The 144,179-nt window shown below is 40.1% G+C and overlaps 3 protein-coding genes and 1 pseudogene across 12 annotated transcripts in view; 3 read left to right on the top strand and 1 right to left on the bottom strand.

The window, feature by feature from the left end:
- Nucleotides 1-58: 58 nt before the first annotated feature.
- On the top strand, nt 59-394 carry LOC114901289 (annotated as a pseudogene).
- Nucleotides 395-30,132: 29,738 nt separating this feature from the next.
- PLEKHA8 (pleckstrin homology domain containing A8) lies at nt 30,133-105,678 on the bottom strand. Of its 8 annotated transcripts, none has more exons than XM_029233768.1 (15): nt 105,243-105,636; nt 68,085-68,201; nt 66,903-67,058; nt 65,054-65,178; nt 61,783-61,953; nt 60,726-60,766; nt 58,760-58,917; nt 56,246-56,405; nt 55,751-55,836; nt 51,412-51,470; nt 51,156-51,218; nt 50,897-51,027; nt 50,174-50,244; nt 41,361-41,422; nt 30,133-35,918 (listed from the first exon to the last, which is right to left on the bottom strand). In XM_029233768.1, the coding sequence occupies exons 1-15, from the start codon at nt 105,280-105,282 to the stop codon at nt 35,721-35,723; spliced, it is 1,638 nt and encodes a 545-aa protein (XP_029089601.1). In that variant the 5' UTR covers nt 105,283-105,636; the 3' UTR covers nt 30,133-35,720. The 8 variants fall into 8 exon arrangements, 6 of the variants coding, with proteins under 6 accessions (XP_029089601.1, XP_029089603.1, XP_029089606.1 ...); XM_029233770.1 differs by having other exon boundaries at nt 61,795-61,953; XM_029233773.1 differs by lacking the exon at nt 105,243-105,636 and adding an exon at nt 69,746-69,768.
- Nucleotides 105,679-107,405: 1,727 nt separating this feature from the next.
- Nucleotides 107,406-116,880, top strand: FKBP14 (FKBP prolyl isomerase 14). Its single transcript, XM_029232903.1, has 4 exons — nt 107,406-107,771; nt 110,553-110,704; nt 113,508-113,635; nt 116,427-116,880. The coding sequence occupies exons 1-4, from the start codon at nt 107,575-107,577 to the stop codon at nt 116,583-116,585; spliced, it is 636 nt and encodes a 211-aa protein (XP_029088736.1). The 5' UTR covers nt 107,406-107,574; the 3' UTR covers nt 116,586-116,880.
- A 13,143-nt stretch (nt 116,881-130,023) lies between these two features.
- The window catches only part of SCRN1 (secernin 1), a 54,274-nt gene continuing 40,118 nt past the window's right edge, over nt 130,024-144,179 (top strand). For 2 of the 3 annotated variants that reach the window (XM_029233693.1, XM_029233692.1), the window contains exon 1: nt 130,024-130,160. The gene's annotated coding sequence lies outside the window, so the exon portion shown is untranslated. The remainder of the gene's footprint in view (nt 130,161-144,179) is intronic. The other variant, XM_029233694.1, reaches the window with a different exon arrangement.

Raw genomic sequence — 144,179 nt, 5'->3', positions numbered from 1 at the left:
CAAGCATGATGCACACTGTTTTCATGAAAAGGCAGTCTTGAAACTTCAGCAGGGCGCCATGGAGGCCTACGAGCAGATCCAAAAGGAGCCCCTGAAGCTGAAAGGCGTGGCAGAGCTCAGAGTGACTAAGCGGAAGAAGAAAAAGAACAAAGACAAGGCGAAACTCCTGTAAGCGATGGGAACAAGCAAAAAGAACGAGGAGGAGAAGCGGCGCAGCCTGGACAAGCGGACACTGGCCCAGGTGGCCTCTGAGAAGAAGCGGGAGAAATGGCAAATGGAAAGGATCCTGAAGAAAGCATCCAAAACCCACAAGCAGACAGTAGAAGACTTCAACAGACACCTGGACACACTCATGGAGCACTATGACATTCCAAAAGTTAGCTGAACAAAGTAGCCTCCCCATCCGGGGTACGGAGTAGCATCGAGGCAAAGTTGGGATTATGTTTGGTGCCTTTGGCATTTTCTAGAAATATTCTCTTACACACATCCTTACGTCTTCTGCTTGAGACAGTGCTTTTCAAATCTGTTATGTCCTCATTCTGGAACTTGATTAAAGTAAGACTGTCCTTTTACTCTATTTTGATTTCTCGGTAGGACGTAGAAGAGAAAGCTTTTTAGCTTGGAAAGTTTACCCAGAGATTAAGGTTATTTCTGTGTAAGTGCTGTGGAAAAGTGTTTTTACCCCTGAGTTGCATCTGACCCTTTGACAGCCAGCCAGCTGGCTTTGCCTAGATGAAATCAACTCCAGAGACAAGGAGCTAATGCCAGCATGGCCTGCAGCACGTAGACCGCTGTAGGGCCCTGCAGGGGCTGCCTTTCCAAGCTCCCTCTAGCTTGGGGCTCATGCTCTCCCGTCCAGGGTCCAGGGAAGCCACTTGTAGCTTCGTGGCCTTCAGACTATCTCCTCAGCCACCTGGCCACTGAGAAGATGTGGCCTGGGAAACAGAACAACCACCTGAGGCAAGGATGGAACGTACATCTTGTCCCTTTCTGAAGCTGTGGCCAGTGTGTAGCCTCTTTCCCCAATGTCCCCATTCCAGACATGTCTAGTGGGTGTTGCCATGGCAGACATTGCCAGTTGAGCACAGAATTCTTTGTAATGGAATCCAGACCCAACCTGCCTTCCTACCCTCCACCCTGGGCTCCAAGCAGCTCCCTGGATTTATTTAGAGTTGGCACATAATATGTTTGGCATTCCTGGCCTCAGGACACCTCAAGGGTGATGGGACCAATGCAGAGCTCCAGAACAGACAGACGTGGGTGCAGTTGAAAGGAAGGACTGAGGTTCCTATGCTGGAGAGCCAGGATCTTTGAGGGCCTATGTGTACCCACAAGATGAAGATCAAATTGCATATGCTATTGGGAGAAAGTGTGTTGACACAGATGCTGAAAGAATAAGAAAGTCAGAAAAGAAAAACCAAGGGTTGGGTTTGGGACTGTCATATGTGAAAGGCAGAATAAAACAAAAAAGTTATTAAAAAAAAAAGAAAAGGCAGCCTTGTTTAGCAGAAAGAACACTAGATTGGTATTCAAAATACCTTGGTTTTACTTCTGCTCTGCCACCTCCTAACTGTGTGACCTTGGGCAGGCAAGTTCACTTCCTCAGACACCAGTATTTTGTGGTATAGAATGAATGCGTTGGATTAGATGATTCCAGACTTAAATGTCTATAAATGTGTTTCATTAATTCAGAAAGAATCAAGATTTATTTGTCTGTTTGGGGGCTCAAAACAAGATGTAGAAGTAAGTTCTAGTAGTCCTAGTCAATAACAGAAACTTATTCAAGCTAGGTTAAGCAAAAGAAAAAAAAGTCAGGAGAACTTTGTACAAAAATCCGGAGTATCTCACAGAACCCAAGGACAGAAGTGGACGTCACGAAAGCCAAGCAGCAGGAACTAGAAAACTACCAGGAACTATTATTTTCTCTCAGTCTCTTCTCTCCCTCTCCCTTCCTACCTCCCTCTTGCTCTCTCTCTCTCTCTAACCAGATCATTTTTTTACCCTTTTCCCTTTATTTTGCACATCAGTTCCATTCTCCGCTTTAAATGTCTACTTTCTCTGCTTCTCCCGGCATGTGGATGAGAATGGTTTTCCATGATGGCAGGTTCTGCTCTTCAGTTTCCATAACCCTCATTCCAGCTAAAAGGCACAACACAATCATCCCTGAAGCTCACCTCCGAGTCTAATTGCCTCACCTCAGGTCAGGTGTCCATTCGTGGCCAGCAAAGCAGGGTCATCAATCATAAATATGGCTGCCTCATGGAGATGGAGATGTTCTCAATGAAATGGGGGTACTGAACTGGGAAGACACCCCCAAAGGTATCTATTTCAACAGTTAGGCTATTTTTTTTTTACTGACAAGTGCAAGGTACTATTGTAAGAAAGAAGAGCACAACAAGAAATAACAAATGTCGGAGAGGATGTGGAGAAAAAGGAACTTTTGTACACTGTTGGTGGGAATGTAAATTGGTGCAGCCACTATGGAAAACAGCATGTAAGTTCCTTAAAAAATTAAAAATAGAACTACCATATGATCCAGCAACTCCATTTTTCGGTATTTATCTGAAGAAAATGAAAACACTAACTTGAAAAGATATATGAACCCTCATGTTCATTGCAGCATTATTTATAATAGCTAAGACATGGAAGCAGTCTAAGTGTCCATCAATGGATGAATGGATAAAAAAGATGTCATACACACACAGACAAATATACACACACAATGGAATTTTATTCAGCCATTAAAAAGAAGGACCTCTTGCCACTTTTGACCACATTGGATGGATCTTGAGGACATTATGCTAAGTGAAATAAGACAGACAGAGAAAGACAAATTCCATATGATCTCACTAATATGCTGAATCAAAAAAACAAGTAAAACGGCTCATAGATACTGAGAATAGATTGGTGGTTGCCAGAGGTGGGGAGGGGGAGTGGGTGAAATGGGTCAAAGTGTGGTCAAAAGTACAAACTTCCAGTTATAAAATAAATAAGTCCTGGGGATGTACAGCATGGTGGCTTCAGTTAATAATACTGTATTGTATATTTGAAAGCTGCTAAGAGAGTAGAGCTTAAAAGTTCTCATTACACACACACAAAAATTGTAGCTACATGTGGTGAATGATATTCACCAGACTTATTGTGGTGATCATTTCACAACACTTGTATATACAGAAATCAAATAATTACGTTGTACACCGAAAACTAACATAATGTTATATGTCAATTATATCTCAATTTTTTAAAAAGGAAAAAGAAAGAACTTTACAACTATAAGGCTTTTAGATAGATAAACATGAGTTAAAAAAAAGAAAAACTTCTGGGGCTTCCTTGGTGGCGCAGTGGTAGAGAGTCCGCCTGCCGATGCAGGCGACACGGGTTCGTGCCCCGGTCGGGGAAGATCCCACATGCCGCGGAGCGGCTGGGCCCGTGAGCCATGGCCGCTGAGCCTGCGCGTCCGGAGCCTGTGCTCCGCAACGGGAGAGGCCACAACAGTGAGAGGCCCGCGTATCGCAAAAAAAAAAAAAAAAAAACAACAAACTTCTTGGAAGGGGATGGATTCATAGAGTATAGGAAACTGAGCATGAGTCATAATAACACCATTTTAAAAACGCAGTAGGAAAAAAAAACACAGTGGGAAGTGTAACCAAAAGTATAACACAAATAGTTTTAGTGTCTTGTATGATTTATATATATTTGGCAATGAGGATTCTGATATATCAATATGTGGATCTGGTGGTATTTCTTTTCTGAACTCAATTAGAAAACCAGATGGATCAATTTCCAACAGCAGCTCCCAAGCTAATATGTTCTGATCCCACCTCTTAGAAGAAAGGCCATCTGACGGAATGCCCAGGTGGAATCACAAGGCATTTCATACTGATATCCTCATTTCTGGTCATACCTCTTATAGTTATTTATAAATAAATATTTATATTATATATATAGAGAAATAAATCTGGAGATTTCATAGAAATGGAATCATATAATATGTGTGGTCTTTCGTGTCTGGCTTCTTCCATTTAGTACAGATATGCCACATATTTTTATCCATTCATCAGTTGATGGACATTTGGGTTGTTTCCACCTTTTGGCTTTTGTGAATAGTGCTGCTGTGAATATTTGTGTACGAGCTCTTGTTTGAACACCTGTTTTCAATTCTTCTGGGTATACACCCAGGAATGGAATTGCTGGGTCATATGATAAGTCTATGTTTAACTTATTAAGAAACTACCAAAATGTTTTCCAGAGCGGCCGCACCATTTCACATTCTCACCAGGGTTACATGATGAGGGTTATAATTTCTCCACACCCTGGCCAACACTTCTTTTCCGTTTTTTGACTACAGCTAACCTAGTGAGTATGAAGAGGGAATCTCAAGGTGGTTTTGAGTTGCCTTTCTCTAATAACTAAGTTCTTAGGTCTTTGATTGCACAGAAAAGATTGTTTACTCTCAGAGGCATGGATTGTACCTTAGAGGTTTAATATTCTCCGGGCTGAGAACACAGTAGGTGATTTAATCATTACCTGCTGACAAATCTTTCATTGGGCAAACATTTACAAGCAGAGTCTGGGCTTCGTGTGAGCTCAGCACCAATCAACAAGAGTTCTATTTAGCTTCAGGAGGTCAAAAGATCAGAGCACATGGATACATTCTAAAGACTCTGACAACAGGCCCCTAAGAAGGCAAATTCACACCTCAACATGACACAGCAATGGAAGCTTTAGAAGCAATCTGATCCATTGCACCAAATGGTGGCTGAAGGTCAATTACAGTTAAAATCGGTATTGGCTTCTGTTTTCATCTCCCTTTTCACTTTTAATAAAATGTGTCTTGGCAGAAATCTCTTAAGGCAGATGGGTGCCCACTTTGTAGAGGTGTTTGGTGGGTTAATGTGAGCCAAACACTTCATGTAAGACGTCCGCTGCAACTGAAGAGTCAGGTGCTCTTATTAATGAGACTTTTAATTCTGAGCATTTACTCCATGCAAGATCCTGTCCCAGGCAATTTATTAATAGCTGAGGACGTAATGCGCAGCTTTCAGACATTATCTCAATCTTAATAAATAGCTTTCTTCCACTGCAGCACTGGTTCTGTCTGGGCTCAGATCTGAGCTCTGCCCCTCACTAGCTATGAGATTTAACCTCTGTGAACATCAATTTCCTTACCTGTAAAGATGGAAATTAAAATGCTCATCTCTTAGGTTGTTTTTAGGATGAGCTAGGATAACCTGGTTAACTTATTACAATGTCTGGTACCTGGAGAGGAGTTAATAATGTTAGCTCCTTTGCCTCCATTTAGAAGTAGCGATATTATAGATATTATTCCTCCTACTTTGTAGATGGGAGGAGTGAGGCACAAGCCTCACAGTGAATGAGTCATCATCCTGTCTTCCCAGCTCACAGCCATTTCCAGCTCCCTGAGGACTGCACGCTGAACCAGGGTGATGGACCACAGCAGTCATGTTTGTACCACAGGCACGGCCTTCAGGTCATTGCTCATTGAATTGAGGGAGACAGACATGGGATTAAAGTGGGCCAATCAGATTCTTGTGTAAGAATTTGGAATTGAGACCAAGAGACAGAAAGTTAGAATCTGTATGTGGTTAGAACCGTGTCACATAATTTAGAATCTTGATGCCACTATATTCTGGCATATGGATGGGGGAGTGCAGAAAGCTGGTCCTCAGAGAGAGAAGAGGGAAGTAGATGTGCAGAAAGAAGCAGCAATGAGAGCCTAGAAGAGACCCCAGTGGTTTTCCAGTACTTGGTTCTAGTATTTTCTGAGCCCAGGTCACACACTTTCCCTTGGATTCCACGAGACACCCACCTACAGACATAATAAATTCCCTCAGGTCGCTTCTCGGAGTTTGGTGGGCAAGATTTTCACAGGCCACCAAACTCCAGTGAGCAAGTGACTGAACTTTATTTCCTGTAACATAATTACATTTGAGTTCTCATTCCACCTGATGGCAGAAAAGCAATCAAGTTCAGCTTCAGGTAAACTCAGTCATTTTAGCGTTTTTTGGGCATTTTAGGTTTCACTCAATTCAGGGTATCTTCACACATTTCCTTCTCACCATAGTGTCATCTCCAGACTTCTTGGGCATCCTTCTTGCCAACAAGAGGAGGCACTTAGCCCATGCTCACCTCCCTGGAGAGAGGTGTACCCGCGGTACGATGCATTCCATCTGCTCTGGGGTCATCATGTCCTTGCAGCCACTCTCCAGTCACCTGATTCTGCACCACAGCCCTCTACAGCTCTTTGCTCACTGTCAGACACTTTTGTGCCCCTTTTAGGAACTCACTAGCATCCAAATCTTTTTATATCTTTTTATTTTTAATAAAAATGGTTTTGACAAAATCTGAACAATCTTTAATCTGCAGGAAGTAGAGCCTTGTAGTTATTCTTCTGATTTCTTTCTAATATCTTGCTTACAACATAAACTTTGTGCATTGATCTTTTGGGGGGAGAGTCTTTGGAAACTTGAAATTCCTTTTTATTTCAAAAATCCTGGCCGTTGTAAATCAAAAGTGTTAGATTTTAAGACTATTGTTTCTACTATAAATTTCAAGAGCCTAAGTTGGAACTAATCTGAGTTTTAAGAACCTAATTTGGAACTCAAATCCATTTGGCTAAGATACTGCATAGTGGTAACTTAACTGGGGAGGGCCAAGGAATAACTTATAGAAATGCACATTTTGTCGTGCTGCATGGGTTTGCGTTGATTTCTTGATTACTGTGAGCTGCATAAACACTGGCTTCCCAAGAATGCTTTCCATCCTTCGACCCTGTCTGCCTTTTAGAATTTCCAGGATTATCTCCTCTGTAACATTCCATCTGCTTTCCACAATCTTTGTGTCACTTGGTGCACAGATACTGGTGGGCACATGGAAAGGGTGAGCCAAAGTTAGACCTGCATTTGCAAGACCACGTGAAACCCAACGCTCATTCTCCTGAAGCCAGGCTGCTTTTAGAAAGACAGAAGAGGAATGCCATTCCATCACGCATGCTTATCATTCCCCAACTTTGGTTTCAAACCATCTTTATACCCTGGCCCATGGAGAAACTTGCCATTAAATTCTGTTCTCTCACAGCCCTTATATAGCAACTGTGTTGGGGACCACTTCAGACATTCCAAGCTTCACTAAGACAGCAATTTTCTAACAAGAAAGCTAGAATGGGGGAGCATCTAAGATTTAGTTGCAGCAAATTGGAGACCAGACAATATAATCAACTTATTCAGAATAGTCAGTGAAAATAGCTCTACGAGAGAGACACAACATTGTCATGCTTTAAATGCAATGCATCTATCAGTTAGGATTATAGGGGTCTTAGAGTAAGTATTCCCTTTGTTACTTCCAGGTCACGGGGTACAGAAAAGTAAATTTAATGAATTTTAATGACGTAATAAAATATAATATCACATGAAAAAAGTAGTAAACAGATATACACATATGAATCCAGTTATTCATATATATATATATATATATATACACACACACATACACATATATGTGTATCTAGACACATATAAGAATAAAAGATGGAAGCAGTAAACAGTGATCACTTCTAGGTAGTGGTATCATGGGTAGTTTACATTTTCCTCCTAACATTTTAACATGTGGCCCAAATTTTTCATTACTCTTATCAAGGAAAATAATTAACATCATCCTTTTTTAAAGAGTGAAATGGGACTTCCAATCTCAAGATAAGATGAGGGGAAATGATAATCTGAAAGCTCTCCTGCCACATTGTCTAGAAATGCTTGATAAAATATAGCAAAAGTGGGCTTCCCTGGTGGCGCAGTGGTTGGGAGTCCGCCTGCCAATGCAGGGTACGTGGGTTCGTGCCCTGGTCCGGGAGGATCCCACATGCCGTGGAGTGGCTGGGCCCGTGAGCCGTCGCTGCTGGGCCTGCGCGTCCGGAGCCTGTGCTCTGCGACGGGAGAGGCCACAGCAGTGAGAGGCCCGCGTATCGCAAAAAAAAAAACCAATATATATATATAGCAAAAGTTATTTTAAATCCCTTAGTGCACTAGTAAGAGAGAAGGGAAGGCCCAGGTGTGTCAGTTAGAAATAGGAAAGCCAGTGGCGAGGATGTGAGGTGCTGCTGCAACTGGGATTGGGGTCTGGATCCCTGAATAAAGCAGTTTTTAAAGGGTTGTACTCTCATTGAAAGAGTAGATCAGGAAAAATATCAATCCACTGGCATAGAGACAAAAAGGTATTTGTATGCTTTTCTCTGGGTGGGAAAAATGTCCATCTGAGAAACAAAATCTCCAGGTTTGTTTCTACTCCAACTTTGGAGGTTTAAGTTTGCAGATGATCCAGGAACCATGATTCTAAATGACCTCCAAGGTGATAAAATGACCAAAAACTTGGTCCAGATATGGTGATCTCTCCGTAGCAAACGCAAAGCAGCTCTTGAGAGATACACCCCAAACCCAGGCCACAGGGGAGTCTCACAGTAAAACAGCCTTCTCTAAAGAGGAGCTCACAAACAAAAATGATGAAATACAGAAGGACAAAATCCTCCATGAGAGTCAGCAGACACAATAAATAGCACCAAAAGATTCCCTAAAACTCTGCATAATAGAATGACAATTTGTTTTTGTTGTTTGTTTGAGTACAGGAGTGGCATGATCTGATGTAATATTCCACTGTATATATGTGACACATCTAGAATGACAATTTGAAAGAGAATGTAAAATAATCACCTTTATAAGTCTTAAAAGGCCTGAACGATGTAATTAAAACACGAAGGAACTTCCCTGGTGGCACAGTGGTTAAGAATCCATCTGCCAACGCAGGGGACATGGGTTTGAGCCCTGGTCCGGGAATATCCCACATGCCGCGGAGCAACTAAGCCCGTGCGCCACAACTACTGAGCCTGAGCCTGTGAGTCACAACTACTGAAGCCCGTGCGCCTAGAGCCCGTGCTCTGCAACGAGAGAAGCCACCACAGTGAGAAGCCCACGCACCGCAACGAAGAGTAGCCCCCGCTCGCCGCAACTAGAGAAAGCCTGCATGGAGCAACGAAGACCCAATGCAGCCAAAAATAAATAAATAAATAAATTTTTTTTAAAAAAGGGTTTGTTTAAAAAAAAAAACAACACCAAAAAAAGAACAAATCCTATGAAAGGCACTTTGCATGACAGTTACAAGTACAAAATCTGGAGCTAAACTGCTAGGTTCAAATCCCAGCCCTATCACCCATTAACTGGATGGTACCACCTATTAGCTTGATTTCTTGATTACTGTGAGCTGAAAACCCTGGTATCCCAAGAATGCCTTCCATCCTTTGACCTTGCCTGCCTCTTAGAATTTCCAGGATTATCTCCTCTGTAATGTTCAGTCTGCTTTCCACAATCATGTCAATTGGGGTGAGTCACTTATTATTTCTGTGCCTCAGGTCCCTCCTCTATAAAGTGGGAATATTAATGGTACTTACATCAATGGGGTGTTGTGAGGATTAAATGTGTTAATATATGTAAAGTGTTTAGAAGACTGCCTATCAAACTATATCACGATCTATATACAGAGAGATGGAAGTAGATAGACATAGACATAGTTATATATTGTATCAGTATATATATAATATATATTCTAAATGTTTATATACTAAATCCATGAATTTAAAAATAGACTCAGATATCAGACACAAAAACCCAGCCATAGGCTGTTCATAACAAGGATACTTAAAATCTAATAACTCAGGTAGACTAAAAAAAAATGAAATAGCAAAAACATTATACCAGGTAAATACACATTTTTTAAAAATTGAGGGCTTCCCTGGTGGTGCAGTGGTTGAGAGTCCACATGCTGATGCAGGGGACACGGGTTCATGCCCCGGTCTGGGAAGATCCCACATGCCGCGGAGCGGTGACAGTGAGAGGCCCGCGTACAGCAAAAAAAAAAAAAAAAAATTGAGAGCACATACTCAGTAGCAACAACAGAGGCCAGAAGACAGTAATTATGTTGATACTAGACAAGAAAGACTTTGAAATTTAAAAAATTTTTTAGATAAAGAAGGTCACTGCAAAATGAAAACATGAACAATTCACCAGGAATATTCAACAGTTCTGATGTTCTAAGCACCAAATAATACAGCATAATTGACAGAATGACATGGTAAAAATGGACAAATTCACATTTAGAATGTGGCAGGCAAAAACAGAATATGGAAGATTTGAACAACACAATTGACATGACTCAGTGTATACCAAACAAGTCAAGGTTTTCTGAATACAATGTACTACAATTTGAAATTAGTTAACGAGATAACTCAAAAAAAACATTAAAAACACACTTCTAAATAGTTTCTTTGTCAAGAAAGAGACTTTAAGGGAAATAAATACATATTTATCACTAAAGGACAATGACAATAACACATGATAATACATGTGGGATGCAGCTAAAGCAGACCTTGAGTCACTTATGACCTTAATTGCATACATTAGAAAGGAAGAAAGCCTGAAAAGTAAAAAGAGAAACGTCCATCTTCCAGTTGTAAAACAAATATGACAAACCCCAAAAAGTAGAAGCTAGGAAATAGTAAAAATCAAAACAGAAATGAATTAAAAAAAAAAGTTGTTTTTAAAAAAGTTAAAATAAGATGACACTGAATAGCCAAAACATTCTTGAAAAATAATGAAGTTGGGGGGGCTTCCCTGGTGGCGCAGTGGTTGAGAGTCCGCCTGCCGATGCAGGGGACATGGGTTCGTGCCCCGGTTCGGGAGGATCCCACATGCCACGGAGCGGCTGGGCCCGTGAGCCATGGCCACTGAGCCTGCGCGGCCGGAGCCTGTGCTCCACAACGGGAGAGGCCACAACGGTGAGAAGCCCACGTACCACAAAAAAAAAAAAAAAAAAAAAAAAAGATCCCGCATGCCTCAAGGAAGATCCCGTGTGCTGCGACTAAGTCCCAATGCAGCCAAAAATAAATAAATAAATAAAAAATAAATCTTAAAAAAAAAAGAATGAAGTTGGGGGACTTACTCTTTCCAATTTCAAAATTTACTACAAAGCTCTGGAAATCAAGATAGTGTGGCATTAATAAACTTATATTAATGGTCAATCAATTTTTAACAAACATGCCAAGAAAATTCAATGGAGAAAGAATAGTTTTTTCCACAGATGGTGCTGGGACAACTAGATATCCACATGAAAAAGGATGAAAGTGGACCCCTATCTTACATTATATACAAAAAATTAACTCAAAGTGGATCAGAGATCTAAAAATCTAAAATTCTTAGATGAGCATAAGAGTAAATCTTCATGATTTTAGACTATGACTTCTTATATACTTCTTATATAAAATAAGAAGTATATAGACTATGACTTCTTATATAAAATAAAAATTTTGATAAATTAGACTTTATCAAAATTAAAGAATTCTGAGTTTCAAGTGATAACACCAAAAAAGTGAAAAGACAACCCATAGACTGCAAGAAAACATTTGAAAGTCATATATCTGGAAAGGGACTTGTACCCAGAATATATAAAGAACTCTTACAATTCAATAATATAAAAATAAATAACTCAATTAAAATTGGGCAAATGATTTGAATAGACATTTCTCTAGTGAAGATATACAAATGGTCAGTAAGCGTATGAAAAGATGCTCAACATCATTAGTCATTAGGGAAATCAAATTATTTGCAAATCAAAATGATGAGATACCACTGTGCACCCACTAAGATGGCTATAGTAATAAAAGAATAATAATAACAAGTGTTGGTGAAGATGTGGAGAAATTGTAACCCTCATTAATGGCTGGTAAATCAGAAAATGATGCAAGCACTTTAGAAAACAGCTTAATGTCAAATATGGAGTTACCAGTTACCATAGGACCAAGCAATTCTGCTTCTAGATATATATCCAAGAGAAATGAAAACGTTTGTCCACACGAATATTGGTACACAAATATTCATAGAGGCATTATTCATAACAGACAAAAGATGGAAACAATCCAAATGTCCATCAACTGGTGAATGGATAAACAAAATGTGGCACATCCATACAATAGAATACTTTTCAGCAATAAATAAAGCAGAATAAAGTACTGATGTATGCTACAATATGGATGAATCTCAAAAACATGCTAAGTGAAAGAAGCCAGTCATAAAAGACCAAATATTGTATAATTCTATTTATATGAAAGATTAAGAATAGGAAAATCCATGGAGACAAAAAGCAGATTACTTGTTCCCTAGGGCTGGAGGACGGAGGAATGGGGAATGATTGCTTAATGGGCACAGGGTTATTTATTTATTTTTTTTGCGGTACGCGGGCCTCTCACTGTCGTGGCCTCTCCCGCTGCGGAGCACAGGCTCCGGACACGCAGGCTCAGCGGCCATGGCTCACGGGTCTAGCCGCTCCGCGGCATGTGGGATCTTCTCGGACCGGGGCACGAACCCGTGTCCCCTGCATCGGCAGGCGGACTCCCAACCACTGCGCCACCAGGGAAGCCCAGCACAGGGTTATTTTTGAGGGTGATAAAAATTTTTTAAGATTAGATTATGGTGAGGACTATGTAACTCTGTAAATATGATAAAAACCATTTAATTGTGCACTTTAAATGAGTGAACTTTATGGTATGTAAATATGATTGCCTTTTGAAAAATTAAATAAGATGAGATAAATGCAATGTGCTATCCTGGATTGGATCCTGAAACAGAATCCTGGAACAGAAAAGGAACACAATGAAAAAATTGGTAAAGTCTGAGTAATCTTTGTACTAACATTAGGGATGATGGGTGATAATAATACAGGAATTCCGTATTAACTTTGCAACTTTCCTATAAATCTGAAATTATTCCAAAATGAAAGTAAAACAGAACCATGGCAAACCTTTAGTGCGCTTGATCTAGAGATACGGGGCATGGAGCCGGTAGAAGAGGCACAAATAAATAGTTAGGAGTGACACATAGGATATAAACTATAAACAGTGGAGGTGTAAACCTAATACTAAGAACTATTGTGTACTACTGCTGTGCAAGGTAGGTTCCTTCACTGTCACCACCTGAAAGTTCTCTGGGCTCAGGATGACTTCCACAACGTAACACAGTTTGAGATAAGGAACAGGGCCTATTGGGGGAAACCTACAACACAAGGGTCAGCAGAAGAGACGAGAAATGTGGTTCACTGTCTTCCCATCACTGCATGGAGAGTCATGTCAGGACCTAAGCGTGTATCAGTGGGAGGCAAACGACTGCTTGGCAGAGTGATCTGGGTTCAAGTGCTTGATGTTTATAGCAGCTGCTGAGGAAGCCAGTTGCCCAGCACCTGGAAACCTGGGGTTGGGGGTGTGGGCTGTGGGAAGCTGCAGGTGCTCCTGCCAAAGGAAGGGAGCTACTGATCCAGTGGGAAGCTGATTTTGGGTGTGATCCCTCCCTCTAGGAGAAGGTGGTACAGGCGTAGCCTGCTTCTTGTCCAGTCTACCCAGAGTAAGCTCTCAGGGTTACTTTTGCACGGTTGTACTTGACATTCATAACCAGTAAATTGAAAATATACACAAAATGCATGGTTTCTTAGAAAAATACAACTTAATAAAACCATTCAAGAAGAAATATAATTTTGTCTTAGACTTAGAGTTTTAAAATCCACCTTCCTCTCTTAACAAGAAAGAAAAGGAAGAAAGAAAGAATAAAACAGCCCATTAAGCCCAGAAGACTTTACCAGACACAAACTTCAAAGAACAGGTCATTGTTTTCTGAAACAAACTGTTCCAGTGAATACAAAATGAGGGAACACTGCTCACCTCATTCTATGAAGTAAAATAATTCTGATGGCAAAATCAGATAAGGAAGGTATGAGAAAGTAATAATTAAAGGCTAATCTCACTTCCAAATATAGATGCAAAAATCCTAAATAAAATTTAGTCACATCAATCCAGAAATGCCTATTAAAAATATATCATTACCAAGTTGGAGTCATCTTAGGAATGCAAAGATGATTAAAATTAGAAAGTCTATTAAGAAGATTTATTATATTAACTGGTTAAAGGAGAGAACCTTATGATCATCTCAATAAATGTAGGAAAACTTTTGACAATATTCAACCTTGTTTCACAAATATCCATAGCAAACTAGAGTAGAAAGCAAATTCCTTAGGCTGGTAAATGGTAGCTACAAAAATTATAGCAATTTTCAAAATTACACAACAAAAATTATACATAATGGTGAAATGCTGAAGGCATTCCCTTTCAGCTCAGGAACAATGGAGATTTGTTCTATCACCACTCCTATTCAGCATTGTACTGGGGTTTTTCACTAGTGTGATAATACAAGAAAAAGAAATAAAAACTATAAAGATTGAAAAGGAAAAACTAAGAAATACAAAAGAATCTACAGACTACTAGAAATAAGGGTTTATCAAGGTTATTGAAGGCAAAACAGATATGTAAAATCAGTAACACTGCTGTTCACCAGCAACAAAAATTATAAAATGTTATTTTTTAAAAAGATAGATTTTCAAAGGCAACTCTAAAATATAAGGTACTAGGAATAAATACAACAAAAAATGCACAAGATTTTTATCACTAAAATTATAAAACTTTATTTATTAAAAAAAATTTTTTTTAACTTTATTGAAGAAAATAGTAGAATACCTAAACAGATGGAAATATAAACCATATTTATTGATGGGAAGATATAATTTTGTAGCAATGGCAGTTTCTCTCCAAATCAGTCTGTTAGTATGATTATAATAAAAATTCTAACAAGATATTTTTCAGAACTTGAGAAGATGATCCTTAAATTCTTACAGAAGATTAAAGGATGAAGAATAGCCAAAACTCTTTTTTTTTTTTTTTTTTTGCTGTACGCAGGCCTCTCAGTGTTGTGGCCTCTCCCGTTGCGGAGCACAGGCTCCGGACGCGCAGGCTCAGCGGCCATGGCTCACGGGCCCAGCCGCTCCGCGGCACGTGGGATCTTCCCGGACCGGGGCACGAACCCGTGTCCCCTAGCATCGGCAGGCGGACTCTCAACCACTGCGCCACCAGGGAAGCCCTAAAACTCTTTTTAAGAGGAAACACAAGGGGTGTGTGTGTGTGTGTGTGTGTAGTGGAGGAAACTCACCACTTTCTTTAAAGAACGGTGTGGTATTGGTCCAGAGAGAGATAATCAAACAAATGGAATAGAACAGAGTCTAGTATTAAACTCATGTATATATGATAGTGGTGGCATTTAAATTACAGGAAAAGGATAGCTCCAGTGGTGCTAAGACTAGTGGCTATCCATAAGGAAAAGATAACATTAATCCAAACTACACCTCATACACAATTTCTGGATGATTTTAAAGGCCTAAAGGTGAAAAATTATAAAATTATTGGGAAAAATATCAATGATGTTCTGGTGATATTTGTATATGGAATTATTTTCTAAACCAAACACAACAAGCACTAATCATAAAGGAAAAATGATAATTTGATTATATTAAAATTAAAGACTTGTTTTATAACAAAGCCATGAGATACAAAGTGAAAAGGCAAGCCACCAACCAAGAGAAGATATTTGCTACTCATATGACCAATATAACCAGAATTTAAAATATTTGCTACTCATATGACCAATATAACCAGAATTTAAAAAAAAAGATAAACAACCTAAGAGAAAAATGACAAAAAGTATGAATAAGCAGTAACAGGAGGAAGAACCCTGAATGTCCAGTAAACATATGAAACCATGCTCACCAATCCCTTTTTTTTAGCCATTTTTATTTCTTCATTTGTGAATTATCTAGTCATAGCCTTTATAACTTTTTCTATTGTGTTTTGCATATTTTCTAACTGATTTGAGGGAATTCATGTTTTTGAACTTACCATTTTGGTCTGGCTCTTCTGACCTTGTAACGTTGGCCCTGCTGTTTTAACGCTGTTGTTCCTTAGAACATGTTTGTTTGTTTGTTTTTAATAACTTTTAAAATTTAAATATGATTTACATATGTTTGAAACTTTGTCTGCTCCAAATTCACAAAGATAGTGCCCTAAGTTTCCTCAGAGAACCTTTAGACTTTAAAAATTTTTACGTTCAGTTGTGTGATCCTGAATTATTTTTTGTGTGGTGTAAGGTATGGATTGAGGTTCATTTTTTTCCCCGTATAGATAGGCAGTTGTTCCAGCACATTTTGTTGAAAAGATCTGCCATTCATCATTGAACTTCTTTGATATTTTGACCAAAATTAATTGACTATATAAATGTGGGTTTATTTCTGAACTCTCTCTTGTTCCTTGATTCTTTATACCATACCATCTTAATTACTACAGCTTTATAGAAAGTCTTGTAATTAGCTAATGTAAGTCCTCCAACTTTGTTAACTTTCGAGATTCCTCTGGTTATTCTAGGCCCTGTACATTTTCACATAAATTTTAGAATTAGTTCATCAATTTCTGCAAAATCCTACTGGTATTTTTTAGACAGGTTTATTGAGATATAACCCACATACCACACAATTCACCCATTTAAAGTTTACAAGTCAAGAGTAAAATTCAAGTATGCAATTCAAAGTATAGAATTCATGCAATGAGTTTTGGTATATTGCTTTATTAAGTTAAAAAATTGTGAAAAATATATGTAATACAAAATTTGCCATTTTAATCACGTTTAAGTAAGCATTAAGTACATTCACAATGTAGTACAAACATCACCAATATCTAGTTCTGAAACATTTTCATCATCCCAAACAGAAATCCTGTAACCAGGGTGCACTAACTCCCCATTACCCTTCCTCCCAGCCCCTGGTAATCTCTACTTTCTGTCTCTATTAAATTTGCTTACTCTTGATATTTCATGTAAATGTAATTGTACAATGTTTGTTCTTTTGTGTTTGGCTTACTTCATTTAGTATAATGTTTCCAAGATTTGTCCATGTTATAGCATGTATCAGAACATCATTCCTTTTTTTTTATGGCTGAATAATCCATTGTTCGTACAGACGGCATTTTGTTTACCAATTCATGTACTGATAGACATTTGGGTTATTTCCACTTTTGGTTATTGTGAATAATGCTGCAATGAATATTGGCATACAAGCGTCTGTTCAAGTCCCTGCTTTCAATTCCTTTGTGTCTATGCTTGGGAGTGGAATGCTGGGTCTTATGATTCTATGTTCAGTTTTCTTTTAGAAACTGCCGAACTGTTTCCACAGCACCGGCACCATTTTACATTCCCACCAGTAATGTACAAGGGTTTCAACTTCTCCATATTCTCTCCAATCCTTGCTATGTTTTTTTTGTTTGTTTTTCATTATAGCCGTCCTAATAGGTGTGAAGTGATATCTCATTGTTGCTTTCATTACATTTCTCTAATGACTAATGACGTTGGGTATCTCTTCACATTCTTAATGGCCATTTATATATCTTCTTTGGAGAAACGGCTATTTCTCTTTTGCCTATCTTTTAAGTCAGGTTGTCTGTCTTTTTGTTATTGAGTTATGTCTTCTATTTATAGTCTGGATACAAGTCCCTTATCGGGTATACGGTTTGCAAATATTTTCTATTTTGTAGTTCAGCTTTTCACTTTCTTGACAATGTCTCTGATGAACAAAAGTTTTTTACTTTGATGAAGTTCAATTTATTTATTTGTTATTGGTGTTGCTGCTCATGCTTTTGGTATCATATCTACATGCTAGTATTTTTACTGGGATTACATGGAATCCTTAGATCAATTTTGGAAGAAATGACATTGTGATACTGTGATTTATAATAAGAAATATATCGCATTTCTTCCATCTGGCTGTTCCTGTGGTATATCCTTTTATAATAAACTGGTAAGTGTAAGTAAAATGTTTCTCTGAGTTCTGTGAACTAATTTAGCAAGTTAATTGAACCCAAGAATGGGGTTGCAGTCAGTGAGAGGCACAGGTAACAATCTGGACTTGTGATTGGCATCTGAAGTCAGGGGAGGGTAGTCTTGCAGGACTGAGCCCTTAACCTGTGGAATTTGACGTTTTCTCTAGGTAGATAATGTCAGAATTGAATTGAATTGAGTTGAATTGTAGGAAACCCAGCTGATAGGAAAGAATTGCTTTGTGCCGTGATAAACACACACGTACACACACACACACACACACACACACGTCGGAGGCATCCTGTCAGATCTTCTAACCCATAAACATGGTATAACTTAAAAAATTTATTTTAGGTCTTCTATATCTTGTCTCAGACATATCTTACAGTTTTCCGTGTAGAGGTTTTATACATATTTTATTAAATTTATTCTTGATTTTTTATGCTATTTTAAATGGCACTGCTTTTCAAATTTCGTTTTCTAATTGTTTTGTGCTAGTATGTAGAAATACAACTTATTTTTCTATACTGATCTTGTCTCCTGCAAACATCCTATATTCAGCTATTAGCTCTAGTTGTCTTTGTAGAGTTCTTAGGGTTTTCTGCTGCAGACATACATCCTTTGCAAATAAAAGGTTTTACTTCTTTCTTTTCAATCTGTATACTTTTATTTCTTTTGTTGCCTTACTGCACTGGCTAGAACCTCAACTTCAATAACGAATGGAAGTGGTGTGGTTAGAACAAACATCCTAACTTGTTCCTGATCTTTGGTGAGGGCGGGGCGGGGCGGGGGAAGCATTCATTCATACTGTTAGGTATAACGCCACCCTGTGTTACAGGTTGAATTGTGTCCCTCCAAAAGATATGTTTAAATCCTAATTCCTGGCAGCTGTGAATCTGACCTTATTTGGAAACAGGGTCTTCGCAGATATAATCAAGTTAAGATGAGGTTATACAGAGTTAGGGTGGGCCCTAAATCCAATGACTGGTATTATAATAAGGAGAGAGAGATTTGGAGACACAAGGGGAAGACAGCCACTTAAAGATAAAGGCAGACATTGGAGGGATGCTGCCATAAGCCAAGGAACACAAGGATTGCTGACAAACATCAGAAGCTAAGAAGAGGGAGCACAACCCTGCCAGCACTTTGATTTTGGACTTCTAGCCTCCAGAACTGACAGAATAAATTTCTGTTGTTTTAAGCCAACTAGTTTGTGGTAATTTGCTACTGCCCTAGCAAACTAAAATACCTAGTTTTGTAGTAAAAGATGTTCATGAAGTTTTGGTTTTGCTCTCTTGTTGTTCTGTTTTTATGTGGAAATTCAGAGACCGAAAAATTATACTGTTGCCATTCCCATCTTCCCGGAATCTTTCTTCAAGTCAATGATTTTGTTTTATGGTTAGCACATGGTTTAGCCTGGTGAATGTTCCATGTGTACTTGCAAAGGACTTGTATTTTGTAAATGGATGTAGTTTTCTACAAATGTCAACGAGGCTGAGTTGGTTGATAGTGTTTGTTAGGTCTTTGGTCACTTGCAACCAAAAGAGTGCTAACTGGTACAATGTTCTTTATGCTCCCACTTCATTGCCACTCCCTCTAGGGAGCCTTTGTGCTATGCCCTCAACTAAAAGGACACACTCTCCCCTCTGGGATCCTGAAGCATTTTGTTTACACTTTTTGTAGAGCTTGTATTACATTCTGTTTTATAAGAAAGTAATTCAAGAACATGTCTTATCTCCATTCCTAGACTGAAAATTCCTGGAGAGCACGGTGTGTATGATTCATTCCTATGTCTGCAAGGCACCTATCACGGTGCCTTGCACACCATAGGTACTCACTTGTTTGCAGTGTTTTACTTCCTGCCTGGTTGTGGAGACTTTTGTCAATAGAACTCAGTTTTACAATGCAGGGACCGGCACGGGGCTATATTAGATAGATTTCACTTTTGGTGTGTGATTAAACATCTTATTTTCTAAAACATAAGATATTTTAAATAATTTTCTTTTAAAAGAAACTTCCTCTCCTACCAATCCTGAATATTTAGCAGATTAAAACAAATAACTATAAGAAACTTAAAAGAAAAAGCCTTAAGTATAAGTGATGACATTTATGAACAGTCTAAAGATGTCCTTCCTGAGAATGTAATTTCCTTTCTGTCTACGTGCAATTAGAGTGAGCTGAGGAGGAATTAACTACATGTCAGAAGCAGGTACCTCTTTAACCACTCCACCACCACAACTTAACTAGTACTTGCCATGTGCCAAGCACAGTGCTATGTGCTATAGATATGTTCATCTCACATACTCCTCATAACAACGCCATCTCAGTCTTAAAGACAAGGAAATAAAGATTCAAGGGGTTAAATGATTTGCCCAAGATGACCCAGAGTGTAAATTACAAGGGCAGAACCAGAATCCAGACCTGTCCATTCCAGTCCCATGCAGTTTCTACCCTCTCGCTCAGGAAGATAAGAAGGGTACGGATGGATCTGAACAAAATGTGAGCTCCCACTACGTGTCCAGGAGATTCGAACGTGGGCCATGATGAAAATACCTACAAGCTTGTGCCTGTCCAGGTGAGTAAGGCAACACGCCAGGGGATCTTCATACGCTGCCACATTTAATCCCTGCAAGGAAATCAAGAGCAGGGAGTGTCCCCTCATTCTCTCGGTTTAGAGAGGAGAAAGTGAAGCTCAGAGAACGTAACTAGCTTGCACACAGCCCAGCAGGCAGGGATGGCAGAGCTAGGATCCGACTCCAGGTGTCTGCTCTCCTACATCAGTCACTTAGTGATAAGGATGTGGGCTCTGGAGTCAGCCTGTCTGGGCTCACGGCTCAGTTCCACCTCTCACATGCATGCTCCTTGGGCAGACAGAGCAGCATTTCTAAGCCTCAGTTTCTTCCTATATAAATGTAGTTAATAATAACAGCATATACTTCCGGGTTATTCTGAGGGTTAAATGAGATACTTTGAAGTTCTTCACACAGTTCTGGGTGGTACATGAAGATTCATGTATTGTAATTTAGGAAGGAGGTAAAGACTAACGGAAAGCAAAGACTCAGCCCGGTGTCCTGGTGCTGCTGTAGAGTCAAGCAGTTATGACTTAACTGGACCTCCAGCTGGCCCTCGTTTAGGCACGTTGCTCCTTTTCCTTCTATTAACCACAGAAGATTGTGTCCACATATCATGTGGAGGTGGAAAGCATTGAGAGAGAAGGTGATGATAGTGCCAAAGGCAAATGTCTTGGACTCATTTGAAAATTGCTCAGGCTTCTTTCAGTTACAAGTGCAAGAAGCAGGGGGAAGTGTTGGTTTGTATAACTGGGAGAGGCGGGCGTGGACCCGCCCCAGACACGGTCTGACACAGCACTCAGCAGCGTCTATCCACATCCTCTCGCTCTCTGCCCTCCGTGCTGCCGTTGCTCAGCTCTCTGCTGCCCCCATCTACCCCTCCTGTCTCAGACCTCCACACGCAGCCAAGGGAGGCAGGCTGCCCATGAGTCATTGTTATGCCACCGCAGGTTGGTAACCCTAGAGAAAAGGGATGTCTTAGTCAGCTGGGGCTGCTATTCCAAAATACCATAGCCTGGGTGGGTTAAACAACAGATGCTTATTTCTCCCAGTTCTGGAGGCTGCAAGTCCATGATCAGCAGGCAGGCTGGTTGGTTCTTGGTGGGGGTCCTCTTCCTGGTTATGTCCTCACATGAGCTTTCCTGGTCACGGCAGAGACCCCTTGCCTTCCTTTTACGAGAGCACTGATCCTATCAGGAAGGTCCCACCCTCATGACCTAATCTAACCCTAATTACCTCCAGAAGACCCCACCTCCTAATACCATCCCACGGAGGGTAGGGTTTCAGCATATGAATTTTGGGGGGGACACAAACATGCAGTTCATAACATGGATACTCTCTCCCAGTGTCCAAATATATGATCCTGGAGAAGTCCCAGGATGGGCCCATTCTGGATCACATGCCCACTGCTGTGGCCAGAGGGCTGGGCACTGTGACTGGGGGCCCAACCAGAACTCAGAGCAGTGAAGGGGCTGTCACTCAAAGAAATCAGTGTTCCAGAACAAGGGGAGAGGAGATTAGGGCAGAAAAATGTATTAGATGTTCTCTGGAGTGAGGGGGAATGTCCTATAGAAAGTGTCAGGTCCACCCTAATGCCCTGTGAGCTCTTCTTCTGGAATCCTCCAACTGGGATACAGCTATGAAGCATCACAGCTGGCTCTAGAACTCAGGCAAGGAAGAGGAAATGCCGCGGTCTCCGTGGAAACGGGATTAGGTGAAGGTCTCCTTTTTGAAGGTGGCATGACATTCAGTGCGGGGAGGGGACCTGCCCTAGAGGCAGCACTGGATCCTCTGTGAGAGCAGGGACAAGTGGCCAAATTAAGAAAAGGCTTATTCAGCTAGGAGAACTCCAGACATGATGGCCTTTAAAGTTTTACCTCCTGTTAAAACAGTAATAATAACAACAACTATTACTATCACCACCACCATTTTTGGAGCTCTTACCTTGAGCTCGACGCTGTGCTGTGCACGTTATGTACAATTCCTGATTGGATCCTGATAACCTTTTGGGATACTGATCATGCACCACAGATGAAGGAGTCTTCCAGTTCTACAATCCTGTGATCGTTTTTCTATACCAATCAAGTCAAAGATTTGGGATTTTATAAAACTGTGTGACAGAGAGAGGGTCCTGAGTTGCTCTCACGCATGCCACAATAGAATATAGGGCTCCCGTGGGTTTCCACCAACATAATGTTGAACGGTCCTGAAAACAGATGCTTACTGAAGACAGGTTACTGCTGCATTCTTGCATCTGCCATCCCGGGAAGCTGAATTTGATCAGCACAAGCTAATACCGAGGTACCGTTCTATTGACCAGCAATTTCACTTGGGCAGGGGAGGGGTTGACGTTTCATTTCCAAGCTCCCAGAAGCACAAAGAAAGAAATCTTTCAGCCTCTCCAATGGACTGCAGCCAATTCATGTGCAAAATTCCCAAGTTGCTGAGTCTTTTTGGCTTCCTCTTGTAAGATGACTGTCAGCTACTCCAAATGGCTTCTTTTCCTGTTTTTTTCATGTTTCAGATGCACTGGGCAAGTCAGCAGGTCTCATACTGGGTGTTCCATTTTTTCCCCCTTAGCCCCAAAGAATATAACACTCATAAGCTGTATAAGATGGGACATTTAGATGAACAATATATGAGTAAAGAAATAGCCGCTTATGAGTGAAAAATAACCAGGGGGAAAAGGGAAGTGTGGTGAGATTAAGTTAAAATTTTAAGGTACCTTGCTAGAAGTTATAAAGCAAATGTCACTATAAGGGGCAGCATATGTCAGAGGTCCACTCACACTATACGATGATTTTAAACCTTGTTTTAGACGGGGCCTCCTGCCCTAACTTTAAAATAAAAAGATAGCATAGTTGGGCTTCCTTGGTGGCGCAGTGGTTGAGAATCTGCCTGCCAATGCAGGGGACACGGGTTCGAGCCCTGGTCTGGGAAGGTCCCACGTGCTGCGGAACAACTAGGCCCGTGAGGCACGGCCGCTGAGCCTGCGTGTCCGGAGCCTGTGCTCTGCAACAAGAGAGGCCGCGACAGTGAGAGGCCTGCGCACCGCGATGAAGAGCGGCCCCCGCTCGCTGCAACTGGAGAAAGACCTCGCACAGAAACGAAGACCCAACACAGCCAAAAATAAATAAATAAAACTAAAAAAAAAAAGAAGGTAGCATAGTTATCAAACAAAAGTCAAGCAATATAATAAATGACAAATAAAAAAGTAAAACTACATCAATACACACTTAAAAATAACCATCATTGGGCTTCCCTCGTGGCGCAGTGGTTGAGAATCTGCCTGCCAATGCAGGGGACATGGGTTCGTGCCCCGGTCTGGGAAGACCCCGCATGCCGCGGAGCGGCTAGGCCCATGAGCCATGGCCGCTGAGCCTGCGCGTCCGGAGTCTGTGCCCCGCAACAGGAGAGGCCACAACAGTGAGAGGCCCGTGTACCGCAAAAAAACAAAACAAAACAAAAAAACCATCATTAACTTTAAATATCATTCCTGACGTTTTTTTACACAGATACAGATTAAAAAGAATAGAGGACATTTTTATAAACATAGATGTATACTTATTTTTTCAAATTTATTTCTAATCATATTAAGTTTTTAAAAAAGCATTCAGGTAGTTTGCTTGTATTTAGGATAAGAAACTATACTGAAGCCATTACTAAACTTTAAATATTTCTTTATCCCAAGAGGTATTTCTTTCAAGATCCATTCAAGCTTATTAAAAAAAAACCATTATATATATACTTTATAACTTTTTATTTTAGACAATATCAGCTCTCTGCTATGAAAATAAGAGATTGGTACTCTTATACCTCCCTTTCCCCACTTTCAACTTATTAGTTATATTATAAAGGTTTATAATATTTGCAATCTGTATCTACAATACAACTACAATTCCCAGTTTGGTCTCGGTTCTTTATATAAATTCAATGCTCACCACCAGTGCTTTTATTTGATTCATTTCTCCTATCAAATGGTTTCTTTAAGAAGGGCTCACGGGTGTTGCATTCTCTGAGTTCTTGCATGTTTAAGAGTACTTGACGTTATATTTGACAACTCGGTTGGCAATAATATACTAATCTTCAGAAAACTAAAAATAGAATTACCATATGATCCAGCAATCCCACTCCTGGGCATATATCCAGACAAAACTATAATTCAAAAAGATACACGCACCCCTATGTTCATAGCAGCACTATTCACAACAGCCAAGACATGGAAGCAACCTAAATGTCCATTGACAGATGAACGGATAAAGAAATGTGGTATATATATGCAATGGAATATTACTCAGCCATAAAAAAGAACAAAATAATGCCTTTTGCAGCAACATGGATACAACTAGAGATCATCATACTAAGTGAAGTTAGTCAGAAAGAGAAAGACAAATACCATATGATACCACTTATATGTGGAATTTAAAATATGGCACAAATGAACCTGTCTACAAAACAGAAACAGACTCACAGACACAGAGCACAGACTTGTGGTTGCCAAAGGGGAGGGAGTGTTAGGGAGGGATGGATTGGGAGTTTGGGGTTAGTAGATGCAAACTATTGTATATAGAATGGATAAACAAGGTCCTACTGTATGGCACATGGAACTATATTCAATATCCTGGGATAAACCATAATGGAAAAGAATATAAAAAAGAATGTATATAGGTGTATAACTGAGCCACTTTGTTGTATAGCAGAAATTAACAAAACACTGTAAATCAGCTATACTTCAATAAAAAAATAAATTAAAAAATATATTTAAGGCACTCTTTTTTCCCCACTCAGAACTTTGGAAACATTCCTCCATTGCCTTCTGTCACTGAATCTCTGAATCTGGTGATAAAGAAGTTTGAGACCCTTTGGTGTTTCTTCCTAACCACTGAGGAATTCTTTCTTCATTCTTTAAGTTCATTAACTTCATCAGGATACGTTTTGGTGTCAAGTGCTTTCTCTAAGATTCCCTACAACATAGTGTACTTTTTCAATCTGAAGATTCATTCCTTCATTCCAGGAAAACATTTCTGTATTATATCTTTTAGTACGTTTTTAGTTCCTTTTTTTTTTGGATACCAATTAATGTTAGAGTACCTTTTTCTTTCTACAATTGTCCTCTCAAGAATTAATCTTGGCTTTTTAAATTCTTCATTCACTTGCAGTCATCTCAAGCCCTTTCTTCTATGTTACCAATTCAGTTTTCAACCATGTTTCTTGCTATTTCTAATTCATTGATTTGTTCTATAATAGTGTTATTTTGGCCAAGTTGTTTCCTTAGCTCTGCAGTCTGCCCTTTTATCTCATTTTGTTTAATCAGCTCACATGTGAGCTCTTGTTTTACTGAATTCTTGTTCTTTTGATGCTCTTTGAGAACACAATATACCTGTAGGAACTTTTGTTTCTTAGGTTAGCTTTTCTTCCCTATTTGTTTCCTCTGTTCCCCACTCTGCCCCCTTTGCTGCCTGTAGCATATTTATGCGGTTACCAGGCCATTTAATTGAAATTTGCTCATGCTTAAGGTGGGCAAGTCTGTTCAGACCATTTATCTGCTTTGATATGGTGTTGGTATCTTCTCCTTGGCATATTTCCCATCTTATTTGACAGCTATTTCTCTTCTTCTGTGAGCTTGTGTTCTATATACTTTCCTGCGTGGATATTAAAAATATTTAATAATTAGCATGACACAGACACTGAATAAGCAGAAAACAGGTTGACCACAGCTCTGGGGCAGGGGTCTGAAGGCTCCTCGTTAGGCCACAGGTTATCCTTTTAGGTACCGGATTGTGGGGTGGTCTGGAGTTGGGTGGTTCTCGTGAGAGGGGCTGGGGTCAAAGCAGCATGAGTCACTTCAGAGAGTGATTATTTACTGCTTGGTATAGAAGCATTTCGATATTTTAACAACCCGCACAGTCATACCAGTGCGTACCAGCCAAACCTGAGCCCTGCTTGTCTGCATGGGGGAAGGAGGAAGAGCTGTGTATACAGGCTCTTATTGGAGGGACTGGACTCTGCTCTGCCTTCTGATAGTTATATTAAGTCCTGCACCGGTGTGAACTCCGAATGGAGAGGAGAGATTATCTACTATAGCATGGGGGAGAATACCCTTGGGACGTGGCTTCTTCTCTTAAATCAGGGATGCGCCGGTTATTCCTGTTCCTTATTCACCCATCTCTCCCCAGCAAAATCCCCTTCCACCTACACACACACACACACACACACACACACACACACACACGCACCAGCCCCACTCAGAGGAAGAAAGAGATGTCTACTCATCCTGTCCAACTCTCCAATCTTCTTTCCAAAATCTGAGATTTTAATGAGAATTCTAGATTTTTCAAATTCCCTCAATAAGGGCAGGATTAGGAACTCTTCTCATTCTTGCCAGAAAAACGTGGTCTTTTTCTTTGGTGATCATCTTTTGAAGTTTAGGGCACAATGACAAGGTCGGGCTCCTTCTTTTGTTTCATCGCTGGTGAAATTGTTTTTACTGGTTTTTAATTTTAAAATGTTTACTTTTTTAAAATTTATTTATTTATGGCTGCTTTGGGTCTTCATTGCTGCGCACAAGCTTTCTCTAGTTGCGATGAGCGGGGGCTACTCTTTGTTGCGCTGCGCAGGCTTCTCATTGCAGTGGCTTCTCTTGTTGCGGAGCACGGGCTCCAGGCACGCGCGCTTCAGTAGTTGTTGTAGCACGTGGGCTCAGTAGTTGTAGCACACGGGCGCAGTAGTTGCAGCAGGCCAGCCCTAGAGCGTGCGGGCTTCAGTAGTTGTGGCTTGTGGGCTGAGTAGTCGTGGCATGCGGGCTCCACGGCACATGGGCTTCAGTAGTTATGGTGCGCAGGCTCAGCAGTTGTGGCTCGTGGGCTCGAGCGCAGGCTCAGTAGTTGTGGCGCACGGGCTTAGTTGCTCCACAGCATGTGGGATCTTCCCAGCCCAGGGATCAAACCCGTGTTCCCTGCATTGGCAGGTGGATTCTTAACTACTGCGCCACCAGGGAAGTCCCTCCATCAGTGTTTTTGTTTGCTTGTTTTTTAAGTCCTTCTATTAATTCTAATGTACAAATAGGGCTGAGAACCATGAGCTGGACTTTGCCTTCTAATTGTTCATAATTTGATACACATAAGCACCATTAAAAAACATTTTATTACCTGCATTAACGAAGGCAAAATACAAAAAAACCCATAAATTATTTATACTCTGAGTGTTCAGTCAGTAATTCTTGAGCAGCCAAGGAAGCAGGAAGGGCTAGAAGAGATGTGTATGGCTTTGCTTCAAAATATTTTTATCTAGCTAGGTAACAGTAGTAACACACCTGAAGGAACCAGGGAACACCATCAGAGGTAATGTCCAACTTCTAAGATAGTCCTGGAAACCTCCCATGGACAGGAAGGCACTGTTGGGTGCTGGGCACACTATTTTGAAGAAAGTGAAGTTTATGGTTTAGTGAGGGAGGCGGCTACACTGATAACCAAAACATGCACCAAAGAATTAGTCCAGTTCTCATGCAGTCACACTTCCCAACATCAAGTTCTAATTTACGTGGTATTGTTTAGAAGTGCAGGAAGTGTTTAGAGGTGAAATTGATGGCCGGGATTTACTGCGTCTGGGCAGTTTCTGAAGAGACTCAACCTGGGTTTTCAGGAAGGGGAAAGGGCAATGCAAGTCTGTAAAGCAACCTGAACCATGGCATGGAGTCGTCAAGGATTTTCAGAAAGACAGTGACAGGCTGAAAAAGCAGAGAATTCAGAGATCAAGGCTGCAGCCACTGGGAGTGTGCAGGCCAAGACAGGCCTTCATAACAAACTGGGAAAAGAGTGTAGAAGTGAGGGAGTTTAGGGTGTCTGAATTTCTTGCCTGAGAGATGAGAATAATGGTGATGCCACTGACTTAGAAGGCAAAGCTTAAGGGGCAACCACGTTTGGAACTGGGGTTTCAGACGAAGGCAGGACATCTAAGGATCAACGATCAGGAGGCAGATGGGTCTGGATTGGAGCTCCAAGACCACAAGCCGGGTGAATGACCTGGTTATCCACACTCCATATTCCAGGTGTATCCACATTCTTGTAGAACAGTAATAAAACAGAAAACGTACCAGTATTCTCAGGTTCTGGAAGAATAGGAAGCAGTGGACATTGCCTCTCCTCAGCTGACCCCTCATTAGCACAAGGCAACTTTGCTCTCCTGCCCACCAGAAATGAGGACAGATGTCCAAACATGGTCTCTTTTGAACCCACCTTGGTTCATCCTCCAGGAAGCTTATCTTTTCATGGTTTCCAACTACTGCAGAGGGCGGAGCTGAGGGACAGCGACTGAGTTTTCACACACGCATATCTGAGCACACCGCTCCAGGTAGGTATGGGGGAAGGCAGGAGATGGTCAGCTAGTCCTTATACCGCCATCTCTGGGAGAACTGATGCTTACAATTTGCAAGAACAAAGCCATTACAAAAAGGCCCCTGGGGTTTTCTGGGGGAATTGAACCTAAGTTAGAATAAGCAGAGCCCATACAGACTGACTTCAGGTCTGGAGAGGCATTTCCATTTTACACAGTGAGAATGATGGTGGTGGTGGTTCTTCGACGTATATCACTTGGGTGTTTCTGGACTTGCCCACATTCAGTGTGGAATAAAGACACACGTGCTTGTCACAGGGATTATTTCAAGGAATAGAAGCCCGCTAAAAGCAGCGTAAGCAAAAAAGGCTAGGGTCTTACCGTAAAGGTACAGGGTTCTCAAGGGGAGGAATTCTAGGGCAGGAGCCAGAAGTGGGAAAGGGAAAGCCAGCCTTCAAGGAAAGTTTGCTGGTGTGTGGCAACTACACAATTCCTCGTTCTTGCTTCTCGGTGTGCCTGCACCATCCTTTCCTTTCCCACCGGCTTTCTCTTCTTCCTTCTCTTGCACGTGGCCCAACATGGCCACCCCAGCTCAGACTCCACAGGACCCTTTTGCTTAAACACCTACCACACTTCACTGGTTTCTCTCTCTTCCTTCAACCCTCCCTGTCCCAGTTCTAACTGGCCTAGCTCATGTATTTAAAGAGGTGGCTGGAGAGGAGGCCGTGTGGGCAGGGTGGCACCCCATCGCCAGCCACTCGTATCTATCTATCTGCAGGCATCTTAACATCCACCAACAAGTATCAGAGAGTGAACACCGAACAAGTCCAACCCTACTTCGGCACCAAGTGGTTTAGGCAAAAAAGTATCTGCTTTGAATGTAACCAAACAGCAACTCAGACGTTAAGCACAGCAAATTCATCTCTTTGTTCTGCGTTTGTGGTTTCTCTGAAAACAGAATTAAACCAGGCCAAAGAACACAGCCACCTGTGACAGGAGCTAGTCTTTCTAGTGTGCTTAGAACACCCAGGGGCAATGCCATTACAGTGGTCATTTGATGTTTCAAAATTACGCTTTGTTTAGGTTTAAAGAGTTTGCTATAAAGATTCTGGAGCTAGGCTGCCTCAGTCTGTAGCCTGGCTCTGCTCCTCATCAGCTGTGGGACCTTAGACCAGGGGCTTCCCCAATCTGTGCCTCAGTTTTCTCATCGTGACTTGGGGTTAATAACGGTACCGGCCCCATAGAGTGATTACGAGGACTAAGTGTATTAACATTTGTAAAGAGCTTGGAATGATGCCCAGCAAAGAGTATGTGTTCCATAAATGATACTTATTACTGGCATATTCATTAAGCAAAAACCCACACAATGTTTAAGAGAAGCACTTGATAAAATACTTTAAAAATAAGTTTATTATAACTAATGAATATAAAATCTGACAGATGTTTTCAAATATTTTTGCAAAAAAAGTAAATCCCTCCCTTGTTCCCCCTCCCCACAAGATACAGAGTTAGAACTTGGACAGAGTTTTACATGAAACCTAAACATGAAATTCTCATTTATCAGTTGATCCTTAAAGGCTCCAACACATTATATTCTAAGTAAAGGTCCATTAAAATTAAGGAATCAACAAACCACTGGACACCTGCTTTCTACTGTTGCTTTCTACTGTCATTATGATGCTCATTCAAAATGCTAAAGGACAAGAACAGGTAACATAGGATTGCATGTGACAGATATTCAAAGCGCATGGATCTATGAGATCACAAACAATGGAGATGAGAATACTGGGGGTAGAATTAAACACTGACTTAAAAAAGCAACCCAAGGAAATCTATGTACATTGTAGCCTTTGGCATCTGGTCTAACATCTTTCTTCTTTATAGAGACATCATTTTGTCCAATCTATTAACCAGATTAAATCAGCCTTAACACATGTCTCATCTGACACAGATTGTCCACAGCCAATTTCATATGAGGTAGTTGGGCTGTTTACTGACATTCTAGTGAAAATTGTCATGACACAAAGGGATTCATGCATCAAACATGCCACAGGAGACTGGCTCATTAGCCTTCTGGGAAGCAACAGAATTACTTCTAGATCACCTTTCTTGTCACCACTGACTCCATATACACCTATAAACAGACACAGATACGCAGGAGTCTGTGGATGAGATCAGCTTTGCAAGGGGTATCAACCATTTCAGGGTGGTTTCTGTTTATAAAGTACAGGGAAGAAATACTGATCACACTTTAAAATATATAAAATAGAATGGACAGTCCTTAAAACAAGCAAGATCTGTTGTGTTCTCACATAGCTTAGCTGAAAACATTTGTTCATGCTCAAAGAGAAGTGATTAAAAAGGGTAACCGAAGAATTTTGAAAACTTTTGCTTTGCAGAGTAGTGGTATGTTTTTTCCTTTTAATTTAAAGCTATATAGAAACAGTGGAGAAGAAAGATCAATGCCTGCGTCAACCGTACCGCTGAGGATCGCTTCCAAGTGCCTTGATGCAGCAGCGCAACAAGAAATCATGCAAATGGCTTCTGTACACAGGCTACTTACTGCCTGCGCCAGGATAGGACTGGGGACATTTCCAGAGGAGGTCTACTGAACAGTATGTTCATGGAATTGCTGAAAGGACCCTAACACCCTTGTAATAGATAAGCAGTCTCAAAATACTATTAGACAGCTAGTGGGTATTTTTGTCATTCTTATGAACCCCTGAGTAAGCAACTGCAGACCACAAAGGGCTGCCCAGAAGCAGAGTGTGTTTCTAAGTAAAGCACTCTATGTGCACGTCACAGGGACACGGGCTGCCGTAGACACTGAAGCTCATGTACAGAGTCCACCAGATCACAAACGGCATGGAAGTCAGCCCCTCCAAGACCAAACATGTTAGCTCAGCTAACAGAACAATGGCTTAAAATGTACTGTACTTATAAATTCTAAATCTAAAAAAAATTTTAAAGGTTGACAGTTCACCTTAAAAAAAGAAATGAAACACAAGGGCAGGGAAGCTGAAGAGTTATAAAACCCATGACTAATATCAGAAGTAACTGATTTTAATCGATGATTCAGAAATGCACCATCATGTAACCAACTTCTTATAGGACATGGTCGTTTAGCAGAGAAAAACATAAAAAGTAGTGTTTCAGGAAGTTTCCAAAATCACATCATCTTGTATCGCTCATGACCCTTTGACTCCTCCTACTGACTTAAATGATATTTCTTCATACATATGACTTTCACAATCAGATTAAGTTTCCTTAATAAGATACCTCTTCCTTCAGCTCTTTTACTTACTTCAAATTTAATAAAGAAGGGTATAATTTATTTATTGGTCCCTACCACATATTTTTCTTAATTAAAAACACTTTTCCGAAAATATAAAGTTGAAAGCATTAACTTTTGATTAATTAATAATCAAAAAGAGGAGACTGCAAACCTTTCCAGCAGCACTCATCTAATAACAGATCACCTTTCCTAGATGCTACACACCATGTGGTCACCCGCTTTACAGCTACACATGGGAACAGGGGTTCTTTAAGAAGCTCTTGCAGTCTGGGAGGGGAAGAGAATGCCCACTGACTGGGCACCTGACCCTGGCTAGGTCTGTGCCAGATGCTCCACGGATGTGCTAGAAGCTGCTGCTGAAGAATGGAGCAGAACAGCTAAGAAAGGGGATGGATTTGGTGCTCTGATGGGGGCACTGTTCGCAATCATTAGTAACAGAAGAGGAGAGAGAAGCAGCAGGGCTGAACTATGGAGTTCAGATATCCCTCATCGTGGAATATGACATTTTGGGAGCATTTATTTTCAGAATGACACACAAATAATGATGACAAGGCACCTGAAGCCACTACTTACACATCCTAACAAACGCTGCCTTTCAAAGTCAATGCCCTGGGGACTGATGTGCTCAACATTCCAAGAGCCCCAGTTCTAGAACTACCTGAGGAGCTGGATCAAGAGGTGATGAGAAAATCATTCCTACCTCAGAGTCACAAGTTGGTTCTTCCCCAAAAGGTATCCCTCTAACTTAACATTTTTGTCAAGATTAGGTATAATGAATCAAATCTGCTTTCAAGGACAAAAGAAATTTGCCATCATCGAAAGGATTTTGTTCAGTTAGACAAATATATATTAATCCCTACTAAGTGTAAGGGCTGGCTTCTGCAGTGGGGAGAAGTGCAGACATGATGAAATTATGTGTATGGAAGTGCCTTATAGGAGGTCGTCCAAACGCTCCTTATTAGTTAGAAGACACATTACCTTTTCTTTTCCTTCAGGATCTCTCTAAAGGTTACTCTAGAAAGAGAATCCTAAAAACGTTTGAGCAACCAACAAACATACTAGCGTTTTCCCATCTCCTCTCATTGTCAGAGAAAGAAAGCTTAGAGGTCCCAGGAATCTTAGAGGATTATGGAGAGAAAGCCTTATCTTTTCTCTTTGTCCTCGTCTTAGATAGTAAATGTCAATTAGCACACATTATGCCTTTAAATAAAATGGAGAAGCAAATACTGCAGGTCCAGGAGGAAGCTCTGACCGTGCCAAGCGTCAGGCCAAGCTGAATTTGTCATCTAATATGAAGTTCAATTTCCAGAGCTTTACACATCTTAGGTAAACTTAGTATGCTCCAGTGAGGAAAATACCTATCAAAAAACATTACCCCCTTTCTGTAGGGTTGGAAAAGTGTTGAGTAGGTGATGCAGCTTATTCAAGTTATTCAAGCTACTCTGATCTGGGTTCCCAAAGATCCCAGATAATATGAAACCCTTCTTTCCCAGAAAACTGGGTCATATACACCAAGGCAGTACCTATAGAACCGCGCAATGGCCCTGCTGAGCAGCTTTCTTTCTGTGTGTATTCAAAGCCTCGGTGGAAAACCTGAGGTATTTTCAGTGTGCCCACCTCTCTCCCAGAGACCAGACCAGCTCTCCTGAGGTGTCGGGGAGCACCACCACTTGCTCCGAACGGTCGTGCTTCACAACACTTACAATCTCCTGGCAGCATCCCCACCCAATGGTGCAATGTCTAATGTGCATTCATTCAAGGTAAAGCAAAGGCTGGTGGCTTTTTCTTTTTCCCTTTTAGGAGGCTCTGTAAGGGCAGGAAGTCTAACTTATCCCCTAGTCCTGCCATCATGTTCACACTAGCCAGAGAAGGAGGTCCGCACTAATTACTCGTGTGAATGGGAGAAGACAACATGCACACCTTAGCAGCTGGTAACAGCAAGCGCTAAGATACAAAAGAATCAACATCACTTTAGCACCCTTTTTCTCCCTAGCCTTAAAATATTTGATGTTGCTTTTCTAAAGGTTAAGCATTTTCCAGAAGTCCTTACTGAGCACAGTATCTGCTTCGTTAATTTGAGCTACATAAATGCCCATTTGTTTAAAGACAGACAAAAAAAATCAATACCCCTCCCTACATTAATCTCTCACCTAAGGAGAGGGTTCTCTTTGCCCTCGGGACAGCATCACCTGTGCCCCTCAAAGGAACTCACCTTCTACCCGGGGAGCTTCCCTTCCAGCTACTTAAAGCGAGTAGCCCCTGACAGGGAAGGCAGCCATGGCCTCTCCCCGCCGCTCGCTCTTGGCAGCCTGGCCTACTGAGAGACTAGGGCCACAGTCCTGGCCTCACACTCTTCAGGAGAACGCCTACACAAGGTTGTTTTGTGAAAGGCTTAAATCCCCCCTGTAAACTGTGACACAGTCCCAGAGCTTCTGAGATAAGATAAGCAGCTGCATTTAGCTTCCTCTGCACCATTGGTGATAAAGCCAAGGCTGATCAGAGAGCACATTCAGAACTGTGGTCCCTGAAGGCCTGCTGGCTCAATTAAGAAACCTGCTGAGTAAACTTGCTCCATTTCTCACTCTCCCTTTAACTACTTCGTTTCAACGATAGCCTCTCCCTCTTTGAAAAAAAGGACACATCATTTAGTTCAGGCAGAAGACTGGGAATTCGGTAAACTAGAATTTAATCTCGTAGCTCTTCAACCCTGTGTGCACAAGAATAACTTGGGAAGTTTATTCAAATTCAAGGTTTATTATCCTGAGTCCCAATCCCACAATTCTGGTTCTTCAGGTCAAGGTAAGGCCTGGGAATTTGCTTTTCAAACAAGCGCTCCATGTGATTTTGATGCAGAGGTGGTCCAGATCACACATGGAGATCACGTGGCTCTTCTATTTAGTGGCTGTGTGACTGAGCAAATCCCTCGACCTATACACCTTACTTTTGAAGTTTAATAATAATCCCTGAATGTCACGGTTTTGCTCTGATGTCCAACTGAGATGATGCCGAGGAAAGCAGGCTGGCAGAGGGTGTGCACTGCACAGGGGTCACCTCAGATGACCTGTCCCACACCTCCCATACTGTCCTCCAGCTCGGGGCTAGGACATACCACTCATCTCTTCAGAGCCAGTCTCCTGGCCCATAAACAGGGATGGCACTGCTTGGTCACACCAACGTCCCGGACACACTGACTACACAGGCTCTTCTGGCCCACAGAGCCACAGAGAAGAGGATTCTTTGCAGGACGTCTAGGAATAGCAAACTCTATATTTCAATAGCTTCAACAAAGGGGCTGAGCTCCCTCTAAATTTTTAGTCTAATTCTAAATTGACTGAAACACTGGCTATGAGTTACAGTCCTTGATAAAAAAATTGCTCATTTTCAGCTTGGGTTTGGGTGGCCCATTAAAACTAAAAGCAAAACACAATACTAACAAATTCATTTGTCAAATCTGCTCTTATAACTCGCCGTTCACGTCTGTGTAACAGCTATGATTTGGTTTCCAGGAGGCCCTTTGAACTGAATATATAGCACCTTGATTTTTAAACACACAAAACATATATGCATTTAAAAAATTATACATAAAAGCACTAGGCTTTGCCTCCTCCTCTCCATCCCCCCAAGTAAGGGATTGGAGAGGACTGAAGCTGCTGCTGGAAATTAAGTAGGGCAATGAAACACTTTAGCGAACTTTATTCCCTGAAGTTAGGAGGCGGCGCTGCCCTGCAGACATCATACCACCTCGTCAGACTCCAGTCCGTGGACCTCATATAAAGTGTCCAGTATCGCCAGCTGCTTTTCCATGGCGGGGAGGTAAAGGCTGAGGTCCCTCTGCATCCCAACACTGAAAGCTGCTTTCTGGTGGTCGCCTTCCTTAATGGTTAATGCAGCCACAAAATCTTCATAGGATGGAGCTGCCCTCAGAGCTAACTGCAAAAGAATTGCCCGTGAGAAGCTGCACCACGGCTCGCTCTCTTGCACATTATACTCATGCACAAGCGCATGCGTGCACACACACTCACACACATACAGAGCTGAGGGGAGCAAGAGTGGAAAAAAAAGGCATACAGCCTTTCAGCTCATGGACTCTAAAATTACGTTTCAAGCACCAAATCACTTTAAGGCTAGAAGAAGCAAGTATGTTCTTGGGCCATCTTCAGGATGCAAAATCCCATCAAGTCAGGGAATGCTGAGAGAAAAACAGTTTGAGAAAAGCTCCCTTCTCATTCACAGTGATCCAGCCCCTTCCGGTTGAGCGCTCAGGATGACCTGCATGCGTGCTGCTACCACAGTCTTTGTCGGCACGTGGCCAGCCTGGCAGGGCGCCTCACCATCCTATTTGTATCTCATCTCCACGTACTTTCTTTGCGTGTCTCCTATTTCCCCCTACATGGATATTTCCTTTGTAGTCTTGAATATTTTCTAAAAAGGAAGGGGGTTAACATTTGTTGTCTGCTTGTACACTGATGCTTTAACGTATTTTATCCCAGTTAATCTTTGTAAGAACCCTGTACAATTTACATTCCTATTTGACAGAGAGACATCACACAGCTAGTGAGCGCCAGGGCCGGGATCTGAACTTAGAGTCGTCGCTATGCTTTTTCAACTACACCACCAACCACACTGCTTCCCTGATGGAAGATTTCCTAAGCTCCTTATAGCTCCCCTCCCTTTGCAGGCCAACTGTTCCCTAAGCTTGCTAAAATCTGCTATCTGGCACCTACTGGTTTGGCTCCGCTGAGTTCTCTGGAGACTTTTTGGAATCTTGAATAATCATTCTGCAGTTGCTTCCTTGAGCTTCCTTATATTGAAAGTCTTTTGAGAATCAACCCTCTCCTTTTTTGCAACTGGAAAGTGACCGGCATTATGCAGTGGTTAAAGCACAGGCGTGGGTGAGGAGACCTGGACTTGAATCCCCAATCTTTTACATATTAGCTTGAGGAATTTAAGCAAGGTGATTAAACTCCTAGAACCTCAGTTTCCTCATCTATAGAAGATGACTGATAGCACTTTCCTTATTTGAGGGATTAATGCGACATGTAGGATGTGTTTATTCTACTGCCTGGCACATAATGAATACTCAAATAATGACAGGGGTACAGGGAGAGCAGAGAATGAAGGGAAGGCAACTGTCCAAAAATATAATGTGAGAAAGTCTCCCAGAACTGAAGGATATGAGTCTCCAGATTTAAAGACCTATCCCAGTGCTCAGCAGAATGAATGATAAAGACCAAAAGGAGAACACGGTGAAATTTTAGAATGTGGGCATAAAGAACAGATCCTAAAAGCATCTAGAAGGAGGTGAGGAACAGTTTATACACAGTGGCACATTAGATTTTACAACAGTAACACTGGAAGCTGGAGGACATCAGAGGAATGCCTTCAGAGTACTGAGAGAAAATTACTATTAACCTAGAATTCTACACCAGCCAAAGCAACACTCTAGGAAAAAAGGGGCAGAATAAAGATAGTTCCAGGAACTCAAAAATTTACCTCCCTTGCACCCTTTCTTAGGAAGTTACTAGAGTTTGGATACCATCAAAAAAAGGGATTGGATCAAGAAATAGGAAGTCATAGGACTTGGGAAATGGAATTAGGGTGAGGTGGGGATGCAATATAGGAAAACCTGTGAAGAAAAGTCCTAGGGCAATAGCAGTACAACAATTTAGACTGGAAGAAGAGTTTAGAAAGTGCTGGAAGGGCACACTCCAAGAAAAAAAATACAGGTAATCTGATACATTCGTGAGTTCAGAATGATGGTGATCTGAGAAATCTGATGGTACGGGGAAAAATGTAAACCTCATGTAAGAAAGAACGAAAAAAATCACAGAATTCTGGCTCATCATCATAATGCTACCTTGTGATATAATTATATAGGGAAGGTGGAGGCAGGGGAGGTGAGGTAGTGACAGTAAGGTCTAAGAGAGCTAATTTCTAACCTATAACAGAAATCAACAGTGATTAACACTGGTAAGTCCACAAAGAACAGTAAATAGTTTTAGAATTACAGAGGTATTGGAAGAAACAGTCAAAGCAGTTGAAAGTGGCAGCCTCTTTTAGTGAGCCTGAGAAGTATGGAACAAACTGCTATTTTTTTGTTATAACCTTTTTGGACTCTGTGATTAAAAAACAAAACAAAACTCTGTGTATATATATTTAAGTAAAAGAAAAAAATTTTAAAGTTTCTCCAGAGTGGAACCCAGGACTACAGATCTCTCAAAGACGCCTAGTGGACTGTAATGCAGCCGAGTCTATCTGGGAAACAATAACAGAACTCAACTGAAGATGAAGCCAAAACGGAGCCACAGAAAGAGGCAGAGCCTAGACTGGCCATCAGTTCCACAGACGGTAACTGTTTGAAGATAAAAGTTCACTCTTTGTCTGGTAAATAAGTCAAATTCCTTGAGCGTAAAAGCCATTTCCCTGAGCAACCAGGATTAGTTAAATGAATTTGCCCCTGATAATTTTAATTAGCACATTAGAAAACTCAATAAACTTTCCAAAGTAGGGATGACTTAGAGAATAACAGGAGAGACACTGAAAGGTAGCTCCTCTATTGAAAAGGCTGTTGCCAAATGCTCAACATAATCTATTTTCTTAAAAACCAGCAACTTGAAAAACTATTGGCAATAATATCAAGTCTTCAAAATGTTCTTACTCTGTAACTTTGGGTGTATTACCTCACCTCTATGTGTTTCCGGTTTCTTTGTCTATGAGCAGGGAAAATAAGAGAACCTACCTCAGAGTTATGAGATTAATAACTTTATGTAAGTAAAGCACTTAAAACAACATCTAGTGCATGGTAAGTGCTCCAATTCTAAGTTGTGGCTGTAGTTTCTTGGTATTAGACATAGCAATTCTACTTCTAGGAACGTATTTTGAGGAAATAACAGTTTTAGTCAAAAATGCATAAAAACAGATGCTGTTCTGTCTGAAAAAACAAATTTAGAAGCAGCTGAAATTTCCAACACAGAGATTTGGGCAAATACATTATGGTACCTCCATACTAGGGAAATATTATGCAGTCCCTAAAAATAAGTGGGGAAGACTACGGCTAACACTCCTGTTGGATACACAGCAAACTTGTTCCAAGAGTAAATTCTAAGAGTTCACATCACAAGGAGAAAAATTTTTTCCTTTCTTTTTTTTGAATTGTATCTATATGAGAAGATGGATGTTAGCTGAAGCTATTGTGGTAAGCATTTCACAATGCATGTAAATCAAACCATCATGCTGTGCACCTTAAACATACAGTAATGCCTGTCAATTATTTCTCAATAAAACTAGAAAATATAAAAAATTAAAAAGTGGAGAAAAAGAATACAAAATTATACAACCAGCTAAACGTCAAAAAAATTTATATGTATATACAGAGTAGGTATACAAAATAAAGGTAATTATACACATAAAATAAACATGTAAATATAAAAATATAAGTATCTATAAGTAGATATTTATATAAATATATGAAATGAAATAGAACCATATTGAAGAGAATATGTAAAAGTATATGAAAATAAGAGCTAAGAAGGTAAAACACAAAAATGTTAAAAATCCTGATTATAGAGTGGTGAGATTATGGACAATTTTAATTTTTACCCTTTCTATTCTTCCATAATTAAAAAAAAATTTTTTTTTACAATGAGTCTAAATTACTATATATTGGGAAAAATCCTGTAAGTTAAAATGTTCTTTTAAAGACTCATGCTTATGATAAATTTTGTGCTGTAGCTTCATTCTTGTTGGCAACATCTCGGATCATCAATAATATTTCAGGATTAAACTCTGCCCTCTATACTGGAAAAATAAAACAACCCCAAACCACATTTATGTTTCTTATAAATGGTGCAGCTCAGTGTTTTTATGCTCTGTCCCCTCACCAAGGGAACTCGGGAACTCAGTGTTTTTATGCTCTGTCCCCTCACCAAGGGAACTCGGGAACTCAGTGTTTTTATGCTCTGTCCCCTCACCAAGGTACCTGTAGGCAATCACAGTATTTACTCAGGGAGACTGATGAATGCAGCAGCATCCTTTGCCTAGTTTCTCACTAGCAGTTTCTCATTTATTCTGTCTTCACTGTGGAGAGCTGTGATGTGTGGGATGAGCACCAGCCTCGGAGACAGCAGATCTGGGTTTAGACCTGGACTCTGCCACTGCCTCACTCTGGGACTGGAACAAACAGTTCTGAACTTGCAAAATAGTGGGAGTTAATCCTGAGGATTACCAAAGATAGTGAACACAGAAGTACCGGGCACAGTGCCTGATACACAGTAAGTGTCCAACAGCCAAACGGTAACTATTATTATGTGATTAAACATGTACTGAAGGTAAGTGTGAGCAGTCAGTGGCTGCAACTGGTCTGGCTCCTATTCCAGTGAACAGTAGGACATAGAGCTAGTCATCTCTAGGCTTTCAAAAATGTTTCATTTTCACTAAAATTTGATTTCTTCCATGGTAAATTCTTCCCACTTTCTTTACCTGCCTCCTAGTAAATCATGACCTGAACAGTTCTCACCTTAGGCAAATGATGTCTCCCATGCTCTAAATTAGTAAAAGACCATCATCTGCAAGGGTACTTTTAATCCCCCGACCTTCCAAACAACACTCATATTCTATGACATTTCCTACTGTACCACTACATGAGACTCCGCCTTTTCATGGCTGCACCTGACTAAGGGTGACCTCTCCCCAGATGCGAGAATAACAGAGTATTACTGCTGACATAAAGGGGCCATCTTCTCCTTCTATTTTACAAAGCAGGCTAAGTGATTTGTCCGGGGGACTATGATTCTCAGGTGTGTGCTCTTCCTAGGTCACGCAAGGAAGGAAGGAGCGGTAGCTAACAGGAGCCCAAACATATGAATACAAACACCTCCATAAAGAAAATAACTGGGTAAGAAGATATTTCTAGTCCTAGCCACTGGCAATCCAGGTCAGTTAATATTCAAGACAAAATTCAATTTAGGGGAAAAAAACCTGACTAAAATCTGAGAATTAACAGGATTGACTTTAACAGGCAGCAGAGGGAGCTATGGGCTTGAAACCACCACTGGTTTCCCCTCAATGGTGAACATTTGACAGCTTCCTGCCTATCTCTACACTGACACTCTTTACTACCACATGGGAAGGCAACCACTTCTGAGACAAATCTTCTCAGGGTCACTGGAACTAGATAAGGTGAAGCACATTCTAATAGTCTTTTCTTACTTTTTATTGCCAACATTTCCATACAACAAAGACCTATAGACTTAAATGAAATAAGCAATATTTCGTTCTTATTCTCAAAAACAAACAGAAACACCACACACACAAAGCAAAACAAAACACCTTGCTGTGACCATCAGAACATTAGGAGGCAGAAGGATTACTTACCGCAAAAACCCCTCGAACTACCCAGCCATGGTGTTGCCGTAATGTTTTACCATATGCATTATCTTGAAAAGAAGAAAAACTCCATGAGGAACAATTTCATCAGAATTTGATGTGCTATTTGTATCATGTCCTTTCTAATGTATGTAGTAGCACATTCCTATTGGTATTAGAAACTGATTAAAAAAAAGCTGAATTATGAGATTATGTACCCCAAAAGTCTTGAGTAGGAAAAATGCCTACAGAGATTATTTTTTAAAGAAAAATTGGTATTTCCACTCTTACCCTCTGTCATATCTCAACTTCAGCTTATTATCATGGTTGGAAAATTCAATACATATAAGGAAGTAAAGAGGGAGGAAAAGATACTGTAATATAGAAACTAAATACAATTTAAAATACACTATAAAAATATAAAAATGCAGTTCTTTGAAATGTTGTGTGATCCTGAGCCAGTCCCTTAGCTGACCTCTCTAACCATCTGTTTCCCTCTTTGTAAAATGAACTCTAAGGTTCTCTTCAATTCTAACATTCTATTCTGGGATGTCAAATGCTTATCCTAGATGTCCCTATGACCCTGGATATACAGTTTTAAAGCTAGAAACCTTTAAAACTATTATGGAAAGAACAGCTTGAAGTTATTAAGGTAGGTATAAAGTAAATGGTGAGGCCTATTGATAAAAGTCATTCACATTCTAGACTTTAAAGATAAAAACCTATTATTTTTGTCCCAGTGAGTTTTTTAAAAGGAGATTTAAAAACTGCTATATAATAATTTTAATTACCAAAAAAAAATCTCGAGAACAAGATGACTGTATTTTATGCAAGGGATGTGTTCCTGAAGGCTTTGAATAATTCAATATATGCAAAATTCAAAACTGATTTTTCCACAGGAATAAATGCGCTCTCAGGAGGGCACAGCTCTACATCACCACAGTGCATTTTTATTTCAATGCTCCATTTTATTTTCTCAGCATCATCTCCAGTGGTCTACAGAGTCCTCACACTCCTAAATTACAGCACAGAGTATCACAGGGGTTGTTTGACCTTCTTTATCATGTTTTACCACATCTAAATTTTATTCCAAACTTATTTATTTTCATGGGCTAGTTTCAACACTAGTACAAGCACCACCATCAACCATTTAATCAGTGCTTGGGCGACACTGTAATAGGATATAAAGACATTTTAAATTATAACAAGAGCAGATGTTAAAATAACAAAAAAAAAAAGACACCAAATCCACAACCACAGGCTCCTATGCAGTAAAAAGCAGTGTGGTTCACAGAATACTGCCAAAGAACATCAGGTATCTGCATTTTACTGGGCAAAACAGCACTGCCACGTGGCTGTAGCTTGAACACTTTACAATTTATTCAAGCTCTCTAGCTTTGAAATGATGTAATTCTTGTCAATTTCTATTTTTAAAATTTGGGTGAGGCTTTATTAATACTTTTAGCATACCATGTATCAATTTTACATAATTCAAGTTTGCATAAAATACATTATATTTTGTATAAAAGAAGACTGTACGTTTGAATTCTAACAGCAGATTTCGCTGGCTATCTGAAGTTTTAGGAATGGGTTGAAATGCCAGCATCCAGTGTGGTGAAGCGAAAGCAGAAATGATAAAAGTCAATCAATTCAAGGGCACAAAGGGCTCTTAGAAAGAGCCTAAAGGAGAACTCAAGATTAAATTCAATCTTTCTCTTAGGAGGACAGTCTGTAGGCTAAGACAGTGTCAAAGATACAAGTCTTCAATGTAAGCCACACTTAAAACCTATCTGATTCTCTAAGGGGACAGATGTTATCAGGGACATTTTAGAGGGTATCTAAGACCTTAGTGAAGAAAGGGTTGCTAGCATATAGGTGCAGACGGGCAGGAAATACTAGGCACAGCCTCTGCAGTAAATCAGTAAGACAGTCAAATTTCTAACCGTCTAAGGAGCCATCTGGGCTGGTAAGAAGGTGTACAGTCCATGGAAAACATCCTGAGGTGAGTCACAGAGGTATAGTGGGAACACTTTCTTTCTTGTGATCCTAATCCATGTAAGGTATTAAATGCCATTAAACATCAGTAGATGAAATGTAGTGCCATTACAATCTGCTCGTAGACATCTGTGATGGAACAGCTGCTCCATTCAGCAAGAATTTAGTGTGAGTCTGCCACTGCCCCTTACTAAGTGCAAGGCAGCAGGGATCACTGGGTGATTTAAACTCAGTCCCTTGCCCTCAGGAAGTTCATGGGTTTATAAGAGAGCCAGCCTTTAACAAATCATCGTTATGCAAATTGCCTACTGCTATAACAGAGATCTCTATCCAGTGCTACAGGAAAAGAAAGAGAGATGAATCCAGCCTGGGAGCAAGGGCACAGAAAGAATTCTCCAAAGGAGTCTCAAAGGCTGGGTAGGGCAGAGAGTAGGGTGGTACCTGGGGCTGCAGACAGAGAAAGCTACATGGAGTTGTGAGAGATGGTGGCATGAAGGGGGAACAGTCCAGTAGGGCTGCAGATCACTGGGGCTGGGGCCAAACCGTGAGGGCCTTTTTTATGCCGTGTCAAGGATTCTAAACTTCCCACCTGAGGCACAGTGGTAGTTTAAAATAACACTTACTGCTTTTTTTCTGATTTCACAAATAATGTTCAGGAAAATGCAAAAAGGGAGTAACTAAAGAAACCTATAATCATGCCTCCCAGAGGTAACCACAGAGGGCATTCTGGAGGTATATTCTCTTAAGTCTTTTTTCCTATACAGACAGTATTATTTTCTTCTACTAACAGTCACCATCATTCTGATTTGGAATTGTGGTAGGGAAGTAAAAGGAGATCAGTATTTCTTTACGGTATGCAGCAAATGCAGCTGACCGCTGTCCTGGTCCCTGAGCCTTCGGCTCCAGAGTTCACCTGGCAGACAAACTGCCTGTTTATAAGGGCTCTGGATCCAGTGCTACTCCAACCTCAGGGGCCTTATACCTTTCCTACACTTTGCCTGTGAAGTCAACCACTCAAAAAAGCCCAGAAACCCTTCTCCATGCTCTCTTCTATGGGACAGGAAGAAAACAAGGATGCTGTGAGTCCAAGTAAGAGGAGCAGCCTGGTCTAAGGAAGGGAGAGTGTTTGTACAGCAACACGATCTGTGTCTCCCCCCAGCCCTTCTAGAGAAGGCGGTTGTTCCTTGCTGTGCCTGCATCTTGCCAGAGAAGAGTCCCACTGGGCAAAATGTGGGCCAGTAAGTCTAATGGGAGAAGAGGGAGGCAGAGAATTTAGGCTAGGTCCTGACTCAGGCCTAGGAAGACCACCTCCACAATTGAAAACCAACAAAAAAAATAAAACTCATAAATGAAAAGGACTTGCCCCAAGTCTTTAGCTGACTTCGAGGGCTGCAAATATCCCTGCCACGTGAGCCTGCATTAAATTAGGATGAGGTCTAAGCATTGACCTATTTTGGTACCCAGAGAAGATCAGATAATGAAATACATTAATCTTCACTATAATACCCATTCATTATCATGATGCATGTTCTATAATCTGGAAGTATTTTTGGCCTCTGAAAGGCATAAATGATTCCCTTCTCCCAGTTCTCTGAAATCTGTCAGTTCCTTAGAAACTGAGTCAAAATTTCTAAGTAGGAAGGGTTGACAATCACCTTGCCCAATTCTCTTCCTCTTACAGATGAAAAAATAGAAGACCCAGAGAGAGAGTTACCTGTCCAAGGTCACAAAGCTAAAAGCAATGAGAACTTGGGGCATTCTTGTCACATTAAACCATTTTGACAAAACTAATGTTTATTCTTTGTGATAAAACAAAATAATGAAAATGAAAAACGTGCCTTTTCCCAGCCATATCTTGAAAAAATTGGAACCTTATTCTATTCATAAAGATGCAGATTTGACTTCTTTAATGGTTAGTGAAAAACTTTCTATGAGGTATTTAGAGATTATGCCTCAACCTATCATAGCATCTGAACAAGAACTACCTTTCCATTACTGTTGGTGGATAGCTATTCTGTCCAGGAACAGAATATATGAGAGTGTTTCTCTATTGTAAATGTATAATTAGTGAGAATTTGCAAAGTTACTTTGGGTTGTAGAGAGGGCAAAGGAGAAATGCAAATCTAAGTCTTAGGAGACAGCTTGAGAAGTAGACAAGCAAAGCCAGAAAAGGTGAAATCAATCATTCACTGAGCTCAGGAAGTGACAATCATCTCAGCTCTGCAAATGAGCTAAACTAGGAAGTCCTTAGGCAAGAATCACGAACAAAGAAAGGTTTGAAAGTGAATAAGCAGTGAATAAATCTGAAAATACTGAGTGAAAAAGGAAGAATGTGTATAATGTGACACCATGTACATGAGTTTAAAACATGCAATACATTACTAGATACTGTTTGTGGACACATAAATATATAGTAAAAGTATAAAAACATTCATTATATAACGATAAACTACAAATTCTGGATGAAGATCTTCTCTGGAAGTAATGGGGTTATGAGGTAGTAGATGGTACTGTATTTACATATTTGGTCAAATGATAAATATTTGATATAATTTAAAAAAACCTACTACTAGGAAAGTACCCCCAAGTTCTTTACAGTGACTAAGCTTTGGGCAAAATGAATTGTATGGAGAAAAGCCAACTCAATAACCAGTTGACAGAGATGGAACAAGTACCCAGAGACATCCTTTGTTACCTTCAGGCACCATCGAGAAGAAAACTTGTACTGTAAGCCAATTCTGCCATTAGAAGCACATGCTGTTAATAGTTCTGGAAAGGGCATGACTTGATTCACATTCCCTGGTACTTTCAGAATAATTAGTCAAGTTATGGTTTGATGTCAAATATCTGATTATGAGTTCTAACTTCATCTCTCTCATATAGCTCTCCTTGTTTGTGAAAGCCTTTCATATTAAATGCGTAAGTGAGCCTCCTCTACCTTTTTTTTTTTCTCCTATTCTGTGCTCCAGATCTTGGTTAGGTTAATGTTTACCTGACATTTACGGAATCATTCCGAGGTGAGGGATGTGGCAATATGCTATCCCACTGAGGGAATAGTGCAGAACACATAATATTTAGTACAATGGTGCATGAAATGGCAGAGCAACTTTTCTTCATTTCACCTACAAAGATGCTTTCCAAAGCCTCTTCTTGATGTGGCATCTGTGAATGGAGGGGCTCAGCTACAGGGTGGACCATTAAACACATTTGCCTTGTGTACCCAACTCTTTCCTTAGAGTGATCTCTAGAGAATGTCAGAGGACACTAGAGTTCAGAGCAGCTCTTGGCATGAGACCACCCAAAATATTCCACTCTGATCATCATTATGGGGAATTCAGGTGATGGCTCAAAGGCAAAAGGGGGCAGTATAAAGCCCAAGGCCTCCTTCCGATTGCTGAAAACTCATTCTAGGTCACAGAACTGCAGCAATACAATGACTATACATGCATTTTCCAGAGAGTTAATAGATGTCAAGGCTTCCGTTGTGTCATTTAGGACTGTTACATATCATCTCCCATTTTCAAAGCCACTAAGACTATCCAAAATTATGAGCAGTTACCTCAAAACCTTTCTTAAGCAGTGTTTTCAAATTTGGGAGTGTCATCCAAGGTTTATCCTTATTTTATCCCTACTAATTGTCTTGCTGTTCCTAGGTTAAGAAAAGTTTTCAGCCATTGGGTAACCAGCCAATTATCATGAAAAGGAGGCAAAATTAACTGATGCTATGGGTAACTAATTTCAGTACTTTTATTCCTGCTTATTTAATAATCACTTAGATGCAGTCAAAATTCCCAAATAACCAAATGTAGCCTAGTGACAGGTGAGCTTCAACATCCCAGCTCTAGATGAATGGGTCTCACACTTGAGCATGGATTAGAATCACTTGCATGACTTGTGAACACACGCATTTGCTGGGCCCCACCTCGGGAGTTTCTGAGTCAGCAGGTGTCAGGTGGGACCCAGTAGTCTGCATTTCTAATAAGTCTCCAGGTGATGAAGATGTTGCTGTCCTTGGACCACTCTGAGAACCACTGATCTAGATCTGAGACCCTAGGGAAAGTACTTATCCTCTCTAAACCTCAGTTTACTTGCTGTAAAAGGGGAGTACTCAGAAGATTAAATAAAATGTTTATGGAGAACCTAGTGTTATGCCAACACTGGGTGCTCTATAAATGGTAGCTGTTATTACAATAACTCAAATTCAATTTCAGAATAAAAAATGCAAGCTAATTTGCCTATATGTGGCATATAAATTGCACATACCCACTCTTTTACTTACATACCTAAACTATCTCATTTTAGACAAAATATCAGTTCTGCTTATAAAGCCTGTGATTTCAAAATGAGAAAAAAGAAGCCAGCAATCCAGAAGAAATAGGCAACAAGCAGCCTGTGGGTTCTGCATAGTTAATGTGTAAACATTTCTCATAAATCTCTCTTATTTGCTTGCACAGAACTTGTTGTGTCTGTGTTTAGAGGGAAGGGGGCTGGTTAGGGGAGCTTTATCTCTCCACATTGCACAGCAGCAGGAAACTAGGGATCCCGGTAAGCAAAGATGATTTAAATCATGAAGACCTCTGAAATAATCCTGAGCATCAAGGATGAAAATCTCAAATGTATGGTCCCTTTTCCTTTCCACTGAAAACAGTCCGGCGGGGAAGAAAAGGAAGGAAAAGCTGAGATTGGCTGTGATTATTTCAGTTTTGAAGCAGCATTTGCCCTTCAAGTCTCCTCTCTCTTCATAAAGTCAACATCTCTAGGCCCAGCTTTCAAACCAAGTAAAAGATAGGGGAGGAAAGGGGGCAGAATTAGGGATGGGGGCAGGGCAGAAAGGGTATATCCTCAACTGTCTCTCCACCTCCAAGGGGCAAAGCTTTTCTTTTCACTTGCTGTGTCCGGTAAGCAGCTGGGTTCTCCTCTATCCCAGCTCCAGCAGAGGGGTAATGAGATTAGCATTCCCCACTTGCCCTCACACAGCCAGCCATTAGAAAGCAGTAGCATCCTGTGACGTGTGGAGTCCACCACGCACACAGTGCTGAATCCCATATCTTCTGCATTTCCTGCAGGTGGTGGAGTCTTCCTACCAGTGTGAAACTTCCATACTAAGAAGTCAGTCTGGAGAGAAATTTCAGGCTTGGCAGCTGAGCTTGGTAACTTTCCATTTGTGATTTGGGACAAATAAGTCCCATTTTCTGGTAGGTTATCAACTTTGTATATGTCATGATGATGAGAATATAAACAACAATAGAAGCTAACCTCTATTAAGTGCTTATTATGTACCAAATTTCTAATCTTTTCACATGCATAAACCTATTTAATCTTTACAACAATCTTATTAGGGAAATCAAGTCATCATTCCCATTTTACAGATGAGGAAACTGAGGCACACAAAGGTTAAGTAAATTGCCTAAGGGCACCTATCCAGAAAGCCCATGGTCTTAATCACTCCACAAAGTCATCAAGTTTGATAGAGACTGGTTTGGGAGTCCTAATAGGCATGGTGAATATATTTTTAATACTGAAATCAGGACACTTAGGGGAGGATATAACTGAGACAGTCCTGGAAATTCAAGGATGTATGAGAAACCCCAAAATGCAGGTAGCTCAGGGATGGTGGAGAAGACCTTCTGTGGGAGAAATGAGGACCTTACAGCTGAGGATCCCAAAATGACCCTGCTTCAGATCCTCTGTGGTCTTAGCGTGTCTTTTGATCTTTCAGAATTTCAGTTACCTAACCTGTAAAAATGGACTGATGTGAGGACTAGGTTGTCTAAATTTTTTATACAGTGTTGCAGAAATATCAGCTTTTATTGTTTCATGGCACATCAGCAAGTTTCTATACAGGGAGGCCTGGGAAAATCACACAGGGGCAGGATCCCTCAAGATTCATGACCCAAAGGGAGGACTAACAAAAGGAAGAACTCACCCCTGACATTGATAAAATGCTGTGTGAACACTGGCTCCTCCTCCCCAGCAGAAGTATCTAACTCATTCATTTCATTATTTATAATCATGACTGCCTAGAGCCTGACCATGTGCTTCTCTACATCATAATAATACAGGGCTTCAAAGTAATATGGAAATCTCACTCCCATCTGCTCACCTCAATGCCCATCCTGGAAGGATTTCCTAGAGACCAAGATTGAGAGTTTAGCCAGTCTGTTAGTGGCACTATGAGGATGCTTCCAAGTCTTCAATGTTTTCCAAAAGTGGTCCGATAGGTGCATTGATCCATCCATCTATCCACCCACCCACCCAATGTTTATTAAGTACCTACAATGTTCCAGTCACTGCATTAAGATGCTGGAGATGTCGGACGATCTCCTTTGACCAAGGCCTTCATCCGAGTCTCAACTACCACCACAAAAATGGGGCACATAGGGCACTTGAGGAATACAAGATGATGACCAGCCCTTCATCTTACTTCAGAGCAAATCCTAGGGTTCCCCACACCCTCCCTTTTATGGTCTCCAAAACTAGCTTCCCTCTGGATACAGATTTTAGAAAACTACACAGTTATCTCAAGATTCATTTAGGAAGAACTGACTTCTTAAAAATATTAGGTTTTCCTATTAAGATTAAAAGATGGCTCTCTATTAATTTAGCTCTTCTTTAAGAGATACTGATTTTTAATAAGTTAGATCTAGACTACCAGGTCACTGTCTCGAGTTCTTTTTTAACAAAGCATATAAGAAACAAACAATTAATAATAATGAAATAGAAAAATACCAAAATCAGATCTTGAAAAGCACACCCTATCTCCTCTTCCAGGGGTCTCCATTCCACATCCTATTCAATTAATCAACCAAAATGTAAATAACACTTACTCAGGGCTGTCTGGATGTCCTTTTCTCCATTTTTCACTTCTGTCAAAAATCCCTTCAAAAATTTGAGACCTCTAAAACAAAAAAGAGGAAGAAATATTATTTTCAAAGTTCACTTATGTTGAATGGGTATGAATAAATGGCAGACATCAGCTTCTTTTTCAGTAGTATCTTGGGCACAGCAATAAACAAGTCAAGTCACATGGCAGTCCTTTCTAAGTCTCTTCCCTGTGATTTCCCTTTAGCTTGCTCTAGACGCTTCTTATCTGAAATACCTACAGTGGTTTTCAAAATGTGGTCCCAGGACCAGCAGCTTCAGCATCACCTGGGAACTTGTTAGAAATGCAAATTCTGGAGCTCCCCTCCAGACTTACTGAATCAGAAATTGGGTTTTGGGTGGAGCAATCTGTGTTTTTTAATAAGCCCTCCAGGTGAATCTGATGCCAGTGCAGTTTGTGATCCACTGACTTAAAGACAAACCAATCGGCTTTACTGTCCTTTATGATTCCCATCTTATATATTCTATTAATATTAACAATGTTTATCACTATCAAGACAGAGGCAAAAAAAAGTCGATATTCTATTCTTCAGGCCTTCTAGAAAAGGCTATACATGGGTTACAGCTTTCACTCAGAAGCAGCCTCTTTTGCATAACAATTTTTTTTGGTAGGGGTAACATTTCAACTAAGCTGGATTTCAACTGCTGCCCCACCCCAGTTGCCTCACCTCTTCAGCCACAGGAGGGCTTCTGTAGCTGAGTTCCTAACCTGGGCTACGTCGGCCTCCACTTCGTGCAGCACTATTTTCTGCAGTGTGGTAAACTCCTCTTTGTTGGTTATATACTTCTGATTTACTTTCTGCAGGAGAAGCAGGGAAATAACCTAAGTTAAAAGTGCTAAGGCTATCAAGCAAGTCAGTTTACTGTTGAGACCTAAGTTTGTCAACCAGGCCTCTAAGAAATCAAAATGAATTAAGCCTCTCTTACCTTCGTCCTTATGCTTTCCAAGTAATCTGTTTTATTTGTTTGAGGATTCTTGTTAGGCTTAGGCTAGAATTAAATAGTTTTAGGGTTTTAAAGTACTGTTTTTAAAGTATTTTTTCCTCTGAGAAAGGTTCTTACAGCTGGCCTATACTTTTCATCCCGAGTATAAAACTCAACAATCATTTGTTTCTGAATGAGATTTCATGCAACTACTCCCTCCAAATATACAGTCTCCACGGAGACAAGCCAGTATATTCACCTTAATATTTCCAACTAGATCCATTTTAACAGGAGCAAACACTGTAGGGCCAAGTTTGTCTAGAAGAAAAGATTGAAAACATCTTTGAAAAAGCAATTTTTTCAAGTGGAAAATATTTTTTATAGTAGCAATGAATTTAACAGGTCCCCCCCACCCCCCGGCAAACTTTTATTTTTTGCTTTTAAATCATTTTCTAAACATAAGCTTCAAAGGTTCCTGCCACACTGTCATTGCTTTTTTCTACTTCACTGCTCTGAAGTGAATAACTATAATAAGGGCCTAAGGGCAGGTGAGGATAACCTTATAAGTTTAGAATGCGCATTGTAATCCTTAGGGCTGCACTGTCCAATACGGTAGCCAGTAGATGTGTGGCTATTGAGCCCTTGGAATGTACCGATTCCAAACTGAAATATGCCGTAAGTATAAATATATACCAGATTTCAAAGACTTAGTACCAAAAAAAGAATGCCAAATATCTCAATAATGATTCTTTTATATTGATTCCATGTTCAGATGATATATTGTATATACCAAGTTAGATAAAATACATTATTAAAATTAGTTTTATCTGTTTAGCTTTACAATTTTAATATTCTTGCCAGAAAATTTAAAATTATATATGTAGTCTGAATATTTTTGTTGGATAAGAGCAACTAAAAATAGTAACACAAAGGGGTATAGCCAAAAAGCCAAAAGAGAAAATATAATAAAATTCTAAAAAATACTTGACTCATCCAAAAGAAAGGCAGGAACAAAGATAGGTAGCTAAAAAGCTAAAAGAGGAAATAAAACAGAATACAAAAAAATAACTGATTAATTGGGTGGAAATCAAGAAAGGAGTAAACAAGGAAGAACACACGAGACAAACAGACAATGAGTAGCAAGATGGTAGAAACAGACAGCAAGATAGCAGGCTTAAATTCATCCAAACAATGTAATTTATTACATTGAGTACAAGAAAAAAACATGATAATTTCAATAAACACAGAAAAATATATTTTATAAATTAACTCATTCATGATTGTAAAAAACAACTCAATGTAGAAGTCAATTGTATCTATATGCTATTAATAAACAACTGGAAAATGAAATACTTTTCATGATAGCATAAAAAAACATAAAATTCTAAAAGTTATTCCTAACAAAAGATGTGTAAGACCTTTACACGATACAAAATGTTGTGAAAATAAAGAAGACCTAAGTAAGTGAGAGATACAGCACATTCATGGATTAGAAGACTCAATGTTGTTTAAGATGTCAATTTCCTACTAATTGGTTTACAGATTCAATGTAATCCTAATCAAGATCCCAACAGGATTTTTTTTTTTAAAGAAATAGTAAGAAAATCATATATGTTTATTGAAAGGTTTTCAAGATTCATTACTTCAAAAAAAAATCACAATGGGACACATAGAATAAGCTCTCTTTTGTGTCTTATATAATACAGTATGTCTTATTCAGAAATGCCTCTATCTATTCAAAAAAATCAGTTGGTAGTACTTATGTTTTACTTACTCTCACTAAGTTTTGAGTGGTTTACTGGCTTAGTACAGAAAACCAGTACATTTATCAGAATACTGCATTTTACTATCTTACTCCTTTTTTTATTCCTAAATCATAGTCGTTTTCTGTTTCTGTGTATGTTTGGGATATATGTAATGAGATTTATTTTTATTTATACAGAGAAATATTTATGGTTTCTCTGATTTTCAGGTTTAAGACTTAAGACTCCTGGCATCTTCATGATAAGAGGGATAACTTGTACTACTGGCCATAACTACTGTGTAGGGTGGAATTGGAGTTACCTTGTAGCTCTCCCATCAGACTGCTATTCTATCCTGCCTCCTACTGTCATACATGCTTATCAAAGAATGTATGGTCCCAGGAATCCTACAGGAAAAAATAATCCCCTTCAACCTCTAGTCCCAGTGTGTATATATATAGACTCTCCTTTCTTTGGCCAACTGGACCATGTGGAAGCCACCTGCATGCCACCCTACTCTGTGGGCTCCACTTTGTCCTTGCTTATCCTATCCAGGAGAGTGAAGAGGAGTCGTGGAAGGAGGATGGGAACTTTGATACCCTCCACACATCTTTGGAAAGGTCCACTCTAGTACACTGACCCCTGGATATGGTCTTAGTTTTTCTCTTTGATCTGTATCAGGGCTCTTCTTCCTCTCTGGGGTTGAATTAGTGGGATGAGCAGCTTTGCTTTTTCCCTTAAAGTAATGGGAAGCACGCATGGCCCATGATTCTTCCCCCGCCGCCCCACACACTGTATTTTATTTTTACAAGAGATAAATAAACTGACACCAAGCATTGTAAATGGATGACCACAACAAAAGCAACAATGATTGCAATTACCAAACATGAGACACACTCATACTATGTCATAATACTGACATTCATTTTAACAGCTAAAATTTATATGGACATGCAAAGGACCTAGAATTGCCAAAACATCTTGAAAAAGAAGAACAAAACTGGAAGAATATATTATCTGATTTCAAGCCTTACACAGTAATTAAGATACTATAATACTAGGATGAGGAAAAAAACCAGACGGTTGAAACAAAAGAAAGTCCAGAAATAGACCCACACTTATAGGGTCAACTGGTTTTCAAAGCGCTGCCAAGGTGATATAAAAGGGAAAAAAGATACTTTTTCAACAAATGGTTCTTGAACAACCAGATAAAGGAAAAAAAAAAAGAAAGAAGGAATCTCATCCCTTACCTCACACCACATAAAAAACTGATTCCAAGATGGATCACAGATGTAAACTTAAAATCAAAAATAAAAAGTGTAGAAGACAACACAGAAGACTATCTTCATGACCTTGGGGATAAGCAAAGATCTTTTAGGATACTGAAAGCACTAACTATAAAAGAATAAAACATAGATAAATTGGATTTAATGAAAATTTAAAACCCTGCTCTTCAAAAGGCATCATTAAGAAAAGAAATGAACAAGTCATAGTCTGGGGGAAAATATTCATAATGAGTATGTCTAAAATGAAATGTTATTCAGAACATACAAAGAACTCTTTCAATTCAATAATAAAAAGAAAATTAACCAACTTTTAAAAATAGGTTGAAGATTTGAACAGACTTCACAATGGAAGAGATAGCAATGGTCGATAACCATATGAAAAAGTGCTCAACATCATTAGTCACCAGAGAAATACAAATTAAAGCCACAAGATACCACCAAACACTCACAGAAATGGCTAAAACCAAAAATACTGACACCACCAAGTGCTAGTGAGGATGTGAAGCAACCAGAATATTCATATTTTGCTCTTGGAAGTACACAACGGCACAACCACTCTTTATGAAATTACAGGTATAAACCCTATGAATCAGCAATCCCACCCCTAGGCGTTTACTCAGTAATGAAAACATGTGCCCACAGACACAAAAACGTTCAGAGCAATTTCACTTATAATAGCGCCAAACAAGAAACTACCCAAATGTTTATCAGTAGGAGAATGAATAAACAAATGGGATATAGTCACTTAATAGAATACTATTCAGCAGTAGAAAGGGATGAGCTACTAATACATGTAACAACAAAGGTGAAAACGTTATACTATCAAGAGTGTAATAATGCAAGAGTACGTAACATGATTCCACTTATGTGAAATTTTAGAACACGCAAAACTAATCTATGGTGACAGAAATCAGTATGGTTGCCTTGGGCTGGGTGACAGGTTGTGGACTGACTGGCATAGGGAACATTCTGGGGTGATGAAAACATTCTCTGCCTTGATAGAGGTGTGGATTACATAGGTAGATGCATTTGTCAAAACTCACTGAATTATAACAGTTAAGTTCTATGCAAGATATACCTTGATTTAAAAAAGAGATACAGAGTTAAGTGGATTATATAGCAAATTTCAACACATTAGCAATTCCTGGTACTACTGGCTCTATAAAAAGTAAATGTAATTTAAACTTAAATAAAGTTATATATATATATATCTTTTTAATCTGAAAAAAGTTTTAGCTGGTAAAATGTTTTTTCATAGTACCAACAGATTTGAAGATCTGTTCCTCAACTACTTTCACTTTTGCTCTTAAGTAAGATTTCTAGAAAACAGAATTCCCTTTTTTCATTACACAACTCTAAGATCAATATTAATCATAATTAGAAATGAAATGGAAATATGTAATAATGCTTAAGGTCGCACAGTTTTAACTATATGTGCCTAGTGATATGAAGAGGTAGATAAGAAGGGTCATCTCACTGCACACATAGTTCAGCATATTTCTACTACAAAATAACTGCAGTGAAACAGATTCTAGAGACTATGAATTTAAGGCAAATCCAGCAAGCTTACCTAATACTGGAACCACAGCATAACATGATGCTAAGAATGCTTCTGTGGGAATGCCACTGTCTTCCAGAAGTTCAATGTCACTAAAGCTAAACAATTTGGTGATACAGAGGAGGAAAGAGTGAAAACACAACATTAGCATGCTCTGCAGTTCAGGGGCAGTCGTGAAAACAGCTGCCCCTCTGTAGGTCAAATCATTTAACTTCATCTCACAAATATGCCCCAGTGACTGTTCTTCTATTATAACACAGTCTAATAAAATCATTTTCCAAAGATAATCCACCAAAGCAAGCTAAAACTTGTTGACCGAGTATACTCTCACAATCCAGTTCCTTCTCATCCACTGCTTCAGGCAAGGTGAACAGTAAAGGAGATGCTTGGTATGCCACATTCTCTATTCTGTTAGGATACGCCATCCCCTGAAAGGAACACCAACATTGACTTTCCAGAAGGAAAGCTCGTATCCAACTGTCAGTGATTTTAGAGAGTACAGAATACCTGGTGTTCATGGTACTAAAGAAAGTTGGGATGACTTCTTGGCCTTCTTCCCAGTGGGCTTCTGGAGAGCTGCTTGAGGAGTGTGATTCAGACTGCGCCAAGTGGCTGTCATGATTTCCCAGGTTTTCCTCTCCATCTTCCTTTATCATTTCACGTTGGACTGTAAAGCAGGAGATACCTACTACTAACCTTTTATTTATGTATTATAAGATTACTATATATATCTATTCATTGTTGAACATTTTTAACACAGAAAAGTATACAGAAAGAAAAATCAGTGAAATACTACACATATACACACAAACAAAATTGAGTTTAAATACATGTAGATTTCCATCCAGCCTGTTTTCACTGAATGGTATATCATGAATATTTTCATTATCATTCAATACTCTTCAAAACATGGTTTTAATGACCATGTAACATTGAATCATGTTTATGTGGTGGGCATTTAGGTAGTTTCTAAACTTTCAGTATTATAAATAGAGTTGAGCCTCAATATTGGTGTATTCTGTCTTTGTGGATTTGCCTACTTGCTGAAGTGTATTTGTAATACTAAAATCCACGCTCATGGCACTCTTGCAGTCATTTTGGATATGTGCAGAGTGGTGAAAAAATTTGAGCTACCTGACACGCATGTTCCCAGCTGAGGTCGAACAAGGTGACACTCTGCCTTCTTGTTTCACCTTTCATACTGTACGCAAGTGTGTTTATTTAGTGCCATTTTTTTTTTTTGCATTCTTGTGCATTTTGTTGTTGATTTTGCTGTTTAAAAGGACCCCCAAGTGTAGCGCTGCCTAGTGTTCCTAAGCACAAGAAGGCTGTGATGTGCCTTATGGAAAAACACGTGTTATATAAGCTTATATAAGATAAGCTTCGTGGGCTTCCCTGGTGGCGCAGTGGTTGAGAGTCCGCCTGCCGATGCAGGGAACGTGGGTTTGTGCCCCTGTCCGGGAGGATTCCACGTGCCGTGGAGCGGCTGGGCCCGTGAGCCATGGCCGCTGGGCCTAGGCCACAGCAGTGAGAGGCCCGCGTACCGCAAAAAAAAAAAAAAAAAAAAAGAGATAAGCTTCGTTCAGGCATGAGTTATAGTGCTGTTGGCCATGGGTTCAATGTTAATGAGTCAGCAATATATATAAACAAGGTATCTTTTTTTTTTTTCCTTTAGGAGGAAGGACTCTTTTCTTTTTAATTTTTATTGGAGTATAGTTGATTTACAATGTTGTGTTAGTTTCAGGTGTACAGCAAAGTGAATCAGTTATACATATATCCACTCTTTTTTAGATTCTTTTCCCATATAGGCCATTACAGAGTACTGAGTAGAGTCCCCTGTGCTATACGGTAGTTCCTTATTAGTTACCTATTTTATATATAGTAGTATGTATATGTCAATCCCAATCTTCCAATTTATCTCTCTCCCCAACAAGGTGTCTTTAAACAGAGACACAAAAAACAACATGTTCTGATCAGCTGATGAAAATGTGAAAAGAGGCTTGCAGGAACCTAACCATGTATTTCCCCTAGGAGCAACGGTTCAGTATTTTCTAATTCAGTGTTTGCAGTGACTTTATAGAACAAAACTACCATGAGTAATGAGAATTAACTGTAATGTCATAAAGGACATCCCTGTCCACATATATTTGTCTTTAAATCTGACTATTCCCTGAGGACAAATTCCTAGAAAAAAATTATTGGGTCAAATAAATAATAGTACTGTTTTGACAGAAATTCTCCTGTCTATTATTTTCTCAAGGGATAAGACTTCAGTGATGTATGGATTGCTTGCTGCAGGTTAACAGCTATGAAAATGCATCTTTTCTTCCCCCCACTCACCAGAGGAGATGAGGAAGAAACTTTTAAAACAATTTTATTTTCAAACTATTTAGTACACACTTATAACACAATTAAAAACTCTAAGATGGTTGTCATGGACTGATCTGAAGTTGGTTTCAGTAGCTAGAGCCAATGAAATTAGTAAATCGAAAAGGGCAGCACTTTCAACTACAGGTTATCACCTAAAACTTGGGAATTTGGCTTGATGAACACAGAGACGGCCAGGCGAAAGTCTGATGGTGGTTGGTGAATTCGGACATCCTCAGGCCTCACCAGAAACCAGGAGGATGGAAAACTGAACTGCCATAACTCTGCAGACTCTTAAGTCTCACATCATAGTCTATGTTCAATGGACTTTGAAATTCTGAGCAGAAGGCCCTAATACTCATACTCTCTTAAAAAGTCAGCACAGACAGCTACAGCTCACTGAAGCCCATGGACATCACAGCTAAGAACAGTGAGTGGGAAACTCCTCTTCATTCTGCCTTTTCAATAGGGGGGTCAGGTGGGTTGGCAGAACGTTTCCAAGTGAACTCTGTTATCTTACGAACAGCTGCCTCGGGAGCTACCTAGCACGCTGTCTTGAGGTCAATCCCTATCAAGTGTCGCATCATGGATAATGAATCAAAGCCCCATGATCCTTTTATTCAATGGTTTGCCTCACATCTTTTTTGTTTTTACCTGTTATATTATCATCTGTATTTTCTTCACTTGATATGCTGCGATCTGTCTCTGCAGGTTTCAAACATAAGGAGCTCTTGTTTTTCATTAGGATTTCTTCATCATCATTTATCTCCATATGTAAAGATCCGTTCTCACAGCTGTTTAACTCTGTTTGCCTAAAATTTTTTTAAAAGGAAAAAAGCCAAGAAGTCCAATTATTTGGTCATAAATAGACTGCACAGATAGATCCTATTCTGAGGGATGGGGAAGGGTCCACAACCACAATGACCAACTCCTTTTAACGCTGATTGAAAAACAGAACTGTTAAATCAAGTCAAATCTCTCACCCCACCCTCCTGCCTCAAAGGCAGGTATCCTCCTGTGCTGGGAGCAGGCCTGTCTCCAGGCTGAAGTTCAGAGACCAAAGAGCCATTCATGGCTCTTCATGCACCCTCAGCTGACTCCAACTTCCTGCTCCCCACCAGCAACAGGAAAAATTCACTGATAGCACCTGGGTTTTCAATCAGCTTTTCTACAGGTACCACATTCAACACTTTTTCTCACTTTCCTCAGCTTCTCCCCGGAAGGTTTCTTCCTCTCTCCTCACCTCTCAAATCACTGGCCACTTCCATTTGTTTGCCTAGCAGTTAACTGTCTAGAAGCCACAGCTGTGGTCAAGGAAGACCAAAAAAAACCCAGGAGGACACAATACATCCTGAGTATCTGTTGCTCTTTAGGGTAATATAAAAGGCTATTTAACATGCAAGTGAAATAACTGATTCTGTTAAAGGGACAATCATAACATCTTATTATAAATAACTAGACTCAGCCAAATTAGAACAAAACCATTTTCTTCTAATAAGAATAAAGGGAAAAGGTCCAAGCTACATGTTGACTCCAGGAAAAGCATTTGTTTTTCTAAAAAAAATACCGTATTTCAACTTGGCAATTAAAAATATAGGAGTATATTGATGAAATACCTCAAAAGAAAACAAAACATCTACAAAGATGTTCCTAGTAGAAATATTTAGATCAGGAGAAAATTATTAACCAAATTGGGGAACAATCCTTGTACTAAAGAAACAAACAACTGTATATAAAGAGATGAAAATATTAAATAATAACTTGAAAGGACAAATACATGGACAATGTCAAAATACAGGAATGCTTATATGAAATAATAACTGAATAAAGACCCTAAATAATAGGAACACAACTGTGTAAACGTGTACTTTTTTTCAGTAGTTCAGATTTTGATATTATGTTCTTTTTCCAACCTGTAAAGCTACCTAAGATTTTTATTTTTAAATGAAACAAAATAGCACTGTCTTTTCTGATAAAACCACATTTAAATCAATGCTCGGCTCCTTCACAAGAGAGGAGGTTCCAATACTCAGTACAACAGAGAAATGAAAAGTTATTAGATGTGGTGGGTGAGATCCATATCCTGGGGAAATGCAAACATCTTCCCTAGTAGTCAGTGCTGAATGAAAGATTTGCAGTGCTTCAGGTTCACCTCTGGTATCATCTCAAACCATGAGAAAAACCACCACATGATTTCTTTTCTTTTTAAAATTTATTTATTATTTTTGGCTGTGTTGGGTCATTGTTGCTGCACATGGGCTTTCTCTAGTTGCAGTGAGCAGGGGCTACTCTTTGTAGCTGTGCATGGGCTTCTCAATGTGGTGGCTTCTCTTGTTGTGGAGCACGGGCTCTAGAACACGTGGGCTTCAGTAGATGCGGCGCGTGGGCTCTAGAGCACAGGCTCAGTAGTTGTGGCACACGGGCTTAGTTGCTCCACGGCAAGTGGGATCTTCCCGGACTAGGGCTCGAACCCGTGTCCCCTGCATTGGTGGGCGGATTCTTAACCACTGCACCACCAGGGAAGCCCACCACATAATTTCTTAAAAAAAAAAAACAAGGAATACCAATATCCTTATTCTATATTTTTAGAAAGAAGAAAAAACAAAAAATGTTACTGTACCTTTCCAATGAATTATGAATTGGTACAATAGGATGTTTCATCTTTAAAAGAAGCAAAGAAAAGAAAATTCACATGTTAAACTCCCAACAGAATATATTTAGAGTTTTATCACATATGAAAGTGGTAAATATGATCATAACACACACTGCCCCACTCAAGAGGAATAATTTTAGGTCTTCCCAAAAGAAAGGAGTCATTGATCCCAACCAGTCTCAAATAAGGATACCCAAATTTCTAAGAAAAAGGAAGATGGTCTTTTGAAGGGCCTAATTACCATATTTATACCCTTGGTGGTTAGCTTTCTTGTAATTACTATTACACTCATTAAATATTATTAAATACCAAACTATGATACAGCATTGTATCAAACACTGGAAGCATAAAGGTAAACAGTATGGGGTTCTTGCCCTTAAGGTACTTTCAATATAGAATAAGGCTAAAATAGGGGTATGCGTAGAGGAGGAACTCTTAGCCCAACTAAGGGATTCAGGGAAAGAGAGATTAAATTTTGAAGGATGAATAAGAGCTAAGCAGGGCAAGACAGGTGAGAAGGGCATTCTTGGTACTGGGAAATGGCCCAAAGAAGTGGGGGAGCTACAAGCAGTTAATACATTCAAGCCAGGTTATGAAAAAGAAAGAGGTTGGTGATGTGGGAAGGGGCTAAGACGTTTTGACTTTAACCTGTAGGCAGTGAGGGAGCCACTAAAAGGTTTAGGTAAAGTGGCCCAATTTACACTGCATGAACAGAAACACTGTAGGCTGCCTCAAGAGTCGAGCTGAAGGCAACTAGTTAGAAGGCTGTCACCAATCTCAGCAAGGCTCCCTGGACAAGGAGGCTGGAGACAAGAAACTAGCTACATCAGACAGACATGTTCAGGTGGTAAAACTGCCAACACTAACTGACTGGATACAAGGGGCTAAGGGCATATATAATAGTGGACATAAAAGAAAGTCCACCACAAAAATGTCTTTATCAGTTGCCAAAGGGTGATGGAGAACTTAGCTCAGTGTATCACTTTCTTAACTTTTCATCATGCCCTACTGCAGCCAAGCTGACCTGGTCTGTTACCTTGTTGGACTTGAGCATGGCCAGCTGAGGTGATCCTGGGGGAGTGCGATAGAGCAGCTCAGAAGTGAAGGCTGCGTTTGCGATCTGCATGCATTCTTCCAAAGTCTTCAGAAAAGTATTGCAGGTTGATTTCAGCAGAGTTCCCACATCAATTCCCTCCTACAAAACAACCAGGGTGAAGACTCCTTTACCTTGCCAAAAAGGAAAAAGCCCAGTTGTGGAAAGTCCTTAGAGGTTTTATCCAGCTAATAACGGGTGATAACAATAATCATATACCCGTCTGTTTTGCTGGAAAAATATGTGTATCAGTTATAAAAGAAAAAGACTGAGCAAGTCCAACTTATCTATTAATCATACTCAAGCCTTACCCTCAATCTGCCCTTCATGCTCACCCACCACTCCAACTGAAGGCAACGACTTCTCTCAACTCAACAACACTATATGACAGCACTTTTTCAGGTGCTAGGCGCTGAGCCCTTGTGGAGTTTGCGGTCTCTAAGGGGTGGCAGACACCAAACAGAATTACATGGACTGAAGACCAGGGGGATCAATGGAAAAATGTCTCCCACTGTCTGAGTAAAAATGAAGTTCTAGAATAGAAGCATTAGAAACCACAAATCACAGTACAGATGAGTCTTTCAGTACAGATGAGTCTAAGAGGTTTCAGCAACTGGAATTATTCTGAATATCTAATCATTTTTTTCTCCAAGTTATTTCACTTGCTCAGGTTGTTTTTCCTCTGGATATTGATATTAATAAGTTGTTCAGGAAACTGAGGCTACCCCCTGACTAGAGAGTTTGGTAACCACATCTTAGTGGTATTAAAGTTACCAGATTGGGCCCAAGATGGAGTCACTCATGCTAAGTCTCACAACAGCAAACCAAAAACTTATCCAAGTTTCTATGCTGGGCTCTCCCAGAAAAGGCAGGCCTAGGTCAACCAATCAGTGCTTGCCTGCTCAGCACAAGTTAGTGTACTGACCTGGCTCCAAGACTTCCCTTTGCTCCATATAAGAAAAGTAACCCTGCTTTAACCATTCAGCAAATGCCCAGTATAACTTCCTTGTTCCTGTTCACTTTGGTCCATAAAGATCTCTAGCCTAGTACAGCTCTTCACAGCTCTTTTCTATCTGCTAGACTGGATGCTGCCCGATTTATGAATTGCTGAATAAAGCTAATAAGATTTTTAAATTTTACTCAGTTGAATTTTGTTCTTTAACCATAGCCTCCATAGTTTCCTCAATTTTGTATTTCTAACAAGCTAGATGTTACTGGTCGTGAACCACTATTTTTCAGACACCAATTACAATGTGTGGTTTTTTTCCACACCACCAAGAAATTCTTGGACACCAGCTGGGTGTCTTACAATTCTGACACAATTTACCTGGAAATAGTGTCAGATCTCACAGGTTAAGCGCTCAGTCCTACAAGACTGCTCCCCACCCCCACTTCAGACACCAATGGCAAGTTCAGGGTGTCAGTTGTACTACTGACTGACCCACTCTAGAATGAAGATTCCAACAACCCCCTCCTTGTGTTTAGTTACTTTGCCAGAGCAGCTCACAGAACTAAAAGAAACATTTAACTTATTAGACTGCCAGTATATTATAAAAGCATATAACTCAGGAACAGCCAGATGGAAGAGATGCATAGGGCAAGGCATGTGGGAAGAGGCTTGGCACTTCCATGCTCCCTGAGTATGCCACTCTCCCCAGTCAACACATATTCACCAACTCGGGAGCTCTCCAAACCCCATGCTGTGGGTTATGTAAGCTTCGTTAAATGGGCAGGATTGATTAAATCATTGGCCAAGGGTGACTGAAGTCAATCTTCAGTCCCTCTCCCCTCCCAGGAGGTGAGGGGGTAGGAATGAAAGTTCCAACCCTCTAATCACTTGCTTGGGTCTACAGTCAACCAGAGCCTCTATCCTTAGTATTTTCCAATTAACATAACAAAGACACTTTTTATCACCTGGAAATTCCAAGGGTTATTTTTTGGAGCTCTGTGCCAAAACCTAGACAAAGACCAAACATATATTTCTTATTATAAATCACAATATCATAACCACAGTTTCATAAGCAAGTTCCCAAGGCACTTACTATAAACACTTCCTAGAATTAAACATTGCTGTGTTCACTTTTTCCCTTCCTACTAGACCAGGGCTGCTCTACCTTGGCATCACTGGCATTTGGGGTTGGCTTATTGGAGCAGGGGATATAGGGGGAGTGGCTCTCCTATCCATTGCAGATATTATGCAGCGTCCGGCCTCTACCCCTTAGATGCCAACAGCACTCCCCCAGTAGTGACAACCAAAAGTGTCTCAGACGTTGCCCAATGTCTCCTGAGGAGCAAAACTGCTCTGGGTTGAGAATCAATGCTCTAGTCTCTAACATCCCAAAAGCAGGACTGAAGTGTTTTGGTACCCCTCCCATCTCCCTCCCCCAGCACAGTATCTTGTACACGATAGGCAGTTGCTGAATGAGTAAGAGAGACCCCCAAAAAGTGAGTGAAAGTGAGTTAAACCACCTTTATTAGAAAAACTTAGAGCACATATATTACTAGTAGCATAGTGATACACCACCTAAGAAAAGTAATTTAAACCCATTAATTATAATCTACAGATTCTTCATTTTGTGGGCACTGTTTTTCAGATAACTTCTCTGAGAGCAGAGCAGAGACCCCTCTCTGGTTAATGTGAACCATTCAATACATAGCTTAACCCCAGATAGACCTTTTAATATATGTTTTAGAATGAGTAAATAACAATTTCATTAATAAATGATAAAAATCGCAATCCTTGCTGATGATGGAGAGAAATGAAGCTGTGTCTCTATCTTTGAAAGCACTAGTCTCTACTCAAGCAGAACATCTATTGCGGTGAAATAAAATCCTGTTACAGTCTCATCAGAGGTGACAGATACATATTACTGACAGACATGATGCTGTCACCTTAGGAGCCACATGCGTAGTATAGAAATGGCTCTGCCAGACAGCAAACTGGGGAGACACATATTTTAGTACATCAGTACTAAAGTTAAAAGTTCCAAAATTATCAATTAATTAATCCTGAATTCATCCCAGGAAGGAAAACTATATGCTTCCATATGCTGAAATGCACACACTTCTCTTTGTTGAAGTCTGTCACTTTTTTTCTCTGAAAAACAGTAAATTCCAAGGTAGGGATTATGTGAGAATAAGCAGCACCTGTAAGCAACATCTGGTGCTACTTGTCACGTGGCTAAGAAGAATGGTATTTTACCTCAGAATTGGACACACCAGTTGCGGTCACTTCTTTTGTTTTATCTACTTGCTGAACAAGAAGATCACAGTAGAGTCTTAGTTCCGACATTTTAGTTTTCAAGTTTTCAGTGTTTTCAGCAAACTCTAAATAACAAAATGATGAAAACATAATTTAATTCCCAGAACAAATAACTGATATACTAGTTAGCATACTATACAGATAAGTGAAATATAATCTATGCCTAAAGTCAGATGTTTATAGTATGGGTTACAGATATGACATATTTGAAGTTATGGGAGCAAAAAAAAGAGAAAAAGGAGATTTCTAGTCTTCTGAAGTAATCTACATTATTTCTTGAGCCAACATATTTAATGATCACCAGTACAGGAAGAAGGAGACAGTATACCTCTGATCCACTTGTGTCAGAACTGGGAACAGTCAAGGGTTCAGGGTTTTGGTCTCAGTTCTGCCACAGTTTTCCTATCTGTAAAATGGGGTCACAGCTATCTATCCAGTGCTCAAAACTGGGAAACAGTGTTCTGTAACATGCAATTACCACTAATAAGACAGCTTGTGAATTCAGAGGACTGGTCCAGCATGCTGCCTGACAAGGCGAACGGCACCCTCTGCACACCTGCTGCTCCTTCATTACCACGGCACTCCAGCCATCCTGGCGCTGAGGGCTCGGCTACAATCATAACTGCCTCTGCTTGCTTCTCCGTGAAAAAGCTGCACATTACCACCTGATGTGAGTCAGAGCCGACAGTGTCTAGAATTTGCTCTCGACTTAGCATTGAAAAACAACCAACAAATAGGTCATTTTACTGTGTCTACTTGAAGAGTTAAGCACATCTGCCATATGTGTCATGAGAAAGGTCCCCTGAAACACTTGTTCCCAGAGGCCCCTCTCTCCCACCAATCTTTTCAGGTGTACATTCGAGGCTGGGGGGCTGGGAAGGCAGAGCTCAGGCAGTAAGCCCTGGCACTCGTGACCCAGGCAAAATAAGACAGTTATGCCATGGTTCTCAGGAGACCCAATGATGTTGAGTCAATGAGCATTAAGCAGCAGCAACCTGACAATTAAGTATCCATCTACCCCAGGAACGGGGCGGGGAAAGCGGGGTGTTACTGCAGGAAATACCAGATCCAAGGCTTCTCTGGCTCAGCTACTCTTTACCAAAAGTCAACTTTGTGCCAGACGAGGTACCTCATGGTAATCCTTCTAAGATAGGTAATCACCTCTTTTCAAAATATAAGGAAACTGAAGATTAGAGAGGTTAAGTGACCTATGTCAAGGTCACAAAGCCATGATTTGAACCCAGTTGTATCTGGCTCCAAAACCTGCATTCTTTCTACTATGACATGCTAAGAAAGAAAACTCAGGTATAGACTGTTTAAGGTCCACTGAGATATACAGCATTTGCATGATATAAAGAGCTGGCTATGGGGGCTTCCCTGGGGGTGCAGTGGTTGAGAATCTGCTTGCCAAAGTAGGGGACACGGGTTCGAGCACTGGTCTGGGAAGATCCCACATGCCGCAGAGCAACTAGGCCCGTAAGCCATGGCCGCTGAGCCTGCGCGTCCGGAGCCTGTGCTCCGCAACAAGAGAGGCAGCGATAGTGAGAGGCTGGCGCACCGCGATGAAGAGTGGCCCCTGTTTGCCGCAACTAGAGAAAGCCCTCACACAGAAACGAAGACCCAACACAGCCAAAAATAAATAAATAAAATACTGAATACATAACTACTTTAAAAAAAAAAAAAGCTGGCTATGGCTAGGTGGTCAGAAGCAAGATAACAAATATGGGAACCCAGAGATGCCACTAGGTGATTCCCAGGGTTCCCAGTCCAGAGGACAATCAATACTTGCCTTTTTCTTTCTGGGTCCTACTGTCTGTCAGGCAAGCCTTGGCTGACCCCAAGGCTACCAGCCACCGTTGTCTCTCAGCCACACTTCTGGCCTTCAGGTAGAAATATTGTTCCCCAGGGATTATCAGGTCCATGCGTGTGTTATCTACAGAATGAACTGGAAGCAAGGCATAGGGAGGTCAGAAACCCAGAAAAGCCCTATCTATCTGGGTAGCCTCCACTCCACCCAAATTCTTGAGCTTAACTGGCGCGCCAGTCACTGAGAGCTTCTTCCAAGAGAGGATGTCAGCCCTTACTACTTCTCCTGGTTTATTTATCTCTTCCTAGAGGTCTCTGCTAATGGAGAAGGAAAGCTCTGCAATTGGCTCCAAGGTCTCACCAGGACTTTGGCCTAAAAAAGAATCACCTAAATCTCCTTGGGATCATTTATAAGAGGAGAGAGGAAAAATCTCTCTTCTGGTGTGTGTGTGTGTAAAGTATGCTGCTCTGCGGCCAAAAAGGCTTGATGCAAACAAGTAAGGATGTGCTCTTTATCTCCTTGGGTTATTGAAAAGCAATCAAGAACACAATATCTTTCCTTTCCACTTTCCTTCACTAGTCTTATCAAAAATGTGAGAATTCCCTTAGAACACTTTAGGAGAAGAAACAAGCAAGCCACGCTCTCCTTCACCCCCCAAGCCCCATGCCCCAAATTCCCTTCTAGTCGGTTTCTGAGCCACATCCTCTCAGCATGCCTCAAGATTCTCAAAACCAAGAAGAAAAGGCTATTTGTAGGTCTGTTAGGTGTTTGCTTGTTTAGTTTTGAGCATGGTGGTGGTGGTGAGAAGGTGTGTATGCGTCGTGATTTAAACACAGAAGTGTTTGATGTTGCAATAAAAAGACAAATAAGCTTAGCAAACTGCCACAAGCCCGAGGTGAGCAGGTGACCAAGGAATGAGCACTACATGTGTGGTTACTAAGCACGTTGCTCTCATTTATTCTGACTACCTCTAAACCAAGCTCCTTGTAAAAACTCGCTGCAGTTTTAGGTCTTACTTGTAAGACTTTTTCTGGGGGACATAACATTATATATCTTTATACTATGGGAGCAGCAAAGAAAGGCACATAGAAGCCAGTGGTTTTTTTTTATTTTGGGGGAGAAACAGAAAGAAAAATAAAACCTTCAAGTGTCTTGGCTTCTCACCTTGAATTTCACACACCGCCATCTGGATGCTCCCTTTGCAGCCTTTCCAAGCATCTTCAGGAGAATCATAATAAGATAATATTCCCCCACAGAGAAGGAACCACCGAGGCTGCCAACCTGAAAACAGAAGTAAGAGCATGGTCTCAATTACTGCTTCCCAGGACATAGGAATAGGACCTAACAAAGGATGCTGGATTCTAGCTCCAAGGAACTTATATTCTGGGGGAAAATTCTAAGGGAAAGAAATAAGTTAGAAAAGATCTGTATGTTTGATCTCATTTTTGCATAGAAGTCTGGAAGGATCAGCAATAAATACGGTGATGATTCTCTAGGTAATGGGATTACTTATGATTTTTATTCCTTTTTCCCCCTAATACAGTACTAGTAATCTTTGATTTTTACTTTTTCTAAGATAAAAGATTAGTACTTTCCAAAGATTATTGTTAACATCCTTGCTCTCCTCCCCTCTGGTTAAGAAAAATTATTTCAAACCTAGAAATGAGAGAAAAGATTATGCTGCCCTTTCAACATCATGCGAAGTGCTGTCTAATACGCCTGCCTAGGGTCATATGTTCCCTAAGGAAAGATAACTTTAAACTTACTATTTGGTAGTGAGCCACTGAAATGGAATAATCTTAAAACATTCAAGGGCTTAACTACTTTTACTTCACAGCATTTCAGGGGACGAACCATATTCAGTGGAAATACACATCTTATCTAGTCCTCTTACACAACCTATGTTCTAGTCAAACCAAACTTACTTGCTGTGTGCCTGCCTCAGGGCTTTTGCTCAAACTGGGTCTTCCTAAAATGTCATCCCTGACTACCTCTGCAGAAGCCTTGTTAGTCTCCTCATCAGATGTATTTTTTCCTTCTCTGAAATGCCATAGGCTTTTAAGGATACATTTCTCTCACTAGACTCTTCTACAGCTGAGACAGCTGGAGCGAAGGCTGGTAGGCGCTTTGCGCAGAGCCCCAAGGGCTGCTCAGGTACATACCTGATGGGCCCTTGGGAATTGACTCACACCAGCTAAATACGTAAGTCACCAACTGATGTCACAGTAGTATTGTTAGGGAACCACTAACTGAAACCGCCCACCCTGGCCAGGCAGAATAATAACTGCTTGCATGAGTTATCTCACAACAGGAGGTCTCAATAAGAAACACGGAACTGACCAGCTACCACCAGCTGGCAGAAATCGGGAGGGGCCAAAAGGAGGGAGGAGATGCCAGCCATAATATGTCCTGCCGATGTCCCAGAAACCCTGACGCTGGAAACCACCTTGACTGAGAGATGCGTGCGTCACCAGGAATTGGACCAAATATGGGCACAAGCAAGATGACTGGCCAGAGACAACCCGGCAAGCTAACCCCATTACCATAAAACCTGAGATGTGAGCTACGTGGCAGAGCAGTTCTCCTGGGTTTCCTTTCCCTGCTGCTCTCCCCCCCGGGGGGCCCTTCCCAATAAAGTCTTTTGCTTTGTCAGCATGTGTGTCTCCTCGGACAATTCATTCCCGGGTGTTAGACAAGAGCCCACTCTTGGGCCCTGGAAGGGGTTCCCCTTCTGGTAACAGCATCAATTTATTACGTCATAACAGAAGATTTAGTACACTTCCTGGAGCACCCACAGCCTAAGATCATAGTTCAGGGAAACTTACATTTTTAATCAGGAGGCTGAATGGTCAGCACTAAATCTAAGCTCAGGCACAGGAGTTAGGTGGCAAGCGAGATGTTTCACTCATCATTTACTTCATCAGGGTCTGCTTTCTAGGAACCAGAACACTCAGGCCTGCTCAGGTACCACATCTCTCACTTCCTTAAACAAAATTGGATAAAGACCAATTCTCAATATCCACCCTCATACCAGTCACTGAAATACCCTTCCCTATAAGCCTTCTCAATCAAAGATGAGTAACGTATTCTACAACTATGGCTTATGTTCCTCTTATTCCATCTTATACTGGGGACTTCCTTCCCAGCGATGAACCTAGACCCTTTACTGGACATCAGGAGCCCCACGGCCTTATCTCAACACCCCCACAAGTTGATTACTGGCTAGAAAACCTCTTGGGGTGAACTTGAAAATTTTATTTCAGAAGGTGATGCTTCCTGACCTTGGCTTCAAATTCTACGGAAACACAAACCCGAGGGCTACTATTCTTGGCACAGACATTACAATCCAGGAAATCAAACTGATCATCAGATTGTCTTGTTGGGTAGATAATCAACACTCCTGGAGTCAGATATTATTAGTGATATTGTAGCCCTTTGCAAGAGAGTCATTATTTATACCTTATGCCATCTCCCCTCACTGAAACAGAAGAATCAATTCCTAAGAATCTGAGAAACGGAAAGGGCCTTTGAAATCACCTAGTCCAACCAGCTCATTTTACAGAGAAGGAAACCAATCCCAGGTAGATTAAGTGACCTATCTAAAGTCACACAGGAAGTACACAACAGAGTTGGGAAGAAAACTATGTCTTTCTAACACTGTCCCTCCTGGCATAACAACCCCCAAACCTTGACTCCCCATTGCTAGAAAGCTATCCTGGTACAGAACAGTAGCATCTTCTCCCTTACAGCTCAACTCCCATGATTATGTTTGGTGTGAACACTCTCCAAATCCACTATGACTCTCAAGTAGAGGGAGTTCAGCATACCCTCAATCATCATATTTTATAATTTAGGACCCCATCTGTATTAGTCTTGGTTCTCCAAAGAAACAGAACCAATAATATGTATGTATATCTATATATAATTTATTATAAGGAATTTTCTCATGCAATTATAGAGGCTGCAAAATTCCAAGATCTGCAGTCAGCAAGCTAGAGAATCAGGAGAGCCAATTTGTAATTCCAGTCCAAAAGTCATCAGGCTTGAGACCCAAGAAGAGCCAGTGTTTCAGTGAGACTGAGAAAACCGGAAAAGACCAGTATCCCAGCTCAACAATCAAGCAGGAGGAGCTACCCCTTACTCAGCCTTTTTGTTCTACTTAGGTCTCCGACTGACTGGATGAGATCCACTCACACTAGGGAAAGCAATTTACTTTACTCAGTCTATCCGTTCAAATGTTAATCTCATCCAGAAACACCCTCAGACACACCCAGAATGATGTTAGGTCAAATGTCTGGGCACCCCATGGCCCAGGCAAGTTGACACAAAAAATTAACCATCACATACCATTAATTTGAAGATAAACTAAAATATTTGCATGTGATGTGACCGACAAGGCTTAATTTCCAAAATACACAAATAGCTCATACAACTCAATAACAAAAAACAAAAAACCCAATCAAAAAACGGGCAGAAGACCTAAACAGTCATTTCTCCAAAGAAGACATACAGATGACCAATAGGCACATGAAAGGATGCTCAATATCACTAATTATCAGAGAAATGCAAATCAAAACTACCATGAGGTGTCACCTCACACCGGTCAGAATGGCCATCATTAAAAAGTCTACAAATAATAAATGCTGGAGAGGGTGTGGAGAAAAGGGAACCCTGCTACACTGATGGTGGGAATGTAAATTGGTGCAGCCACTATGGAAAACAGTATGGGGGTTTCTTAAAAAACTAAAAACAGAGTTACTGTATGATCCAGCAATCCCACTCCTGGGCATATATCTGGAAAAGACTCTAATTCAAAAAGCTACACGCACCCCTATGTTCACAGCAGCACTATTTACAATAGCCAAGACATGGAAGCAACCTAAATGTCCATCAACAGATGAATGGATAAAGAAGATGTGGTGTGTACACACACACACACACACACACACACACACACACACAAAGGAATACTCAGCCATAAAAGAGAATGAAAAAATTCCATTTACAGCTACACGGATGGACCTAGAGATTATCATACTAAGTGAAGTAAATCAGACAGAGAAAGACAAATATCATACGATATCACTTATGTGTGAAATCTAAAATAAGATACGAATGAACTTACAAAACAGTAATAGACTCAGACACAGAAAACAAACTTATGGTTATCAAAGGGTTATCAAAGGGGGAGGGATAAACTAGGAGTTTGGGATTAGCAGATGCAAACTACTGTATAGAAAATAGATAAACAACAAGGTCCTAAAGTATAGCACAGGGAACTGTATTCAACATCTCTTCTAACAACCTATAATGGAAAAGAATATGAAAAAGAAAAAATATATATATAACTGAGTCACTTTGCTGTATACCAGAAACTAACACATTGTAAATCAATTATACTTCAATTAAAAAAAAACAAAAAATAACCTGCCCATTAAGCAGTGGCATGATACTCATTCTCAGATGCTTCATGACTTCAGAGCTGTTGGAATGTGAAAAAAAATGCCTAAAAATTGAAAAAATGTGGTATAAACTAGGTTTATCTTACAGGAATCTGAAAAATGTTAAATAACCCAAACACACACACACACGCACACAGCACAGCTGCAATATGTTTTAAAAGTAGCTTGTAAATGATAATAGTAACTGAAATAATACCTTCTCTGTAATAGGTTCTGTATTTACCTAGGAAAAGTTATAATGACACTAGAAGAGTTTCAATTATTTTATTCTGTAGTTTGTAACTATAAAAACTATGACCAAGAAAAACTTTTCCTTAAAGCATAAAGTTCCTAGAATTTCAGAATTTCAGAAGGCATGTTAAGAGACCACAGACGTCTCATTCCCATTATCTGAGATTTAATGGCAGAGCAATGGAGAGTCCAGAGTAATGTAGAGACACACTGCTCTTTCACGATGTACACTCCTGGGAAGCTCAGATACAGCTCAGGAATGATGCATGAATTGCATGAGAAAGGAGGCATGCATGATGAAGAGGCCATTAATGCACTTCCTGTTTTAAATTAATCTGCTGTTACCTTGGTTTGGGTGATGGCTAATTTTATGTATGAACTTGACTGGCCTACCAGATGCTCAGATAGCTGGTAAACCATTATTTCTGGGTGTGTCTGTGAGGGGGTCTCTGGGAGATATTAGCATTTGGATCAGCAGACTGAGTAAAGATTGCCATCAACAATGCGGGTGGACATCATCCAATCTAATGAGGGCCTGAGTAGAACAGAAAGGCAGAGGAAGGGTGAATCTCCTCTCTGTGCCTGAGCTGCAACATCCATCTTCTCCTGCCCTGGACACTGATGCTCCTCATTCTTGGGCTTTTAGACTCAGACCAGGACTTGAACCATCCACCACCCTCGATTCTCAGGCCTGTAAACTCAGACTGAATTGTGTTACCAGCCTTCCTGGTTCTCCAGCTTGCTGAGAAAAGACTGTAGGACTTCACAATCTCCATAACTTCATGAGCCAATTCCTATCATAAATCTCCTTATATGTATATATATGGTTCTGTTTCTCTGGAGAACCCTAATACACTTGAAAATGATAAAATATTCAAGGTAACAAAAGAGCAGATGAAAACTGTGGGTCTATACCAGTCCCTGATCCATTCAATTACCATTAGACTATCTTCCTGTCCAACCCTACTCCCTTTTTTTTGCCATCCCTTACTAGCCATGGAAAGTGGTGTCAGCCAAACTCCCTGCTTAGAAGATTAGACAAGAAACTTCCATGAGCAGGGAAAAGTTTTAGCTCATATAAGCTACCGCTGCCAGGGATGGGCTAGGGGGTTAAAGTATTTAAATGCCCATTTCACATATTTTGTATTATCTTGGATTATTTCACTATAGAAGGTACAGTGGACATTTGTTTTTGGCAACCCAGCATCCACCTCCCACATTTCTGTTCCTGAAAACCCCCTTCTGCACACTCTATCCAGGTAGTTTGGGTTGGGCTGACTAGCCCCAGGGTGGGCCTATGATTCAGGCTTAAATGGAGCTTCACATCCCCTTTCCTCAATGATATGTTCCAAGACAGGCAAGGGGTCCAACCAGAAATAATTCTGGGACTTTTGCTGGGACTGGGGAAAGGTGGAGAGAAATGGAGACTGTCTCTCTTTTTTCTTTGGTCTCAAAGATGTTTACCTGGAGCTGCTGGAAGTCATTTTGCCATCACATGGACCTAAACATGATAGACACATACAAGGAAAGCGGGTGGGAGGATCTGAGGGAGGCAGGGAAAGGAAGCTAATCTAGATGACATTTTTTGAACACTTCGATCAGACTGTGTAATACCTATAGATAAGATACTCTCTGGACTTTTCAGTTACATGGACTAATAGATGTCCATTTTTCACTTCAACCCTGAGTTGGATTTTTCTTTAATATTTCTAAGGTATCACATGATTATCTCACTAAATATATAAAAAGCATTTGACAGAATCTAATACCCTTTCATAATAAAAACTCTTAACAAACTAGGTATAGAAGGGAACTTCTTCAACCTGATAAAGGCATCTACAAAAACCCCACAGCTAACATCACACCCAATGACAAAAGACTGGATGTTTTCCCCTGAGATCAGGGATAAGATAAAGATGCTTGCTTTCACCACTTCTATTTAACACTGTATTGGAGGTTCTAGCCAGGGCAATTAGACTACAAAAGGCATCCAGAGAGGAAGGGAAGAAGCAAATCTACCTCTATTCACAGACATGCTCCTGTATATTAAAAAAAAAAAAAAAAAAAAGGAATCCACTTACTTAAAAAACTATTAGAATAAATGAGTTCAGCAAAGTTGCAAGATATAAGACCAATACATGCGGAAGACCTTCAAGATGGCAAAGGAGTAAGATGTGCAGATCACCTTCCTCCTCACAAATACATCAAGAATACGTCTACATCTGGAAGAACACCTACTGAACGCTGGCAGAAGACCTCAGACCTCCCAAAAGGCAAGAAACTCTGCATGTACCTGGGTAGGGCAAAAGGAAAAATAGACACAAAAGAAAAGGCATGTGACCTGCATGTCTGGGAGGGAGCTGTGAAGGAGGAAAACTTTCCACACACTAGGAGGCCCCCTCACTGGTGGAGACAAGGGGGGGCGGGGGGGGGGGGGAGGCTTTGGAGCCACGTTGGAGAGCGCAGTAACAGGGGTGCAGAGGGCAAAGCAGAGAGATTCCCGCACAGAGAATCGGTGCCGACCAGCACTCAACAGCCTGAGAGGCTTGTCTTCTCACCTGCCGGGGCGGCTGGGGGCTGGGAGCTGAGGCTCGGGCTTTGGAAGTCGGATCCCAGGGAGAGGACTGGGGTTGGCTGCGTGCACACAGCCTGAAGGGGGCTAGTGCACCACAGCTAGCCGCGAGGGAGTCCAGGAAAAAGTCTCAAACTGCCTAAGAGTAAAGAGACCACTGTTTCGGGGTGCGCGAGGAGAGGGGATTCAGAGCACCGCCTAAACGAGCTCAAGAGATGGGCGCGAGCCGCGTCTATCATTGCGGACCCCAGAGACGGGCATGAGACACTAAGGCTGCTGCTGCAGCCACCAAGAAGCCTGTGTGCAAGCACTGGTCACTATCCACACCTCCCCTCCCGGGAGCCTGTGCAGCCCGCCACGGCCAGGGTCCTGTGACCCAGGTACAACTTCTCCGGGAGAACACATGGCACGTCTCAGGTTGGTGCAACGTCACGCTGTCCTCTGCCGCCACATGGTCGCCCCGCATTCCGTACCCTGCCCTCCACCCAGCCTGAGTGAGGCAGAGCCCCCTAATCAGCGGCTCCTTTAACCCCCTGCTGTCTGAGTGAAGAACAGACACACTTAGAAGACCTACACGCAGAGGCGTGTCCAAAACCAAAGCTGAACCCCGGGAGCCGTGCGAACAAAGAAGAGAAAAGGAAATCTCTCCCAGCAGCCTCGGGAGCAGTGGATTAAATCTCCACAATCAACTTGATGTACCCTGCATCTCTGGAATATCTGAATAGACAACGAACCATCCCAAATTGAGGAGGTGGACTTTGGGAGCAGTTGTAGACTTTGGGTTTGCTTTCTGCATCTAATTTGTTTCTGGCTTTATGTTTATCTTACTTCAGTATTTAGAGACTATCATCATTAGTAGATTTGTTTATTGATTTAGTTTCTCTCTTTCTTTTTTTTATATATGTATATATTTTTTTCTTTTTCTCTTTTTGTGAGTGTGTATGTGCATGCTTCTTTGTGTGATTCTGTCTGTATAGGTGTGCTTTTACCATTAGTCCTAGGGTTCTGTCTGTCCATTTTCTTTTAGTATAGTTTTTAGCACTTGTTATCACTGGTGGATTTGTTTATTGGTTTGGCTACTCTCTTCTTATTTTTTAAATTACTTTTTAAAATTTTAATCATTTTTAAAATTTTTGACTTTAATAACTTTATTTATTTATTTATTTTTCTTTTTTTTCTCCCTTTTCTTCTGAGCCATGTGGCTGACAGAGTCCTGGTGCTACAGCAGGGTGTCAGGCCTGAGCCTCTGAGGTGGGAGAGCCAAGTTCAGGACACTGGTCCCCCAGAGACCTCCCGGGCCCTCATAATACCAATCGGCGAAAGCTCACCCACAGACCTCCGTCTCAACACTAAGACCCAGCTCCAGTCAATGACCAGCAATCTCCATTGCAGGACACCCCATGCCAAACAACTAGCAAGACAGGAACACAACCCCACCCATTGGCAGAGAGGCTGCCTAAAATCATACTAAGTTCACAGAAACCCAAAAACACAACCAGATGCGGTCCTGCCCACAAGAAAGACAAGTACCAGCCTCATCCACCAGAACACAGGCACAAGTCCCACCCATCAGAAAGCCTACACAATGCACTGAACCAACCTTACCCAGTGCGGGCAGACACCAAAAACAATGGGAACTACGAACTTGCAGCCTGCGAAAAGGAGACCCCAAACACAGTAAGTTAAGCAAAATGAGAAGACAGAGAAACACACAGCAGATGAAGGAGCAAGGTGAAAACCCACCAGACCAAATGAAGAGGAAACAGGCAGCCTACCTGAAAAAGAATTCAGAGTAATGATAGTAAAGATGATCCAAAATCTTGGAAATAGAATGGAGAAAATACAAGAAACGTTTAACAAGGACCTAGAAGAACGAAAGAGCAAACAATGATGAACACCACAATAAATGAAATTTAAAATGCTCTACAAGGAATCAATAGCAGAATAACTGAGGCAGAGAACGGATAAGTGACGTGGAAGATAAAATAGTGGAAATAACTACTGCAGAGCAGAAAAAAAAAGAATTAAAAGAATTGAGGACAGGGGCTGCCCTGGTGGCACAGTGGCTGAGAGTCCGCCTGCCGATGCAGGGGACACAGGTTCGTGCCCCTGTCCGGGAAGATCCCACATGCCACGGAGCGGCTGGGCCCGTGAGCCATGGTCGCTGAGCCTGCGCGTCTGGAGCCTGTGCTCCGCAACGGGAGAGGCCACAACAGTGAAAGGCCCCTGTACCGCAAAAAAAAAAAAAAAAAAAAAAGAATTGAGGGCAGTCTCAGAGACCTCTGGGACAACATTAAATGCACCAGCATTCGAATTATAGGGGTCCCAGAAGAAGAAGAGAAAAAGAAAGGTACTGAGAAAATATTTGAAGAGATTATAGTTGAAAATTTCCTTAATATGGGAAAGGAACTGGTTAATCAAGTCCAGGAAGCACAGAGAGTCCCATACACGATAAATCCAAGGAGAAACAAGCCAAGACACATATTAATCAAACTCTCAAAAATTAAATACAAAGAAAAAATATTAAAAGCAGCAAGGGAAAAATAACATACAAGGGAATCCCCATAAGGTTAACAGCTGATCTTTCAGCAGAAACTCTGCAAGCCAGAAGGGAGTGGCAGGACATATTTAAAGTGATGAAAGGCAAAAACCGACAACCAAGATTACTCTACCCAGCAAGGATCTCATTCAGATTCGATGGAGAAATTAAAATCTTTACAGGCAAGCAAAAGCTAACAGAATTCAGCACCACAGACCAGCTTTACAACAAATGCTAAAGGAACTTCTCCAGGCAGGAAACACAAGGAAAAGACCTACAATAACAAACCCAAAACAATTAAGAAAATGGTAATTGGAACATACCTATCGATAGTTACCTGAAATGTAAATGGATTAAATGCTCCAACCAAAAGACACAGACTGGCTGAATGGATACAAAAACAAGACCCGTATATATGCTGTCTACAAGAGACCAACTTCAGACCCAGGGACACATACAGACTGAAAGTGAGGGGATGGAAAAAGATATTCCATGCAAATGGAAATCAAAAGAAAGCTGGAGTAGAAATTCTTATATCAGACAAAATAGACTTTAAAATAAATACTATTACAAGAGACAAAGAAGGACATTACATAGTGATCAAGGGATCAATCCAAGAAGAAGATATAAGAATTGTAAATATTTATGCACCCGACATAGAAGCACCTCAATACATAGGACAAATGCTAACAGCCATTAAAAAGGAAACCGACAGTAACACACTAATAGAAGGGGACTTTAACAGCCCACTATAACCAATGGACAGATCATCCAAAATGAAAATAAATAAGGAAACAAGCTTTAAATGACACATTAAAGAAGATGGACTTAACTGATATTTATAGGACATCCCATCCAAAAACAACAGAATACATTTTCTTCCCAAGGGCTCATGGAACATTCGCCAGGATAGATCATATCTTGGATCATAAATCAAGCTTTAGTAAACTTACGAAAACCGAAATCACATCAAGTATCTTTTCCAACCACAATGCTATGAGACTAGAAATCAATTACAGAAAAAAAACTGTAAAAAATACAAACACATGGAGGCTAAACAATACACTACTTAATAACCAAGAAATCACTGAAGAAATCAAAGAGGAAATAAAAAAATACCTAAAAACAAATGATAATGAGAACATGATGGCCCAAAACCCATGGGATGCAGCAAAAGCAGTTCTAAGAGGGAAGTTTATAGCAATACAATCCTACCTCAAAAAAACAAGAAACATCTTAAATAAACAACCTAAACTTACACCTAAACCAATTAAAGAAAGAAAAAAAAAAAACCCAAAGTTAGCAGAAGGAAAGCAATCATAAATATCATATCAGAAATAATGAAAAAGAAATGAAGGAAACGACAGCAAAGATCAATAAAATTAAAAGCTGGTTCTTTGAGAAGATAAAAACAATTGATAAACCATTAGCCAGATTCATCAAGTAAAAAGGGAGAAGACTCAATAGAATTAGAAATGAAAAAGGAGAAGTAACAACTGACACTGCAGAAATACAAAGGATCATGAGAGATTACTACAAGCAACTACATGCCAATAAAATGGACAACCTGGAAGAAATGGACAAATTCTTAGAAAAGCACAACCTTCCGAGACTGAACCAGGAAGAAATAGAAAATAGGAACAGACCAATCACAGCACTGAAATTGAAACTGTGATTAAAAACCTTCCAACAAACAAAAGCCCAGGACCAGATGGCTTTACAGGCGAATTCTATCAAACATTTAGAGAACAGCTAACACCTACCCTTCTCAAACTTCCAAAACACAGCAGAGGGAGGAACACTCCCAAACTCATTCTACAAGGCCACCATCACCCTGATACCAAAACCAGACAAAGATGTCACAAAAAAAGAAAACTACAGGCCAATATCACTGATGAACACAGATGCAAAAATCCTCAACAAAATACTAGCAAACAATCCAACAGCACATTAAAAGGATCAAGCGGGGTTTATCCCAAGAATACAAGGATTCTTCAATTCAATCAATGTGTTAAACCATATTAACAAATTGAAGGATAAAAACCATATGATAATCTCAATAGATGCAGAGAAAGCCTTCGACAAAATTTAACACCCATTTATGATAAAAACCCTCCAGAAAGTAGGCACAGAGGGAACTTACCTCAACATAATAAAGGCCATATGACAAACCCACAGCCAACATACTTCTCAATGGTGAAAAACTGAAACCATTTCCACTAAGATCAGGAACAAGACAAGGTTGCCCACTTTCACCACTATTATTCAATAAAGTTTTGGAAGTCTTAGCCACAGCAATCAGAGAAGAAAAAGAAATAAAAGGAATCCAAATGGGAAAAGAAGCAGTAAAACTGTCACTGTTTGCAGGTGACATGATACTATACATAGAGAATCCTAAAGATGCTACCAGAAAATTACTAGAGCTAAACAATGAATTTGGTAAAGTAGCGGGATACAAAATTAATGCGCAGAAATCTCTTGCATTCCTATACACTAATGATGAAAGATCTGAAATAGAAATTAAAGAAACACTCTCTTTTACCACTGCAACAAAAGGAATTAAATACCTAGGAATAAACCTACCTAAGGAGACAAAAGACCTGTATGCGGAAAACTATAAGACACTGATGAAAGAAATTAAAGATGATACAAACAGATGGAGAGATATACCATGTTCTTGGATTGGAAGAATCAACATTGTGAGAATGACTATACTACCCAAAGCAATCTAAGATTCAATGCAATCCCTATCAAACTACCAATGGCATTTTTCACAGAACTAGAACAAAAAATTTCACAATTTGTATGGAAATGCAAAAGACCCCGAATAGCCAAAGCAATCTTGAGAAAGAAAAACGGAGCTGGAGGAATCAGGCTCCCTGACTTCAGACTATATTACAAAGTTACAGTAATCAGACAATATGGTACTGGCACAAAAACAGAAATATAGATCAATGGAACAGGATAGAAAGCCCAGAGATAAACCCAGACACATATAGTCACCTTATCTTTGATAAAAGAGGCAAGAATATACAATGGAGAAAGGACAGCCTCTTCAATAAGTGGTGCTAGGAAAACTGGACAGCTACATGTAAAAGAATGAAATTAGAACACTCCCTAACACCATACACAAAAATAAACTCAAAATGGATTAAAGACCTAAATGTAAGGCCAGACACTCTCAAACTCTCAGAGGAAAACATAGGCAGAACACTCTATGACATAAATCACAGCAAGATCCTTTTTGACCCACCTCCTAGAGAAAGGGAAATAAAAACAAAAATAAATAAATTGGGCCTAATGAAACTTAAAGGGTTTTGCACAGCAAAGGAAACCATAAACAAGACGAAAAGACAACCCTCAAAATGGGAGAAAATATTTGCAAATGAAGCAAGTGACAAAGGATTAATCTCCAAATATTCAAGCAGCTCATGCAGCTCAATATCAAAAAAACAAACTACCCAAACCAAAGATGGGCAGAAGACCTAAATAGACATTTCTCCAAAGAAGATATACAGATTGCCAACAAACACATGAAAGGATGCTCAACATCACTAATCATTAGAGAAATGCAAATCAAAACTACAATGAGGTATCACCTCACAGCAGTCAGAATGGCCATCATCAAAAAGTCTACAAAGAATAAATGCTGGAGAGGGTGTGGAGAAAAGGGAAACCTCTTGCACTGTTGTTGGGAACGTAAATTGATACAGCCACTATGGAGAACAGTATGGAGGTTCCTTAAAAAACTAAAAATAGAACTACCATATGACCCACCAATCCCACTACTGGGCATATACCCTGAGAAAACCATAATTCAAAAAGAGTCATGTACCATCATGTTCATTGCAGCACTATTTACAATAGCCAGGACATGGAAGCAACCTAAGTGTCCACTGACAGATGAATGGATAAAGAATGGCACATATATACAATGCAATATTACTGAGCCATAAAAAGAAACGAAATTGAGTTATTTGTAGTGAGGTGGATAGACCTAGAGTCTGTCATACAGAGTGAAGTAAGTCAGAAAGAGAAAAACAAATACTGTATGCTAACACATATATATGGAATCTAAAAAAAAAGGTCTGAAGAACCTAGGGGCAGGACAGGAATAAACACGCAGACGTGGAAAGTGGACTTGAGGACATGGGGAGGGGGAAGTGTGGGCTGGGACGAGGTGAGAGGGTGGCATGGACATATATATTACCAAATGTAGAATGGATGGCTGGTGGGAAGCAGCTGCCTAGCACAGGGAGATCAGCTCGGTGCTTTGCGACCACCTAGAGGGTTGGGATGGGGAGGCTGGGAGGGAGACACAAGAGGGAGGGGATACGGGGATATGCGTATATGTATGGCTGATTCACTTTGTTATACAGCAGAAGCTAACGCACCATTGTAGAGCAATTATACTGTAATAAAGATATTGGGGAGAAAAAAAGACCAATATACACATATCAATTGTACTTCTACATAGTTGCAATGAACAATCTGAAAATGAAATTAAGAATATAATTTCAGGACTTCCCGCGTGGCACAGTGGTTAAGAATCCGCCTGCCAATGCAGGGGACACGAGTTTGATCCCTGGTCGGGGAAGATCCCACATGCCGTGGAGCAACTAAGCCCATGCGCCACAACTACTAAGCCTGTGCTCTAGAGCCAGCGAGCCACAACTACTGAGCCTGCGAGCCACAATTACTGAAGCCTGCGTGCCTAGAGCCCGTGCTCCACAACAATAGAAGCCACCACAATGAGAAGCCGGCACACTACAATGAAGAGTAGCCCCTGCTCTGCACAACTAGAGAAAGCCCACGCACGGCAACGAAGACCCAACACAGCCCAAAATAAATAAAATTTAAAAAATTTTTAAAAAGAAAATAATTTCATTTACAATATCAAAAAGAACAGAACAGGAATAAACTTAATAAAAGAAGTGTAAAACTTATACTCTGATAACTACAAAACATTATTCAAAGAAATCAAAGATTTGAAGATCATTATTCTGAAACTGTTAACAGCTTGCTTTTTTCTCACATAGTGCAAATGTCTTTTTATACTTAATTGACAGCAATTGTTTGCAAGTCATTTTTCAGTTCAAGTAATGTTGAACAGTATGTATTTTTTCAATGAGCACAATTTTCTTTAAAAAATGCACTTATATTTGGATCTAAAATGGCATAGCTCATGTTGGTTTTGCGCTATATTTTCTTCCTTTTTTATTTCACAACAGTCACCATTTTAAAATCAAAATTTCTAAATAGAGATGCCCTTATTTCTTTAAAGATCCAAACCAAAAAAAGTGATTACTTGTGAGTCATACCCATGTCTGACTGTAGCTTTCCTTATTTTTTACTCAGCAGTCTTGTGACAAGTAGCTCATCCAAACACATCACTTAAAAAAATTAAAAAACTATTCCATTCAAAAGACACTTAAATTTTTTAGTATTTATTTTAAAATTTATGCATAGTGAAATTTCTTCTTTGGTTAACAGTTCTGTGCTTTGATAAATTCATAGTTCTCTAACAACTACCATAATAATCAAGATACAGAAAAACTCCATTATCCTCCCCTTAAAATTCCTTTGTGCTACCCCTTTGTAGCCAAGCCCTCCCCCAACACTTTACCTCTGGCCAACCACTGTTATGTTTTCAATTTAAGTTGAAAATATTTTCTAATTTTCTTGGAGACTTCTTCTCTGACCCACAGGTTATTTAAAAGTGTACTGTTTAATTTCCTAATGTTTGGGGATTTCCTACATCTTCCTCTTATTGATTTCTAGTTTACTTTTTGTAAAGACACAGAACATTCTTTTAAATTTGGTAAGGTTTCTACTATGCCCGGAATATGGTCAATTTTAGTGAATATTCCATGTGCATTTGAAAAAATGCAGTATTCTGCTGTTGTGAGACTCTTCTATATTGTTAATTAGGTCAAGTTGGTTGACAGTGTTCTGATCTTCTATATCTTTGTGTGATTTACTGTCTACTTGTTCTATGGATTACTCAAAGAAGAATGCTGAAGTTTCCAAGTTTAATTGTGGATCTATTTCTCCTTTCAGTTCTATCAGTTTTTGCTTCATATATTTTGACAATATGCTTTTAGTTTGATACACATTTAGGATTCCTGTCTTTTTGATGAATTGGTCCTTTTATAATTATGCAATGTCTTCTTTATCCTTTGCAATTTTCCCTGTTCTGAGGTCTACTTTGTCTATGTTAATATAGTCAATTCAACTTTCTTTTGATTAGTGTTTGCATGGTATACCTTTTCCTATTTTTTTAAAACTTTTTAAGAAGACTTAAAATTTTTAGAGCAATTACAGGTTTAAAACAAAATTGAGAGGGAGGCAGAAATTCCCAACATGTCCCCTGCCTCCACATGTGCATAGCCTTCCCCATTATCAACATCACTCACTGCAACGGTACATTTTTTTACCATTTACATTGACACACCATAATTTACCTTAGTCCATAGTTTACCTCAGTGTTCATCCTTGGTGTTGTACATTCTATGGATGTGGAAAAATGTATGATAATATATACCCATCTTATTCATCTCCCACAACAATCACCCCCATCCCCCCGGCAACCACTTATCTTTTTACTATCTCCATAATTTTGCCTTTTCCAGAATGTCACGTAATTGGAATCATTCAGTATGTAGCCTTTTCAGATTGACTTCTTTCACTTAGTAATATTTAAGGTTCATACAGGTCTTTTCGTGGCTCAATAGCTCATGTCTTTTAAGTGTTTAATAATATTCCATTTTCTGGATGTACCACAGTTTGTTTATACATTCACCTACTAAAAGATATCTTGCTTGCTTCCAAGTTTTGGCAACTATGAATAAAGCTGCTATAAAGATCCTTGTGCAGGTTTTTGTGTGAACGTAAGTTTTTGTGTAGACCTAAGTTTTTTATTCCTTTGGATAAATACCAAGGAGGGAATTCACTGAATCATATGGTAGGAGTATGTTTAGTTTTGTAAGAAACCACCAAACTGTTCTAAAGTGGCCATCACCACTTTGCACTCCCATCAGCAATGTTTGAGAGTTCCTGTTGCTTCACACCCTTGTCAGCATTTGGTGTTGTCAGTGTTCTGGATTTTGTCCATTCTAACAGGTGTGTAGTGGTATCTCATCGTTGCTTTAATTTGCATTTCCTTGATGACATATGATGTGGAGCTAGTTTTCCTATGCTTATTTGCCATCTGTATATCTTTTTGGTGAGGTGTCTGTTAGGGTCTTTCACCCATTTTTAGAGTGGGTTCTTTGTTCTCTTATTGTTGAGTTTTAAGAGTTTTTTGTGTATTTTGGGTAACAGTCCTTTTATCCAATGTCTTTTACAAATACTTTCTCTTAGTCTGTTATTTGTCTTCTAATTCTCTTGATATTGTCTTTCACAGAGCAAAAGTTTTTAACTTTAATGAAGTCCAGCTTATCAATTATTTATTTCATGGACTGTGTCTTTGGGATTTTATCGAAAAAGGCATCAAAATACCCAAGGTCATCTAGATTTTCTCCAACACTATCTTCTAAGAGTTTCATAGTTTTGCATTTTACAATTAGATCTGTGATCCATTTTGAATTAATTTTGGGGAAGGGTGTAAGGTCTGTGTCTAGATTCATTTTTTTCATATAAAAGTCCAATTGTTCCAGTACCATTTGTTGAAGACACTATCTTTGCTCCATTGTACTGCTTTTGCTCCTTTGTCAAAGATCAGTTGATTGTATTTAAGCGGGTGTACTTCAGGGCTTTCTACTTTGTTACACGGATCTATTTGTCTATTATTTCACCAGTACCACACAATACTGACTACTGTAGCTTTATAGTAAGTCTTGAAGTCAGGTAGCGTCAGTCTTTCAACTTTGTTCTTCTCCCTCAATACCGTGTTGGCTATTCTGGGTCTTTTACCCGCCCCCAACCCTCCAAATAAACTTTAGAATCAGTTTGTTGACATCCATAAAATAACTTTCTGGGATTTTTCACTGGGATTGCATTGAATTTATAGATCAAGTTGGTAAGAACTGAAATCTTGACAACATTGAGTATTTCTATTCATGAACATGGACTATCTCTCCATTTATTTAAAGTTTCTTTGATTTCATTCACCAGTTTCGTAGTTTTCCTCATATAGATCTTGCCTATATGTTGTTAGATTTATACCTAAGTCTTTTATTTTTAGGGGTGCTAATGTAAAGATATTGTGTTTTGAATTTCAAATTCCGCTTGTTCATTGTTAGTATACAGGAAAGCAATTGACTTTTGCACATTAACTTTGTATCCTGCAACCTTGCTATAATCACTTATTAGTACAAGTTTTTTGGTCAGTTCTTTCAGATTTTCTACATAGGCGATCATATCATTGGTGAACAAAGACAGTTTTATGTCTTCCTTCAGAATCTGTATACTTTTTTGTTTGTTTGTTTGGCCATTCCGTACAGCATGCAGGATCTTAGTTCCCTGACCAGGGACCTAACCTGTGCCCCTTGCATTGGGAGTGTGGAGTCTTAACCACTGGACGGCCAGGGAAGTCCTCCGAATCTGTGTAGTTTTAATTTCCTTTTCTTGCCTTACTGTATTAGAAAGGACTTCCAGTATGAGGTTAAAAAGGAGTGATGAGGGAGGACATCCTTCCTTTGTACCTGATCTTGGTGGAAAAGTTTCTAGGTTCTCACCATTAAGTATGATGTCAGCTGTAGGTTTTTTGTAGCTAGTCTTTATCAAGTTGAGAAAGTTCTCCTCTATCCCTATTTTACTGAGTTTTTATCATGAGTGGGTGATTTGCCAAATGCCTTTTCTGCATCTACTGATATGATTGTGTGGTTTTTCTTTTTTAGTCTGTTGATGTGATAGATTGATTTTTAAATTTGAACCAGCCTTGCATATCCTAGATCAATTCTAATTGGTCATGGTGTACAATTCTTTTTATATTTTTTGGACTCAGTTTGCTAATATTTTGCTGAGAATTTTTACATCTGTTCATATATACTTTTACTTTCAATCTTTCTTGATCTCTAAAGTAGGCTTCTCATAGACAGCATATAGTTTGGTCTTCTTTTTTTCCCCTGACCATTTGCATCTTTTACTTCATCTGTTTAGACCACTTACACTTAATAGATATAGATCTAGATATCAATATGGTTGGAATTAGGGACAATATTTTATTATTTTTTATTGTTTCCTGTTTTTTTGGGGGGGGCGGTGCAGGGTTACTTTGTTCCTCCCTTTTCTGCCTTCTTTCAGATTGTATGAATCCATTTTAATTTATCTATTGGAGTTTTTGCTGTATCTCTTGGTATTTTTTCATTAGTTGCTCTAGGGCTTATGAAATACATATCTAACTTTCAGCCTATTTAGTACTGTTTTATCATTTCAAGTAAAACATACAAACCTAAAACCATATAAGTCCTTTCAGCCTTCCAACTTTATTATAGTTATCATATATATTACATATACATACAATGAACACTATATCCCCAATGACAATGTTACAGTTTTTGCTTCCAATAGTCATACACATTTTAAAGAATTAAAAGGAGAAAAAGTCTATTATATTTACCCAGATATTTATCATTTCTGTTGCTCTTCCTTTAATCCTGATGTTCTAACTTCCCCCATTACCACTTCCCCTCAGCTTAAAGAAATGCCTGTAGCATTTCCTTATTACAATTTTCCTTCATCTAAGGATATTTTTATTTTGCCGTAACCCTTGAATACTATTTCATTGGATACAGAATGCTGTGTTGACAATTCCTTTCTTTCAGCACTTTAAAGATGTTGTTCCACTTTCTTCTAGCCTCTATGCTTTCTGAAAAGAAATCCCAGATATTGAAATTGTTGTTTCCCTATATGTATTGTGTCTTTCTACTCTTGCTGCTTTTAAGATTTTTTTTTTAGCTTTCAGCAGTTTCATTATGTTGTGTGTGAGTATGTCTTTCTTTGAGTTTATACTGCTTGGAGTTTGCTGAGCTTCTTGAATCTGTAAATTTGTAGCTTTTACCTAATTTGGGAAATTTTCAGTTACTATTTTTTCAAACCACCTTTCTTCACCAATTTCTTTCCCCTTTCCCTTTCTCCTTTCTCCAGTGCCAGAATGTTAGACCTTTTGTTATTGTCCCACAAGTCCGAGTTTTTATTCATTTTTCCCAATCTTTTTTCTCTCTGTTCTTCAGACTAGATACTTTCTATTGATTTATTCAAGTTCAGTGATTCTTTCCTGTGTCATCTGCATTTGCATTCTACTAAGCCAATCTACTGAATGATTAAAAAATTTTTTCAGATATTGTACTTTTTAGTTCAAAAATGTCCTTTTAGCCCTATTTTTTCATAAATTTATTTATTTTATTATTTTATTTTATTTTTTTTGGATGCATTGGGTCTTCATAGCTGTGCACGGGCTTTTCTCTAGTTGTGGCGAGCAGGCTTCTCATTGCTGTAGTTTCTCCTGTTGCGGAGCATGGGCTGTAGGCATGCGGGATTCCATAGCTGTGGCACGTGGGCTCAGTAGTTGTGGGTCGTGGGCTCTAGAGCGCAGGCTCAGTAGTTGTGGTGCACAGGCTTAGTTGCACCGCGGCACGTGGGATCCTCCCAGACAAGGGTTCGAACCCATGTCCCCTGCGTTGGCAGGCAGATTCTCAAACACTGTGCCACCAGGGAAGCCACCTTTTAGTCCTTTTGAATAGTTTATATTTCTCTGCCAAGAATCTCTGCCTTTCTGTTTGTTTCAAGAGTGTTGATCTTTATCATGTTGATCATTCAAGTTTTGTCTTCCCTCCCCAGTCTGCCTGTTGTTATACTTTTCAGAGTCCTCAAGCACTTGCTTTTAGTACTTTGTTCTGAGCTTTTAATTGTAATCAGTGGGAGAGAGGCTACAGTGGGCTTACTCTATGTTGGCCCAAAAACAACACTCAAATAGAACAAGTAGTGGGATGCCCACTTAGTGAAACCTCATGTTAGTCAGCCTCATGTTAGGGTACATCATTCTTCCTGTAAACCCATCATAGCCTTTTCAGAACTTTTGCTGATTAGGTGTTATGAGAAACCAGAAGTTTACAATCTTACTGTTAAACAGAAAAAGAAAATACAGATAAAAATAAAACATTTACACACTGTGAACTTTAAAAAATCCATAATGAAATGTTGCCATGTAGAAATGCAGAAAAACATGAGAAGGAGCTATTTAAATCCATTACATGGGACTTCCCTGGCAGTTCAGTAGTTAAGACTCCACGCTTCCACTGCAGGGGGCACGGGTTTGATCCATGGCTGGGGAACTAAGATCCCTCATGCCATGCAGTGTGGCCAAAAAATAAAAAAAATTTAAAAATCCATTACAGGGCTTCCCCGGTGGCACAGTGGTTGAGAGTCCGCCTGCCGATGCAGGGGACACGGGTTCGTGCCCTGGTCTGGGAAGATCCCACATGCCGTGGAGCGGCTGGGCCCGTGAGCCATGGCCGCTGAGCCTGTGCATCCGGAGCCTGTGCTCTGGAACGGGAGAGGCCACAACAGTGAGAGGCCGCGTACCACAAAAAAAAAAAAAAAAAAAATCCATTACAGAAACTCAGACCAAAAGAAAAGAAAAAAGTGAAGGAAAGGTGCTATTTCATCAGCCATAAGAAGAAAAAACTAGTGACTATAATTAAGCAGGTATAGAACAAGAGAAGCAAAAGGGTTGAATAAGTCCCTAACTTCTCTTGGCTTTAGTTTCCTTTTCTACAAAATTAAAGCATGAGTTTAACAGTCTCTAGTAGTCTCCTTCAGCTTTCAAAACCTGTAAACCTCTATCTTAACACAGAGTAACAGGAAACAATTCTTTCTTATAATCATGAGAAAATAACTAATGTCAAGAAAACAAAGGAAGATTAAATTTCTTGATAGGATTGACAATCTTTCTCAAGTGGTGAGTCAAGACTTAATTTATTCACCACAAATTATGGTTGCTGTGTTCATAATCCATATAATTATATGATGATTATACCTCACATATTATGAATGTTATATCTATACGTTAAAGGTGAAAAAAATCTACCATTTTAAAATTGAAACAAAGCTCAGTTATTGACCTTTGATCTCCATGGCCTTGGTACTGTCCACTGTCCAGCCCTGGGTGTTCAGCTATACTCTACCTCATCAGAGCCCTCCATCATGACTAAGCTTCCCTTGGGGAGCTCCAGACAGGACAGCAGATAACAAAGCTTTGGGTTTCTTTGTCAGGTCAGTCAGTAAGAGTTTGGCTACAGCTGGGGAGGAAAGAAGAAGAGGCACCCCTAATAGTAACAGATAATAACCAAGCATTAGCTAAATTATAGGCTCCTTAATTTACCATTAATTAGCTCAGAAATCATTTTTTTTTGAGCGCTTATAATTTTCCAGGCATGGAGATTTAGAAAAAAGAAAATGCCAGCCCTCAAAGAGTGACAGTCTTCTGGAGAGTCAGGCATGCAGATGGTGAGGAGACTATAACTGCAATATATGATACCAAATTCTCTTTAAAATCTTCTGTTAGTCACCTCTTTTGTGTGAGCTTTGGGCTACCAAACTAGATATTTGTTTTATTTATTTGTTCTAGGCAATGCCCTCTAATATGTCCCACCATCACCTTACTCAAAAAAACAGTCAGGAAACTTTGCTTAAAGTTCAGACTCATAACATCCAGATGTGCCATCTTTTTTTAACATCTTTGAGTATAACTGCTTAACAATGGTGTGTTAGTTTCTGCTTTATAACAAAGTGAATCAGTTATACATATACATATATCCCCGTATCTCTTCCCTCTTGTGTATCCCTCCCTCTCACCCTCCCTATCCCACCCCTCTAGGTGGTCACAAAGCACTGAGCTGATCTCCCTGTGCTGTGCAACTGCTTCCCACTAGCCATCTATTTTACATTTGGTAGTGTATATATGTCCATGCCACTCTCTCACTTTGTCCCAGCTTACTGTTCCCCCTCCCCTTGTCCTCAAGTCCATTCTCTAGTAGGTCTGCATCTTTATTCCCATCTTGCCCCTAGGTTCTTCATGACCATGTTTTTATTTTTTTTTAGATTCCATATATATGTGTTAGCATACAGTATTTGTTTTTCTCTTTCTGATTTACTTCACTCTGTATGGCAGACTCTAGGTCCATCCACCTCACTACAAATAACTCAATTTCGTTTCTTTTTATGCCTGAGTAATATTCCATTGTATATATGTGCCACATCTTCTTTATCAATTCATCTGTCGATGGACATTTAGGCTGCTTCCATGTCCTGGCTATTGTAAATAGTGCTGCAATGAACATTTTGGTACATGACTCTTTTTGAATTATGGTTTTCTCAGGGTATATGCCCAGTAGTGGGACTGCTGGGTCATATAGTAGTTCTATTTTTAGTTTTTTAAGGAACCTCCATACTGTTCTCCATAGTGGCTGTATCAATTTACATTCCCAACAACAGTGCAAGAGGGTTCCCTTTTCTCCATACCCTCTACAGCATTTACTGTTCGTAGATTTCTTGATGATGGCCATTCTGACTGGTGTGAGATAATATCTCAATGTAGTTTTGATTTGCATTTCTCTAATGATTAGTGATGTTGAGCATCCTTTCATGTGTTTGTTAGCAATCTGTATATCTTCTTTGGAGAAATGTCTATTTAGGTCTTCTGCCCATTTTTGGATTGGGTTGTTTTCGTTTTTGTTATTAAGCTGCATGAGCTGCTTGTAAATTTTGATTAATCCTTTGTCACTTGCTTCATTTGCAAATATTTTCTCCCATTCTGAGGGTTGTCTTTTCATCTTGTTTATGGTTTCCGTTGCTGTGCAAAGGCTCTGAAGTTTCATTAGGCCCAATTTGTTTATTTTTGTTTCCCTTTCTCTAGGAGGTGGGTCAAAAAGGATCTTGCTGTGATTTATGTCATAGAGTGTTCTGCCTATGTTTTCCTCTAAGAGTTTGATAGTTTCTGGCCTTACATTTAGGTCTTTAATCCATTTTGAGTTTATTTTTGTGTATGGTGTTAGGGAGTGCTCTAATTTCATTCTTTTACATGTAGCTGTCCAGTTTTCCCAGCACCACTTGTTGAAGAGGCTGTCTTTTCTCCATTGTATATTCTTGCCTCTTTTATCAAAGATAAGGTGACCATATGTGCGTGGGTTTATCTCTGGGCTTTCTATCCTGTTCCATTGATCTATATTTCTGTTTTAGTGCCAGTACCATACTGTCCTGATTACTATAGCTTTGTAGTATAACCTGAAGTCGGGAGGCTGATTCCTCCAGCTCTGTTTTTCTTTCTCAAGATTGCTTTGGCTATTCGGGGTCTTTTGTGTTTCCATACAAATTGTGAAATTTTTTGTTCTAGTTCTGTGAAAAATGCCATTGGTAGTTTGATAGGGATTGCATTGAATCTTAGATTGCTTTGGGTAGTATAGTCATTCTCACAATGTTGATTCTTCCAATCTAAAAACATGGTATATCTCTCCATCTACTTGTATCATCTTTAATTTCTTTCATCAGTGTCTTATAGTTTTCCGCATATAGGTCTTTTGTCTCCTTAGGTAGGTTTATTCCTTGTATCTTATTCTTTTTGTTGCAATGGTAAATGGGAGTGTTTTCTTAATTTCACTTTCATATTTTTCATCATTAGTGTATAGGAATGCAAGAGATTTCTGTGCATTAATTTTGTATCCTGCTACTTTACCAAATTCATTGTTTAGCTCTAGTAGTTCCCTGGTAGCATCTTTAGGATTCTCTACGTATAGTATCATGTCATCTGCAAACAGTAACAGCTTTACTTCTTGTTTTCCAATTTGGATTCCTTTTATTTCTTTTTCTTCTCTGATTGCAGTGGCTAAAACTTCCAAAACTATGTTGAATAATAGTGGTGAGAGTGGGCAACCTTGTCTTGTTCCTGATCTTAGTGGAAATGGTTTCAGTTTTTCACCATCGAGGACGATGTTGGCTGTGGGTTTGTCATACATGGCCTTTATTATGTTGAGGTAAGTTCCCTCTGTGCCTACTTTCTGGAGGGTTTTTATCATAAATGGGTGTTGAATTTTGTCGAAGGCTTTCTCTGCATCTTTTGAGATGATCATATGGTTTTTATCCTTCAATTTGTTAATATGGTGTATCACATTGATTGATTTGCGTATATTGAAGAATCCTTGCATTCCTGGGATAAACCCCACTTGATCATGGTGTATGATCCTTTTAATGTGCTGTTGGATTCTGTTTGCTAGTATTTTGTTGAGGATTTTTGCATCTATGTTCATCAGTAATATTGGCCGGTACTTTTCTTTCTTTGTGACATCTCTGTTTGGTTTTGGTATCGGGGTGATGGTGGCCTCGTAGAATGAGTTTGGGAGTGTTCCTCCCTCTGCTATATTTTGGAAGAGTTTGAGAATGATAGGTGTTAGCTCATCTCTAAATGTTTGATAGAAATCGCCTGTGAAGCCATCTGGTCCTGGGCTTTTGTTTGTTGGAAGATTTTTAATCAGTTTCAATTTCAGTACTTGTGATTGGTCTGTTTATATTTTCTATTTCTTCCTGGTTCAGTCTCAGAATGTTGTGCTTTTGTAAGAATTTGTCCTTTTCTTCCAGGGTGTCCATTTATTGGCACATAGTTTCCTGTAGTGATCTCTCATGATCCTTTGTATTTCTGCAGGGTCAGTTGTTACTTTTCCTTTTTAATTTCTAATTCTATTGATTTGAGTCTTTTCCGTTTTTTTCTTGATGAGTCTGCCTAATGGTTTATCAATTTTGTTTATCTTCTCAAAGAACCAGCTTTTAGTTTTATTGATCTTTGCTATCGTTTTCTTCATTTCTTTTTCATTTATTTCTGATGTGATCTTTACGATTTCTTTCCTTCTGCTAACTTTGGGGTTTTTTTGTTCTTTCTCTAATTGCTTTAGGTGTAAGGTTAGGTTGCTTATTTGAGATGTTTCTTGTTTCTTAAGGTAGGATTGTATTGCTATAAACTTCCCTCTTAGAACTGCTTTTGCTGCATCTCATAGGTTTTGGCATGTTGTGTTTTCATGGTCATTTGTTTCTAGGTGCTTTTTGATTTCCTCTTTAACTTCTTCAGTGATCTCATCGTTATTAAGTAGTGTATTGTTTAGCCTCCATGTGTTTGTATATTTTACAGATTTTTTCCTGTAATAGACATCTAGTCTCATAGTGTTGTGGTCAGAAAAGATACTTGATACGATTTCAATTTTCTTACACTTACCAAGGCTTGATTTGTGACCCAAGATATGATCTATCTTGGAGAATGTTCCATGAGTACTTGAGAAGAAAGTGTATTCTGTTGTTTTTGGATGGAATGTCCTATAAATATCAATTAAGTCTGTCTTGTTTAATGTATCATTTAAAGCTTCTGTTTCCTTATTTATTTTCATTTTGGATGATCGGTCCATTGGCAAAAGTGGGGTGTTAAAAGTCCCCTACTATGAATGTGTTACTGTTGATTTCCCCTTTTATGGCTGTTAGTATTTGCCTTATGTATTGAGGTGCTCCTATGTTGGGTGCATAAATATTTACAGTTGTTATATCTTCTTCTTGGATTGATCCCTTGATCATTATGTAGTGTCCTTCTTTGTCTCTTGTAATAGTCTTTGTTTTAAAATCTATTTTGTCTGATATGAGAATTGCACTGCTACTCCAGCTTACTTTTGATTTCCATTTGCATGGAATATCTTTTTCCATTCCCTCACTTTCAGTCTGTATGTGTCCCTAGGTCTGAAGTGGGTGTCTCTTAGACAGCATATATACGGGTCTTGTTTTTGTATCCATACATCCAGTCTATGTCTTTTGGCTGGAGCATTTAATCCATTTACATTTAAGGTAATTATTGATATGTATGTTCCTGTCACCATTTTCTTAATTGTTTTGGGTTTGTTATTGTAGGTCTTTTCTTTCTCTTGTGTTTCCTGCCTAGAGAAGTTCCTTTAGCATTTGTTGTAAAGCTGGTTTGGTGATGCTGAATTCTCTTAGTTTTTGCTTGTCTGTAAAGGTTTTAATTTCTCCATCAAATCTGAATGAGATCCTTGCTGGGGAGAGTAATCTTGGTTGTAGGTCTTTCCCTTTCATCACTTTAAATATGTCCTGCCACTCCCTTCTGGCTTGCAGAGTTTCTGCTGAAAGATCAGCTGTTAACCTTATGGGGATTCCGTTGTATGTTATTTTTCCCTTGCTGCTTTTAATATTTTTTCTTTGTATTTAATTTTTGATAGCTTGATTAATATGTCTTGGCATGTTTCTCCTTGGATTTATCCTGTATGGGACTCTCTGCGCTTCCTGGACTTGATTACCTATTTCCTTTCCCATATTAGGGAAGTTTTCAACTATAATCTCTTCAAATATTTTCTCAGTACCTTTCTTTTTCTCTTCTTCTTCTGGGACCCCTATAACTCAAATGTTGGTGCATTTAATGTTGTCCCAGAGGTCTCTGAGACTGTCCTCAATTCTTTTCATTCTTTTTTCTTTATTCTGCTCTGCAGTAGTTATTTCCAGTATTTTATTTTCCAGGTCACTTATCCGTTCTTCTGCCTCAGTTATTCTGCTATTGATCCCTTCTAGAGAAATTTTTAGTTCATTTATTGTATTGTTCATCATTGTTTGTTTGCTCTTTTGTTCTTCTAGGTCCTTGTTAACTGTTTCTTGTATTTTCTCCATTCTATTTCCAAGATTTTGGATCATCTTTACTATCATTATTTTGAATTCTTTCTCAGGTAGACTGCCTCTTTCCTCTTCATTTGTTAGGTCTCGTGGGTTTTCACTTTGTTCCTTCATCTGTTGTGTGTTTCTCTGTCTTCTCATTTTGCTTAACTTACTGTTTTTGGGGTCTCCTTTTCGCAGGCTGCAGGTTCGTAGTTCCCGTTGTTTTTGGTGTCTGCCCCAGTGAGTAAGGTTGGTTCAGTGCATTGTGTAGGCTTCCTGCAGGAGGGGACCAGTGCCTGTGTTCTGGTGGATGAGGCTGGATCTTGTCTTTCTGATGGGCAGGTCCACATCTGGTGGTGTGTTTTGGGGTGTCTGACCTTATTATGATTTTAGGCAGCCTCTCTGCTAATGGGTGGGGCTGTATTCCTGTCTTGCTAGTTATGTGGCATAGGGTGTCCAGCACTGTAGCTTGCTGGTCGTTGAGTGGAGCTGGGTCTTGGCTTTGAGATGGAGGTCTCTGGGAGGTCTTTGCCGTTTGATATTACGTGGAGCTGGGAGGTCTCTGGTGAACCAATGTCCTGAACTTGGCTCTCCCACCTCAGAGGAACAGCCCTGATGCCTGGGTGGCGCACCAAGAGCCTGTCATCCACATGGCTCAGAATAAAAGGGAGAACAAAAGAAAGAAAGAATGAAAAAGATAAAATAAAATGAAATGAAATAAAATAAAAGAATGTTATTAAAATAAAAAATAATTATTAAAAATTGTTTTTAAATAATTAAAAAGAAAATAAAGAAGAAAGCAACCAAACCAAAAAACAAATCCACCAATGATAACAAGTGCTAAAAACTATACTAAAAAAAAGAAAAAAAAAGGACAGACAGAACCCTAGGACAAATGGTAAAAGCAAAGCTATACAGACAAAATCACACACAGAAGCATATACATACACACTCACAAAAAGAGAAAAATGGAAAAAAAATATACGTCTTTGCTCCCAAAGTCCACTTCCTCAATTTGGGATGATTCGTTGTCTATTCAGATATTCCAGAGATGCAGGGTACATCAAGTTGATGGTGGAGATTTAATCCGCTGTTCCTGAGGCTGCTGGGAGAGATTTCCCTTTCTCTTCTTTGTTTGCACAGCTCCTGGGGTTCAGCTTTGGATTTGGCCCCCCCTCTGCGTGTAGGTCGCCTGAGGGTGTCTGTTCTTCACTCAGAGAGCACGGGGTTAAAGTAGCAGCTTATTAGTGGGCTCTGGCTCACTCAGGCCTCGGGGAGAGAGGGGTATGGAGTGCGGGGCGAGCCTGCGGTAGCACAGGCCGGCATGACGTTGCACCAGCCTGAGGCGCGCTGTGCGTTCTCCCGGGGAAGTTGTGCCTGGATCACGGGACCCTGGCAGTGGCAGGCTGCACAGGCTCCCAGGAGGGGAGGTGTGGAGAGTGACCTGTGCTTGCACACAGGCTTCTTGGTGGCTGCAGCAGCAGCCTTAGCGCCTCATGCCCGTCTCTGGGGTCCGCACTGTTAGCCGTGCCTCCCGCCCGTCTCTGGAGCTCGTTTAGGCGGTGCTCTGAATCCCCTCCCCTCGCACACCCTGGAACAATGGTCTCTTGCCTCTTAGGCAGGTCCAGACTGTTTCCCGGACTCCCTCCCAGCTAGCTGCGGCGCACTAGCCCCCTTCAGGCTGTGTTCACACAGCCAACCCCAGTCCTCTCCCTGGGGTCTGACCTCCAAAGCCCAAGCCTCAGCTCCCAGCTCCCATCCCCCACCCACCCTGGCAGCTTAGCAGACAAACCTCTCAGACGGGTGAGTGCTGGTCGCAGATGTGCCATCTTGAGCATGTCATTTAAGTCCTTTGGGCATTATTTTCCAGTTTATAAACTGGAGAGAGAGATGAACTGAGTATCCAAGGTTTAATATGTCATCTTCCTTCAGACTACACTGTCTCTCTTAACAAACCCAGCATGCTCTTATCATCTTAGCTCCAAGCCTGAGGGTCACTTCTGCCCTATTCCTCCAGGTCAATCGCTAAATCCTACCCAATCATCCTCATTTCTACTTCCGGCTTCAAATGTTCCACCGTGCCCGCACCAGGGCATGAAGTCGTGGAAAGGACATAGGGTCAGGCAGACCTGGCTCAGGACTTATTTGCAGTATTGTTCTAAGTGAAGTGTTTAGCACGTGACCTTGGTTTATTCATCTGTGAAATGGGGAACAATGCCTCCCCTCTTGCCTTCCCACATCATCTTGCCCTTGTATTTCAACCTTCCCTCTTCCCTTATCATGTTTCAGATGGCTGAATCTTCCTGAAGTACTGTTTCTACCCGTCCTTTCCTCCTATTTAGAAACCCCTAGAGATTCCCTACAATACCAACTTGAAACTCTCAGGCTTGGCTTGGTTTAATAATCTAATCCCATCCTGACAACACCCCAGTATAACCTCCTGCTCCCAGAAAAGAACCCTCCTTTTTAGTCCTGCTGGTTTCTTCATTGAGGGTTCCTTCTGTTCCCTCACACCTTACTCTTTCTGTCCAGGCCAATCCCACCCACCCTTTGGTCCCTCCTTTTCCATGAAGTCTTCCCTGACCACTCCTGAAAAAGGATTCTCTACATTTTTCTTGACAAAGGTATGCCTGTGTCCTCAAGTTTTACACCTTCCTCACTTTCTTACTTTCTTCTCTTAATTTTTGGCGGCTTATACTGGCCTCAGAAGTTGAACGGCTGGACTCCATCCAAGTTGTAAATACTGGCCAGCAGAGGCAGAAAAGCAACAGGACATCTGTGGTGTCAACCTGGATGACCAAAGACTAAAATTACTGGTCAGGGGTGCCCCAAATTTGCCTTTAAAATTCCAGTAAAGACACCAGAGGGTGATAGGTAACATCTAACTACACCTAGGGACCAGCTATATGCAATGTGGTCCCTCTAAGCCTTGTCAAGCCAGTCTCAGAATAACCACATAGAAGCTTCAAGGTCAAAATCACAAATTTATCTGGAAGGGCATTTTTGTAGTTGAGAAAGATGTTCACTAGACTATGACCTCCTTGAGAACAAGGATCATGTTGTACTCAAAACAGTATTCCCAACAACCCACATAGGGTCTGGTAAGAAGTTGATAAGCAGTGTTTTTTAATCATTTATTCTCAGTAAATGAAAGATTGATTGACTGGGGGCTATTAGACCATGTTAAAAGTAGATTGCTGAAACCATTTCTCTGATATCTAAAGATCATCCTTGCCTTGGACTATATAGGAACAATTCTACCTGAAGGACATGGAATAGATTCTCAAGCAAATGGTATTTTGCTTCCTCTGATGTGATAGGAATACTGAGAATGGTCAGCCCTCTCTCTGGCTAACTCTGTATTATCCATTTCTCCTTCTCTCCTGGTACTTTTATACACTCCAAGGCCAACTTGAAAATGGATCTGGGGAGAAAAATGCCCAACCATCATGGTAATTTTTGGACTCACCTTCCCTATTGTCTCATTCATCTGTCTTGCATACAAAAATAGCTCCGCTGCTGGTTTTTTTGGTCTCAAATCTATTCCTAACGGAATTTAACTAGATTTTTAGCTCAATTCTAAATAAGATGAAAGTAATCGTAACAGGAAGTGGTGAGAATTAAACACTGAGAGTACAGTCTGAGAACAATGGTACCCAGGCTTCTTCCATCCACAGACCACTTCAATCACATAATACTCCATGGATCACTCCTAGTATCTCCAGTCACATCACACATCAGAATCAAGGGGAAGATGGGTATTTCTTTTGATGCAGTGGCAATGAGGCAATGGTTTCACATCTCTTATGTTCCTTAACAAATTATTAATTAATTTTTGCTGGGAGCAAAAGTACATACAAGTGGTACACAGAATTACATGATCTGTAATCACCATTCATCCACAAGGATGATTGTCATAGGACTGTAGAGTCACTTCCAAAATTCTGATGGGTTATTTGAATCTTTTCCTTTATAATTTATACCCCTCCAACTTCCAAAAGGACGATTTAAGGAATTCAGGATACATATACTCTCACAAACCATAAGGAGCCACAATTCACACAGAGGCAATACAAACTGATTTTTTCCCTGGTATCATTAACCAGGAAAACCTAACCTGAAGTGAATTATGTACAAGGCACATTCATACATGCGATCCATTTCACCTTTATAACAAACCTAGTATGGCTATTATTCTTGCTGTCACAAAACTGAGGCTCAGGGAGATTAAGTAAGAGCTAAACTACAAAAAAACTTTTAGAAAAAAACATAGGACCTAGGGTTAGGCAAAGGTTTAAGATTTGACACTAAATGCACAAGCGATAAGAGAAAAAAAACTGATAAACTAGACGTCAAAATTTAAAACTTTTGTGCTGCAAATGACACCATAAGAAAGTGAAAGACAATCTACAGAACAGGAAAATATATTTGCAAATAATATATGATAAGGAACTTGTATCTAGAATAAAGAGCCCTAACAATTCCATAATGAAAAAATAACCCAATTAACAAATGGGCAAGGGATGTAAATAGACATTTCTCCAAAGAAGATGTGCAAATGGCTAAATAAACGCATGAAATGATGATCAACATCATTAGTCATTAGGGAAATATAAACCACACTGATACCACTTCACACTCACGAGGATAGATATAATAAAAGAGACAGACAATAACAAATGTTGGTGAGGCTGTGAAGAAACAGGAAACTTCTTTCATTACTAACAATAATGTAAAATGGTGTAGCCACTTTGGAAAAGTTTAGCAGTTCCCCAAACTGTTAAAGAGTTACCACATGACCCCACAATTCTACTCCTAGGTTTATATTCAAGAGAAATGAAAACACATCCACACAGAAACGTGACACAAATGTTCACAGCACCACTACTCATAATAACCAAAAGAATGGAGCAACCCAAATGTTCATTAGTTGATGAACAATCAAAATGATATATACACACAATAGAAAATTATTTGTTAATAAAAAGGAATGAAGTACTGATACATGCTACAACACTGATGAATCCAAAAAAACATCACAGTAGGTAAAAGAAGCCAGTCACAAAAGACCACATAATGTATGATTCCATTTATATGAAATGTCTGGAATAGGCAAATTTATACAGACAAATTAGTGGTTGTCAAGGGCAAGAGGGGGTGGGGGGAATGGTTGATAACGGGTATTTCTTTTTAGGATAATGCAAATGTTTTAAAATTGATTGTGGTGATGGTCATACACTGTAAATATATTAAAAACCATTGACTAGTATACTTTAACTTTTTTTGTGTGTTTTTTTTTTTTGCGGTACGTGGGCCTCTCACTGTTGTGGCCTCTCCTGTTGTGGAGCACAGGCTCCGGACGCGCAGGCTCAGTGGCCATGGCTCACGTGCCCAGCCGCTCCGCAGCATGTGGGATCTTCCCGGACCGGGGCACGAACCCGTGTCCCTTGCATCGGCAGGCGGACTCTCAACCACTGTGCCACCAGGGAAGCCCTTGACTAGTATATTTTATTTAAATGGGTGAAATTCATGAGAGGTTAATTCATATCTCAGTAAAGATGTTAAAAAAAAAAAAAAAAAGGTTGACTAGTGGTTGTGAGACCGTGAGAATCTTGCTCTGAATCACTCACATTCCAGATGGCCTCTTGGCACTGTTTACACAGTACAAACATATATGGACAAGCATCACCTTCTTCCACCTGGGGGGGTAAGCAAAATTATAGCACCTCCTTAGACAACCATCTGGTGAGCATGATGCAAGCTTTTGTTATTTTTGGAATGCAGTGCTGCAATGTGCTTGTGTTTTACTGCACTGGAAGGGCCCAAGAAGCCTGCAACCGGCTAGAGCTCATGGCAGAAGCCCCCCTGTGTGCTGAGTGGGCAGGAAAGGGACCTAAAACTGAAAGTAGAAAGCTCAGAGCACAGCTCAGAAAATTTCATTGTGACAAAACATATGCACAACACCAGGCAAAGTCCTCCGTACTCCTGAATTCCTCCCCACCTCCCACCCCCAAATAAAGTCTGCTATTCTAGGTCGACACACTTTAAATATAGGCACATTATGAATCAGCTAGAATTATATAACGATCAAGCAGGAAGGACCTTTACAAGTATTATGTAATGAATGGAAAACAGACACTGGAGCCACTTACTAACTGTGTAACCTTGGGCTAGTTCCTTCCTCCACCTTTCTGTGCCTCAATGTCTTCATCTGGAAAATGGGAATAATAAAGGCAACTGCTTCCTAAAATTGCTGCAAAGATTAAATGAGTTAATCCATGTAAAATATTTAGAATAGTGCCTAGAACATTAGAAGTGTTAAGTATTTTTTTTTGGTTTTGTTTTTTTACTATTCTTACAATTATTAATGGGTAAATCTCATCACTTTTATGGAGGAAGATACTAAAGCTCAGAATGATAAAGTGACTGCAGCTGGCAGTGACAGAGCCGGCACTAGACTTTAGGACTCTTTGACTCAACTAGTGTTCTACTATAGAGCATTAACGTATAACCAAGCAGGTATAATATCCCTTGACTAACTTTTAGGGCTTGAAAGATACAAATAACAAACTTACAATGCCTAGTGTTATGTCTCATACAATGCAGGTGTTTGTAAAATGTTTAATCCACCCACTTTCCATTCCGGGCTTAATCTTCTAATATGTGAAGAGAGGGCTGGACACTAAATCCCAGAATATCCAATGTTCTACTGCACAAAAGGCAGGATGGCTCAGCATGTTGAAGAAAATACACAGAAGCTCTTTTTCTTTTTCCTTTTCCTCTGATGGAGCACAGGGTACCTGAGTTTGCCTAATATATTAGGGAAAAGAAACTTTTCTTCCTTTCTCTTTCTGTATTTTAGCAGTACACTCATGCAAGCAATTTAGATACTGCTATTCTCAGGGCTTGATGGATGTTTCCAACTTTCAGTAATTGATACCTAACAGTTTAACTCAAGAGTCAAGAGAAGCTCACAAAATAACTACAGTATTTGGCAAAATACAATAAATGTAACCAAAATGAGCTTTTAAACAATCTCACCATTTCTCTCTTACACACACACAAACACATGCACGTGCATGCACAATCACTCCACAGTGTTTAAACCAGCCTATGGGGTCCTGCAATTTCAGGCCTGCCCTCCATCCCTGCAGCCTTGTTGGAGCCTCTTCTCAGCTCTCCAGCCATGTGGGTCTTCTTTCCTTTCCTTACACTTACCAGTTTTTTTCCTGCTTTAGGGCCTTCACACTGACATTCCATGAGCCTAAAAAGTTTTTCCTTATAGCCTCCAACTGCACTTCTGCTATGGCCTCACCACCTACCCAGCTTCTGTTTATCCTTCAGGCTCTGCTTAAATCTTTTCCTCAGTGAAGCCTTACCCAGCGACACAGACTAGCCTCTCCCATCCTCTCCCCTCAAATCACACACACTTGGAACTTGCTTCCAACCATGTATCCAATGAATGTCTGTCTCCCCCACCAGACTGTAAGCTCAAGAAAGGCAGGAGCAGTGTTTGTCTTGTTTTTGCCCTGTGCCTAGCACAGAGCCCAGCACACCAGTAGCTGGTGAATGAAATTAACAACATCCACCAAGGATTCAAAGGATCAGCTGATAAACTGTTTCCCTAACCTCTCCAGTCAAATTTGGACATAAGGCATCCCATATCAAGCTGTGGACATGACGGAAATAAACTACACAAACGGGTCATGTACTCCCTTCGGAGAAAAATTCAAAATGAACAAAAACTTAGAATGATATTACATGTATTTTTAAATTACTATGTGCAAAACCATAAGAAAAAAAATGTTACTTTTAAAAACAAGCTTCAGGAGAAGAAAATTAGTGATGTCTTCGTCAAAGCTTGTCATTAACACTCACACTGTGCTCTTTTGGGGAGACTAACTTGCATAGAAGGGTGGAAGAAACAAAAATGCATTTGCTCCTCCTAGGCTATTACCGTTCCTTTCCAAAGTAAATGTATCTCCTAAGGAAAGAGAATGTGCTGAACCGTAATTCTAAGTATACCCAGTGTGACGGGCTTCTATGAACAGTTTGTCCACAGAGAGGTGGCTTGTGGGCCATGGGAACAAGCAGCATGATGTAAGGACAGTCATCTCTGGCAATGGCTCCAGTGCCCCTTTTCTTCAGGGCTTCCACTATGGCATCACTCACAAAATTAACTTCTCTTACTTGGGGCAGAAAAAAGTAGACTCTTCCAACAGAACAGATGGTACAGGCACCACATGATAAAGATTCCAAAAGATCCTTCTAGAGAAATTTTGCTTTATTGAAGGATACATAAAAACAGTAAGGGGGAAAAAAAGATATTCCATGACCAGGAAGTAGGTATCATACCAACAGACTAAACCTTCTATATAAAGGAGGAGGAGAAGAAGAAAGAAGAGGCAAAAAAAAAAAAAAAAAAAAAAGGGAGGGGGGGAGATGGAACAAAAGAAGGAAGAGTGTTGAGGATGAAAGAAAACAAGTTAAAAGGTGTGTGTGATGGAAAGGGGGGAAAGACCAAGACCAGCGACTAAATTTCATTCAAGGGCATAAGATTATACATCTTAGAGCTTAGAGATACCTCAAAAGCAAATTACTTGATCAAGCACCCTCCCTTTAGGACAGGAGAATGTTAGCCTCTGACATTCACCAGAGCCCAGCCATGAGGTATCCACATCTAATACAATCTCTTGACATCAAATGAAGGTCCTTGAAGCAAAGGGCAAGTCTTCTAAAACACCCCTCCTCACTCAGTTTCTACTAATGATCACAAGAAAAATAAACAGAACTCATTTGCAACCACACTATGCATAGGGAAGAGATTCTGGGTATACCCAACAGGTGCACTTCTGGCTGTGCTCTAGAACCTCATCAGTCACTATGCCAACTGCTCCTCCCAGACACAAATGTCCTTAAAACACCCCCAGAGGATCACACTACAACCTTAAAAAAAACTGTCCTATGGTCCCCTAGGATGGGAAAATACATCTCTGCCACTCTAAGAGACACTGGGAATGTTTCTCATTTCAAATACATTGCTATTAAAATTTTAAGTGCCCACCTCATTTTCCACAATAAAAAGTTTAATTTCAAAAAAGTGCCTAGCACAGTTTCCAGAACACAGAAGGCTTTTATTTATATACTCATTTATGAAAATGCTCATCCTGAATCATATTCGCAGCTGAAAAATAGTTATGACCTTCTCAAAATATGAAGTACTTCCACAAATTGGAAAGGGGGTGGGGTACTATTTTTAAGCCATTCTGCTCAGCGGGGCAAGAAAAGAGTTGCTAAGGCTTGCATTCTATTTTATGGTAATTTCTGAGTCTGTAAAACAAAAAGAAATGCCCAGTGAGAAAACCAAAAACCTTGTGCATACTTTGGAACTGAGACGTAACTCTGATACCTTGGTCTGCACTCGGATGACTCTGCAGGTGACAAAGGGAAAGTGCTTGCTCTGGGGACTTTGTTTGAAAAAGGACCTTTCACCTCTGGGATTCCAGGTTACTGCCGGCATTTATTTAAAACCTTCTGAGACCAGCTCCTTCGCCAGAATTCGAGACTCCCAGAGGACCCCACTGCGGGAATCAGCGCCTCCCTCCCGCTGCCACCGAGGGCATCGTGCCTTTCAAGTCACCCCACATCTCAGGATTTCTTAGCTTTCCTCGAAGTGAGGAAAGCTACGGCCCTCACCCAGCCCCTACAGGGGGCTGTGTCTGTATAGCACGGGAGACATAGAACTGCTGTGGGGAAACATTCCCGGTCCGCGCAGGCCTCTCTGGTCTCAGGAGGGACCGTGACCCCGACCCCCTGAAGGCGCGTCCCGACGCCACCCTCCCGCGGCTCAGACAAAGGACCAGAACCCTGGTACGCCTCCCACTCACCGCTCAGATAGTTGGTCCACTTGTACAGCACCCCCTCCATGGCGCCCGCGGCCACCTTGCCCTCGCCCGCCGGCCCCCTCACTGCCCCAGGCCCCAGGAGGCGAGGAGCAGCGGCAGCAGGGCCATTGCCCGGCGCTGCCGAGCCGGCCACTCCCGGCGCCTAGGCCCGGTGCGAGGACACCCCGCGGGCCTCACATCCCGGGCCCGGGGGCGGGGTCACTGTGGCGGCCTCCGCACGTGAGGACGCAGCCGGCCGGCGGCCCGGCGCGGCGGGCTCGGCGCGCTGTCCTCAAGGAGGTCAAGGCACTGGGTGGGTCCGAGGGGCGGCTGAAGCAACCCAAGTGTCCCAAGTGAAGGAGCTGGTTGCTGGCGGCGCCACGGCGCGCTACCTGAGTGCTCGACCCACGGAGCTCGGGGCCCGCTCGCGCATGCTCAGTGCACCGCTTGCGCGTCTGTTCCCAAAATCCACCCCGGGGTTTAGAGGCGCCGGCGCCATGGCTGATGCAGTGAGGGAGGCCCGCGGGGAAAATGAGTCCTGGGAGGCAGGCTTGGGACTAAAGGCAGGGTGAGAAGGGAGGAGGGAGGCCTCTGGGACAACGGTGGAACACAGTCCTGACTCAATGGTGCCGTAGATGGGTTCCATCTCCAGATGTTTGGGAGCCACCGTGGCCCCTTAGGGTGCCCCCTGGATTCTAGTCTTCAGGATTCAATTCTTATTCCAAGGCTAATTAAACCTACGCACTTAAAGACTATTGAGGTACCCAACAATAAGACGTACAGAGATGATGGGAATTTCACGATAGAATACTGTGTGTGGCCAGCGAGCGTAAACAGATGTTGTCTAAACTGTAAAACCTCGCTACAGGAAGTGTGGTCCGCGCAAGGCAGCACTGACATCACCTAGGAGCTTCTCGGAATTGTAGGATCTCGCCACAAGCCCAGGACCTCCCGAATCGAACTTTGCATTTTAACAAGATCTCTCGGGGGATTCCTATGCATATGAAAGTGTGAGAAAGGACTGTGCTAAGGATATTTGACTAGGGAAAATGTTAACTACAGATTTCAGCGGTAAAAGCAGGTTACGAAACACAGTATACAATAGGATCCTAATTGTTTTTAGGCATATGTCACAAAACCATGCACCAAAATGTTAAGATGATTATTTCTGGATGGTGGCGTTACAGGAGATCTTTTTTCTTTCTTTCTTTTTCTTTAGTGTAAGGTTACCAGATTTAGCAAATAAAAACACAGAACAATGAATTCGTTGTTTATCTGAAATTCAAATTTAATTCGGCTCCTTTATTTTAACTGGAAACTCTAGTGCTTTCCAGTTTCTTCCAAATCGACAATGAACACGTATTGCTTTTGAAATTATGCGAAAAATGTAAAATTAAAATTTTAAAAGAAAGATGAGCCTGTGTAACTCGTAACTGTGATTACTACTTCTTGAAAGCGGAGGTCTGCACGTCCTTATCCTTGATAGAGGCTATTATTGACCCTCTACACTAAGGTCCTCTAAAATTATTAGCAGCCATAATGTTGTGCGGCGTTGTAGAATGAATCAGATGGTTTGACGGCGGAGCTCAGTTGCTTTTGGGGCTGAACAACCTTAAGCAGGACGCTTAACCTCTCCTAGCTAAAATATACTTATCTTTTAATGGGATAAAAGAATCCGCCTTACCGGCAGTGTAGAGAGGCTCACGAAGAACGGGAAAGCACTTTGTGAAACCTAAACCACTGTTAAAGTCTTTATCGTTCATACCCTAAGTTAAATAATAAGCAATTACTATTGGGGGGGCCTCTCACCAACTGTGAGGGTAAACGAGTCTTTCATGAGACCTTGGACTTCACACCCTGGCCGGGTTCTTTACAGCTGTGAATCTGTCGAAGTTTCCGGTTAGCTCCGCGTTCCACCCCTCTCTCAAAGTCCGAGGTTGTGGAATTCTGTAATCCTCCGGGCTCCAGGACCTCACCGGGTGGTTCGCCTCTGCGCTACCGCCCTGCTCGGCCGGGTGGTAAATTACATTGTTGTAGAGTCATTGGCTTGAGAGGCTCCTGAGGGACAGCACCGCAAGCCAACGGGAGCTCGCGCTTTCCAGGGGGCAGTGTTGTAAGAGCCAGTCAAGGGCCGGGTTTGGGTTTAACTCTTTAGAGATGAGTTCGCAGTGCGTGGGAAAGTTGTCGGTGGTGAATGTGCCACGTCTGCTAGGAAGGGGGAGTCATGAACTTGCCTGAGGCTGTTGTCTTTAAGTCTTCAACTACATCCTTAACTCTATGAGGTCGGGGGGCCCTTTTTGTGTTTTTGTAGCAACTTGTTTCCCGCCCTGGTAACATGAGGCTTTTCTTGTGGAACGCGGTCCTGACGCTTTTAGTCACTTCTTTGAGTGGGGCTCTGATCCCTGAACCAGAAGTGAAGATTGAAGTGCTCCAGAAGCCGTTTATCTGCCATCGCAAGACCAAAGGAGGGGATTTGATGTTGGTCCACTATGAAGGCTACTTAGAAAAGGACGGCTCCTTATTTCACTCCACGTGAGTAATTATACCCTGCAGGTAAAATAGTAAAGAACCCACCCACATATGCCAGCTCTTGGGCAGGAACAGTGGCGTGTACCAGCTTTATCTCTCTTGAAAAAAACTGAAATATCTAATTTCTTAGTTTGGGGAAAGGAAATTGTTTAAAGCCAATCTTATATAACAAGGACTTTGAAGGTCTTATCGGAAACAAGTGGTCAGGATAAAGCAGTAATTTTTTTAATTATAAAAATTAGAACTAGAATTTCTGAAATGCTGTAGAAATATCTAGGTGTATAATTAGGCAATGAGTAGAAAAGCCTTAAAGGAATTCTCATTTCTCAAACTTTGCTCCTGAGGGAAACTAACTCAATTCCATTTTTATTTTGGTGTAGGTGAAATTTACTTAAACTTTTCATAGCAACTTCATGAGCAGAATATACAATCATTTATTTGCTTGTTGTAGGTTATGTTAATGCTAGTCCATTGACCTAACTTTCTGATAGATGCCACTTCGGTCAAGGCACAGGACCACGATTTGTTTCATTATTTGTTTCTTTCTAGAAATTCAAAGACTTCATTGATGGGTGTGGGTGTGGTTATGGAAGATTAATTCAATACCTACAGTGAAGGATTTTCACGTGGTTACACTATCACTATTTCTGTTTTATAAAGAAAGAAATTGCAACATGGAAAACTTTTACAAGTGTAATGATTTCCAATTAGGCATTGATTCTCCAATTCCATTCCAAAAGTATTTACTGAACATTTCTTTATGTTAGGCCCTTTGTTTGACACTAGGGAGATTTAAAAATCTGGCTTCTCTCCATCCTCATCCATTCATTCATCTATTCATCAATCAAATCCTTAATGAGTCAGGCCCTGGGGATGCAAAGACGACTAAGAGTGGGCTCTTCTCCTCTAGAAGAACACTGTCTACAGCAGGGAGGAAGACAACTCATGATGTAAAGTACAGAATGTTCAAAGTGCTCACAAAGCATAATGGACTCTGGACATAATCATGCTCTGAGAGATGGGGAAAGAGAACGACTTCCCAGAGATCATAATTGAGATGGGCCTTGAAAGATGGGTGGAGGTTTCTTGGTGGAGAATGAGGACGGGAGGACATCCCAGGTAGGGGGAATGTTGTGAACTAAAGCAGTGAAGCTTCGTGGCCCTTCCTAGGCCTTGTTTTCTGAGAAACTGCCTTTACTGGGCATTCCGATCTGGTCTGTCATGAGGTTTTGAAGTCAGTGGCACTCTTCTCTGAACTCCGTTAGCCTTTGCAAAAAGTTCCAAGATGAGGGCATGCCATAGAATTCTCAACAGCCCTACCTTTTTTATCAACAAGGCCGGTGCCACAGTGGACAGTAAACAATATTATGATTTGCATTTGAAACTTCCAATTACATTTTTTATTTTTAGTCTGACCTTTTTTAGACCCAGCCTGCTTTCTTTCAGGTCTCAGAACCAAAAGCCTGTGTGGACCCTGGTGGTAACCACTTGACATTATTTAGCACTTTGCTACTAAAGTTCTGGTACCTGAAGAGGGGAATATTGTCATGCAGCCTCCATGTAAATGGCCCAAACCTTCTAACTCTCAGTATTATAAAGAAGTACCATCAAATGATCAGTTTATAAAGCATGTTCATTGTTTCGAGACCCGTAGCCTATGTGGTAAATAGCCTAAGTCCTTTACCATGACAAGAAACGTGCCAAAACTGTAGGCAGGGCTGGGTGGTAGATTCTTTCTTCTTTCTTTATTCTTTTCTAGCCTTCCCCTATTTTCTATGGTTGCCATTTTGCTACTTTGATCTGGGGGAAATTAAGGAAAAGAAGTGATGGCCTTTACCTAGATTTAGTAACCATGGTACCTGTGAAGCCTAGTAGAGTGACTTCCGTTTCTCAACTACAAGATATCCTTGAATGGGACACTTTCCTTATTGCACTAAGAGGGAGCTAACTGGGGCTCAGACACTACTCAGCCCACAAGCCCCTCCAGTAGCTCAGCAGGTTGGTTTTCTTAGGCTGACCTCTCTCCAACTCATAAGCCAGGATATCTTTACCATTTCCTTCTTCCCCAGTCCTTGAGGGGCCACTCCTCCAGACTTCCTTGCATAGCCCCACAATAAACGCCTGGGGAGAGGACTAGGCCAGGGTCTGAGTGGGGATTCAGGGTTGAAGAGCAGCCTCTTGCACCTATCAGAGCCATCAGCAGGCTATACATCAGGAAAGGTTGTAGGCAGGATATAAGACACTGCGCTCCTGGCTCCACTGTGCATGTGGGCATGGACCCGTGAGCATTGGCAGTAAATTCTTAGCTTCTCATTCTCCTTCCCAAACTCATCCACTTTCCATTATTTTATCCCTTTTCTGCATCCTAGTGGTCTTCCTGGGACAGCATCATTTTGTGATTAAGACTTTGAACTTTGGAGTTGGGTCAGATACTGGCACACCCCTCTGTACAATGCGGTAATAATGGTACTTATCTCATATTATCATTGTTAGACTTAAAAGAAGCAAAGCATTTAGGGTAATACCTGTATACAGTAAATGCTGAGAGTTTGTATTATTATTCCCTCTGCTAGCTCTAGCAAAGTCAGCTATGTGAAATTTGCATCAAGAAAGGTGGGAAGTGAAATGAACTACTATAGAGTTTGACATGTGCATGTGTGCTATTTTCATTAATTTCCAAACTAATAAAATTAATCAGTCATGGGTGGCAATGTTACACCACAGCAATAAAAAAATAATGATAAAGTTACTGAGGAGTTCTAATGTGTTTTCTTTCTACTGTAGTCACAAACATAACAATGGTCAGCCTATTTGGTTTACCCTGGGCATCCTGGAGGCTCTCAAAGGTTGGGACCAGGGCTTGAAGGGAATGTGTGTAGGAGAGAAGAGAAAGCTCATCATTCCTCCTGCCTTGGGCTATGGAAAAGAAGGAAAAGGTAATAACAATTCTACATTTTTACTACAGCATTAGAATTCTTCTCTGGATTAGGGACAGAAGTTACTACTATGTATTTTTTTCTAGAAGTAAATAGAGGACTTGTATATTTTAGGAAAATATAATTGTCTTGATTAGCATTTGAGATGGCCAATTAAGGCCATAATAGGTAAATGGTCAACTGAGCTAATAAGGAAAATCGTTCTGTAATCTCAACTCTATTATTAATATTGCTCACCAGTATGGTGGGTTTTGTTTGTTTGTTTGTTTTGGGCCACACCACCTGACATGTGGGATCTTAGTTCCCCAACCAGGGATCGAACCCATGCCCTCTGCAGTGGAAGCACAGGGTCTTAACCACTAGACCGCCAGGGAAGCCCCTGGTGGGTTTTTTTTAATGGTGGTATTATTTCCGTAACATGATGTTTACCATTTTAACCATTTTTAAGTGTACAGTTCAGTGGCATTAAGTATGTTCACATGGTTGTGCCAGCGTCACCACTATCCATCTCTAAGACGTTTTTATCCTCCCCAGTTGAAACTTACCAATTTGTTTTCACAATGCAAAAAGAAAGACAACTCCACGTAATTGTTTTGATGAGTCAAACATTTGAAATATAGATTATTAAGGCATTAAATGCAGTTTTAGATGTGGGCTGTGTGTGACTCACAAATGAAGTCTCCCACGACAGAGCTCTTATGGGAGTTAATTTTCATCTTTGTTGTTTTATAAAGTTTTTGATAATTTATTTAAATGAATAATGGAGTGACATGAAATGAGTTTAATAAAGCAGAAGCAAGTGGGCTAGTTGGTCCAGGGAGCCTTTGTGCTAGTTGTTCTAGGGCAGCCAATAACACCTGTTGTTTAGGTGGGAACCCATGCAGTTTTCCAAAGGGCTATTTACATGAAGCCTGAAGATGTTTACATGCATGTATCCTGTAATTCCTTTATTAGAATCTTACCTAAGGTAATAGTCTGGTATTGGGAGAAAGGTTCATAAACAGGGATGTCCATCACTTGTTATTTCTAATAGCAAAAAGAATGGAACCATCTTAAGTGTATAATGAAAAGGGTGTATCTAGATAAAATATGGCCCAGTTATTTTTTAATGGCATTTTAAATATTTTAAAAATTACGTCTAAAATATGTGTGATATAATGTTATATTTATAAAGGTAGAAAATGAAGATATATATATTATGATAGTAAGTATTAGGAAAAAATATATACACATACAAAGTGAATCATAAGGAAATAAGTAAGAATGTTAATAATGGACAGTGGTTCTGGGAGTTATTTTTATTTCTGGTTCTGTCTCTTCCACATTCCCTACAATGGGCACATATTATATAATGAGAAACAAAAAAAATTTTAAGAAGTTATCAGAACTAGACAGAAAACCACTCTGACGTAGTAGAAACACAGACTTCACAGCATCCTGAAGTCCAAGCTTAACCATTTACAAGGTGGGGATTATGATTTCCTAGCCCCAGTGTACTGGGAAGAAAATAGGTGTCATATGTGAAGTATTACATATTCTAAATGCATCTTGCTATGTAAATCTTATGCATAGAATAGGATTTACTAACAAAATTCAATCCTTATTTTAATAATGATCCTTTTAGAGAAGTATCTAGAAAATGTTTCTCTGATGTTTAAACATTTCTTTCACTTTCCTGCATCTTTGTCTCACCTTTAATATTTATGTATATAGTATTAGTCCATTTCTCTTTCTCCATACTCTATTTGACTTGATTTTATTTTATAACAAGTAGAGATCTGAATCTGAGTCATTTCCTTCAAACAGAATACCATGAAACTAATTCTGCTAATACGTATTTAAACACTAATTTTGTAGTTTTTTAGTACCATGTTTGCATGCCTCCTTTTGGAAAGATACCAGTTTTATCGATGACCTCTAGTGCATGCCCTTCTCTGTCTAGATCTGGAATGGTAAGCTTCGGCGCACAGTGTAAGTTTTGTTCTTTTGGTGCTTACAGATGCTCTTTAATGGGATGAGGGGGTGGGGCACTGAGAAATGTTTGTAATGTTTACCCGGACCTGTATGTTAAATATAGTTATAAAGAAACACATTGAAAAAAAATTGTCCATGTTTCCCAGAAGTTTTTTGTTTGTTTTGGTTTTGGTTTGGTTTTTTTTAAGGTCCCTGGGGCTTTAACAAAGCTCTTTTCACTTTAAAAAATTTTTATCTCCCTTCTCAGAAATTTGCTTTAATGTCTCCCCTCCCATGGAACTTCCTTAACATGTGTTAAATTTGCTTCCAGATGAGAAAACTGAGGCTTAAAGAGGGGCAGATGTGAGCCTCAATCCCAGTGTGAAACCAGAGCTCATTCAGTTATATACTGCCTCCCAGTGGTGGAAACGGCAGTACTATACGTATTTCTAGGCCAGGACTTTTTGACCCAAAAGTTATTAAATCATTTGTACTATAATTAACTCTGAATTATCTAAAGCCCATTAAGTCATTCTTGACATATAATATGTAACCTCTTAATTATATTTGAAATTTAATACTCAGACCATGAAGCATATCTGTGTGTGTGTGCAAAACAATTTTTAATTGCAAAGCCAAAAACACATTGTTTTTGATCTAATAGTTTGGATTGTTCCTTATTTATTTTGTTTGTATAAACTATAAGTAATTTCTATATATGGGACAATCTTAGAAAGGCTCTTTATTTAATTCAATTAAAACAGTATTTTGTTCAGTACCACAAGTTTTCTATCATCAAAACTTTGGGATCTATTTAATAAAACTTAATCCCTCTCTCTCTTCATGTCAGGTAAAATTCCCCCAGAGAGTACACTGATATTCAACATCGATCTCCTAGAGATTCGAAATGGACCAAGGTCCCATGAATCATTCCAAGAAATGGATCTTAATGATGACTGGAAACTCTCTAAAGATGAGGTGATCTTTCCTTTTTCTTTCTTCCTTTCTCTCTTTCCTTCTCTCTCTCCCCCCTCTTCCTTTTTTCCTCCCTTCCTCCCTCCCTCCCTTCCTTTCTTTTAGCTCACTTTTTAAGAAATATATTTTAAAATAAAATTTATTTTTATTTGTGTAAAATGTTATTTATAAGTTTTCTTAAACACTGATGCTTTGAAAATTGACTTTTTTTCATAGGAAATCATTGTTTTGGAGAGAAATATATTGAGACTTTTCATTCTTTTGCTTTTTTTCTCCTTAATGCTTAGGGTTCAGTGTATCTTGCTCTCGCCCAGAGTTTTTGAAGATCTGTTTTGCCAAGACAATTCCCGTTTTGGAGCTACGATATAAGAAACATAGATGTCCTGCAAAATATCTCACGTGGACAGTTTCTGTTTAAAACTTTAGACTGGCTGTTAAATGAGTTGCATAGTGATTTTCTAGCAGTTAGCATCAGCAAGCCGATCACATGCTCAGTTTTGCTCAGGTTAGGAGGCCCCAGTCTGGATTTTCCACAGTAGGAGACCTTTCCTAGCCCGCACAGGGTCCTGGTGTTGAGTAAGGAGAAAGGAAGAAGACTTCTCTCTATAATTTATTTAGGCGTTTGCAGCCGTTGCTACACATACCTGTCTTAGTCTGGCTTCTGTGGGGAAAGAAGTGGAGGTAGATATCTAGCCCTATGTTTTTTGTCTACCCGTATTCTCCATTCTGGCTTGGCTGATCAGAAATCAAGTCCCTTTTTATGCTTTCATCAATTTCATTCTAATGGCTAGGAAATGATTGTCTTTTTTAAAAAATATAAATTTATTTATTTTTGGCTGTGTTGGGTCTTTGTTGCTGCGCGCGGGCTTTCTCTAGTTGCAGCAAGGGGGGCGGGCTACTCTTCGTTGCAGTGCGTGGGCTTCTCATTGCAGCGGCTTCTCTTGTTGTGGAGCACGGTCTCTAGGCACGTGGGCTTCAGTAGTTGTGGCTCGTGAGCCCTAGAGCGCAGGCTCAGTAGTTGTGGTGCACGGGCTTAGTTGCTCCGCAGAATGTGGGATCTTGCCAGATTGGGGATCAAACCCGTGTCCCCTGCACTGGCAGGCGAATTCTTATCCAGTGCGCCACCAGGGAAGTCCCAATGATTAAGTGTTAAGACATGTTGTTATAAACCGCAGGGTCGTGATCCACAGCTACTAAATTCATAACACCTCAGAGTGTTATCAGTCATGGACATTTTTCTATCCAAGATAAATTTGAATTCCCTTTCATTAAAAAAATCTTGAATAAAAAACATTCACATGGTTCAAAAAAATCAATTCAGGGCTTCCCTGGTGGCGCAGTGGTTGAGAGTCCGCCTGCCGATGCAGGGGACACAGGTTCGTGCCCCAGTCCAGGAAGATCCCACATGCCGTGCAGCGGTTGGGCCCATGAGCCATGGCCGCTGAGCCTGCGCGTCCGGAGCCTGTGCTCCGCAACGGGAGAGGCCACAACAGTGAGAGGCCTGCGTACCGCAAAAAAAAAAAAAAAAAATCAATTCACTATAAAAAGATTTATTAAGAAGTCATTCTCCCACCCACATCCTCTTCTACCATGTGACCTCTCCCTTCATATCCAGTTTTACTAGTTTCTAACAAACCCTTCCAGTGTTTCTTTATGCAAATACTAGCAAGCATGAATATATATTCTTATTTCCCCCTTGCTTACACAAGAAGTAGCATACTATACATACTGTTTGACATCTCACTTTATTCACACAATATACCCTGGAGACATGCTCTACATTAGTCCATAGAGTTTCATTATTACTGGCCCCCCCCCTTTTTTTTTTTTTTTGGCGGTATGTGGGCCTCTCACTGTTGTGGCCTCTCCCGCTGCGGAGCACAGGCTCCGGACGCGCAGGCTTAGTGACCATGGCTCACGGGCCCAGCCGCTCTGCAGCATGTGGGATCTTCCCGGACCGGGGCACGAGCCCATGTCCCCTGCATCGGCAGACGGACTCTCAACCACTGCGCCACCAGGGGAGCGCCCCCCGCCCCGCTTTTTAACAACTGCATTAAATCCCCTTAATCTTAAAAATAAATATACACTATATGTTTGCATGTTGGTGGTAGGGGGAGGAGAGAAGATTTGAAAGTGAATAATAGGGATATGATTCAAAATGAAAATATAGGTTGAATTGCATTATGGTGAATCTAGTAGGTAACTGAGGGCAATATTTTGTTTATATATTTAAATATCTGTATAAAAATGGAAACTTTTAGTCTTAAATACTCATCAGGCTGGATTTTGCTTTAATTTCTGAGATTGGAAGGTCATGTGGCGTGATTACAGCCAGTCCACAGCAGGTACTATTCCCAGACGCCTACTTAAAATTTAAAAAGGCCATCATTTAATCTGATTTTAAGAGAAATATCTGGAATTCTGACCCTTCTTAGAAAACAAGATCTGGATAATTCGGTGGATTGAAAGATAGCAGTCTTTCAAATGCTTGGCTTTATTTAGACTCGGATTAAGAACACGTAGTATGCTTTCACTGTGTGTTTTTCCCATGATATAAGCCATATCTTTGCCTCTGAGCAATATTTTGTGTCTCTACTGTAGCACTATAGCAACAGCTTTTAAGGGGAGAAATTCCTTATAATTCTTTTACTATCATTAGAAATATATCATAAGGTAGTTGTTTAGTAGTTGTTATATATAACTAAATGCACTACCCGTCCAGTCTGTGATACTGATTGGCTCGATGTGGGTGTCCTATGAATTAGAATTATTAATGTGACTCATTATTTTGTAGGTTAAAGTGTATTTAAAGAAGGAGTTTGAAAAGCATGGTGCAGTGGTGAATGAAAGTCATCATGATGTTTTGGTGGAGGATATTTTTGATAAAGAAGATGAAGACAAAGATGGATTTATATCTGCCAGAGAATTTACATATAAACATGATGAATTATAGACACACGTCTGCCCATTTTATATAGCATCCATCCTTAAAAGAGAGGGTAACCATCTTGAAAGAAAGTCTTATTTGTTAACTATGTTCTGTTCATGCTTTGGTTTTTATTTTTATATATTTTTCTGAATATTATTAGAAGAGCCCCTTAGGGCTTCTAAGTACCCATTTCTTTCTGGTAGGTTATTAGGAAGAAAAAGTTGATTTGTCTTTGAATAGAAGACTTCTGGACCATTTTCCACTTTTACATATGAAGCCTTGTGTTTTTACCTGCTTACTTGTAATTTTAAAATATTGCCACTGGGTGCACGCCCAACATAAGATCAGGATATAGCACAAATCAGCACCCTCTGTTTCTTCTTCCCTCTGTTTTCTCCAAGTTAGATACTGATATTTGAAAAGCCTTTTGCAATAGCCCAAGGCTTATTATTTTCATGTTGTAATGAAACAAGTGTGTCTGTAAGTGCCTTTGAGTCTCTGCTTGAGGAAAAGGGGAAAATGGTTGCTGAGCTCTACATTTAAGAGTTACTGCTTTACTGAGGAGATGTGCAAAGCCGAAATGAGTAAAGTTAATAATTTATAAATATGTTTACATTGAAATATTCTGCCTGGGATTTAAGCTACATAAGGTTGGGTTCCTGGTGATGAATGACCTATTGTGATTAATAGAACAAATTATTTATGTGTTTATTTCTTCATAATAAAATGTGTCAAAGTATTGTAGAGGAGGTAAGGAGTTGTATTGAGTCAGTGTTTACTTTTTAAGCCTGGAAGATCACCCTTCCTGGTTCTTTAGTTAACGAAGTCTATAACTAATGTATTATACTATAGTAACATTGTCTTATAAGAGAAATGAGTAATACAATAAAAATTTTCCTATTTCTGACTCATCAAAAAAATGAGGCAGACCCACAGCAGCTACTACTGAATACAGGTCTATCCTGGATCAAAAAGTTGATGATTTTATAATTTTATCTTAAATTGGAATTTTTCCTTAATACTTTAAAAAAGTGCCCAAATCTCCATTTGCTAAGAGGAATCCTTTATAAGTTTACAAAGTGATCTCAAGTGCATCATTGTCTGATTCTCATTAGTCTGAAGCCTATGGAAAAAAGAGGATAGATCTTAATGTACCTATTTTATAGATGAGGGAATTGTCATTAAGAGAGACTGACTGTTGTGCCCAAGGTCAACAACTAACTTATAGAACCAGATTTCTGTCCCCAAGTTAAGTATGTTTCTACTGCCCTCTACTTTTGAAAAAGTAAAAATTTTCTTTGAATTCGTTGGGCCTAATTCTCTCTTCAGTTTGCTCTCCTAGCAGTCAACTCTGTTTTTTGTCTCTGGGTCCTTATCCTTTGAAGATAGTTAACTGGCTGTTTATGGTGCTTTTGAATTCCCATGATCCAGAAATGGCTCTGGTTTCACTGAATAATCTTGGGGTGAACACTGAATTGCCTCAAAAAACCTAGGGGTGAGAGGGTCCAGGTGTGTGTCTTAGTCCTTTCATTCCTGTTTACCTCTAGGTTTTTTTTTTTTTTAATACTTATGAACAATTACTACATCATATATAGACTACTTTCACCAATTATATATTGACATTTTCGTCACTAAAACATAAAGTTCTTGAGAAGAACATAAATAACACCTTTGTCTGATGAAATCACCTATACTTAGAAAAGTCTTAAGTTGTCACTGCTGTTTTCCTCAACCTGAAGGTGTTATAAGCCACAATACAGAAAGCTTTGGTCTGTATTATTGGGAGAAAGAAAGTAGCTTGTCCTGGGGTGCTATTTTGTGTAAACATTACTGATGATGCTATCTGTGGTAGAGCAAGTAAAGTAAAAAGAATTTTGGTTATTCAGGTAGCATGTTTCTTTATCTTGTGTGAATTTGGATCAATTCCCCCCTAAATAGTTAGACACAAGTATGAAATGACAATATATAAATAGGTTATGGTTGTTTTTATGTTACCTGCCTTTTTAGTTTAGCTGCATCTCTGCACCTTTTCATTCGTAAGAATAATCAGACATGAACTGTGACTTCACTTGTATATAATTTGACTCAGTAATACTGCTAAGATGTGTCATATTTAAATTTATACAACTCTGTTGTGGTATTCTTTTCAAAATAAAGTTTATTTGGGAAATAATTGGTTTTGTGAAAAATTCTTCAAGCCTCAATTTCCTCAGCAGCTTTATTGATTTTCTTAACTGTTACTCTAGGTTTTATGTTGAAATTAAGTGAGGAAAATGGACAGGTAATGAGAGGACGGGGTATGGTGACATTTTGAATGTGTCTCTGGTTATTCACTCTGTTTAGATATATGTGTAAGGAAAGCTGTGGTGTGGTTTAAATTGTTTTGAAATAAGCATCAAACCTTGAACATTGAGGGCAATAGTTAATGGTGAATTTTTTGGTAGTGGAGAGGTGTATGTGGTGTTTTGCTTTGTTTGGGTGGTAATTATTATTGTTTTGGTTTAGGAGTTTATTGTGTGTCACAGGTGGACATTATGACGATTAACGCCTACTGTGTAAATTAGTGCTATAAAATACCTTATGTAATTAAGCGAAATTCTGGGTTGCCATAAAAATAACAGGAAACAATGATTTCTGATTCAGATGGGTGACTAGCCATTTGAATCTTTCCTTGTGGAAATGAATTTGTACCTCTTATCTTATTTGATATACGATATTGCTTACACCTGTAATGCTATTTAGATATCAGTATGCTGTCTCTCCACTGAATTGAGGATATGGGTGATTTCCCAGTGTTGTTTGGAAACTACAAGAGAAGAAGGAACTTGGTGAAATGTTATGGGAAAAAAATAACACCTTCTCACCTCTTGTTAAAAAAGCAAATTGTCTGAATGAACCTAGAGATTATTATACTGAGACAGAGAAAGACAAATATTATATGATATCATTTATATGTAGAATCTAAAAAATAATAAGAATGAATCTACATACAAAACAGAAACAGCCTCACAGACACAGAAAACAAACTTGTGGTTACCAAAGGGGAAGGCAGGGAGGGATAAATTAGGAGTATGGGATTAACAGATACACACCACTACATATAAAACAGATAAACAAGGATTTACTGTATAGCACAGGGAACTATATTCACTATCTTGTAATAACCCTATAATGAAAAATAAAGAATCAGAAAATATATATATATAACTAAATCACTTAGCTGTACACCTGAAACTAACACAATATTCTAAATCTATACTTCAATTAAAAAACATAAGCAAATTGTCATTATAATAATAACTCTGGGAAAAAATAACAAGGGACTTATTTTCCAGAGATGTAAAACACTTGGACGTAAGAGTTTTGTTTTGTTTTGGTTTTGTTTCTTACCCACTTTAGTTTGAATTGAAATCTAAAATGTCAATCATGAATATAAATTAATATGTCCATTTGAAAACATTAAAATTATAGTACTTTTATTTCTTAATGTCTATAGCATTCTTTTTAGTAGGATTTGCATATTCCCTTTTAGTACAATGAAACCCATACATTCTTACATATGGGTTTGGAGTCTTTATGTGAAGGTAAATTCTTTTCTCTCTTTAAAATATTATTTTGCCTCTGCTTTCAGCTTTGCCTCTGCAACCTCCCTCTCCTTGCTCCAGACTAATAGGAGAAAGAGACCTTAACAAACATTGGATTCATAGCTCAGTCTTCTTCAAATACAGAGAGAGGCATGCTTTGGTTCCTAAAGGCTACAGAAATGTAGTAGTGATTCAAATTTCGTGTACACTACAATCATGTGGGATATGTGTTAAAATTGCAGATTCCTAACCCTTTCCCCAGAAATTCTGATTAATTTGTGGATTGGGCTCATTAATCTGCATTTTAACCCACTTGATAGATGATACCGATGCAGGTGGTCTAAAAACCTTAATTTGAGGGACAATTAACTTCACTAATTCTCTGCCCTTGAATATACAGTCTCCTATGTTTTTCTCTTCTACGAATATTCTTTTTTGCATTCTGGAAAACATTGGGCATTGGGACAACTAATTGTGCCTAAAAATGAATATACAGTTAAAGGATAAGTTGTGTGTAGAAACCATTTTCCCCAGGGTTAGAAAGTTTTTATGACTATGAATTCTTACAGCAGAAAGTTAGATCGTCAGTAAATCTATTTTGTGAACATCTTCTCTATGAGAAACAAGAAAAGAGCTCCAGACTTTCCCCCAATTATTCTTCTATATTATTTTTTCAGAATTATCTACAACCCACCCCTTTAGAAGAATATACAGTTGAGATTTAGAAAAAATGAAACTATTCTCTAGATGTATATATGTGTGTGTGTATATATATATAGTGCAAACTATATACTGTATATAAACTATAAACTGTATGTATAAAGTATGTGTATGTATATAGTATGTGTGTGTGTGTGTGTGTGTGTGTGTGTGTGTGTGTGTGTGTGTGTGTGTGTGTGTATAGTTTTGTACCAAACATAGCCATTGAAATGCTCTCTCTAGTACATGATTTCCTCTCTCTGGAAACTTCTTTACTGTGGAAGAAGTCAAACTTCCTTTTTGTCAATTTGGGGTCTGTCATCCTCTACTTTGCTCAATTTTCTGTGTTTCACTTATAATTTAGGTAAAATTTCCTAGTAGTTCTCCATGTAAAACCAACAATAATCTTTTTTTTTTACCCCTTTAGCTTGAGGGTTGCCAAGGGGTTAAGTGGCTCCTTTTGATATGCATAGATTATTTTTAGGGAAAGGATAAAAACTGTTGGAAGATTCCCAGAGATCTGCAACACACAGCATGGTGTCTGTGGATTCCTTTGTTTACCAGTTCTTTGTGTCCCTGGACTGCTAATAAAGCCTCTGGCATAAAATGGATGCCTTTATTGAGTATGAGTCAGCCAATAATTTACAAAGCCAATCTAAGTGCCTGTGAGCTAGACTACCGTCCATTTTATTTTATGATCTAAAAGCAAATGACATGAGATGTTAGCTGAGGTCTTATTTTAAAAATCCGGAGTAAAGTGAATGCTGTTCCCTTGGTCCCTAATAACAGGTAAATTATATTCCACTGGGGGATTTCTGGGAATTTACAAGTCCTTTTATTGATTTAGAATTCCAGGCGGCAGTAGGATAAAGATAATTTCCTCTTTGGTAAACAGTTACAGTAAAAACAATTCCCTGCACAATGTAAATTGAGGTACTGAGGGATAGTTTTCATTATTATAAAGAATGAAGGAAGGGTAGGGAGATCCTTTGGGGCTTAGTTCCAATTTCTTACAGCATTTTCTCATTCATTTGTTGGACTTACTCTGTCGGAGTGCATTTTGTGTTAATATAACTCTGAATTTAATTTTTACCTCTGGGTAGGAGAGTAGGACATTATAACATTCAACCATGTATTGTTGGTTCTTTGACCTTGTGATCATGTCTCCTGGAATTGTTGTGCAGCTGTTTTGTGCAGTATATGTTCTCTTTGAGACATCCTAGATTTTTAAAAGTTGGTTCTTAAGTTAATAGCTAAATTTAATAAAATGGGTAATTATAATTGTGTAGAATAACCAAGAAGAAGAGTAGTACAAGTACGGGAGATTTGCCCTAAAATAAGAGACAGCATTTTACTTGTGGGAAAATAGGGAAGAACGTAAAGAGGATCTTGCAATGAAATTAAAGATCTTGCAATGAAAAGGAGGATCTTGCAATGAAATCCTCATTTGAATGGCCAGATTTCCTCCCAGCAGAATTGTTCTCTCCAAGTTTTTCCTTGCACTATTTTGGCTACATTTTATAATATATAATATTTTACAAAATGTCATGCCATGTACAGTAGTATTCCAGGTTTTCTGTTTTTTTTTTTTGTTTTTTGTTTTTGCGGTGCGCGGGCCTCTCACTGTTGTGGCCTCTCCCGCTGTGGAGCACAGGCTCCGGATGTGCAGGCTCAGTGGCCATGGCTCACGGGCCCAGCCGCTCTGGGGCATGTGGGATCTTCCCGGACCGGGGCACGAACCCTTGTCCCCTGCATCGGCAGGTGGACTCTCAACCACTGCGCCACCAGGGAAGCCCAGGTTTTCTGTTTCGAATCATAGTCTTTAAAGAAAATTAAAAACAGCCTACTAAAGTTAATTGATTCTCACATTAAGACTGAACAGTAAATCAACTCTATGCCCTGGAATTTTTTTCAAACATTTTACTACTATGGCAATAATTCTTTAAAACTATTAACTCCTATCATTCACCTATCTCCCCTGAACTGGGCAATGTTCTTTGGTTTTCAAAAAAATTTTTTTTGACCTGGGGTATTTTATTTCATTTTTTATAAGAATTAATTTGTAGTACACTGATTTTTTTTTTACAGTTCAATAAATCTTAGGACATTCACAGAGTTATGCATACATTACCACAATTTTAGAACATTTTCATCATCCCCAGAAGAAACCCCCATACCCATTGGCAGTTACTGCCCACTTTCCCCGCATCCCCTAAGCTACCAGTCTACATTCTCTATGTATTTGGCTATTCTGGAAATGTTCTAATAATTTTTAAAGCTCAATCCTTTCTTTATATTCAGTGTAAAGAAAAATCAATGATCTGATAAATTCATATCATGGTAAAATAATCTCTGCTTTTAATTTTTGTTTCAAAAAATATGAAAAGTGTGGGACTTCCCTGGTGGCGCAGTGGTTAAGAATCCGCCTGCCAATGCAGGGGACATGGTTTCAATCCCTGGTCCAGGAGGATCCCACATGCCGCGGAACAACTAGGCCCTTGCACCACAACTACTGAGCCTGCGCTCTAGAGCCCGAGAGCCACAACTACTGAAGCCCACGACCCCTAGGGCCCGTGTGCCGCAACTACTGAGACCACGCGCTGCAACTATTGAAGCCCACGCGCCTAGAGCCTGTGCTCCGCAACAAGGGAAGCCACCGCAATGAGAAGCCCGCGCACCACATTGAGGAGTAGCCCCCGCTCACCACAACTAGAGAAAGCCTGCGTGCAGCAACGAAGACCCAGTGCAGCCAAAAATAAATTAAAAATATATGAGAAGTGCTTTTTGAAATTCAAGTAGAACCAAACACAGATTCCAGCTCTAAGGAATAAATCACTCTACATATGCAAAAAGTCAAATCCTTTGCAAATGTAAGAGCTAGAACCAATGGTATAAGAGATTTATTAAGAATAGTAAAAACCTAGGACTTGGTTTATGATTAAGGTAGACAGTCAGTGGAAAGGAGGGTAAAGAATAATCAAGAATTTAAAAACTAAAGTATCTCTCTATGTCTAGATTATTCTCAATTCTCTGAAATTAATCCAACAAGAAACGAAATAATGCCAGTTTTTTGATCTTTTATAGAACACAGAAGAGCACCCAAAACAAAATACTCTTTCTCTAGAGTCAGAAACTTCACACATTCTCTCAATAGGTAAAATCATTTTATAATCACTTATAGCATGAAGGAAGTCTTCCTTTAACTGAACCTAAAATTCCTACAGCAATTTAGACCAGACCTTGTTTTTTCTGAAGAATTGGAAAACGACTAATAGTAACTTCTGATAAAGTCATATATTATCTCAAGTGAGCAGTGGTGTTAAAATTGTCAACATAAAAAGCTCAACATTTACAATTCAAAATAAGCTTTCATCTATTAAAAGGTGGCCTCAGGTGTCACTAGAATATTAAAAGCAAGCCCTATTTTAAAACCGTACATAGCATAAGGTGAACCTTTTCTACACATGTAAACTAGGAAAACATATCAGCAAGAAAGGATTAGGTTGAAACTGCTAAGTCTGATCAGAGAATCTTCTAGTCTGCCCTTTGATGATCACAAGATGAAGTTTTAGCAATTGTCCTTTAAATTATCTGTACAGTTGGCTAAATGCATGAATGATTCCTAGAGGTGCAGCAATGAATGTAAAGCATATATGATAATTTGTTTCTGAAGCCAGGTCCAGAACATTCATGAACTGTTATTTAAAATTAAATAGGAGCCACTCATTGAAACGACACATTCGAATAACTGAACTGATAAACCCATCACCTAATTACATGAGTAGGATTTTACACCTTTTTGCTAAAATACAGTTTATGGTTGTCTAAAGTACATACCTAAAGGACTTGATTGATCATTTAAATTTTAAAAATAATTTTTAAATAGATTTGAATACTTACAATCTCTCAGTGTTGCCTATACTCAACATGCACAATAATTCTGTAAATTGTTTTAAGGGCATTTTAAAGGTTTGTTACCATGGTAACCAAATTGAGAAAACTAACCTCTTAAACATGGTTGTCATAGGATTAAGGCAGATGGCTGACTAATCTTGACTAGTGCTTTTCCTTCTCATTTTCCCATGGTTTCCTGTCAGCTCCCTTCTTTGGTTCTCATAAGATTACATACAAGGCAATTACAGAGGCTTTCTTGCCCATACATAAGTGTCTCATTCACATAATATTGTCTGTCATTCATCCCCATGAGAGTTGCCCAATGACAGATCCTTTTCCTCCTGCTATAATTACACACTAAAAGAAGTACTAAGTGGAAAATATCTCTATATGCAATGTGTTAAAGGCATTTCTCAATTACACATGTACTTCGGCTCCTCAAAATCACTGCATTGGGTTCTTTAGACAATAAATAACACTGGTTAGAAGAAAAGGCAAAATCATCATCAATGTATTTTTTTAAGTGGTCTAGGTTTGGGTAACCCTCGTTTATGATCATCTTTTAAACTTGTTTATATTTCCCAACATGCTAGATTAATGTATTTATCTATGCATAACTCTTATGTTACCCTGACAGCAACATATAATATATGCATATATTACTTCTATACTTAATTAATTTCCCTGCTTGCCCCTGACTTCTTGAGAGGTAGGACTGATATGCCTTTTTCACCTTTGTAGCAATAGTGCAATTCCTGATACAGGTGTCCAATAAATGTTTCTTGTTATATCAGTATGTTGAAGAAGTTCTATAAGTAAACTATGCATTTTCAGTTCTTAAAATAATGACTCTAGTTGTACCAGGACATTTGGTTCCTTAGGGGCATTAAGAGTGTTCCTTGCCTTCCACATCTGCCCATGAAGGAAGAATTGCTATAGGACTTGCTCTCCTATTGGGAACAGCTAGAAAGCTGGGCAAAATATATGAAACAAGTTTTGTCAGACACTGGACAACCAATGAGCAACTGGCAGAGCAGGACTGTGATTCTGAAGAGAAAGGAAACAAATGAGATAAGAGCTACAATTATCCCAGTTTTCTGCTTGGAGGCAATTCCTGAACTATACATGGTAAAAAGGAGGGAAACAAAACAGAGCCCCGTTCTCTTGTGGGGTTGAGGAAACAGAGATCAGAGTTCAGGGAGGTCAAAGCAGCTAGAATTTGTGGGGCAGAGCTCTGGATAAGAGAAAACTAAGCAGAAAAAAACTTCAGAAATTTGCATAAAGGTTTCCTTGAGTCATTGGGTGAATACCAATTGCTGCATGCATATGGTGGATCACCATAATGTTGGGCAAAGAATAACTCCTGAGGAAAGAACAACTACTGGGGAGCTGTGCACAAAAAAATTCCCAGAGCTTACACAAAACTGGGAATTGTCCAAGTTCCTACTAGCCAGAATCACCTTACTGATTACATGGAACATTCATTAGAACCCATATGTGAGTCATATCTTAGTAAAGAGTTAAAGTAGTCGTAGAGTTAAAGTTACCCTAGAGCTGTCGTAAACAGTTTATAAACAAGTCTCAAATGGGTGAAGCCGATTCTTAAGAACAAAGTTTACAACCTTTCTTTAAAAGAAATATTTTTAAAAATTCATTACTCAACAACATAAAATTCACTAAGTCTGATATCCAATGAAAAATTATGAGAGAGACAAAGAAGCAGGAGATAAAACAACCAATAAAATTAAAAATAGAAATGATAGAAGTAGCATACAAAGACTTTAAAACAGCTATTAAAATATAAATATGATCTGAGATTTAAAGGAAAATGTGGATGAGAAATGGATGGTATAAAAGAACCAAATAGAACTTAAAGAGATAAAGAATAAAATATCTGATATAAAACTTTCATCAACAGGCAGTGGCAGTTAATTTCTTTTACCATGCAGCTTTGCTTCACTCCATCTGGACTTTCCTGAAGCTGGGAGATGGTCAGGTCCATATCTCGACCGGGCCAGGTGAGGTCTGTGGACCTGAGGCGTCCACTGTAAGGATGGAGAGGGACTGAGAGAGTCCTCGGGCCAGGAGAACTGCAAAACCCCCTTTGAAAAAAATAAAAACAAACACAATGCTGCCACATTAAAAATGCTGGGAGAGGAGTTTGGGGGGGGGCACAAAAAAAGAGAGAAAAAAAAACTTTAATTGACAGTATTAACCATTAGTAGATTAGATTAGAGACTGTAGAAGAAAAGATAAGAAAACTTTAAGAAATATCAAGAGAAATTCAAAATGAAGAAAGAAAAAAGAGTGGTGGGTGGGGAGGGAAAGAATAGATTCTCAGTGATCTGTGGGACAATATCAAGTGGTGTTAATATATGTATAACTGGAGTCTCTGAACTTGGGAGGGATGGGGTACAATGGGTAAAATATTTAAAGATGTAATGGCCAAAATTTTTCCTAATTTGATGAAAACTATAAACGTACAGATCCAAGAAGCTTAGTTAGCCCCAATGGGATAGAAACAGGAAAAAAAAACCAAAACAGAACAAAGTGCATTATAATCATATTGCTCAAAATCTGTGTTATGGAGAAAACACTTAAAAGCAGCCATAGGCGAAAAAAGGACATATTACGTACAGGGGAAGAAATAATCAAACACAGACTCTTCTTCAGAAACTTTGCAAGTCTTGTGACAATGTCTTATGACAATAGAATGGTACTTTTAAAGTGCTGAAAGAAATGAAGCTCTCAACCAAAAATTATGTATCCAATAAAAATGTTTCAAAAATGAAAGTGAAGTAATGACTTTTTCAGACAAAACTTGAAAGAGCTCATTATCATCTAACCTGCACCTACAACAAATGACAGCAATATCAATAAAGATGGGGTGGGGGATAGAAGTATCCTGCTGAAAGTGTTTTGCATTATATCTGAAATTATATTATTTGAAGGTAGACAGTGATAAGTTTAAGATGCATATTGTAAGTCCTAGGGTAATCAACAAATAAAACAAGAAGTATGGCTAATAAACCAATAATGGGTATAAGATGGAATATGAAAAATACTCAATTCTTCAAAAAAAGGCAAGAGCAAAAAAACGCACACAAAAAAACAAGAACAGAACAAATAGAAGTAGCAAGATGCTACATTTAAAACCCATCATATTGATAATTACATTAAATATAAAAGGTCTACACCAGAGTTTCTCAACCCCAATGCCACTGATTTAGGAACAGATAATTCTTAGTTGTGGGGACTTGTACTTTGCACCGTAGGATGTATAACAGCATCCCTGGCCTCTATGTGCTAGATGCCAGTAGAGGCCTCCCTCACCTCTGCCATTGTGACAATAAAAATGTCTCCAGACATTGCCAAATGTCCCCTGGGGGCAAAACTGCTCCCGTTTAAGAGCCACTGATCTAAGAACTCCAATTAAAAGGCAAAGAGTGTCTGACTGAATGAAAAGCAAGATCCAATTATATTCTGTCCAAACAAAGACAATCGAATATAAAGATAAAGGCTAAAAGTAAAAGGACAGTTTCCTTGGTTGGCCTTAAATGCACAGTCAGGTCCCTTTGTGCTCCAAGAGTCTATGACCACTACTGCTCTATCCTGCAGTAACTGCACTGATTCCCCCAGCCCTCTCCCACTATCCATTCACTCCTGGCAAACCACAAGCACAGGCATAACATTCAAAGATGTAAAAAAAGTCTCCTTCCTTGCCCTGCATTCAGTCACCCAGTTCTCCTCCCTGGTGGCATCTACTATTACAGTTTCTTAGGTATCCTTCCAAAGATAGTCCACGCATTTGCAAATGAGTACAGGCATATTTTTTCCCCCACAAATGATAACACATTTACACAATGTTTCTCACATGGCTTCCCCCACCCTTAGCATAGGTTGGAAATCTTTCATACCAGTACATAGAAATAGATCTTCCTCATTTTTTCAACAGCTGGATAGCATACCATTGTGCTGATGTGCTGTAATTTATTTGAACAGTTCTCTATTGATGGGCACACGCTTCTAATCTTTGCAAGCACAAATAATGTAGCAATAGATAACCTTGTACGCATATCATTTCACACCCGTGTTGGTATATCTGTAGGATAAATTCCAGAAATGGAATCTTTAGGTCAAAGACTATATATGTATTTGTTATTTGGGGAGATATTGCCGAGTTGTCCTCTACGGACTTTATAAAACTTTGATTTTTGCTAATCTGACAGGTGGAAATGCTACTTTGTATATGTATTCGATTTGCAGTTAAGTGAGCTTGAATATTTTTTCACGTGCCTAAGTGGTACTGCATTTTTTTCTTCCTTTATACTATCTCTTCATATCCTTTGAGATGGTCTTTTCTTATTAGTTTATAAAAGGTAAAGTCTGTGTTCCGGTAACAGACGGATGGTCATGTCCTGACCAATGACCTTGACGCCAGCATCAACACACCTGTCACCTGTCTCTGGATTTATTAACCCAGGTTTGGAATCTTGGCTTTGCTGCTTGCTGCGTGATCTTGGGCGAGTTGCTTTACTTCTTTGAGCTTTAGCGTCTAAGTATCGGGCATAGGGGCTTCCCTGGTGGCGCAGTGGTTGAGAGTCCGCCTGCCGATGCAGGGGACACGGGTTGGTGCCCCGGTCCGGGAAGATCCCACATGCCGCGCAGCGGCTGGGCCCGTGAGCCATGGCCGCTGAGCCTGCACGTCCGGAGCCTGTGCTCCGCAGCGGGAGAGGCCACAACAGTGAGAGGCCCGCGTACCAAAAAAAAAAAAAGTATCGGGCATAGGGTCTGGCTTGTCAACATGGCGCAGAACCGTACCTTTAAGCCCAGGCAAGGAGTTGGCCTGGACTTGTGAGTCAACAAAGTACCGGACACGTTTCTCCGCGGGGAAAGCTTGCTTAGGCACAGAGGCCCGCACGTAGCAACCCAGACGGCGGAGTCCGGGAGAGGCGCCGGAGAAAGCGGGGCCTGGCTCCTTAAAGCCCGAGTTCTCCCTTTCCAGAAAGCCGCAACCCCGCTGTGACCAAGAAATAAAAATCGCGCAAAGAGCGAGCCACGTTCCTCGAGGAGATTCGTCTTCTCAGCCGCCTTTTCTGCTCCCAGGCGCCCCGCCGGACCAGGCAGAGCGCGGGCGCGGCGCGGCGCGGCGCGGCCCGGGACCGGCGTGCAGCGGAGGCGGAGGCGGAGGCGGAGGCGGGGGCGGGCCCCGCGGTCACGTGAGCCCGGCCAGCTGTTACGTGGGGGCGGCGGGCCAGAGCGCGGGGAGTCTGGGGAGGGGGAAGCGCCCGACGGCCGCCTCCGCCACTGCAACTGCAGCCCTCGATGTCGCCACAGTGATCTCAGCCGCGGCACCACCCGCACCCGCGCCGGCCTCAGCATCAGCACCGCAGAGCCGAGCCCGGAGCCCGCAGCGCCGCAGGTGAGCTGTGACGGGCACCCCTGGGAGTGCGGGGAATCTGCGGCTGCTTCCCCCGGCGGGTTTCACCCGGATCCGCCATCGCCGTCACCTGTGCCTCGTCGCCTCCAGCTGTCCCTCCAAACCCGCGGGTGGGAATCCCGCGGATGCTGGCTTGGGCTGTCTGGGGTCTCTAGGGGATCAGGAGAGAGGGGGCCTCAGCCCGGGGTTGAGGTGGGGGACTCCGGCTACAGGCTGCGGGGGCGCAGGAGAGGGCTGCCCCACCCCAGGGCGCGGGCGCCGCAGCCTGGTTGGAACCTGTCCCCGCTCTCCATCCCCCAACCCCATCCTTCCCACCACCTCTTTTGAACTCTCCTCACTCCCCCAGGCCGCTTCTCCTGTGTTTCCATTGCTTGGTATCCCAGTTGCTGGCCCGCTGGGGTGTGTGCTCAGTACGGCCCCCGCCCTCCTCCCAAGACCGCTCCGGAGGTTCCCGGCTCGTACGGGCACACAGCTGGTGGCGGAGCGGGCCAGGCACCTTCCCGGTCGCACCTGCCGCGCGGGCGGGCTCGCGGGAACATGGCTGCCTGGCGGGCCTGTTGCCCTTGGCCCGGCTCTGCCCCCGCGTCCGCCGGTTCTGCGGTTGCGGTTGCCGAGTCGTGTCCGAAGGACTACCCTCCCCCTAAGGGCAAACGCGTCGGCTCGTGCTGTTGTCTGCGAGGGCCGAAGGACTTGACATAACACCGCCCTCCTCCTCAAGCCACACCCGGGGCGGATCTTGGGGATGGGGGGGGGGTGTCGGGGCAAGTTAAGGCGGTGGCGCCGGGGCACTTATTGGTAAAAGGCACTCGTATTTCTGAGATGATTATCCACTTCAGTTTGCCTTTGCGCCCTCGGTGCGCTTGTCTGTCTGGGCGCGGATTATTGGGCGACATCACTTGTGAGGTCTGAGACGAGTGTGATCTGCAAAGCAGGAGGGACACTTGAACTTTAGAGAATTGACGAGAACTAAGATTTAGGGGTTAAAAATGTCCATTCAACTCAAATGCAGAAGCAGTCATTTGCTGTGGCTCCAAACTGTCTTGGTAGTGTTCTGTTCAATAATACGGTCTTTCTGGATTTGCTGTTTAATTCTGGCTTGCAAGTGTCTTGGATTGCGCTTGTAGTCCAGCTTCCCGATGTGTGTGTGTGTGTGTGTGTGTGTGTGCCTACTGTGCTCCAAGCCTGACTAGAAGATGCATCAGTTGCAGAGGAAACCTATGTTAATTCAAAATGGCAGCATGAAAAATCAGGCCAGGCGGAAGCAACACAGACCAGAGCTAACATCAGCTGCCCCCTGACTGAAGCATTGAAGGAGGAATCTACGGGAGGGAAGGCCCTCCTGGGTATCGCTGCAGCCGGCCCTAAGGGATAGGAAGTGATTCTTGCAGCAGGCTAGATTTTAGGGTGCTGCAAGGTTCTGGGGAGGTTATGTGGGAAGTTTGGGGAGTTGTAATTATCTTCAGGTGCAAAGACCTGATTAAAACTCTCTGTGATTTTGATCTGATTTTCTACAGGCTCCACTAAAGTTGATGTATCTGGCTGCCAATATCTGTTTGATAACTTCTGTGCTGTTTTGTACCTACAAGTGGCTCTTAAAAGAGATGAGTGTCTGGTATAAACATCATCCAAGAACAGTACATATAACAAATACCAGGTTCTTAGAGCAAGTTTCATTGGAAGAAATGATTTAACATCACGAGCAAGCACTCAGGCACCAGAGGATGGTAAATTCTTGAAAGGTGACTCATTTTAGGATTTTTTTTTTTAACAGCTTTTTTTCCCCCCATTTCACTGCTGTGCTGCCAGCCATCTTCTCTTTTAGCAAAGGAGGAGATGCATGAGGAGGCAAATGTTTCAGGGATAATGGGATGGAGGGAGATTAGTGCAAAGGTCAGGAATGGTGAGCTGGAAGCAGCCTGAGAAAGCGCTGTGCTGTCAACCCTTCTTTACAGCCCGGGAGGCTGAATCCAGCGGGGTGAATGGACTGCACCCAAGGTCATATAGCTGGTTGGCAGCTGGCAGTGAGAACTAATATCCAGGTGTCGTAACTCCCCATTTTAGGGTTCCACATGCTGCCTATCAAAGCCTGGGGGAAAAGAGCAAACCTATCGTTATTAGCATGGCAAACACTTCATGAAACCAAACTTTAACATGATTTAAAAATCTGTACTATTTAAAGTAAGTGCTCACACCTTAGTTTCCTAACTTAAGCCCATTTAACTTCTTAAGCTGTGTCCACCTCATGTTCCCATTTTCCAGGGACTAGACTGCTTCTATATTTAAGCACCCAAACCATAATTTTATGGTTTTTACATTTTATACTATGTCAGAATCTTTGAGGTGAGAAGTGCATTCTTTGATTAAAAAATTAGTTGCTTGTATTGCTTGTCTGGTTTTGTAAAGAAACCAAGGTGGGACATATAATAGCTTTTGAATATATCTAAGTTTAAGTAATAGTAAATAACAAACCTATTTTAAAATAACTTTGAAGCAGCACTGAAGACAGAGTCTTTTTTCTAGAATTTGAATTTGAGTTCTCTGAGTCATATACCAGTGTCCCTAGTTCTACTAAAGCAGAACTAGAGATTGTGTGTGGGTTAGTAAATATTTGTGCAGAGGTGGTGAGAGCAGGGGAAATATTTCTTCTGAGCATTCTGTACCGTCAACCCAGCGATCTGCAGAAGGTGAAGGTGGGTGCGCTACAGGGAACTGAGAGAATAATTGATGATGGTGAAGCAGATAGGAACTAGGTATGGATTGACAGATAATGTGGAAATGAAGACAGATGCTGATGCCACATGTGCCATTAAAACAATAAGTTGCATTAGAGCATGAATGTGAAGGTTCATTCATTGAAATTCTCCCAGTATGTCAAAGATATTTAAAACCACAAGTTTTTAAAAAAAGTAAACACGTGCAATCTGTGTTTGTTGGAAAACAATAAAAAATACAGATAAGCCAAGGTTATTTTTCAAAAGCCACCCATGATCCTTTTATTCAGCAATAATCATTCGTTCTGCAAGTTTGGGTATTTTCATTGGAGTGAGAGCCCAGGTTTGTGCTGTCTAATTCAGTAGCCACTAGCCACCGGCCACATGCTATTGAGCACTTGAAACATGGAGAGTCTGAATTGTGATGTGTTGTGAATGTAAAATATACATCAGATTTCAAACATTTATAGGAAAAGGAATTTAAAACACTTCATTAATAATTTTATTTATTCATTTTTATTAAAGTATAGTTGATTTATAGTATTATGTTAGTGTCAGGTATACAACATAGTGATTCAAAATTTTATAAATTATATGCCATTTTAAGTTATTATAAAAGAATGGCTATGTTCCCTGTGTTGTACAATATATCCTTGTAGGTTATTTTTTAATACATAGTAGTCTGTACCTCTTAATCCCCATACCCTTATCTGGTTCTTCCTTCCTTCGCTCTCCCCACTGGTAACCACTAGTTTGTTCTCTATATCTGTGAGTCTCTTTCTGTTTTGTTATACTCATTTGTTTGTTTGATTTTTTAGATTCTCATGTAAGTGATAACATACAGTATCTGTCTTTGTCTAACTTATTTCACTAAGCATGATACCCTCTAGGTTCATCCGTATTGTTGCAAATGGCGGGATTTCAATGAACAGATACAGTTCATTAATGATTTTTACGTTGATTATGCAGGCATACCTTGGAGATAATGCGAGTTGGGTTCCAGACCACTGCAATAAAGCAAATATCAAAATAAAGCAAGTCACATGAATTATTTGGTTTCCCAGGGCATATAAAACTTAGGTTTATAGTGTAGTTTGTTAAGTGTGTAATAGCATTATGTCTAAAAAAATGTATATACCTTAATTTAAAAATACTTTATTGCTAAAAAATGCTAACTATCATGTGAGCCTTCACACGATAGAGTGAGTTCTCTTTTCTCTATGCTAACATCAAAGAACACTGATCACAGATCACCATGACAAATATAACAATAATGAAAAACCTTGAAATATTGTGAGAATTGCCAAAATGTGACAGAGACAGGAAGTGAGCAAATGCTATTGGGAAAATGGCGCCCATAGTTTTGCTTCACTCAGGGTTGCCACAAATCTTCAATTTGTAAAAAATGCAATTATCTGTGAAGCGCAATAAAGCAAAGCACAATTAAATGAGGTATGCCTGTATTTTGAATTAATATTTTGGATATATTGGATTTAAACAAAATATGTTATTTAAAGTAATTTCACCAGTTTCCCTTTACTTTTTTAGATGTCGGTCCTGGAAAACATAAAATTACCTATGTGATTCACATCTGTCTTCCATTATATTTCTATTGGGCTGCATCAGTCTAGGTCATTAGCAGAAAGTGGAGGTTGGTTGAGGTGTGTGATACTGTTCATAGAAATGGATGTGGGAGGTGAGAGAAGTTTGAATAGACACTGGAGGGGAGGCGATGGGGTGAGTGGAGAATGACTGACGTGATGTACACGTCAATCACACCCACCTGTCCTCTCTTCCCCAGAAACTCCCAGCATCCTCAGGGCCTCCACCCAGTCTGGGAGAGCAATGAACTGAACTGGGTGGGTGACTGAAAGGGGAGGACGTTGGGGGCCTGCCAGCTTGAGCCTCACTGGAAGCAGAGTGAGGGAGCTTGATATGGTTAATGTTCCCTTCTCCTTCTCTTCTTAATGGTTATATATTTAACCTAAATCTCCCAATGCTTAATCTACTACCCTAAAGTGAGCTAGGTGTTCTTGAAGGCTCCCATAAGCATTTCTGATCATCGTTTTAAGTTGTATTATTGCCCTCCTCTCTTGGTTGTATACATGAGTGCCTCTTCTTCTAGTTGATGAAGACCTTGAGAAGATCTGTTTAGCTCCATTTTCCCTTAGGTTGCACATGGTGCTTATAGGTGGTTAGGGGCTCAGATTACATATCGATAATTCATATGACTTCTTAAAAGTCCTGGTTAAAATGATGTAGTGATCAAAGGCTCTTCTGAATATCTTTTTCTCCTCTCAAAATGAAACCTTAGTGTATTTTAAAATTGCACTTAGCAGTGCCTAGCGACCTGAAAGAATTAAATGAAATGTCTTAAAATGTCCTTTCTTGAGCACTGAAGTAATCAGATTTTAAAAAATAATTAAAAATCCGATAAAGTAATATGAGCTTGTTATAAAGAAATTTTAAATGACATAAGTAGATGAAATGTGAAGTTTCTATCTCTATAGCCCACATTTAGTCCCACTTCCAACTCTCAGTTAGATATTAATCCTTCCAGGTCCTTGTTTTTCCTTCCTCCGTTCCTCCCTCCCTCCCTTCCTTCCTTCCTTCCTTCCCTCCCTCCTGTCTATCTATAGTATATACTTATAAATATTTGCATAAGTGGGGATATTCACACCCACATATATATGTATTTACATACACACACTAATATGTTCATATATATGTATATAGGTTCCTTTTTGATAATAAGATGGGATACATTTCCTAATGGTAAAAACACAGCCAATGAGTCTAGCATTAATGGGCATTTACAAAGTAGTTTTTAAATCCGTTTTGCTAGATGTAAAGTAACCCTGTGGTTTCATACTAGCAAGATTTAAATTTCTTCTGTAGGAAATGAATGTTTAGCTGATTTTTTTACAGGAACAGAGTGTAAACCACTGTTTTAAGAGTGATTGGGAAGATTTTTTAAAATCCCAGTTTACAGCATTAACAGGTACTTATCAAATCATATTACTGGGAAAAGATGAGAATAGACAATCCATTATTTATATGGGAGAGGAAAACAGATGGTGGGAATAGGAAGGCCATCATTCAAAGCAACCTTGCCAAATTAGTGGGCACAATGGCAGCAATGTCAGAAATGAGAACACAAGGAAATGAAGGAACCCTAGATGTGGCTTGTTCAGTAGCTCCCAGGTCTCTCCCACAGGGAATGCTTTTGGCGGCTAACCACATACCTGCCTATTTCAAACACATTCTTCTTCCTTTATCTCCATAATCATTACATTCCCAGAACCCTAATCTTTAAGAACCAACCTTTCTTGAATGTTTGTCTATTCCAGATCCTCTGCATCTATTACCACATTTAATCCCCATAACAGTACATAGTAGACATCATGGCCATGTTTTATAGATGAAGAACTTAGTAGTTGGAGGAGCTACACCCGGAATCTGGGTCTATCTGACTCTTTCTTAAAAAGCCATAATGTAACCTCTTGGATAGATTATTCTGACTGCACAGGTCGAATGTATACTATTAATGTGATGTAAGTCATTTTCTTTCTTTCTTTATATTACTGTAAAAGATGGAAAACTGTCTTTCAACCTGCCATGTATTGGAAAACATCTTCCTTAGAGTGAACTTGATCTGACTATATTTTTCTAATTTGGCTAGCTTGAAAGAAAAATGAATCCCATTTGTACTCTTTATCTACTCCTTCCTACATTAAAAAAAACTGTTGTATCTATGAGAAATGGATGCCATTCAACTAATCCCTTCTCTTCCCCTCACTCTAAAATTCCTAAAAGCTCTGCAAAAGTGATACTCACGCAGCCTGAGTTTTCTTTTACGTCGTACCATATTTTAAATGCACCAGAGTGATGAACAGATCACTGGGTGTAGTGGAGTTTTTGACGGGGGGCCTTGAATTCACATGTGTCCCAACATTGAATGGACACAGAATAAATAATGAGCCACATATATCTTCAGCATTATTTTTCAGATGCTTAAGGATTCTGTTACCACTTAGTACATACAAATGCTTTGAAAGTGTTACTAAATTCATAACATATATTCATTACATATTTTTCCCAACCAACTACAATCACTCTTATGTGGGGTGTCTATGAAAATTTTTTGATGTTAAAAAGTTGGGAAACATGTTAGAATATTTCACATTATAGAGAAATTCTGGAGTGATTTGAAGAATACTTTTGTTAAGTGACCAGTTACCCCCTAATTTATCCTATGAAGCAATGTAGATTTTGAAGCACAACATTCCACTTGACTATAGAAAAGTCTACGTTTCCTTAGTTATTAAGCTGTCACGTGAATCATTAAGTTGGACATTTTGCTTTATTCATATTTCTCATTGTCACCATATCTCGAAAATAAGGCAGAATCAGATGTGGCCAAAAGATAAAATGAATTCATTTGCCATGACTGAGGTGTGGGGTTCTCCTTAATCCCCTAGTCTCTGCCTTATTGAAAGGCCATGTTTATTAGCGGCAATATATTGAGAAAATGGATTATTTCTATTGCAGCTCTTCCTCTTCTTCTTTTTTTAAAGTATTTTCATCACAGATTCTGTATTTTCATGTGGGAAGTTTGAAAGTGCCTGAATATATATATAGGTTGAGAAATTGCCTGTGTTTCTGCAACCCAGCAATACTATTACTCTTAAAAATTTTGTTGCATTTCCTTATGATCTTTTTGCATCATCTATCTATATAATATACATAATTTGAATGATACCGTATATAACTTGTGTGACCTCTTTTTATTTCACCAGCTTGTTCTTGCGTATTGATAGATTTCCCAGCTTTCCATGATATGTACAGATAGCAAATTAAATATCATACATTTGTTTTGTTTTGTTTCTGGATTCTTATGATCATCTAAGTGGCTGTATTTTGGGAGAGGGTGATGCACCAGCCGTGGTCCATTAAATTATCAGGGGTTTCGGTGAAGTTGAATAGTTGTTAATTACCTGGAACTTTGGTTTTACAAATTTGAAATAGACACTCTTTTCATTTCCTCTAGCTAATCACCTAAATTGCAGTAGTTTTGGAATGGAAGAGCAAATCAGTTTGTGATCATTTCAGTCATTAAGGAAAAAGCATCCAAAGGATATTTCTTTGCAGGTCCTACTGATTTAGAAATATTCAGCTACATGAAATGATATCTAGCTCTTCTTTTTTCTGGCTTAAATTCTTACTTTCTATCCAAGGCAGAGGAGTCATGGTCATTACCAAATGATTTACCTTGCATCTATGTTAAATGAAGAATGCTTTTTTTTTTTTTTTAAAGGTATTTTTAAAGATTTGGGTGAGACTTTATTTTTTTAAAATAGTGAAAACTGCAAAACATTTAAGTAACAATTAACAATCCAAATCTTCCTGATTATCATGTAGTGTGATTAGTCTGATTTCCCAGTTTTAAAGCCAAAGACCAAGAAAACACAGCCTCCTACATCTTTATTTGTCATACTTCTCTCGTTACCCAGGGGTGGGTTTCACCCACTTTCGTCTCGAAGGCAGAGAGTATTGCTGCCAATGCTGTTGCTGAATTCAGCAACATTCAATTAAAATTAAATGGTTTCCTTAGAAATAAAATTGAGAAGCAAGATGGCAGAAAGTTGATGGCCCTTGCCTTAAGGGAGCTTATTGTACTCTTGTATGAGTGTGTTGAAAGTTTCCACACTCAAAAAAAAAAAAAAGAAAGCTGGGCAGAAAAAAAATGAATACTACTTTAGAGAAGCAAAGAGGTTTAATAACCTATAACTGGATATTCCACACCAGTCTGAACTGACTGCATCAGAATCACCCGGGCGTTTGTTAAAAATATTCTTCCTGGGAACTCAGCTCAGACCCACTGAATCAGAATCTCCAAGGAGGGGGTGTCTAGGAATCTGCTCCTCAGACCATCATTTTGATGTGTGGTCAAATGTGAATCCCATGTATTGAACCACAGCTTGGGAGCACCTTGTCAGAATCAGATTTTCCTGCTCCTTTTCTCTCATTGAAGATGAAATATCGATACCCCTTCCCCTTCATTTGTTCAACAGACATTTGTTGAGGTCTTATTATGTGCCAGTCTTTGCGCGAGGTGTCAGGGGAAATAAGGATTTACATACATGTCCTTGCCCTCATGGGGCTGATAGTCTAAAGAGCAGAGACAGGCGTTTTAAAACTTGAGGGAAAGAGATATAGCAAGTAGAGGAAACCAGGGGCTTGCCTCTTCCCCCAGTGCGCTAATATACCAAGCCAACTGAAATCCTTCCCCATCCTCCCTGCCCCCAGTAATCCTTCCTCAAAGAGATATCTGAGCCCCCAAATAACTTACTTATAAGTTATGACTCCAAGAAAGCATTTCCTATATTAGATCAGTCCAGTGCTATTTCTAACCTTAAAAGAATTTTAAACATCTTATCATATGCATTACTTCTTAAGTAAAGAGAACAGTATGATAAACCACTATGTACCCATCACTCAGCTTCAGTTATTTTTATTACCTAGAGAATCTTGTCTCATCTGAATTTCCCACCTTTTCTCCTCACCCTGGATTACTTTCATTATATCATTTCACATGGAAATATTTCAGTATGTATTTCTAAAAATATAGGCTCCTTTTTTCGGACATAAATAGAATATCATTGTATCTAAGAAATTAACAATAATTCCTTAGTATCATCAAATATTCAGTGCGTTTCTGTTTTCCCAACTGTCTTTTGTTTTAAATTTACTTTTTGGCCACGCTCCGTGGCCTTCAGGATCTCAGTTCCCCAATTAGGTATTGCACCTGGGCCACAGCAGTGAAAGCCTGGAATCCTAACCACTAGGCACCAGGAAACTCCAAATATTAGGAATATTATAGTTTTTTTTTTTTTGGTCACGCAGCGTGGCTCACGGGATCCTAGTTCCCCGACCAGGGATTAGCAGCAAAAGTGCAGAGTCGTCACCACTGGACCGCCAGGGAATTCCCCTCAACTGTCATAAAATTTTTGTACAGTTTGTTTAAATCAGGATCTAAATAAGTTCCACTCATTGCAGTTGGCTGATACATCTCTTAAGTAACTTTGTCTCTTCATCTTTTTTTTCTTGCAGTTTTTGTTGAAGAAATCAGATTTGTCCTATAGAATTTCTCATAGTCTAGATTCCGCTGATTTCATCCCCATGGTGTCATTTGTATTCTCTGTAAACTGATGGTTCAATCTAGAGGCTCCACCATTCCAGTCTGATCCTTTAAGCACATTTTAGTTGCACATTGGAACGTGAGTGTGTCTGATGAGCCAGGGGCAAACCATTGGTGAGATGGTGAAGGAGCATAGTAGGGATTGGTGCAAAAGTGGCACACCCATCCCCAGTGAGTAGTAGGAGGGAGGAAAAGGAACATTTATTGAGCATCCCACTGTATACGGCCACAGGACTAGGTACTTTCCATACGATCTCAGATAAATATGTGTGCTGTGTTGTGTATGGAGGATCAGTCCCATTTTCACATGCGGAAACTCTGGCTCAGAGAGAGTTCATAACCTGTCTGTTTCTCACGGTTAGTGGGTGGAGTCAGGATATGAACAAGAGTCTGTTTGTCTCTAAAGTATGTCCTTCTCTTGCCTCTCTACACATGGGGCTACAGGGCCAACCAGGCATTGTAAATGAGCACAATTGACCTGACCCTGAAAAAAGAAAGAACAAAAAAAGCAACAGCCCAAGGGTGATGATAGGCAGCGCTTCCAATGGCCTCAGTGTTGGGAAGTGGAGAGGACTGTGGCAGGAGCCCCCCTCAGCTCCAATCCTGCTGTCATGTGGATCCAGTGTTGCTAGGTCTTTTGAGTTTTCAAGAGACGATAAGCATCTGATTTTCTGTGGAAAATCTCTAGATTTAAAAATGTTAGCTGCTAATTCTGATTTAAAAAAAAAACCCCACACTGTTTAGGCCAGTGCTCTGGACCAAACCAAATGAATGTGCAGCCTGCCACCCCCGTACCTCCCCATGCTGCTAGGAAGTATGTCTGCAGAAGAGTGGCATTGAAGACTGCCTGAGTCAGCTGTCAGAGGTAGGTGTTGCCCTTGGCCTTAGAGAAAGGGAATAGTAAGCAGCTCTTAAAAGACATCAGGTGACAATGGAGCACATCTTCAAAAGGTGAGAGAGCCTTTAGATACTGTAAAAAGCCAAGTTTCTGAAGTCTCATCTGTTCAGATCAGACCTTGACAAAGGAACAGCCTTCATCATGTAACTTTCTTCACCCTCACGGTGATGCGTCCTTACTGTGTCCCAGACAGCATTCTGAGCACTATGTTTCAGCTCATTTGAACCTCACCGCAACCCTGTCATTATCCCTGTTACAGACCGGTAACCTGGGGCTGAGATTCGAACCCAGGTTGCCTGCAAAACCTGCTTCCTTACTTAATACCCTATGTGGTCGTTCTTCCATTAGGTAGTTCCTCATTCAAGGCATAGAATGTTTGAAGCTGGAAATCACTGGCTGTGGAGCCCTAAAGCTTTATGCTCTACTATCTTGAGCTTTCAGTGAAACAGAAGAAGCTTTCTTTTTTTCAAGCAGAGCTTGATGAGTCTGAGCTAATTTACGTACCTTTCATCAGCTGGCATTTACATCTCAATTCAGGTAGATAATTCCTTTTCCAAACACCTATTTATTCTTTACTATCTCAATAGCAGATATAGGACAGGAAAATAAATTTATAAGTGAGTATCATTTGTCCTGTTTTCAGTTCAGTGGGAATGTCAACAGTTTGAAAAGTGACTTTATCGATAAGTAATATAGCATAATAAAATATAATAAAATACATTCTTCTTTGCTTTTCTGGAAGGAGGTAATTCATAGACGTTGGCTTTAAGCTTACCCAATCTTCTCAGTAAAGCTGGGAGCGTGGAGAGTAAGGACATTTGGGTTTCATTTCTTTGTGCAAGTAAAGGTACTTTGTCACAGTTATTTGCAAGAGTTAATAAGCCTATAGCTTATATAGACAGTCATTTTCTTCCTCTCAGGCAACTCAAGGCTTCCTTATTACTGGGTATGGTGACTAATGAGGGCCTCTGCAGCTTCACTGAGATAAAAGGGCAGGGCAGTTTGGCATTCAGGCAAAGAAAACCCCTACTTGGCTTGGAGCATTCATGCCCTTCAATAACTACTCACTGAACTTGAGGACAAAGACCTTCTTTCCCATGCAGCTTCCTCCCTCCTTGTCTAGACATTCTGTAAGCAGTCTCCTAGTTACAGGGGTGCAGTGCTCCAGCCCCCCAAGCCTGTACCCAGCCTCCTGTCACCAGTCGGAGGGTGGATGTTGGGAGATGCAGCTCCTGTGCTGTGAGCTCCAGGGACTCTGGAGTTGTAATTCCCAAGAGGAAGTCATGAATCCTGAAAGGACTTTGATAAGGACAGTGATGGTTAGAAATTGAGCTTAGGGGTACTTTACCACAGCTGATAGCACGATATCTAAAGCTGTCCAGTCCAGTTTTGTAGCCTTGAGCCACAAGTGGCTATTTGATTTTTAAAAAATGTTAATTGTGGTAAAAATACACGTAACATAAGATTTACTATCTTAACCATTTTTTTTTTTTTTTTTGGCGGTACGCGGGCCTCTCACTGTTGTGGCCTCTCCCATTGCGGAGCACAGACTCCGGACGCGCAGGCTCAGCGGCCATGGCTCACGGGCCCAGCCGCTCTGCGGCATGTGGGATCCTCCCAGACCGGGGCACGAACCCGTGTCCCCTGCACCGGCAGGTGGACTCTCAACCACTGCGCCACCAGGGAAGCCCCTGTCTTAACCATTTTTAAGTGTAAAGTTCAAGTAGCATTAAGTACATTCACATTGTTGTGCAACCCATCCCCAGAAATTTTTCATCCTGCAAAACTGACACTGTGTACCCATTAAACAGCTAACTCTCTGTCCTCCTCCCCACTCCCACCCCTGCCTGCTCCAGCCCCTGGTAACCACTATTCTACTTTCTGTCTCTATGAATTTGACTACTCTAGGGACCTCATATAAGTGAAATTACACAGTATTTGCGTTTTGGGGACTGGCTTATTCTACTTAGCATAAAGTACAGATAAACGTACTTTGAAATATTCTTAACAAATACTTCCTAGGACATACCTGTAAGTTTAATTGTCTGTGGGGGTTAAATTGGAGTGTTTCATTAATTGGAACTGTTAGTTTATTGCTAACCTGGCAAGCATCCTAATTGGTATTTACCACAAAGAAGCCTATTCAGTAGACTTGCTCTTTAAGCCTGTTGCTTTTAAAGATTTTTACTTGAAAACCATAGTAAGAGAGAAAAGTTATATTTCAACCCAGTACATACAGATACTTATATGTGTATATCTGAACTTAAAGTTTCTTGTACGAGCGCTTACTTTTACTATGTGAGATGCACACGTTCTTTTCTAAAAAATGCTGATCTCGTCCACTATATTGATTTCATAACCCACAAAAGGGCCACAACATGCAATTTGGAAAACACTGCTATAGACATTCCTGGGTTCAGTTTTAGGCCTGTAGTATAACCCTGTACCCACATCCCCACCTCTGGATCCCTGTGGTTCAGAAGACAGCTTCAGAATTGTGCCTCAAAGCAAGCAAGTTAAGAAAAAAGCCATCAGTCATGGCTTTATTTCCGAGTAAGCTTTGTTCACTGATTTTAATGCTGGGTTAAGTAGAGTGTAGTTACAGAAAATTCATTATTGAATGGTTATACTGTTTTCCAAAGCTGAATATAAATGATAAAAAAAGTCTATGTAATAAATTTCTGCATTAGCATGTGTGATTGGGAGTTAATTAAATTTTAGTTTATTTTTCTTCATGGAAGAGATGATGACATTTCATAATGCTGTATAAGATTATAGAGGGAAAGGGAGAAAAATGGTAAAGTCGGTTTTTTGTGTCATACATGAATGATTTAACAGTTTAGAAAAAATCCTGTAAACAGAGATTTCAAAATGCATGTTTTATACAGTATATAGATGAGTTAACTTTTCAGATTTTTTAATCTGGTATGTTAGCCAGTATTTTGACAAATAATGGGAACAAAATTGAGATTCCTGGAATTAGTTTCAAAAGAATTTCATCTCAGGGTGAGCAGAAAATTGGCTTTCTGATGGGCCAGTTTTTCTTTTCCTGTTTAAGGAGGCGACTGCAGGAGGCCTGCCCGCTATTTGTGTAAATAATAGTAATGAAAATTTGTGTACTCCCTGAGTAACTCTGAATTGGGCAGGCTGTAAAGAAAAAAAAAAAGGAAAACAAAGTACTAGAGAATAAC

This window comes from Monodon monoceros, unplaced genomic scaffold (assembly GCF_005190385.1).
Source record: "Monodon monoceros isolate NGI ecotype Baffin Bay Population unplaced genomic scaffold, NGI_Narwhal_1 Super_Scaffold_2, whole genome shotgun sequence".
NCBI lineage: Eukaryota > Metazoa > Chordata > Mammalia > Artiodactyla > Monodontidae > Monodon > Monodon monoceros.
The sequence above is the reverse complement of the archived record's forward strand: the minus strand, read 5'-3'. Positions and strand labels throughout refer to the sequence as shown.

Bases quoted from the DNA above. Each gene is read 5' to 3' on its own strand.
- PLEKHA8 (XM_029233768.1), bottom strand. From the start codon at position 105,282: ATGGAGGGGGTGCTGTACAAGTGGACCAACTATCTGAGCG. The intron at 68,202-105,242 runs GTGAGTGGGAGG...TTCTGTTTTCAG, and splicing joins GTGGACCAACTATCTGAGCG to GTTGGCAGCCTCGGTGGTTC. The intron at 51,219-51,411 runs GTGAATATACTG...ATTTAATTCTAG, and splicing joins ATCTAGTTGGAAATATTAAG to CCTAAGCCTAACAAGAATCC.
- FKBP14 (XM_029232903.1), top strand. From the start codon at position 107,575: ATGAGGCTTTTCTTGTGGAACGCGGTCCTGACGCTTTTAGTCACTTCT. The intron at 107,772-110,552 runs GTGAGTAATTAT...TTTCTACTGTAG, and splicing joins GGCTCCTTATTTCACTCCAC to TCACAAACATAACAATGGTC. The intron at 110,705-113,507 runs GTAATAACAATT...TCTTCATGTCAG, and splicing joins CTATGGAAAAGAAGGAAAAG to GTAAAATTCCCCCAGAGAGT.